This window comes from Cornus florida, unplaced genomic scaffold, assembly GCF_030987335.1.
Source record: "Cornus florida cultivar Cherokee Brave unplaced genomic scaffold, ASM3098733v1 CherokeeBrave_3.0.0_Hap2_Chr02, whole genome shotgun sequence".
NCBI classification, from domain to species: domain Eukaryota; kingdom Viridiplantae; phylum Streptophyta; class Magnoliopsida; order Cornales; family Cornaceae; genus Cornus; species Cornus florida.
This window is the reverse complement of record NW_026775572.1, coordinates 19083544-19188292: the sequence shown is the minus strand read 5'-3', so window position 1 is coordinate 19188292 and position 104749 is coordinate 19083544. Positions and strand designations below refer to the sequence as shown.

The following is a 104749-nucleotide window of genomic DNA, read 5'->3' as shown; positions in this document are numbered from 1 at the left end:
GAAAGATGATGAATTTAAGGCTCTCTAAAAAATTATGAAAGTTATATTTGAAAGACTTCTTGCCTTGAAATAATAAAAAAAAAATCATAGTGGAAAAACCCTAAGGGTCGGTCTGGTTAGCTAGAAATTGATGATGGAAAGTGAAAGGAAAAGAAAGTAACGTGAAAGAAAATAAAATTAATTTTCTATTATATGCAATTGGTTAGCATGAATTTTTTGGTTGTGAGAATATATTGTTTAATTAGTTTGGATAGCACGAGAATGAAAGAAAAATAATTTATAATTTTACATGACAATTATCCTTATGAATTTAATAGTAAATGATATACATCACGCAATAAGTATAATAATAATAATAATAGTAATGAAATAACATATACAATTGGATTTATGAATAAATATATATATGTTTACACATATATATGTGTTTGTCTCTTTATTTTATTTTTATTTTATTTTTGATAAGTTTGCATTATATTTTCTGACTACACTTTGTTTTGTAAGTGTACCGAATAGTTTTAATTTGAAAAGTAAGAGAGTTGTAATCAAATTAGGAGTATTAATTTGTGTAAGAAAAGTCTTCTTTTTTGAGTTTAAAGAAGAACAAAGAGAAATAACTTATAATGGTATAAGAGAAAACTAACATATACATAAAGATACAATTTTCACACCAAATCGCATATTTTATGGAAGAAATATTTTGAAAAAAATCAAGTAGTGAAAATACTAATTTCCTCATAACTTTTTTTTTTCAAGCTAACCAAATTGCTAAAATTTTTAAAAAATTTCATTTATTTTTCTTTTTGGTTCACGCTAATTAAACTAATCTGAATATATATCAAAAAATTTCATTTATTTTTCTAATTAAGCTAATCTGAATATATATATCAAATGAAGTACAACATAAGTGTTATAATACGTTAAAAAGGTCAAAGTTCACATAACGTGTCACCGTACATACATATTGGTGTACAACACAAGATATGAACTCCTCCTCAACCAGTCAATGCACTAGAGTAACATTAAATGGGTTGACGTTCCCAAAAAAAAAAAAAACCTTAAATGGGTTCATAAATGTTTGCAAAATAATGTTAAATTTTAGTACCCCTTCCAACGCATTGTGTAGAGTAATAGATTGGTGGTAAGAAATTACGTTGGTCATAATTTGTGTCAAATTCACCAAATCTATTTTCTAATGTCCAATAGTAGTTAACAAACAACAACATCGACTAACAAAAATAATGAAAATACGCATATGTTGGGCTTCCAAGTAGAAAAGCTTTAATTGACTGGACCAGGTCAGGGTGGAGTTCCTCCTATTGATTCGCTAATATAGGGTTAACAACCCACTCCCAAACCGTGTCCTTATTTACAAGGTAAATTACATAAATATTTTTTGAAATTTGAACAAATTATATATAGATAAACTGTTCAATCTTAATTATTTTAACTTTTACTAAACTTGTTTGTCCACAGTGAGTGACTTTAAGTGTTAAAAATTAAATAATACCTTGATTTTTATAAGAAAAAAAATGTTAATTATATAGTTGAACACATGTTCTAAATATCAAGGGTGTGGTTGAGTACGTACGGCCAAATCTCGAATAAGTCAACATAATAACAGCAGGATGATTTGTCAAAAATTTGTTCAGTTAATATCAAGGTCCTCTCCCAAAATAAAAATGTCAGAATTCAAATTTTTATAGTTTAGCATCATCTTCAAATTTTTATATAGAAATAAAATGTAGGTAAATTGTTTTAAAAAAATTACTGCATGTTTAAGTAATTACGCAATATCATTATATTATATTATATGGATCCATGACATTCTTGATAATATACTTGAAAAATGAGAAGGTAATTTTGAAGTCGGAACACTCAACTGTTATGGCAATATTGTTTCTATAGGAATTCGAATACTTAAACGGTGGAATAACAGAATTCGAACACGAAAAAGTCGTCCGAATAAGAAGTGTTGCCGTTTTTTAAAAACGGAGTAAAACGTTTTGCATGTTTTTTTGTTGTATGGGATATTGGTACAGAGTGTTTTTTTGTTTTGAAAACGGAGTAAAACGTTTTGCATGATTTTTTTGTTGTATGGGATACTGGTACGAGTGTTTTTTTTTTTTTTTTTTTCCGAATATTGGTACGAGAGTTGACTACGATGTTTTCATCTATGCTTTACATTCCCCCAATTAATACGTAGACAAACCATTTTCATGTTCCTCTTTCTTCGAAAATCAGACATCAACGTAGTCAAGTGGGAGTGGGACCCATTATCCAGCGCCATCAAAGTTGAGCAAAATCCTTATTAGACCAGCCAACTGTCAAGTGGGGCCCAACAAAGTCGGCAGATCAGCGGCCATCCAAAAATCACCGTCCAATCCAACGGCATAAAACTAATCATACGTTATAAACAACACGAAATAACAAGGACCATCCCAGATCCACCAAACCCTTTTTTCAGTCCTCTTTGGGCCGACTCTAATTTCTCTCTCTCTAAACTCTCTCTCTCTAGCCCTGGTTCTGTTCTTTCAGACCAGGCCGCCACACTCTTTCTGTCTCTTTACCAATTCGGCTCCAAATCTCTGATTTAGAGAGAGAGAGAAGGGAGAGGAGAGAGAGAGGGAGAAGGGAGGGGAGAGGAGAGAGAGAGGAACTTCATGATGCAGTCAACCAACGGTGCTGATCTGAATCAACAGCAGCAACAGCAGTATCAGCAGCAACAATGGATGCAGCAGTATCAGCAGCAATGGATGGGCATGCAATACCCTGCGGCTGCAATGGCGATGCAGCATCAGATGATGTATCATCAGCAACATTACATGCCCTATCAACAGCAACAACAGCAGCCCTATCAACAGCAACAACAGCGACTGGCTCAGTCCGAATCTCAGATTCAGGTCACCAGCGAAGACAACAAGACGATCTGGGTCGGTGACCTCCAACTTTGGATGGATGAGACCTACCTTAGCACCTGCTTCGCTCACACTGGCGAGGTTAGGGTTTTCTTTATTCTACCCTCTTATGGGTATGTGCGTTATATGTATTTCTTGGTAATGTTTAATTTTCTGTTTGACGAATCTTAATATATTGTTAATTAGTTGCTTAAAATAATTGAAACATTTAGTGAAGTGTGACTATGTGAGTTATTGATTTAGAAACTGAAATTGAATGATATGGAAGTTTTTTTTTTTTTTTACGAAAATATGGAAGTTATGTTCATTGGTGGATGTTTGAATCGTTTTTTTATTCTATTTTTCTTTTAAATTTTATTTAAGGAAATCTAACATGGAATTGAATTATTGTGTTAGAAGAAATAAATTGTTTTCTTGTATTCAAAAGGTTTCCGTTAGGTTGCAGTACCTTTGGTGCATGATTTATAGAAGATTAAAGGTAGTTGGTGTTAGATGAGTTTTGAAGTCAGAATTCTTGAGAAAGAAAGGCACCGAAGTGAAAATTGGTAACCCAACTAAAATGCTACCTTATTGTAAATTATATCAAATTCTTATAATATACAGTCAAACGTTTAACATAATTCATCTAGCAAGTTTTTTTATTTATTAAGTTTTACATGGAAATTGTCAAAGCATAATTGGAGCTATGCTATACAAACCAAAAACTTGCATTTAGAGTTTCTGTCAACCGCTTTGCTTCATTACCTATGCTTTTAATTTTTAAACAAATTGAGTACCACCATGTAATTGATTTCATGAGGTTGTAAAAAATGTGGGCACTTGGGCAATTTTGCCATATTTGATCTAAAGTTTGGAAAGAAGATAGTTCTGACACCTAGAAACATACTGACACCGATTATTTGACCAGAATTCATATAACCCAGTTTATACATTTGCTATTGGCACCTCCACAATCACTCTTCATCTCATTATTAATATTATGTATTGGGAATTTTTAACTAGATTTGTGGAATATGGTGTTTATGACTTGCAGCTTCTTGGAGAGATGATTCTTTTGGCCTTTTTGTCTGTTTGAATTTTCTGCACAACCATTGTGTTCTTTGTTTCTCTTTTTCTGCCCTTATTTCCTGACCTTTGGTATCATGGCATCTGTAGCTCTCCTCTGTAAAGGTTATTCGCAACAAGCAGACAGGTCAATCAGAACGATATGGATTCATAGAGTTTTTTTCTCATGCAGCAGCTGAGAAAGTTTTGCAGAACTATAATGGCACTATCATGCCAAATACAGATCAAGCTTTTCGCCTGAATTGGGCAACTTTTAGTACAGGTGATAGGCATCCAGATGCTGGTTCTGGTCTATCTATTTTTGTAGGAGATTTGGCTTCAGATGTTACCGACGCAGTATTGCATGAAACTTTTGCCACTAGATATCCATCTGTTAAAGGTGCAAAAGTTGTTGTTGATCCAAATACTGGCCGTTCAAAATGTTATGGTTTTGTTAGGTTTGGTGATGAAAATGAGAGGTCCAGGGCCATGACTGAAATGAATGGCATGTATTGTTCAAGCAGGCCCATGCGCCTAGGTGTTGCAACCCCCAAGAAGCCATCGGGATATTCATCACAAGGTGTGCTGCAATAATCCCTGTTTTGCTAATGTATGGTGCTTCTTAATTCATTTCCTTGCCAGTCCAGAAAAAGAAGTGATATATTTGCTGTCTGGCATCAGTATTTTCTGTAAAATTTGCCCAATCATTGTTTTATTTTTGTTTTATTTGTTTTTGATATATCTTGGTCACTATTCCTATTTTTCTTTTCTTTTGGTTTTTGTCCCTGTTTTCTTTATATGTAAGCTTTTGGGCTAGAAAATTTCTAAGTTTGCCTAATAAGAAATACAGTGATGTGTTGCTTTTTTACATTACGTTGTTCAGATGTAGTTGTGTATATTACATATGAGCTTTCCTTCCATTCATTTCTAAATTTTATTTGGACTTTAAAATTTTCAATAAGACGAGTACCCTTCCAAGTTTCAATGGTATTAGTGTTGCATATTAGTTTTGGGACTTGGATCGCTTGAGAAGAGCTGCATGTCACTGCTTTAGTTAACAATTGCCGTTGTTGTTATTGTTATTATTAATGTCATTATCATTCTTATTTGTTTTTTACTTGCAATTGCAAGTTGCATCATCTTTGGTGGATCTGACATGAGAAGTTTCCTGTAACATATTAATAAATTTACTGAAAACATGTTTGAAAAATTTAGTGAAAAATGTGGTAAAAAATCAGGGAATTCGTAAAATTCTTCATACATTTCAATAATGTTATACAATTTTAATGTTTGATTAAATATTACTTTGTATGTTTATGATGCCACGGCTTTTTACCCAACAGCCATTGACCTTAGCTGGTCTCTTTCGGATTGATGGAAGGTCCGAGTTTTAAAACATTGAATTTCACTGCTGAGCTGGTTACCTTTTCCTCTCCTTTTTTGTGGTAATCAACTGATTGAGATTATTGTTAAAAAAGTTGTCAGTTTCATCTCTTTTTGCTGGACATCTATGAAAATTGAACCTTTAACTTCATCCCTCCCTTTGAGAAGCCATGCCAGCACTTTATCACCGTCCGCTTGTGCTGGAGTGGTCTTGGCACTATCAATTGTGTATCTGATGTGTTACATTTGGATATTGATCAACAAACTGATTTTCATTTACCTTGATCAGCTGTGGTATTGGCTGGTGGATATGCAGCAAATGGTGTTATGCCTCAGGGCTCCCAGTCTGACAGTGATTCATCTAACACAACAGTGAGTACAGCTTCTCTTCAGAGCTATCAGCAACTCTAGAATATTTCATTAACCTTCTTTTATATTAGATATTTGTGGGAGGGCTCGACTCAGATATCACTGATGAAGATCTCAGGCAGACCTTTTCTCAGTTTGGCGAAGTTCTCTCTGTAAAAATACCACCTGGAAAAGGATGTGGTTTTGTACAATTTGCTAACAGGTATGCCTTTATGATGTAGTTCAATGTAGTCTATTTAATTTAATTTACATAAAAATGCAAGTGTCAATATTAATGGGATCTAATAATGATTTCATATTAAGGAATAATAAGGTCCGTAAATGGTCCATAAATAATAATTTCTCACTGCCTTTAGTTACCTTAAACGTTAACTGAAGATATAATGTCAGGATTCATGTAGCAGCACTTCATGTATAGTTGAGTGAACACTTATTTTTTTCAGTTGAGTTGAGGTGAAGGCATTTGTTTTCAAATTAAATATGAAAATTATTATTCAAAAAGTGAATGATGTAACTGTAAATAATTGCAATAATGGTACTCATCAAAAATAAAAATAATGCTAGTAATTATTTTTCCCCATACGTTAACAGTATAAACATAGAATAACAGACACTGTTTTGTGGTTTATTTATTTATTATTACGATTTACAGAAGCAGTGCCGAGGATGCAATTCAAATGCTGAATGGGACCGTGCTTGGCAAGCAGACAGTTCGTCTTGCTTGGGGTCGAAGTCCAGCGAACAAGCAGGTAAATCTTTTCTCCTTAAATTACTTAAAAGAAAATTTCAAATTAATCGAATCCATAGTTGACCATTTTCTTATTTAAGCATTACACATTTGTCTGTGTCAATGCTATGGATACATGTTTGTACCGTTGCCAATACATGATTGTAATTTGATATCTGTCGGGTATGATTCAATGATCTGCATGAGGAAAATCTAGACTCGTGACAGATTTTCTTATTAGTCAATGAACAAAAAGGAGAAGGAAATATTTATATTTCTTGCCCCTCTGCTTTTCTGCAACTGAAATTGATCCTGCTTCTTTGCTTTCTATTATATTTAAGTTACACTGCTGAAATTCATCCCACATTGTTTTTGATTTAAGTTAAGCAGGAGTTGTATTTATTATTGTTTCCTTATATTTTTTGCAAAAAGATTTCTGGTTCTAAAGCTGATCTCAAGCCCTTTATATTTAATACTCCTTAAAGTTGAACAAATTTTAGAATTTTGAATTATTGTTCAATTTAAACTACTACTAATTTTGGTGTAAATCTACGAATAAAGAAAATGATAGTTGAAAGCTTTCTATTTTGTTCTTATCTCCTGTTTGTTTTCCCTATTTGACGCGTTCTTTAATTATATTTTAATACTCTTGGCAGTTTAGAACGGATTCTAATAACCAATGGAATGGGGGTTACAATGGAAGGCAAGGTTATAGCAGGCAAGGATATGCTGCGCCAGAGAATCAGGATCCAAGCACGTATGCTGTGGCGTCAAATGGCTATAGCAATCACCAGCAGCCAGTAAGCTGAACTTACTGGACAGGCATTTTGATTGCATTTGTCAAAAACTTGAGCAAAATTATGACAGAATCAGTTGCTTGTTTACTAAAACTTGTTCTTTGTTGAGTTTTGTAGCTGGATAGGATTTCGTACCGCTGACTTCTACAATATTTTGTTAAAACCTATTGGAATTTTAGGGGCAACCATTTGAACTTAATTGATTCATGAATCATGGTTTATGCTTGTGGACCATTTCTTTTTCTTTTTGGTATTTGATTTTGTGGAACAGAAAATTGAAAGGTTGTCTAGAGCAGAATTTTTATGACCATGCCTTGCAACAGGCAGGTCCCTGCTGGTGTGTAACTGTGTCCTAGAGTTTTTATCCACTTCATCCACATTTGAACTTTTCATGACCTAGTTTAGGTTATAATCTTCTCTGCACTCCCTGTGACAGTGTCTCTCTCCTTCCTGTCTTTCGCTATTCGGTGAAGTCTTCTCCACACTTGCTTATGTGCTTTTCATGATCGAGTTTAGGTTAATCTTCTACACACTGCCTGTGACAGTGTCTCTCGCCTTGTAGTTGGTGCTATTTTGGTGAAGTCTTCTCCACACTTGCTTATGTACTTTTCACAACCAAGTTTAGGTTAATCATTCCTACACTCCATTTGACACTGTGTTGCCTTCCTGCTTGTGTTATTTTGGTCAAGTTTTCTCCACAGTGACAGTTTTTTGCCTTCCTGCTAGTGATTTTATGATCACATTTGCTACAAAAACACTGAAGGCTACATTGGATGCAAGACAGTAATTTGCTTTCATTATCTTCGAAAAACGATTGAGATACTAGATTAATAAATTGATCCACGGTTGAGTATGAGCTTCAGGGTTTGTGAAAGCTGGTCAGTATCTTACTATCCGAAAGTAGTAGGAGTACTGGATTGCACAGAAAATTTCAGGAGAGTAAAAGGAAGAGTCGTCCTCCCTCTTTTAGTTTGGATGAAGAAGAAAAATGAGAAATGTTTGATTTAATTATTAGGGCTCTGCACGAAAAAGTTATTTGTCCACAGTTTTTTAAAGGGCATAGATGTAAAGTAAAGAGAGGGATGGGGGAGGAGGAGCCATTTCCCTACTCCTTTCTGATCTATTTTAATAATTGTAATTCAGCCCCATCACTTCTTTTTAGGAATGGCAAAGGGTGGGCTCTCTTTGCCATTCCGGTTCTCATTTAAGGTAGCATTCTTTGTTTCTGTCCAAAACCGTAGTTTTCGTTTACTCACCTTCTCTGCTCTACCCCACCTCACTCATTAATTTTTCTTAAAAAGTTATATACAGTATTTTCTTCTTAAATCATTAATAGGAGGAAATTCTATACACTATTTTCTGCAAAAGTAATATGGAAAATCAACATAGGGAGGATTAAGAAACTTAATTAGGACTTTTTAATAAAATACATAGGTATTATAGTAATTTAGCAACATCAACGGTGGTACTTTTCACTTTTCATGGAGTATCTGGTCAACTATGAATATGATGGCACTCAACAAAGCTGTCATTTTTTCCTTGAATTATTATAGACAAAAGCATAAGAATTACCTTTTTAGCTGGCACCATACAACTTTGATTTCTTTACTTTGTCCGAGTGTGAAAAGGGTCACCCCGTGTTTTCACTGAATTAGAGTGGCATCCCCAAGTTACATACATATGTTATATGAGCTTAGTGTCCAAAGAATCAAATCCATAATGCAATAATTTTCAAACTTACAATGTATTTGGATGTAAAATTTTGTTTTATATATATATATATATATCTTTTTATTTTTAGTATTTGGTTGTTGTAAAATAAAATAAAAAATATTTATAAAAAAAATATATTAAAACTTTACAAAAATAATTTACTCATTAATTTTGGATAAATTATTTTAGATGCTCTGCTTGACAAACTTGACTTGAACTTTTGCCAAATACTGAAAATAAAAATAAATATTTTTACCTAAAAGAGAAAAATTATCAAAACAAATAGAGCTTAAGTCAATAATGTAATAACAATTAGACGAGTTGCATTGTTATATATTTATATTATATAGTTTTTTTTTTTGCAAATATCATATATTTGCATAAGTGTTAGATTCTGGGTTTATCACAAAAGAATCTTTACAGTACTGGAATAACAGAAAGCAGATGTAAGCATGGCCCATATTGGAAGAGGCTAACAAGCAAGCCGAAGAGGTGGTCCGTGATTGTTAGATTTTCTTATTCCTGCCAGCACGTGGGCTGCACATGCTTCTAATCACACCCATCACCCTAAAAATACTCCAATATATATATATATATATATACATACACATAGACATACACTGATACCCGTAACCCATCACCCTAAAAATAATACTTCGTGTATATATATATATACACACACACACATATACATACACTGATACACATTACCCCCTCTCTCTATGGCGGTGGCTCCATTAGTACAGAGTGAATTCAGGTCATCATACTGCATGATTCGTGTGTTCAGTTTCGGGAGGTTCAAAAAGGCGTTTGGTTTTGAGTGTTTTTAGGTTTTTATATACGTTTGTTTGCTATTTATACAACGGTTTCCTCGGTTAGTGAAATAGTATTCATATACGGAGTACTACTATTTTTCAATGTGAAGAAAACTATGCATTTTAAAAATAATACTCCAAATAAAATTACTTTTAGTTGAAACAACTAGCCTTATTTGTTGGAAAAGTTATACACACATTTCCAAAAGATGATGTATATATCATCTCAAAAAGGGCAGGCCAGGCTTTGGTCAATAATTGAGGGTAATCATATATATATATATATATATATTCTCAATATTAAATCTTAACGTTTTAATCAATTCACCACTCCCAATTAACAAGGATATATCATGGGTAATTGAACTAACATATACCTTGGGGGTATGGAATTTCGGGGCAATGGGAGTGGTTGGATCATCGATAGAGTGACGAGCCCACCACATAGAATGGCTGGAATGATCCCGGTACCATATATGAGATATTTAATATTTTTTTGTAGACTTATTTGGATTATATTATTATTGTTGATTTCATTTCTTCAATGATTAAAAGGCAAAGTATAGAATAATTATTAGACCAGATATTTTATATGAGACGGGGAATGTTAGAAGTAATTAAAAATGTGAAAGTTAATAATGATGTTATAATTAGAAAAAATATTTTTAGTAATCAATTTAAGTGGTATGAACATATTTAACATTAACTCTATAGAGAAAATTAATTTGTCTAGAAGGTAAAAGATAAATAGATCCATCAAAATTAAGATGAAATGAAGTGATAAAAAAATGAGTGAAAAAAATTAAATTTAGTAGAAGAAATGACTTACGATAATAAAGAACAAAAAAAAAAAAATTGAAAAAGAGAATTTAGGTGGTTGATTGATTTTCGTACTGGATATAGGCAAAAATAAAATAAAAGAAAGGATGATGATACTGATTAATGTTGCATTTTAAGTGGGACCCATACAAATGGACGAGTACTATGCCACACTTGATTCAATATCTTTTTATTTCTTTAAATTAAAAATAGAGTCGACGTGAGTTGGATAGTTTAGTTGCTAGAGAGACACTTCCTCATGGTTTGATAGTTTAGGTGAGTTGGATAGTCTGATCAGTAAAAACATGTGAAGATTTGAAGAACGGAGTGATAGGTCAGGTTTGACTTATCCAAACGGTCCTCTCTCCCCTCCTTGCCAGGTAAATAAAAATAAATAAATAAATAAATAAAAAAAAGGGAGAAGAAAGAACTGGAGTACTATATCAAACATGATTGAATAAATGTTTTTCTTTCTTATTTAAAATAGAACTTGACTTTAATGAAGACCTCAACCCTAGATCAACCTCCATGATTGCTTTCCAGTTTGCCCAATAGTCTCTTCAATCATGCAAGTCACATGTTTCAATCTTGCAAGTCACATGTTTTAATTAGCCAAACACCATCGAAAAATTTTACCGACACAATCTTAAATAATTTGACCCATCATTTTCTTACCTCCACAATAATTTAGTTACCAACTCTCAAAATTATATTTGGACGAAGGCTAAAAGGGGTTATCCCCAGTGTTCGAGACTCCGGCGTGTTTAAGGAGTTAATTTCTATTTTAAACCCGACTTTCAGATCACAATGGATCCCTAATAACCGTTAAGTTAAGGCTTGACTTGTATTTGGACAAGGGCTATTTTAGGCATTTAAGAGCATCTCCAATGCTCTTTCATATGGGCTGCTAAATTTAAAATTTGAGAGAGGTGCAAAACTTGGACTCTCCAACGGCTTTTCATTTGAGCTCTCAAATTTTGAGAATGTCAAATTTTCTCTCAGATGTAGGAGCTGTCAATTTTTTTTGCAAGCCTTCTCTCTCTGTGTATCAACACGCGCACACACACATATATAATCTCAATCCAAAAGCTGTTCCAATAAAAAGATATAATCTCAATCCAAAAGTTGTTCCACACACACACATATATAATTTCAATCCAAATTCGTCTATATATATATATATATATATATATATATATATATATATATATATATATATATACTCACTTAAAAAAGATCATAAAAAATTTCACTAAATAGGATTTAGTTTGCAAAACAAAAATTACAGACCTTGATTAGTTGATTTAGAAAAAAAATTAAAACAAAACCCATGCATACAATTTAGCAGTTGCAGAGAGAGAGAGGGGCCAAACTTGAGAGTTGAGAGAACGGCTGAAGCTTGCGAACGGCGAACTCAAACTGGAACAACGGGCGATGTAAACTGAAAGATATGGGTTTTTGAACAATCTGAAATGATATGCCGATATGGGTTTTGATCTTTTGATTCTTGCAAACAGATAGATAAACTGAAATACATGGGTTTTCAACTTCTGATTCTTGTAGATTTTCTAGCTTGCAATTGGAGAGAGAGAACAGAGAGGGGGGGAGTCTAGAGTTGAGAACGAGAATAGAGATGGAGGCGATTGGAGAGGCTGAAATGATTTGCCCTAAAAATATATATATTTTTAATAATAATATACTCAAATATATATAATATACATATATATATATATATATATATATATATATATGAATTTCCAAAAAAAAAAAAATTTATATAAAAAAATTATATAATAATATAATCAAATATATCAATTTATATATATATATATATATATATATATATATATATTTGTTCCTTTTTCGACCAGATATTTTAGATGTTTGTTTCTTTTTAATTAGGTTTAATTTTAGTTTTCTTTTAATGTCTACAATTTGACTTAGAATGTGCCTAATATTAATATTACTGATGCAAATATGAATGGTGGGAATGGTAGTTGAAAAAGAATGGTGGTTATGTCAAAAAATAACATTTTACATGAAATGCATCGGAACAGAATTGCTAAAATATAATATTTTGACACTGTAACACTTGTCAAAATATAAATTTGACGTGTGAAAATAACTTCTAGCATTGGAGATGCCGTAAGAAGTTGGACTTGAAGTCTATATATATAGCAGGCCTAAAGGAGCCGCCACTATAGTAGTATTGTGCCCGTGACTCTTGTTTCTCTCATCCTTTGCAATGGAGAAGAACCATGAATTCTTCTCTACTGCAAAGCTCAACTTCTTCATTCTTCTTTTCATCATGATGGTCCATGACCTTAGTCACGGCTCACGAATCGATCAAGCAGGTCCACTCAGGGCCTTGCGCCGCGCTAAAATGAAAGCTCAAGGTGGTACTTATCCTTCTGATGATGAGAAGTTGAGTCCGTCAAGTAATTCAGGTGGACAACAATCTTCTTCTGATGTTGGGAAGATGGAAGATGATCTCATTAAAGGTGGCCTTCCTGGACAGCCATCTGGGGTATTGTTTAATCAGTATGCAGGGTACATTACTGTTGATAAATCCAATGGCAGAAGCCTTTTCTATTACTTTGCTGAGGCTGCCGAAAATCCCTCTTCTACCCCTCTAATTCTTTGGCTAAATGGAGGTGAAATCTCTCTCTCTCTATATTATATATGCCTTTTCTCCTAATCTTAATTATGGACCAGAATCCTCTGCAATACTGTACGGATGAATGTAGTAGAACAATGAAGGGTTGTGACGTATTTCAATCGCAACCCTCCATTACTCTATTACGACAATTAAGAGTTGTGATTGAAACACACTATGACAGCAGTATGTATTTTTGTGTGTATTTTAATGACAACCCTCTATTTCTGTATTCGTGCAGTACAGCAATCAAGGGTTGTGATTTGAAATACACGATAGAGAGTTGTGATTACACGACAGTGTGTTTCAATCACAATCGTCCATTGCTGTACTCGGCATGACAGTGGATACCAACTCCTTAATTATAGGGTGAAGTGCTTTATACTCTATAGTAACGATTGCATGGACCTGCAGGACCCGGTTGTTCTTCACTTGGGGTTGGTGCCATGGTAGAGAATGGACCTTTTGGAGTTAAACCAGATGGTAAAACTCTGTATCTTAGGCAACATTCATGGAACAAAGGTTAGTATATTGGTATTTTCAATCTAATGATTAACTTATTCAAATCATTCTGCTTTATTACTTTTTTATATTTGTAGTACTAATTTTGTTTATTACAAATGCCTGGTGGTGAATTAAGTACCTTATCATTATTTTATCATGATTAATGTAGGTCGTATAGTAACATTTTGAAGCCGTGTGTGCTAATTTCACTTCACTTGTATTGTGTGCATCATGATGCAGTTGCAAATGTTTTGTTTCTGGAGTCCCCGGCCGGTGTCGGATTCTCCTACTCCAATACCAGTTCCGACTACGCCACAGCAGGGGATAAAAGGACAGGTGGGTCACAGAACCAGCTTTCCTGTTTTTCTTTGACAAAGCGTTGTCTAAAGTTTCATGTTTGTTACAATTAAGTATAAGTGGTGGTTTGGCTCATCAGTAATATATAAATATTTTCAATTAACAACAAAATTTTCTTTGAAGATAGGAAATTATACCATTAGACTACATGCGGGTTTGTAAAAAAATTAATTAATCCTCATATATATAAAATATAATATAATATGCATAGTTTGTGTGTGTAGAGTATATGTATTTTATTTCTACTAATATACTTTTTTTTTTTACAGGTGAAGATACATATATATTCTTGACAAGTTGGTTCAAAAGATTTCCGCAGTATAAGGCTAGGGATTTATATATCATGGGTGAAAGCTATTCAGGTATCTAAACTCTAAACTTCTCTTGGCAACTAAAATTTGGAAAAGAGAAAAAGAAAAAAAAAAAAAAAAAAAAAAAACTAAGTTTTGAAAAGGGTAAAATTAATAATAATAGAAAAGGGTGAAATTTTTACATTATATGAGATTACATGGTCCCAACCAATCACAACTTGGCATCTAAGAAAATTTTGAATAAATTTAACACATTTATTTACATGTTGAGTTGTGATTGACCGGGACCATAAAATCCTGACTCATGTAATAATTGCTTATAGCCAAATGGACCTCCTCCTTATGTGGTACTTTCTTCATTTGGAATAAATATTGGGTGTGTTCGGCGCACCGTACATTCTCATCCGAATCATAAATATTGTGCACATACTACACGAATGAGCCAAGTACACGGTGTGCCCCTGATGCCTTCTCCATGATTTGGGGGCAACTTTGTTGTAGCACCTCCAAATTCTACCATTCATATTGAGTACCAGTTTGATAGTTGGATTTGATTTGGTTAAGGCATAGAGAACAAATGAGGACCCACCCAAAACCCGTCTCAGAACAATGGATCTTGTATTTAACTCTGCCCAATTGAATCCAGGTCCGGCCCAACTAAATGCAAAATGGGTCCAGCTAGCCTAAGAAGTGTTGTTCTGGCCCAGCCCACGTGATAACTAATTCTGTTGGAATGGTACAGGCTATTACATTCCAGAGCTTTCAGAGTTAATCATCAACACAAACATGGAGGTGGACTCTTCCTTAAAGATCCAACTCAAGGGCATCATGGTAAAAACACCAAACAGTCCCATTGCTTCTATGTTGAAAAGATTGCTTTATAGATATATGATAAAAATAATAATAATAATAATTGTTGTATGATGTAAAATTTTCTACTTTGGACATATTAGTATAAATTTTTAAATTATTTTTAGCAAATAAAATAGATGCCACTTCCTTGCATACATAGGTAAAAGAAATGTAAATACAGGGTTTCCCTTTTACATTAGATTACTAAAAGATTGGAAAACTGAATATCAATATATTTGAGAATATATATCTTGGTGAAATGGTGAGGGTACTTTGATATTCTAAAAGTCTCTTAAATAATATAAATGTAAGTTTTTTATGTTAATGAAATCAAAGTTACTAATCTAGAAATTGCTTAAATTATTAAAATACATATTAACATATCTGAGTTCATTTTTACAAAATATTGATTTTTTAAAGAGTAAAGTCCAAACACCCCCCTGCTATATTAAAATGTGCAAAAAAACCACCCCTGCTATTTAATATGTGCATATAAATTTTTAACATTTGAAAATATGTAAGAATTGAAATTGTCCCCTATTGACCCTTAATATATCTTTAAAAACTGAAATTAGTGTTTTTTGTTTTGTCTTCAAGCCATTTTAGGTATTTCAGTCTTCAAACTGAGCAAAAACTAAAGGCCTTTGTTTTTAAATTTTTTATCTTTTTATTTTATGTGACGAAATAAGCAAGTGATTAAATCAAGTAGTTGGTGTAGAGACCTAATTGACTGGTGTTCTACAATTTGAATACTTGAACACAATTACTAATTACTTACTACAACTACATTAATAATCCTTTCTTTGTTGTGGTGAATGACACAGATAGGAAATGGAATAATGGATGATGAAACAGATGGGAGAGGAATGTATGATTATATTTGGAGCCATGCATTGATTTCAGATGAAACTCATAGAGGACTTAAAGAGCACTGCAATAACTTCACCGGCCCCAACTGTGAGGAGTTTGTAGACAAAATTGGGAAAGAAATTGGAAAGATAGATTTTTACAACATCTACAGTCCCCTGTGTTTGTCTTCCCCAGACTCATTACCGACGAAACCGATACGCTTCAGAGGCTATGATCCCTGTGAAGAAAACTATGCTTATTTGTATCTCAATCTCCCTCATGTACAACAAGCTTTACATGCCAACACCACCAAACTGCCCTATGCTTGGGACTATTGCAGGTTCACATAATCATACCTATATATATATATATATCAATCATTTTCACTAGAAGCTACTTCAAGAAACAATGACTCTTCCTCTCTTTATTTATCAGCAAGGTGCTCACTTCTTGGAAGGATAGTCCATCGACTGTGATCCCTATATACAGAAGGCTCATTTCCTCCGGTTTACGCATACTTCTTTACAGGTAATTAAATTTTATTTCTTGTCACAATGTTGATCTATAATCATTAATTTACAATTTATGCTTCTTCTGAATGTGTGAATTTGTTGTGTACAGTGGTGACATGGATGCAGTTGTTCCGGTAACAGGCACACGATATTCGATTGATCTTTTGAACCTTAAAGTGATCAAACCTTGGCATCCTTGGTCAGATGGTACCAGAGAAGTATGTTTTGAAGATTTTTAATTTTTCGTGGTGCATTAAATAGAACTTGTTGCTTAGGCTGAATGAATGTTTCGTGTTCTTGTAGGTGGCTGGATACCAAGTGGTTTATGATGGACTAACTTTTGCTACAGTTCGAGGTGCTGGTCATGAAGTTCCGCGATTTCAGCCTCGCAGAACCTTGGCTCTGTTGAAGATGTTTGTAGGATGAAAACAGTAGAAATTTTTTAAGTTTCTACCACCATTAAAGATTGAAAAGATACCAATTTGTTCGGTTACTTGTTCTTCTACTAGCAAAATGGAAGATGAAGTGTATGCAATCGAGTGAAACATATGAATCTTTCATTCACATAAGATTACTGATATATAATAATCTGTTATCAGTTTGAAATTTATTCCGTGTAAGATGGAGTAAACATATCCTCCACAAGGAGACTGACGTCACACATGCCTAGTGGAAAGTTGTCGAGACTTGTATGTTTGAACATCCCCTAACTGTATAGATGCGTTATGGAAAATCCAGAGCACCGTGAGGAGTGGTGTGGACTGTCTGCGACAGAGACTTTCACAAAATAATGTAGTGCGGTGCTCATTAATGCTTCTAGATTGCATATAAAAATCAAGTGTGGTGCTCACTAATGCGTCTAGATTCCATATAAAAATCAACTAACTTGGTTGGTAACCACTAAATGCAGAAAAGAACAATGAGCAGCAAGAGGGACCACAATCATTTATCTGATGACTTTATAGGTCACACAAAAAAATTCTGGGATGCTCGAGTGCTGAATTGTGTGTCTAGAGGTGCACAGAATCACAATCAGCTCATCTCATAACAATCTTTTATTTGATGACTTTAATGTAGACTCTGTAGTTTACCATACATATCTTTAGTGACAAAGCAACATTAAGCAAGCAAAGGAAATGATATGTGGTTCTTGTGATATTCAAAATTCAAAATTCAAAATTAGAGTTTCTGACCTCTAATTTGCTTTTGTTGCTGCAGAGTATTCAAATCGTCAAACTTATGGAATCTTTTGAGCGCCATTTGTTAAAGAAGAGCTGGCTGATTAATTAGCTCATACTTGTCAAACTTCCAAAATCCTTTGTTGAAATTTTCTGTTTGTATTAGCTGTAAAGTTTGACAAAGACAAGTAAACACTCCAAATCCATAAAAATCAGATAAATATCATAGAAGCACAAGGAACGAAGAGAAGGTCATCGTGATGATGCGAATCCAACGAGGACAAGCATAGTATAAAAAGAAAGGATTAATGTATTTGATCAAACAACATTTCTACAACGCAGCATCAATGAAGGTTGCATTTCTAATATCACTTCTTCTTAGCCTCGTGGCTTTCATACAATGTTATGCAGGGATAGGATTTGACCCTCTTGAAAAAATTTTGGAGGCTCAACGGTCAAGAAAATTCTCAGCCAGCTATGTCACCAAGGCTATGGAGACAGAATATTCGCCTGTTTATGTAGGCCGTCAAGGTGGTTTGAAAGAAGTTGACAAGATCACAACATTGCCGGGGCAGCCTAATGGAGTGAATCTTGTTCAGTACTCTGGCTATGTCACTGTTGATCCTAAGGCCGGTAGAGCATTGTTCTATTACTTCGTCGAGTCCAAAAACTCTTCTAGTAAGCCTCTTGTGCTGTGGCTAAATGGAGGTAAAGTCTTTTTTGATCTACAGTCAACAATATTATTTCTTTCATCTAGTGAATTTAGTCTGCTTAGTTTCATTACACATTCTGATCTTAATTATTGTAACAATCATGCATATTTCTCCTAAAGAGTCTACTTAAGAACTATTACCATCATGAACTGTACTCTATTGTATATCATTTTAGTCCAACAGAATGCAAAGTCAAAATGCCTTGCAAAAATGAAACAGTGTCCAAAAGATGAAAGTACACTGATTTCACAATGCAAAAGTGCCCATGAAACCTGTTCACATGCTTAGGGTTAGTGTACATGAAATAGCATGACCATGAACATAGTCCCTAATGTTACCGAGCACCATATATTTCCATGCTATATATAATCATGTGCGCGCACACACAAACATATCTGAAGTTCACAATTGTTGAATGATTAATTCTCACCATACCATCATCAATTTGATCGGCAGGACCTGGCTGCTCCTCTTTCGGAAATGGAGCAATGATGGAACTTGGACCATTTCGAGTCAATAGTGATGGCAAAACCCTATCAGAAAACAAATATGCTTGGAACAATGGTCGGTAGTCCTTTAATTCTGATAAATTATCCTTCACTTAGTTTCTTTACAAAAAAGCAACGCGATTAAGTAGCCCTCTTACAATATATAGTTATTTTTCTTGGCAATGCAGCTGCAAATATCCTATTCTTGGAATCTCCAGCAGGTGTTGGATTTTCTTATTCGAACACAACATCAGACTCCGGTACAAATGGAGATAAAAAAACTGCAGTGGATTCTTATACCTTTCTAGTGAACTGGTTGGAAAGGTTTCCAGAATACAAAACCCGAGATTTCTTCATATCCGGAGAGAGCTACGCTGGGCATTTTGTTCCTCAGCTTGCTCAACTAATCCTTCAAAACAACAAGATCACAAAGCGGACTGTCATTAACTTAAAAGGAATAGCTGTAAGTTTCAACTGACTAACAAAATATTATGTAAACTCCGTTATATGTACATAATTTGTGTCAATCAATGTGGGAAGAAAACTAACATTCACTAATGTGTTGGATTGTTCAGATAGGTAATGCATATATAGACTATGAAACTTCATACACAGGAATGTACGATTATTTCTGGTCACACGCTATCATTTCCGATGAAACTCATGAAGGGATTGTTTTGAATTGCAATTTTTCTTCGGAAACTGACTCAGATGCATGTGCAACCTATATTGATCAAGCTAGGCGAGCTCGAGAAAACATCTTCTTTTATGACATCTATGCCCCCTTTTGTTCTTCATCTTCAAACGCTCCATCGGTATATATAGTTCTACGGATCAATTCTTTGAAACCTTAATTTTCTCTAAGTATATAATTTATCTTTCATATTTCTCACGCAGTTTCCATTAACTGTTTGCTTGAATTAATCAGCTATCAGCATTTGATCCATGCTCAGATACTTATGTCCACTCTTACCTTAACACTCATGAGGTGCAAAGATCACTTCATGCAAATGTCACAGGTCTTCCAGGCACATGGGAATCTTGCAGGTACTAAATTTCCCTCCAATCTTTTCTTTTTTCCTTCAAAATTATAGATTCATTTCTCAATCATTTTCAAAAACTCTAAAAGCAACACTATCTATATACATCGATTAATCCTATGGAATACTAGTTAGTCCTATGAGCCTCTTTTCTTTTTACTAATTCATATTTTTATTGCATCTCAATACAGCTTGGATGTAGCTATTACTTGGATCGACAAGCCATTAACAGTCTTACCCACCATTCAGGAGCTGATGGGCAGTGGTATTAGTGTTTGGATCTATAGGTAAGTGGTATAAATTAGCTAAATTCTGTTCTTTTAGCTTAAACTCATATTAAGTGACACAAAACCACTCTGCTTAAATTTTTTTAAAATACATTCCATCTCATCAAAATTAGCTACAAAATCGCAGTAAGTACTTTTATATCAAAATTTAATTCACTTGCAGCGGAGACACAGATGGTAGAGTGCCAGTGACAACAAGTAGGTATGCCATAAAGAAGCTCAAAACATCAGTTGAGACTCCATGGTATCCCTGGTACACCCAAGGCGAGGTATATATAAAAGGGCCTCTATATTCTTCATTCTCTTCTTTAATTTTGTTCAATTTTCTATTTAACTTAATCATGCTTATGTGCATTTTTGTGTCTCTTTAAGGTTGGTGGGTACGCAGTTGGATACAAAAACCTAACATTTGTGACCATAAGAGGAGCTGGACACTTTGTTCCGAGTTACCAACCAGCTCGAGCACTGGCCTTCTTTTCATCCTTCTTGGATGGAAAGCTTCCACCATCTAATCAGAACTGAAGAATTAGCTGAGAATAAATAATTAAGACTTGAAAAGGAATTAGAATATAATGATACCAGAGAAGTATGTCTGAATATTGTTAATTTTCTTTGTGCATTTAATAGAATTTCTTGCTTAGGGTGAATGAATATTTCAAATTCTTGTAGGTGGCTGGAAACCAAGTAGTTTATGATGGATTAACTTTTGCAACAGTTCGAGGTGCTGGTCATGAAGTCCCACGATTTCAGCCTCATGGAGAGCCTTGGCTCTGTTAAAGATGTTTGTAGAATGAAAACAGTAGATTTTTGTGTTTCTACCACCATTAAAATTGGGAAACGATACCAATTTGTTCGGTTACTGGCATCATTCTTCTACTAATACAATTGAAGGTGAAGTGTATGCAACGAATCATTCTATCACATAAAATTACTGATATGTAATAATCTGTTATCAGTTTGGAATTCATTTCTCTGTTAGATAGATAACATCATGGGAAATGTTTAACTTGGAGTAATAACATATCATCCACAAGAATAAATTCATACCTTTGCTTTAAATTTTTGGTAAGCTAAAGTATGCACCAGATTAGGCAACCACATCAGTGATATAAAAAAGTTCTTTATCTCCCTTCCTTGCCTCTTCGGAGCCTTAACACTGAAATTTTCCTTGTAAGTAAATTTAATCATAAGTCAAGTACGACGATAGGTAAAATTATAAATTAGCAGAGAAAGACCCATATATATTTCAGTGACTGCATCCATGGATGAAAATAATCCCCATAATTTCATTTCAAAGAGCCATGGAAGAAGCTGGACTTTTTATTACATAGCCGTTTTCAACGATCAAGACAAGTGCACAGAGTATATAGGTAAAAGAAAATCATAGGTTTTTCCTATAACTTTGGTCTTCCACTTTCCTTAATATTACCCTCAACATGGGTTATGTCACTTGTACTAAATGGCACACTTAAAAGGTCTTCTCTGCACATAGAGTATATAGGTAAAAGAAATGGCTACTTCACCATGTAAATATAGGGTTTCATGTCGTAATAGTACAAAATGAAATCAAAGTTACTAATCTAGAAATTGTTTATTATTAAAATACATATTAACATATCTGAGTTAATTTGTGTAAATTTTTGATTTATTTATTTTAAATATGTAACATTCTACTTAAACAGCAATATTCAATATCCAATTCAAAATTTAACAATATGTATAAGCTATGGAGATAATGTGGAACTAAGTATGTGCAGTTTCCTTGGATGAAATAAGCAAGTCATTAAATAAACTAGTTGATATAGAGAGAGAATTGAGTTTGAACAAATGAATATTACTTGCTGTGCCTTTCCTGCTCCAATTCTCTGTTTAGTGGCTAGTGTTTTACTAAATAATTTATAGACTTGGAAATACAATTGCTAAGTACTTACTACAACTATATTAATAGTCCTACCTTTGTTCTGGTGAATGATACAGATAGGAAATGGGATAATGAATGATGAGACAGATGGGAGACGAATATATGATTTTGTTTGGAGCCATGCATTGATTTCAGATGAAACTCATAGAGGACTTATAAAGCACTGCAACAACTCCACTGGCCCCAAGTGTGAGAAGTTTGTAGACAAAATTGGGACAGAAGTTAGAATGATATATTTTTACAACATCTACAGTCCCCTGTGTTTGTCTTCCTCAGACTCATTATCGACGAAGCCAAGACACTTCAGAGGGTATGATCCCTGTGAAGAAAACTATGCTTATTTGTATCTCAATCTAAATCTCCCTCATGTACAACAAGCTTTACATGCTAACACCACCAAACTGCCCTATGCTTGGGACTTTTGCAGGTTCGTATCTCTATATATATATTTCAATCATTTTCACTAGAAGTAACTTCAAGAAACAATGACTCTTCTTTTCTTTATTTATCAGCACTGTGCCCACTTCTTGGAAGGATAGTCCATCAACTGTGATCCCTATATACAGAAGGCTCATTTCCTCCGGTTTATGCATACTTCTTTACAGGTAATTAGATTTTATTTCTTGTCACAATGTTGATCTAGAATCATCAATAACCACATTATTAATTTATAATTTATGACCCAAGTTTACATTTTTTTTTGTTTTTTTGGCCCTTGAACATAGATTTGATCTACAATTTATGCTTCTTCTGAATGTGTGAATTTGTTGTGGACAGTGGTGACATGGATGCAGTTGTTCTGGTAACTGACACACGATATTCGATTGATCTTTTGAATCTTAAAAGAGATCAAACCTTGGCATCCTTGGTTAGATGATACCAGAGAAGTATGTTTCAAGATTTCTAATTTTTCGTCGTGCATTTCATAGAACTTGTTGCTTAGGCTGAATGAATGTTTCGTGTTCTTGTAAGGTGGCTGGATACCAAGTGGTTTATGATGGATTAACTTTTGCTACAGTTCAAGGTGCTGGTCATGAAATTCCACGATTTCAGCCTTGCAAAGCCTTGGTTCTGTCGAAGATGTTTGTAGGATGAAAACAGTTGAGTTTTTTTTTAGTTTCTACCACCATTAAAGTTGGAAAATGATACCATTTTGTTCGGTTACTGGCATCATTCTACTACACTAGCAAAATTGAAGAAAAAAAATGTATGCAATAAAGTGAAACATATTCTATCACAGAAAATTACTGATATATAATAATACTCTGTTATCAGTTTGGAATTTATTTCTCTCTAAGATAGATAACATCATGGGATATTTTAACTTGAAGGAATAAAATTTTTGGTAAGCTAGAGTATGCACAGATTATGCAACCCACCTTAGTAATAGAAATAAAAAATAAAATAAAGATAAAAAATTTCTTTATCTCCCTTCCTTACCTCTTCTGAGCCTTTACACTGAAATTTGTCCTGCAAGTAAATTTAAATATAAGTCAGTTATGAAGTAAAGGTAAAATTATAAATTTGCAAGAAAGAACGGCATATATTTCAGTGACTGCATCCATGGATGAAAATAATCCCCATGATTTCATTTTGAAGAACCATGGAAGAAGCTGAACTTTTTATTACAAAACAATGTACTCCAGCTTTCGTGGCAGTAGCTTAATTTATTGACTAACTTTACAAATGATCCAGACAAGTGCATCTAAATACAAACTAATCCCAATTTGAAAAATGTATTTTTTCTAGTCCAAAGTAGAAAATCATGCAATAAATAATTAGTACCCAGAACAGAGGACTAATCCATTTCCAGGGGCTCACATAATCTTACATCGGAGTACCTTTAAGGGGAAAAAAGTGACATGTGAGGAGACAAAAATTTAAGTAACCCGCTGCCAGAAAAATTGAAGGTGACTTCACAAAACAATGAAATGTGGGGCTCAATGAGTGTAGATTGCATAAAGAAAAATACATCAAACTGGTTGGTACCACTTTCATTATTGCTAAGCAAAAAGGATTGCAATATATCATGTAAGTCGTCATGCTCACATGTCTTTCTTTGTTCACACATAAAATTGTGGAATGGTTGTACAGAATTGTGTGAATAGAGGTGCACAGAATCGGCTCATCTCATAACAATCTTTTATCTGATGACACATTAGGTGATACTACTTTCTGGATCTAGGTTAAACTGATTAACTTGATTTTTAATGTAGACTATGTATTTCACTACACATATCCATCATTATCATCAGATAGCTATCTTTAGGGACAAAGCAACCGTAAGTAAGCAAATGGAAATGATATGTGGTCTTTGGGAATCAGAGTTTCTGACCTCTAATTTGGTTTTGGTGCCGCAGAGTATTCAAATCATCCAACTTGTGGAATCTTTTGTGGGGCATTTGTTAACAAAGAGCCGGCTGATTAGTTAGCCCGTACTTGTCAAACTTCCAAAATCCTTCGAAGAAATTTTCTTCATTCCGGCAAAAGAGAGAATAAAATGAAGAGAAAGAAAGAGAGGGAGATAACAAATCTTTGGTTTGTATTAGCTGCAAAGTTTGATAAAGACAAGTAAACACTCCAAATGCATACAAATTAGATAAATATCAGATAAGCACAAGAAACAATAGAGAAAAGTCGTTATGATGCAAATCCAACAAGAACAAGCATAGTATAAAAAGCAAGGATTAAAGTATTGATCAAACAGCATTTCTACAGCGTAGCATCAATGAAGGTGGCATTTCTAATATCAATTCTTCTTAGCCTTGTGGCTTTCGTACGATGTTATGCAGGGACAGGATTTGACCCTCTTGAGAAAATTTTGGAGGCTCAACGGTCAAGAAAATTCTCGGCCAATTATGTCACCGAGGCTGTGGAGACAGAATATTTGCCTGTTTATGTAGGCCCTCAAGGTGGTTTGAAAGAAGTTGACAAGATCACAACATTGTCGGGGCAGCCTAATGGAGTGAATCTTGATCAGTACTCTGGCTATGTCACTGTTGATCCTAAGGCCGGTAGAGCACTGTTCTATTACTTTGTCGAGTCCCAAAACTCTTCTAGTAAGCCACTTGTGCTGTGGCTAAATGGAGGTAAAGTCTTTTTTGATCCACAATCAACAGTTTTATTTCTTTCAACTTGTGAATTTAGTCTGCTTAGCAAAATTACACGTTCTGATCTAATTCTAGTAACAATCATGCACATTTCTCCTAAAGAGTCCACTTAAGTAGTACTATCTTCATGAACTGTACTATTGTATATCATCTTAGTCCAACAGAATGCAAAGTCAAATGCCTTGCAAAAATGAAACACTGCCCAAAAGTTGAAAGTACCCTGATTTCACCTTGCAAAAGTGCCCATGAAATTTAGAGGCTGCCCTGATCACATGCTTGAGTTCGTGTACATGGAATAGCATAACCTTGAACAAAGTCCCTAATGTTACCAACCACCCTGTATTTCCATGCTATATATAATCATGCACACATATATATGTGCATTTCACCATTGTTGAATGTTACTTCTCACCATACCATCATCAATTTGATCGGCAGGACCTGGCTGCTCCTCTTTCGGAAATGGAGCAATGATGGAACTTGGACCATTTCGAGTCAATAGTGATGGCAAAACTCTATCAGAAAACAAATATGCTTGGAACAATGGTCAGTAGTCCTTTAATTCTGATAAATAATCAATCACTTGGTTTCTTAACAAGAAAGCAACTCAATTAAGTAGCCCTCTTACAATATATAGTTATTTTCCTTGGCAATGCAGCTGCAAATATCCTATTCTTGGAATCTCCAGCAGGTGTTGGATTTTCTTATTCAAACACAACATCAGACTACGATTTAAGTGGAGATAAAAAAACTGCAGCAGATTCTTATACCTTTCTAGTTAACTGGTTGGAAAGATTTCCAGAATACAAAACCCGAGATTTCTTCATAACCGGAGAGAGCTATGCCGGGCATTATGTTCCTCAGCTTGCTCAACTAATCCTTCAAAACAACAAGATCACAAACCAGACCGTCATTAACTTAAAAGGAATAGCTGTAAGTCTCAACTGGCTAACAAAATATTATGTAAACTCTGTTATGTGTACATAAGTTTGTGTGTCAATCAATGTGGGAAGAAAACTAACATCCATGAATGTGTTGAATTGCTCAGATAGGCAATGCATATGTAGACTATGAAACAGAATACACAGGAATGTACGATTATTTCTGGACACACGCTCTCATTTCCGATGAAATTCATGAAGGGATTGTTTTAAATTGCAATTTTTCTTCGGAAACTGATTCAGATGCATGTATAAGCTATACTGATCAAGCCATGCAAGCTCGAGAAAATATATTCTTTTATGACATCTATGCACCCTTGTGTTCTTCATCTTCAAACTCTCCATCGGTATATATAGTTCTGCTGATCAATTCTTTGAAACCTTAATTTTCTCTAAGTATATAATTTATCTTTCATATTTCTCATGCAGTTTCCATTAATTGTTTGCTTGAATTAATCAGCTATCAGCATTTGATCCATGCTCAGATACTTATATCCACTCTTACCTGAACACTCCTGAGGTGCAAAGATCACTTCATGCAAATGTCACAGGTCTTCCGGGCACATGGGAATCCTGCAAGTACTAAATTTCCTTTCTTTCTTTTCCCTTTTCCTTCAAAGTTAGTTATAGTTTAATTTCTCAATCATTTACAAAAATTGTAAAAGCAACACTATCTACATCCATCAATTAATCCTATGGAATACTAGTTAGTCCTATGAGCCTCTCTATCTTCTTTTTTTTTTTTACTTATTCATATTTTTATTGCATGGCAATACAGCAACTATATAGGTGGTAGTTGGAACGACGCGCCATTTACAGTTTTACCCACCATTCAGGAGCTGATGGGCAGTGGTATTAGTGTTTGGATTTATAGGTAAGTGATATAATTAAGCTAAATGCTGTTATTTTAGTTAGAACTCATATTAAGTGACACAAAACCACTCTGCTTACAAAATTTTTTAAATATATTCTATCTCATCAAAATTAGCAACAAAATCGCTGTAAATACTTTTATATTAAAATTTAATTCACTTGCAGTGGAGACACGGATGCTAGAGTGCCAGTGACAACAAGTAGGTATGACATAAACAAGCTCAAAACATCAGTTGAGACTCCATGGTATCCCTGGTACACCCAAGGCGAGGTATATATAAAAAGGCCTCGGTATTCTTCATTCTCTTCTTTAATTTTGTTCAGTTTTCTATATAACTTAATCATGCTTATGTGCATTTTTGTGTCTCTTAAGGTTGGTGGGTACGCGGTTGGATACAAAAACCTAACATTTGTGACCATAAGAGGAGCTGGACACTTTGTTCCGAGTTACCAACCAGTTCGAGCACTGGCCTTCTTTTCATCCTTCTTGGATGGAAAGCTTCCACCATCTAATCAGAACTGAAGAATTAGCTGAGAATAAATAATTAAGACTTGAAAAGGAATAAGAATGAGACGATACCAGAGAAGTATGTCTGAAGATTTTTAATTTTCTTTGTGCATTTAATAGAATTTCTTGCTTAGGCTGAATGAATATTTCAAATTCTTGTAGGTGGCTGGATACCAAGTAGTTTATGATGGGTTAACTTTTGCAACAGTTGGAGGTGCTGGTCATGAAGTCCCACGATTTCAGCCTCGTGGAGAGTCTTGGTTCTGTTAAAGATGTTTGTAGAAGGAAAACAGTAGATTTTTATGTTTCTACCACCATTAAAATTGGAAAATGATACCAATTTGTTTGGTTACTGGCATCTTTCTTCTACTAATGCAATTGAAGATGAAGTGTATGCAGTGAAGTGAAACATACTAATCATTCTATCATGTAAAATTACTGATGTATAATAATCTGTTATCGGTTTGGAATTAATTTCTTTGTAAGATAGATAAATCATGGGAAATGTTTAACATGGAGTAATAACATATCATCCACAAGAATAAATTCATACATTTGCTTTAAATTTTTGGCAAGCTAAAGTATGCACCAGATTAGGCAACCACATCAGTGATATAAAAAAGTTCTTTATCTCCCTTCCTTGCCTCTTTGGAGCCTTGACAGAGGAATTTTCCTTGTAAGTAAATTCAATCGTAGGTCAAGTACGACGAAAGGTAAAATTATAAATTAGCAGAGAAAGAATCATATATATATATATATATCAGTACGACGAAAGGTAAAATTATAAATTAGTAGAGAAAAAAAACCTTTTGTGCAACTCCAATGGATCAAGTCCAACAAAGACTCTTGTCAGTATTTAAAAAGAATAGAATCTCTCTCCTAGGTGTTTATCTCAATCATCGATTGCCACGTCAGTCGGTAACAAAAACCGTTCGTCAAATTTATCATTTTCCAAATACAAACTAATCCCTATTCGAAAATTTTATTTATTGTCCTAGTTTAAAGTAGAAAAACATGCAACATGTCATTAGTCCCAGAACAGATGACTTTTCCATTTCCTGGGGCTCACATAATCCTATATCGGATTCCCTCTAAGGTGGAAAGAAGTGACATATGATGAGACAAAAATAATAATAATTTTGCTGCCAGAAAAATTGAAGTAGACTTCACAAAATAATGAAATGTACTACTCAATGCCTCTAGTAGAGTGCATATAAAAATCCATCAACCTGGTTAGATGATGTAACTGATCAAGCATTATCATCAAAGGGCTATTTTTAGTGACAAAGCAACATTAAGTAAGCAAAATGAAATGATATTTGGTCCTTTGGATGAGAGTTTATGACCACTAATTTGGTTTTGGTGATGTAGAATATTTAAATCTTCTTATCATCAAACTTATCAAATATTTTAGTGGGTATATGTCACAAAGAGCCGGCTGATTAGTTAGCCCATACTTGTCAAACTTCCAAAATCCTTTGACAACATTTTCTTCATTCCAGCAAAAGAGAGAAGAAAGTGAAGAGAGAGAGAGAAAGAGAGATGACAAATCTTATGTTTATATTAGCTGTAAAGTCTGATTAAGACAGGTAAACATTGCAAATGCATAGAAATATTAGATAAATATCATATAATCACCAGAAGCATAGAGAAGGTCGTTATGGTGCAAATCCAACACGAAAAAAGCATAGTATAAAAAGCAAGGATTAATGCATTGATCAAACAGCATTTGTATATCACAGCACCGATGAAGGTTATATTCCTATTATCGCTTCTTCTTAGCCTTGTGGCTTTTGTACAATGTTATGCAGGGACAGGTTTTGACCCTCTTGAAACAATTTTGGAGGCTCAACGGTCAAGAAATTTCTCATCCAATTATGTTGTCACCGAGGGTACAGAGACAGTATATTCGCCTGTTTATGTAGGCCCTCAAGATGGTTTGAAAGAAGTTGACAAGATCACAACATTGCCGGGGCAGCCTAATGGAGTGAATCTTGATCAGTACTCTGGCTATGTCACGGTTGATCCTAATGCCGGTAGAGCACTCTTCTACTACTTCGTCGAGTCCCAAAACTCTTCTACCAAGCCTCTCGTGCTGTGGCTAAATGGAGGTAAAGTCCTTTTTTTTTTTATCCACAATCATCGGTAGTATTCTTTCATCTGGTGATTTACACTTTCTGATCCAATTCTAGTAATAATATATCATGCACATTTCTCCTAAAGAGTCTACATAAATACTATTACCTTCAAGAACTGTACTTTCTTGTATATCATTTTAATCCAATAGAATGCAAAGTCAAATGCCTGTCCTGCTAACTCAAAGCATATGAACACGGCAGCCCCTAAATTTCATGGGCATTTTTGCAATGTGAAAACCATGCACATATATATATATATATATATACATACATACATACACACACATATATATCTGTATTTCACCTTTGTTGTGTTACTAATTCTCACCATACCATCATCATTTTGATGGGCAGGACCTGGCTGCTCCTCTTTCGGAAATGGAGCAATGATGGAACTTGGACCATTTAGAGTCAATAGTGATGGCAAAACTCTATCAGTAAACAAATATGCTTGGAACAATGGTCAGTGGTCCTTTTAATTCTGATAAATTATCCATCACTTAATTTATTTACAAGAAAAAAACTTTTTAAAGTAGGACTCTTACAATATGTAGTTATTTTTCTTGGAAATGCAGCTGCAAATATCCTATTCTTGGAATCTCCAGCCGGTGTTGGATTTTCTTACTCCAACACATCATCAGACTACGATTTAAGTGGAGATATACGAACTGCAGCAGATTCTTATACCTTTTTAGTCAACTGGTTGGAAAGGTTTCCGGAATACAAAACCCGAGATTTCTTCATAACCGGAGAGAGCTATGCAGGGCATTACGTGCCTCAGCTTGCTCAACTAATCCTTCAAAATAACAAGATTACAAACCAGACTGTCATTAACTTAAAAGGAATTGCTGTAAGTCTTAATTGGCTAACAAAATACTTATTACTGTATAAACTCTGTTATACATGTATGTGTTTGGAAGAAAACTAACATCCATGAATGTGTTGTGAATTTCAGATCGGCAATGCATATATAGACCACGAAACACAAAACACAGGAATGTATGATTATTTCTGGACACACGCCCTCATTTCCGATGAAATTCATGAAGGGATTGTTCTAAATTGCAATTTTTCCAATGATGCAAATATCTCAGATGCATGCATAGACTATCTTCGTCAAGCTTATCAAGCACTAGGGAACATCTTCTTATATGACATCTATGCACCCTTATGTTCTTCGTCTTCAAAGGCTCCATCGGTATATATAGTTCTATTGATCAATTATTTGAAAACTTTTCTCTAAATATATAACTCTTCTTTCATATTTCTAAGTTTCCATTAATTCTTTGCTTAAATTAATCAGATATCAGCATTTGATCCATGCTCAGATACTTATATCTACTCTTACCTGAACACTCCTGAGGTGCAAAGATCACTTCATGCAAATGTCACAGGTCTTCCAGGCCCATGGGATTCTTGCAAGTACTAAATTTGACTTTCTTTCTCAATCATTAAAAAAAAAAAAAACAAAAAAAACAATCTTTTATTTTTACTTAATTCATATTTTTATTGTATCTCAATACAGCCGAAGTATAGGTCTTAGTTGGAACGACAAGCCATTAACAGTTTTACCCACCATTCAGGAGCTGATGGGCAGTGGTATTAGTGTTTGGATCTATAGGTAAGTGGTATAATTAATCTAAATGTTGTTCTTTAGTTAGAATTAATATAAGTGACACTAAACCACTCTGCTTATACGATTTCAAAAGCTCTTCAAATCTATTCCATTTCATCAAATTCAGCAACAAAATCGCCATAAATTCTTTTATGTTAAAACTTGGATTCACTTGCAGCGGAGACACAGATGGTAGAGTGCCGGTGACAACAAGTAGGTATGGCATAAACAAGCTCGAAACATCAGTTGAAACTCCATGGTACCCCTGGTCCAACCAAGGCGAGGTATATCTAAAAAGGCCTCTACATTCTTCGTTTTCTTCTTCAATTTTGTTCGGTTTTCTATAACAAATCATTGCTTATGTTCATTTTTGTGTCTCCTAAAGGTTGGTGGGTACGCGGTTGGATACAAAAACCTAACATTCGTGACCATAAGAGGAGCTGGACACTTTGTTCCGAGTTACCAACCAGCTCGAGCACTGGCATTCTTTTCATCCTTCTTAGATGGAAAGCTTCCACCATCTGATCAGAACTGGATTATTAGCTGAGATTAAATTACTTTGATTGGTTTGGAGTGGTCTCTGATTACAAATAATGTCTTAATTGATTGATTGGTAACTGTAAGACATACATATATGTTTAAACCTCAATGAGCATTGTTGATCCTATCGGATACAATTATTCAAGAACATGTTTTCACAAAACAGTTTCACTATTCACAGTAAGCAGCAACAAAGTATACAAACTATGCAATTGATTAATCTGGAAAGTCTAAAGCATTATAAGCTCAATAAAACAGATAATTTGGACAGACCATGTCATAATCTATAATAAGGATCCTATTTTAGGTATGGAATTTAAAATCTATACTTGTCTTTTATTAAACATTTTTCTTGTGGAAGTTCAAAAATTTTTATTTAAAATATTTTTTTTGAATTGTCGTATATAATCAAACAGATACTTCATACTCATTCGAATTGTGTCACGTCGAGCATGAATATTTTTACCAATTTACAATAAATCAATGTGATATAGGATGTTATGTAGTTTCTTAGAAGAAGAATTTGTTGAATTTTAGATGCACAAACTCTATATTGGCCCACCTTAATATTGAAAAAAATGGTTTGGGTTTTATGGTTGGTCCTATGGTGAATTTATTCCAGTGAATTGACTCCCACTCTACTTTAGATGACCAAAATGGACAAATGGGTTGCTCAACAAATAAAAACTTTGGACCGTTTGATTTGGCTTCTCATTTGACCAATATTCAAGAACATGTACAAACAAAACATTTCAATTTTTTTAATTTTATTTTTGGGGTTGAGAAAGAAACAGGAATTCAATCACATGTTACATTGGATAGGATTTTTATTTATTTTCTTTCTGTATTTTTGGTCAAATTGAACGGGTTTAAGCATTATCGATATAAAGATATTTTAATAGGAAATTCGTTTTCAAAGCGTCATCCATGTACATTAGTCAATTAAATATACAATAGTATTTGCTAATATGCATGCAAGTCAGATGGAACAAAATGATAACTACTAAGATCAACATAAGAAACATCATCATAGAATACTAGTTCGATTGCAAACATCAGCATAAACTAATCCGGCAGGTCCAATCAAGCTAATTTATATACTTCAATAAATTCTTTTTCATGTATATAAAATTATATATATATAGTAACAGCCAAATATATTTGTGTTAACTTTTCAATTTTGTGTACATGTGTTTGTATTTCATGTTTCATTGTTTTGAACAAATCGACTGTGTTTTTTTTACACGAATTCATGTTATTACACTTTTAACGTTATACGAAACAACGACTCCTAAAACTTTGTTGTCTTGACACACGAATTATTCAAACATGTTCAATTTCGAAGAAACAAAAACAAAACTAGTTTTAAATATGAAAACACATACTGGTTATAGAGAGGTGTGTGTATGATGATACCTTCGATGCTGAGGTATGGACAACTCTGAAAGCTTAGTTGGGGCCGGCATTAACGACCTTAACTTGCGTCCACACGTGTGAGAGAGGCTGTTGTGAAAAATTAAACAAAGAGTCAGAACAATTACATTTAGATTGTACTTGTGCTGGATTAAATGGACGAAGAGAGAATGCAAAATTTTCAAGGTTGCATTAATGTCAAGCGTAGAAATTCAGTCACGGAGTTTGATATTTTCTACTTTCCAGGGTTTTGTTGGTCGTAATGAAATCAAAACTAACCATCCATAGTTATAAATGTGGGTTAATGCTATGTATATATATATATATATATACACACACACAAAAATATCTTTTGCACACAGGTCAAACTTATCTAGGTATAGTCACCATTGGTATTTATTTTTGGTAACTTCCTTTTTCTTCGTACTTATGCTTGTTGTAGAAAAAAGCTTCTTTTTTTACTAACCCAGGGACAAAAGATCATATCTGTACATTTTATATTATATATATAAATATATATATATATATATATGAGAGAATAGATTGGAGTGAGCTGCATTTCATTCTTATACAAGGTGCTTTCTATTACTTGTGTCAAGGTGGAGCTACTTTCCAACATACTACATCCATTTTTTAACACATTACATATATCTAACTCTAAAAAGTAGATATAAAAATATTAAAAATAGATATACTAGTATTAAAAATTACTACGAAACTACTGTTGCATCAAATTTTAACAGCAGAGGATGGCGTAATAGTAGTGGTTTGGTCACCCTGATTGAGTAGAAACCTAAAAGTCAAAAAATTTGTCCCAAGTGGGGAATTTGTGTTGGCAAAAGCTTAACCTGCCTGCCCAAAAGAGAAAAAAACACAATAATAGCTAGTATTCAAGGAAATAACCAAGATTAAAACCATTGGCTGAAGAAGCTTTGATTGCTCTAGCAGACTCTTTTTTTTTTTTTTTTTAGTAACTAATGTTTTGCTTCACCTAGACTACTACTTCACAGCACACGGGATTTATTTTTTTATTTATCAAAACATTGATTATAAGACTTCTAATTGTTCTCAACATAAAGCTTTTGGTTTTAACTTCTATACTTGTGACTAATTTCACTTTTGAAGACTATAACTTCAAACCAATATTTCAGACTATCAGCTGAGTTGTGGGGAATAATTGTTCTTTTTTTTTTTTTTTTTTTTTTTTCCCTCTTTTGCTAATTTGAAATTTTAATGTGAATTTCATGTTTCAATGTATTGGTAAATTCAAATATGCTCAATCTTTAGCTTTTGAACTCTTTTTCCCCAATTCACAATTTTTTTCTAAATGTATGAATTAAATTTTTACAAATCATTACTGTAAAAAAAAAAAACATTAAAATGGGATTGGGATGAACAGGAGGATTCCTAAGCCACCATCCCTTTCATCAAGGCTAACTAGTTTCTATTTTACCATGAGATAAGTCTTCATAGAAAAAAGTAAAAATAAAAATTGTGTACCATTAGACATATTAAATACTATAATTTACACATACTTAAAAATGAAAAAAAATATCATACCATCTCGACATCTCCTCCTTATATAACTTTTTAAAATAATTATTTGGACAATACTTGGGTCCTCTCATAGGAGGATGAAGTTCATCATTCAGCCACATGTGGCCCAATACACTTTAGACACATGTCCAAGTTTTTAAATTTTCTAATAATGGTCGTATCCAATTTCTTATAGGTTAAACCGAAATCCAATTTTTTTTTTTTTCTTTCCAAATTTAAATTTTTTTAGAATCCCTCTTTTAGGGTCTCTCTTCCCTCTCTCTCCCTCCCTCCCTGCAAATCTCCATATCCAACCTCCATTTGAATACAAACCAACCAACCTCATAAGTGACACAAAACTGTATCAATCATAATTTGCAATATCCACAAATTCTAATCGTTCTTTCCATATTTTCCACCCATGAGAGAGGCTTTTTTTTTTATTTATCAAAGATTGAAAACATAGATCTAGAGTTAACAAAAAATAGACCTACCAGAAAAGCTCTATTCATACTGTTAACATCAAATTTTCATATAATATTTTAATATCATATTCGTTCCAGTAATATGTTAATCTATATGAATATGAGATTTTCTCACATATATGAATATGTGTTTATTTTAGGTACATTTTTTAAATGAATTTAGTAATTTTCCAATTCTATATGGAGGTTGGGTATAGAAACAATGGTGATTGTTTTGGAAAGAATATATATATATATATATATATATATATATATATTGAGTTTAATTTAACCTGAAGAAAATGAGTAATGACTATTTTTAAAAAATTTAAAATTTTGGACATGTGTTCAAATTGTATAGAACCATATGAGCTGAGCTGGGAGGATGAATTTCATCCTCTTAAGAGAGGACTCGTGTCCCAATTATTTTATCTGAGAATTATATATTATAGGCTTCAGCATTCACTAATACAATTATTGTCTAGTTTTAGAAACTTGGCCTAAAATCTTGTACAGCACTTTACTTTTGTATACTTAAATCAATTTTTTTTTTTTTTTTGCTAAATTTTATATTTGTGTATGGATTATATAAATTTGACCAAATATTTCGGCGTAATACAAAATTGTATTAAATTTGAAACGTGTGGCAATGAGCTCATGTAGGCAACCAAATCTGCAAATTTTAAGTCATTTAACCCTACCGACCAATGGGCTTCCAATTTCTGACCGCATTAACTCAATTTATTAATCATTTCATTATTCCTCTTTTTAAAATTCAAATAAACCCCACAATCTAACAACAATAGTATACTTTAATCAACGGTAAAATAAATTTCAAGTGGTTGGTTTGGGGCGCACCTCAACTTTTCCTTTATTAGACACATCTGTACCCATCTCCAATGCTTTCTGACGAGGGTAATTCTGACATTGAACACCATCCCTGAAGTGTCCCAATCGATCGTAGAAGGCGGCTATAAGTCCACCCCACTCTGGTCAATCATTTCTCCTTCTGTCCTTCCTCGCCTTTTCCGCCTCTACTTTCTCTCTCTACTTTCTCTCTCTATAAATCTACCCAAACCCCACTATTCCCCAACTGAAATTTGCAGCGAGTTTTCCAGTTACACTCTCAAATGGAGGTGGAAGTGATGGTACCGTCTCCGGCCGGCGACTTCAACTTCGACAGCGCGTGCACTACGCCGTACATGAGTGCTCCCTCAAGCCCTCAGCGTTTCGGCAACTTCTTCTACAGCGCCCCCACCAGCCCCACCAGCTCCTCCACTTTTTATCGTGATTTCAACAACTTATACGGCGGCGACAACGTCACCGGCGGTGATTGTTTGTCGACAATCCCCTTCAATTGGGAAGAAAAGCCCGGAATTCCCAAAACAAAAGACGCAATCAACACAAATGAAGACGTGGATTTCGAATTCGATTTCAGTGGACAGTTGGAGAGAACTTCTCTCTCCGCCGACGAGCTCTTCGACGGCGGCAAGATCAGACCTCTAAAACCACCGCCACGGTTACACGGACTCGGCGATTCCCCGAGGTCGCCTCGATCTCCTCGATCGCCGACCGGTGCGAGATTGTTTAGAGAAGCATTGTCGCCGAGGCATAAGAAGAAAGCCGATTTTGATCCGTTCGCGGCGGCGATCGAGCAAACTCGTAAAAACGAAGATCAGCCACCGGAACAACAACAACAACGTGGAAGAGAGAGGACTTTGAATTCATCAACTTCAATTTCAAGACACAAAGGAACCAGATCTCTGTCTCCTTTTAGGGTGTCGGATATCTTGTTCGATCAGCAACAGGCTCCAAATTCGAACAATTCTTCTGCAACTACTCACACCAAAACCTCATCCTCATCGTCATCTTCGTCGTCTTCAACTTCAACTTCGTCGTGGAGAGATTATCGGAAATGGAGGCTGAAGGACTTTTTGCTGTTCCGAAGCGCGTCGGAGGGTCGAGCGACGAGCAAAGATCCACTGAAGAAGTACGCATTGTTGAAGAAGGGCGGTGTCGAAGACGACGTCAAGAATTCGAGCTTCCGGTCGACGGATAGTGTGGGCTCTGTGTCGAGCAGGAGGAGAGGACCGGTTTCGGCTCACGAGTTCCATTACAAGGTGAACCGGGCGGTGTCGGAGGAGATGAGGAAGAAGACCTTCTTGCCTTACAAGCAAGGACTGTTGGGTTGCTTGGGGTTCAATCCCACCGTTCATGAGATCTCCAAGGGACTTGGTTCTGTTACACGTGGATGATTCAGATTCCTCGATCTGAATTTTTTGTGGGACCCTCCCAGTTCACTTGTTTTTTAATCAACCGTTCGATATAGCGGGCCAATGCCTAGCAACGTGAGCAATTGCCATGTGGTGGTGCTAATCATTACCATTGATTGATGCACCGAATTTTTTGAAGATTTTAATTCCCAATGTATATTGTGCTTGTTTCAGTTCATTTGAAAGAAATTTCATCACCAAAAATTTCACAAAATCATAAATATTTTAGGGGAATTTAGTGTTTGTTTAGGGGTTGATATGAAATAAAAGAGACTAATAATGGACTGTGTTAGTATATCTAACTTTTCATTTTTTTGGGGCTTTGTAATTAGTTTTACGCTGTTTATATTTTTTTCAAATTATGTATTGCTGTATATAGTTCAAACAAAAAATTGTGTTTTAAAAAATTTAGAATCAACCCACTGACTTGTCGTTTTGAATTTTTAAATAATTTACAAACTCTAAATATATGAAATCAACTCATATCGAGTTACCCATAAGCTAAAACTTTAGGGAGAGTATCCCATAAGCTAAAAGATTTTATTTTTATTTAAAAAACAACTATTCAGAACTATCATATATATATATATATATATATATATATATATGTTGAAGAACATGACTATAAAGAGGGGGACTATGATTATGCAGGGTTGAGCATTGATTAGGCAATAGTGTTGTTGTAGGTAAAAGAAGGAGCGAACAACCCTGCATGCAAGCAAAACTAGCTTTATCAAAAGGCTTGGTTGTGTCTATTACGGTGGACACCTACATGAATTCCTGTAATTGTGGTTGCTTTTTCTTTTTCCTCTCTTTTTCTTTGTTTGATCATGTTAGAGAGAATAAAGCACACCTGGAAATGACCATTAGTCTATGCAATCAAGTAATAAAAAAAAAAGGGTCACTGCTTTCAACCCGCATTACGTCAACACTCTTCTTGAATTGTTCGAGAACTGGTATTTTTTGTTATTCATTATCTAAAAATGAGTTGAGCCTTGCAGGGATTTCACGCTTATAAAATATAAAATAAAAATCAAATAATTATGTGTATAAACCTGGCATCTATCATTATCAATTTATCATCAGCATATATGTATAATGTTTTTTCACAAAAATAAATTAACTTCTCTCATTTATGATGACGATATTATTGTGATGATTTAGTCTCCCCGTTCATATTGCATGGTAGTTGGTGACAATGATATAGTATTTTTCTTTTCTTTTCTTTTTGGGAAAAATAATTCTTTTGGGTCAGATAATGATGATAGTATTGACCGTAGTGATTTTGTTGAGAAGATCGATCCAATAAGGTCTTTTATGTACATGCGAAATATATCTGCGTTTTGGATCTTTTTAATGAACTCCATTTAGAAGAGGTGTTAATTTTAATTCCAAATATTCAAAAGTGTTACCATTTCAAACCAAGGGCGTTGCAAAATTCATTTGTGTTTTACATGTCTTTTGTTTTTAAATAAACGTATTCTCTATTCTTTTGTTGGACTCAGGCTCATTAGTTTGTAATTTAAAGTTTTATTAAGTTTGGATTTCTTACAAGTTCAATTTAATTTTGTTGGTTTGAAGTTTATAAAAAACATATATGAAAAAAAATATAATTCAGGTAGCTTATCCTATTTATTTTAAGTTAAAGTAAGAATGATGATAACCATAATAAAAAAAAAAGATAAAATCTATTAGGCATTAATTCATTTCTAATTTATATAGTAAGGGTTGTTCTCAAATAATTATGTTATGTTATTTATTTATTTAATTTTTTGTTGGCACGGAACTCGTCTTGGGAGGACTTTGGAGGACTCATCCCAGGCTACAAATTGAGAATACTGTCGACAATTTCACACCTTACCAACATCAACACAATACTACTATGCTTACTTTTGGTAAAAGCATTCATACTTTCTATGTTGACATCAAGTTATTTGACATCAAGTTATTTGCTCAAGAATCGAACATGGAGCATCCTTTAGTAAGTTTGCCCTAAATTTGTTTGTGAAAGAATGTATTTCAAAAGAAAGTGAACTTAAAAGTGTGAGTTTTTTTAACTTATACAAAGAAAGCACTTTTGAATAAGGAAACAATTTTGAAAAGAAGAAAGTCAAAACGCAATGATAAAAAGGTAGAACGGCAAAGAAAAAGCAGAAGAGAGACAATTTTACTACATACTGGAAGTAGTAGTTTGGGACATCAGACATTGGGATTGGTGGTGATAAAGGGCTACCCCCATCCCAACATCCAGTCAGAATCCTCAACCCTTTTTACTGTAATTATATATATATTATTTTCTTTTTTAAACATTGAGAATGCAACACGATCAACATAATTAAATGCAATATTTATAGGATTTTGTTGTAAAAATTCTAACAGCCCGATGGCATTTATCTATAAAATAATAGAGATTATGTTACATTATATGGTATCGAGTGCTGACTTTCGAGAAATAATAAAATCAATGGTTAGAATCGTATAATAGAAAAATCATCATAATTTAATGACTCGACGTCCTATGACTGTCGATTAGAATCAAGTTGGTTTAGCCCATGTAATGATTGAAATGTGCTTTCTCATTATTAACGAAGTTGATTGAGCAAATGTCGATTAGAAAGATTATGTTAATCTTCTCTAAGTGATCTTCCCTATCTTCCACAAATAAATAAACAATTTGCGCTCTTTTCAATGAAGTCTAAGGAAACAGTTTAGTAAGAACGACGGTCCAAATTAGGGTTATTAATTAGTAAAGTTTTCAACTTTCCAAATAGGTATGCCTAAAATCCTCATTCCCTAATCTACAAGAAAAAACAAAAATCAATATTTATAAAGCGTACCCATTCAGTAGAATCAATACTCATAAAAAACATCAACATAATATCAAATATTTTTATTCAACAATGCGCACACAATACACATGAATATCAAACGAATGAGTGGAGGGATTTAAATGTATAATCTTGGACCATCTCGAATTTTTAAATTTTATATTTGGTAAATTGACATATAAAATTTTGATATATTTAGATATGTCAAATTTATTAATATTTTATCTTTTAATTAAACAATAAATAAAAATAAAATAATAATTTATAATGATATGAAATTAAAATCTTGAAATATATATATAGTTGAATAAATATGGAAGGTGAAGTATGCAATTTGCTGAGATAGTGTTTGACCCCAGGACATAAGGTGTCCAGGAAAGGTAGAGCATGAAGTATCACCGTCCATTCACGTGGCGAACACATGTTGTGTAGGTTTAATAATCCATTATTATTCTCTCACCGCCGATATCTCTGACCTTTCCAAGTCAATAAGGTCCCACCCCAAGTCATCATGTGTCAGATACCGAGTGCTGTCAAAGTCCTTGGTACCAGACCACAATTTAATGCCATGGTTGACAAACTCCACTTAAATTCTTCATTGGACGGGACAGTCACAATTGCACCAAACATTTCTCATCTTCAATGCGGATTATTTGTACGTGTCTTTTGAAATGGAGGTTGCTATTAGCAGCTTGCATTACATAGAATGCGCGTTGAAATTGGGATATTTGTATGTTTACAACGAGAGTAATGACATTCTGTACGATGTATATGGCTAATAAATTGTCCGAATTTCATATGATAATGGATCTCGTTTCTCCCTCTCTGAGTATATCTATATGTATCGCTTTATTTTTTTTGTTTGTCAATTTCTACGTATCTCTCTCTCTAATCTTCCCACAAAATTAATTTAATGCTCAAAACAACATAAAATCAAATGGATTTGATGTTTTACCGAAGATAAATAATAAGATCAGAAAAGATTGCAAGGGAGAGAGAAAATACATAATTTAATGATATGATTGAAGGTCTGTATAATTTTAGATTTTGAGGGTTTTAGTTGAAACCTATTAAGAAGTTCAGATTGTACCAGAAAATTGTAGTTAGTAGAAAGAAAGACACAATACAAGGGCAATTGAGGAAAGAGAATGAAACAGAGGGAATTCATGTTTCATGTTTTAGTTTCTTTAGCTTAACGGATTCCGATAGATATTCGGTCATTTGTGTCGAATATCATTATTCTTAGAACAAATTTATATTCCCAAATGTAACATAAATATCATACTAGTTCACAACTTTAAACTCACGCGTTCAAACTCTACTAATAATGTCAAACAGAGTCCTCTAATAATAAGGCAAGCTTGGCCCAGTTGTCTCTCACCAGCTCCGTCCTGTCCAACTTTTTATATGTATAGATACACACAAGCATCTGAAGTTTTTTCCCTATATCAAAAAATGTTTATTATTATTATTATTATTATTATTATTATTATTAAAATCTCTCTCTCTCTCTCTTCAGTGCATGTTGAGCAAGACTAGCAAATTATCAACACCTTCAAGTGCAAGACCATTACTCAGACAAAAGAATTACACAAACCCCATAAGAGAAGGCTTAAAGAAGTCCAGTTAGTCAAGAGCAGACATGACAACTTATGGTTCAACCGTTCAACAAAAACTTTCTGCCTTAGATAAAGCTAAAAGGACCAACTACATCATAGTCTGTGCTAAATGAAGAGAGACAGAACAAACATTCTTTATATCCATCTATTGTACAAAACAAACAAGCTTATGGCTATAAAAGCAGTCACTCATTGATGCATATCTGTATGCCCATGTTGTTATTTAAAGTTTCTTGTGGGGATAAATAATGGACATGACATTTTATCACATTGTTGAGTGGGTACATAGACTTCTTCACTCACAGAAAGAATAATGAAGAAAGGGGGCGAAGAGTTTTCTATCACCAGAAGTTTACAACAGACGCTCATTGCAAGATCCTTTGACAGTACAAAAAATGGAGAACTTTCATGAAAAGAAAAGCAGTCGACCAGGTACTCGTACAATTGCAGAAACCACCATAGCGGCCTTCTTATCCCGTGTTTTTCAACAATGAGAATGATGAGATGGGCGCAAGATCAACATGCAAACAAGGTGTACAGCTTTGTTATTCCATTTCTTGCTGTCAAATAATTCATAATACCTGCATCCAATATAAAGATCAGAACTGTGGTAGCAGCCCGTCAATTGGTTCTGCACCAAGTAAAGTACACCATGGACCGTGATAGCAAAATACTTCATAATGAGTTTGGAATGAATTATCTGAGACTGGTCTATGAATGGTTTGTTATTTAGTGTGCAACCCAAAATGCATTAAAGGATATAATCTAATTAAGCATGCATTCTGCCATTCTCATGTCTTGCAAGGGGATTGCCACCATATAATAACAGGTCCAATTTTGAAGCTCTGTCCTTTTTTCAAATCAATACTAGAGACCTGATTATCAGATGATCATATGACGTGATCCACTAAATACCCCTAACTTCTTCCATCTTGTAACCTTACATGTCATCCATGAAAAGTCACTGTGGGAAAAATATATTTCGTATTTTATGTATAAGCACAACATTCACAATCATTGTTAAAAAATAATATACGGGAGACAATGATTAGTTACAACCCATCATCTATTTTTCCCGCTACCCATCATTTTTTAATTACTTCAAGTAATTTTCTTTTAAGATATGATACAAGTACAACATGAGATAAGAAAGAAGTGGCACCCTTGAGTGAGACCAAATGGTGTTCGTGTTCCAAAATGCAATATCACACAACAAAGAACTTCTCATGACAGAAGAATTACCAAGAGGCACAAATATTGCAATTTAAATTAAGAGAAAACCTAGCAGTAGACATACTTAAAGCTAACCTGGTATATTAAGAAGGAAAATGCTTGTTGGAGCTGTTATAAACCCCTATAAAGACCAAGCAATGGTTTCTCTCTCTCTTCGACTCTCTTCCTTGCAGCGTCCCTTGCCTTCAGTGCAGCAGATTCCTCTTCAGATAAAGCCTTTGGCTTCACATCTTGTCTCTTTCTCTTGTTAACCGCGAGAGATGAGGGAGCGCCTTTAACAGATCTCATTGGGTTTGGAGATGCTGATACAACCCGCCCAGGTGGGGGCCCACTTTGACATTTTGCATCAGATTTGGTTTCCAAGGCTGGTCCAGGGCCTGACGATGGTTTTTTAAAACTTGTTTTTCCTTGCATGGACTTTGAAGAAACACGAGATGCAGCAATTGCCTCTTCCTGTGTCACCCACTTACCTGTTTCAATTATAAACAACATGTAACTGAATATGATATTTTATGGGGAGAAATGAACTAGAACCTGAGTAATTCTAGTTATATGAGTCAATACCTAAAGCATCAGTATAGTAGAAGCCAGAGTTTGGATCATAGTAGCAACCATTACTCTGATTGTAGTAATATCCTGAAGTGTCGTCATGCTCCCACTCTGTCATCATTCAAAACAGTTTCAAATTAAACAGTACATGATCAAAGCAACAAAGATTCATGAAATGCTAATATGTTCATGCTTGTTTGACTAATTGGCACAATAGAGTCTACTCTGGAAACGGGAAAGATCCAGCTTTGACATTTCATTTAGTGGACGAAGAAGTGAATTTACAATTAAACATCAAGTGCTTATCAGACACAGTTATGTAGATTCTCGCCATAACAAGACATTGCTTGTTCGACCTAGTGATTTCCAAGCAGTTAAAAAAGGTCTTGATTATTATATTATAAAAGAAAGGGCGCTTCGCTTGCAAAAGTGCTTGGATTAAAAGACAGACCTTTGTTTCGGCATAAATGAGTAAGGCCTTCATATTGCGTATTTGTTTACCAAGTCTTGATTGAACTATCTTTAGGGTCTCGCTCCCTGAGTTCAACAGTATACGCTCTCGCGTCATACGGCGCTGTCCCGAATCAGGACCTCACCTTTCCTTTGACCAACAGGAGTCAAAATCATAAGACTCCTTGGAAAGGTAGGTTGTCAATGAACTGAGGCAAGCCAAGTGTCGAGTTATTCAAGCACGAATTGATTGACTTTACAAATATTATTGAGCCCGAGTATAAAACCAGCTCAACTAGCTTAATTGAAGGTCAATCCCATAAATTAGCGTAATTCACAGTTCTGTTATGTGCTCTTGTGATTATTATGTATCTCAAAATCTTATTGAAGTAGAGCAAGCAGGCACGGACCTGTTTATAGTGCAGTGGGGGAAATTTGCCCCACTGAATTTTTTTTTAGTATTATACCCCGCTGATTTTTTCATTTTGAATTATATACCTATAAAATCCCACTATTGCCCCCGCTGAAATTACTAAAAAATTACACTATAGCCCCAACTCAAATAATTTTCTGAGTCTATCCCTGAGAGCAAGAAGAGAGAAGGAGAAAAAGAGCGAAGAAAAGAAGAATTGGGGGAGAAGTAGTCTGTAATTCAACACACAATATTCATCAAAAGTGATTAATCCAATAGATATGGCCCATGGATAGGCAATTCAAAGAACCCTAATGTATATATAGGCAATTCAAAGAACCCTATGTCCAAAATAGCTGCTACAATCATATAGAAGTCCCCAAATAAAACATGTAGCCATGCCTATGCTCAGTACTGGAAAAAAGCCATGCTCAGTCCAACAAAGATGCAAGACAGAAGACCATATCCATAGGAAAACCTAACCCTAATACTAATAAAAAGAAAATAATGAAAAACGAACTCATATTTATTATAATTCCTTAAATATACAGCAAAACTCTAAAATCTATTAACCGTTGCCCCTCCCCAAGCGTAGGTAAGATTCATGTGCGGCTCATGATTTGGATCTTCATTGCCCCTTCAGTTCATAAATCCCAATGGAGATATATTATGTTTAACTAACTTAATTTTATTTTATTTTTCCTCTTAAAACTTCATTTGGGTAGACTGTTTACAGATATTTACCAATACAACAGTGTAATGCCTGCCTCAATTGTCCATCAGCCTGGTCTAGACGAGTCCGGTGTTGCTCAATTTTTGGATTCTTAGCAATCAAGCTTTAAAATCAAGTTGACTAAAACATGAAGGAGCTTGAACTGTTAACAAGAAGCTCAATCAGTTTAATAGTCGTAACTCACAAGAATGATGGTCCACCTAAAAGATAATAGGAAACATACAAGCTAATGGTCATTACTTTCAATATTCAACTTCAAAACTAGACCTAATCCATCTGAGAATAGTATAGAATTAAAGATCAGATGGGCAAAGGCAATTTCCAGAAAGCTTATTCTCCTACATAGGGCCTCATAACAATGCTGCTCAATGCTGCCAACCATGAGCATGCTCTATTACAATGTAATTTGGATTGTCAAAAACATGTACTAATAATAGAGCTACTAATTTTACCTCCTCCAGGTATTGTAGATCCTTTAGAAGTCCCTTGACCATTCTCTTGAGCAACTAATGCATGGGCATTGGAATCTCTGGATTCCTTAAAAGTCGCCATATCCTTCTGATAACTACGCTTGGCTTTCTGCAAACATTTTAAATAAAAGGAATGAATAATTTATAAGAATAACGAATATAAATATTATCATTACTGCATCAATATATGTATTTAATGAACGTTTTATTCTAAATCTCAACTAGTTTACCTGCTTTGACATAGGTGAAAATGACAAAGGAAAAAAAGGGATGATAAATAATGACTTACCAGGGAGAGGAAGGGGAAAAAGAAGATGATGGGGGAGAAATATGTGATGTAGAATATGAAAAAGAAGCAAGACATGTCTATTCAACTTAGGTATGATTATGATAAAGAAACATAAGGTATGATGCTAGCTAGAAACACATACCACAGTAGATGATTTAAAATTTTGAATTTGACGAAAATTCTGTGATGGTATATAAAGTTTTAGTATTCCTTCAATGACAATTTTAAACTTGTTCGATTTATCAATAATTTTCTGTTTTCTCTTTCATATATTGAGCTGTCCCCCTTCTTTTAGAAGCAAGACATGTCTATTCAACTTAGGCACGATGATGATAGAGAAAGAAACATGAGCTATGATGCTACCTCGAAACACATACCACAGTAAATGATTTAAAATTTTAAATTTGATGAACATTCTGTGATGGTATAAAAAGTTCTAGTATTCCTTTGATGAAAATTTAAACTTGTTCAATTTATAAATAATTTTTTGTTTTCTATTTCATATATTGAGCTGTCCCCCTTCTTTTCTTGATGAACAATATATAGTTGGAGCAAGTGAACCACCGCAGTAAATAAATGTATAGTATCTCTACTAGTAAAAAATGTGAACTATGGACAAATAAAATGTTCCGCGTGAACAAAAAAAATCAAAAGAAAATTACTTTTAAGTCTTGTTTAGTCACTAAAATAAACAGAAATTAGAACATCAGGTATCCGCAAAGTCCTTACCTTTAAGGTTGCATAAGACATTGTAATTATGTATCGACATTAATAATTTAACTCGTCAATATGGCAAGGAGATCTATGCCTTTAGATATCAATAAGAGCAAAAAATTTCCTACTCAAACTTACTGCTTCAATTTGTTCAAGGGCACGAGCTGCTTCGCTTTCTTTCTTCGCCTTTTCAGCTTTCTCTTGTCTCATGGTAGTAAGCCTCTTGGAAACACTATCCTTGTGACGCTGACCCAGCTCATGGTTTCTGATGCTGGATGGATTGTTGGATATGAAGATTTTGCAGAAGTCACACCATTTGTTACCCTGACTGACCCAATACTGGAGAAGGGGCAAGAGAAAACAATCATGTGACAGAATGAGAAAGCTATTAAAAATTATATGAATGACAATATTAATTCAATTTCAGTGTATTGAAAGCCATATGTTAAATAGGAGATGACTATTGGAACTTTAGAACAAACATACACACAGACATTTTTTTATTGGTTTTAAGGAGCCAAGGAAAAAAGACAGAGAGAAAAGAATTGGGAGACAAATTATTCAGCAGTTATATGATAAATTTTATTTTTAACAAAGATGAAAGAAGTACAAAAACTTGTCAAGATGCCACTGATCACTATGTAATGTGGGCTTTTGCCCCTTCGAATTGGTTATTTATAGATTATTCATTGTTGTTTGGCGATTCAAAATACATATCAATATTATCATGAGTAAAAAAGATAACATAAAAAGGAAGAACAAGAAAAACCCTCTTTTTCTGAAGATTTTATCTTTGGAGCTTCCGATATATATATATAGAGAGAGAAAGAGAGAGAGAGAGAGTACCTCAGTCATGGCTGCCAATTGGAACTCCCGCTGCCGGGATGGTAGATTGACAAAACCCAAAACCTAGAAACAAGAACTAAGAACTTTGTCCAAAAATCAAATGCAAAAAACAAGAATTGAGATAGAAACAGTTCAATTTTCGCTTCAATGACCAGTTGGGTAGCCCTAATTGTCCTAAGTCGAAAAACTTTACTGATCAAAAATTGCTCTGCTCTCTTCTAATGAACCCTAACGGGAACCAAATTCCTTTCGGATTTGAAAGTGGAAATGGAAAAGGATTTGGATTGTAGTTAAATAATTATATTTTTAGTATTTAGAAGAAACTGGAATTTGTAAAAAAAAAAATATTTGAAATAAAATAATCTTAGTACCAATTTAGAATATACGAACGTGGCAATTATGAAAAAAAAAAAAAAAAAAATTAAAATTTAAAATTAGAAACAAGAAAATAATTAATAATATTATAATTATATATAATATTATATTAATAATATTATAATTATATATAATATTATATTTCAAATCCTATCAAATCCTTTATTTTTTCGCGAATTTCCCCCTCTTACTAATTTTTCTTTTGGTGTGTTTGATAGGGTTGATTTGGAGGGACAAGGGGAGAAAATAAAAGAGATGATAGTGTAAGTTTGTGTTTAGATAATTTAAGTGGAGGAATAAAGAGGGATAACAAGAGATAAGGATAATAATTTTAGTGGTATTTTGATAATATCAAAATTAGCCTCCACAAATTAATACACAGATTTATTATTCCATTCAAGTCTCATGGGTATGAAAGGGTAAAAAAATAATTTGTCTATTATTCTTTCTTTTCTTTTCTCTCCTCTATCTTATCCAAACAAAAATAACTATCACTTCTTTTCTTTTCTCCCTGTCTATCCAAACACAAATAAAAATTATTACTCTCATTTCCTTTCTTTTCTTTTCTTTTCTTTTCTTTTCTCTTCTCACTAATACTATCCTTTTTTTTTCTTTTCTTTTTTCTCATAACTAATACTATCCAAACACACCTTAAAATCCTACCAAATCCCTTTTCCTTTTCAAATCCTCCTCTAAACAATTGAAATTCTTTTTAAATTTTAATCCCTATCAAATCTCAAACATAGTGTAAAAACAGACTCAATGGGACTTTAGATTGAGAGAGGCGTGGCAATGTTTGACCCGTGTAAACCAACCAGCGCACCCAAAGAAAAAATACGAGTAATGATCGCGATCGTCAATCGAAATCACATAATTTTAACGGTAGTAGTATTTCATGAATATTCTATAACATAAAGTTAGTAGGCATCAAATAGATGACGTGTCCATACATTATTGGGTATTTCCTTTTCGTTTTGAGAAACACAAACGATGTCGTTCCTTTCTTCTCCCTTTTCATCTCTCTCTGCAACCAAAATCGACACAATGAGGGATCAGGCTTCTTCAGGAAGGGGGTTTTACAGAGAGAAAGTGAGTGTGTAGTTGAAGAGAGAGAAAAGTGATGGATCAGTCGTTTTTGGTAATGCTTTCAAGTCTTCTCCACCTCCAGAACAACCTGGACCCAACCTCCTCTCTCCTCTCCGACACCACGACCTCCACCTCATCCGCCACTTCCCCAACCTCCCTCCTCATCTCCACCTCCGCCGCCCCTCTCTTGTTCTTCACAATCGCCTCCGTTCTCTCCTACATCGCCTCCACCCGACCCAGCTCTTCCTCCTCCCCCTCCACCACCGCCCCCTCCTCCCCTCCCGCCTCCGAATTCTCCGTCTCCGCCTTCCGCGCCCTCTCCACCGAACGCATTTGGGCCATGGAAGCCCCACTCCGCGACGCCCAGTGGCGATCCTCCTTTGGCCTCTCTTATCCCGTCTTCACTACCGTCGTTGACAAGCTCAAACCCTACATCGCCCAATCCAACCTCTCTCTTCCCTCCGATTACGCTATCGCTATGGTCCTCTCTCGCCTCACCCACGGCCACTCCGCCAAAACCCTAGCTTCCCGTTACTCCCTCGAACCCTACCTCATCTCCAAGATCACCAACATGGTCACCCGTCTCCTCGCCACCAAACTCTACCCCGAATTCATCAAGATCCCCGTCAGCCGCCGCCGCCTCCACGACACCACTCACGCCTTCCAAGAGCTCACCTCCCTCCCCAACATCTGTGGTGCCATCGACACCACACCGGTCAAGCTCCGCCGTCTCCCCTCCGACCTCAATTCCGCCGCGTCCTACCAATGCCGAAATGGGTATCCGGCGGTTCTTCTTCAGGTGGTTGCGGATCACAAGAAGATTTTCTGGGACGTCTGTGTTAAAGCGCCGGGAGGGTTTGATGATGCTACCCATTTCAGGGATAGTCTGTTGTATAATCGGCTTATATCTGAGGACATTGTTTGGGATAAGGTTATCAATATGAGGGGTCACCCTGTGAGGCCTTACATAGTTGGGGATTGGTGTTACCCTTTGCTGTCGTTTTTGCTTACTCCTTTCGCTTGGAATGGTGCTGGCACGCCTCCTCAGAAGTCATTTGATGCCGCGTTGATGAAGGGGCGGCAGGTGGTGGAAGAAGCCATTGGGTTGCTTAAGGGAAGGTGGAAGATTCTTCAGGACTTGAATGTGGGTCTCAACCATGCACCGCAGACCATTGTGGCGTGTTGTGTTTTGCATAATTTGTGTCAGATTGCGAGGGAGCCTGAGCCAGAGCTTTGGAAGGAGCCGGAGGAGAGTGGCTCTCCGGCAAGGGCGCTTGAGAGTGAGAAGGACTATTACTATTTTGGAGAAAATTTGAGGCAGGCGTTGGCTGATGATTTATACCAACGTCTTTCATCAAGATGAAAGAGGCTCCGAGTAGGGAAGGACTTTCAGACACTTGGTTTTCTGTAAGAATGTACTTTTTCCTAGTCTTTTAATCCCATTTCTCCTGTAGTTTATGAGACAAGCTAACTTTGGTCTAATGTCAAAGACGAGATAGTCTTTAATTAAAGAAAGTGGTATTGCTCATCCATATTCTGTCTAAAACATTTCTTATGATTTAAATTTAGCTCTAAACTCTGTCACGATATATGAATGTCTACTTTGAACAGAATTCATAATTTGAGCAATTGTGCACATTAAAAAAGTGACTTTGTAGCATTCCTCAGGAGTATTTCTTAGGCATGATGCTGAGCTTTTTTACTTAATGAGGTAGCTTACAGAGTAGAGTTTGGTTGAGAAAAATCTTGCTTTACATTGTAAAATCATTTTATATATGCACTTCTCTGATTAGCTTTAGTCTTCTTTTTCTTGTTACTTCTCTATTGAAGCATTACTTATGAACTTCAATTCTTTCTAAGGTGGGTCTCAGGCCAATTCGATCTTGTTTATGAACTCAATGGAAATGGGTTAATACTTGTGATCTCTTTCTCAATGTTGGAGTTAATTTAGGGTGGGTTGGTATATATAGGATAATCATAATTTGCTTGAACCTGAGTTTGAAGAGTGACGGTATTTTACAGATTTCACTTTCTTATATATTACATAACACATGCAAACTTAAGCGTATATCTTACAATTGTAAGGTTTTTGTGGGTAGAAGTTTCTTCGCCGCTGGCTGCCCTTTTTTATTTTTTCTTTTAGCTTAAATTTCTGTGGCCTTATCTGGAGATCTGCTGGAAGAGATCAAATGATAGTAATTCCTAAACTTTAATTCAAGTAAGAATTATATCTTAAGTAGATAGCTCTGCATTAATAGGTGATTTATCACTTTGCTTTACATTCCTGATGGAGAATTGCAGGGGAAGGGATGTATCCTGTGGTACAAATAACTAGTTTATTTTTTCTATCATCCTAAATAGCGCTATTCTAGGTGTTTTCCTGGTTCCATGCATGTGTCCCTTGGTAATTTGTAATGGATAAAAAATTATGGTTCGCCACAAACAAATAACTACTTTATTGTGTCTGTCATCCTAATTACCATTATTCTAGGTGTTTTCCCGGTTCCATGTATGTGTCCCTTGGTATGGATAGAAAATTTTGTTTCGCCATAACTCAAATGGCTGAAGGATCTATGTATTGGTGTTGGTAAAGAATTTGATCTCTTTGGTGCTATAAATGAGCACAGATAATTTTAAGAGCTTATATCTAATGTTCTACCACTTTCTAAGGCTCCAACACAAGAGGTACTGGGTGAAAGAATATTTCACTTTAAATTCTGTATTAGCATTGATCATTTCTACAGTAACATAAAACACTAAAATCATAGTAGTGTTTTTGTCCTCTGCCCACCCTTTTGGGATAATAATGGTGGCATATGATAAACATGATAATATATCTGATTCATCCTCTCAGTTCAGGAACATTTTGCTCCTAGATTATTTCATATTCTTCATTTCACCCCATGACCATGTCTTGCTGATGCTCCTTAATAGACTCCTCAGTCTCCTTCCTCTCTGTTTCCTCAGTCATCATCAATCATCATCATGCTCCTTCATTTCACCCCTTGATCCATGTTTCCTCAGTATCTAATTCATGTATAAAACATGCAAGTATTGTTGAACTAAACAACAGAGTAGCTTTATGTTTTTTTTTTTCTTTTTGTGCCAAGAATTGATAATGTATTACTAAAAGAACCTGCTTCCTTTTTTCCTCAGTAGCTAATTGATATTTGCTAGCATGCTAATGCAGGTAGAACATTATGGGCTAGTGAAATATTAAGTATTGTCGCATTTCTTCTAACAATAGTATAGTGAAATGGTTGTCATAGCTCTTTATGGGCTATAACTCAAAAGTGTAATTTTTCTCTATAGGCAAAGATGAATATAAAGAAATTGTTGCAATCCTTGTGATTTGGATTATTCTATTTCATTCATTGGATTCAAGGTTAAATGCAAAAAACCCCCCTGAACTACAGGGGTTTTGCAACTAACCCCCCTGAACTACAAGAAACCCCCTAAACCATAAATTTGTTGCAATTTGCCCACTCAGGCCACCGGAAAATAAGAGGACGAAACTGCCCTTCCAATAAAATGACGCAATTTTTTAAAATTGACCTTCATCCACTATCGACCCGAGCCCAAAGAAGGCAGCGCACGACTGCGGAGCGACGGGAATATGTTTGTTGTGTGTATACAGATATAGATATATAGATGTGTATATATGTATATGATTTTGTGTATAAATTAGGGTTTGGAGAGGATAGGAAAATGACTGACTTGCATTTTGTGTATATATGAGTGAGACTGTATGTATTGATTGTGTATTTGAGTGTTATGATGGTGGTGTGCCGTCATGAGGAACTCAACAAACATCACCTTCGTCGACCATGATGGCGGCCAAGTAACTGTCTTAGAAGGTCTCGACGTCCATGTCGGTCTTCTCGGACTCGATGACGATTACACTCTCGCCGTTGGAGAGCTTGTCACCCTCCCACTTGACCCACGACACAATCTTGCCCTCGGTCATGGTGGAGCTCAGTGCCGGCATGAAAATCTCTCTGATCCGAATTGGTGATTGGGTGGTTAAATTGGTTGGGTTGAGTGTGGGTGTTGTGATTGGGTGATTGATTTTGGGTTTGTGGTCGCCGACAAAGATGAATTTGCAACGGCAATCGTATCGAATCTCATCGGAGAAAGACGTCAACTGACCGTCAAGATAAATTGAACCACCAAACCTTCAAATTTGACCTTTCATCACCCACCTTCATGCCGCTTGGGTTTGAATCAACACTTGGTATGGGTGGTACCAGAGATTACAACATCACTACAACCACCAGTCTTGACTTGCAGGTGGCGGTTATGGGTTTACCAAATCGTCATCAATAAATCGATTTGCAACAGTGGTGGTGACGACATAATTTAATGCCTTCAACACGCACCGGTAACTGCACGCCCCACACCGCGACAGTCTTTTTCCTCATATGGCCAATTTTTTTCCTCCACATCTCTCCATGAAAACCCCTAATTTTTCAACCCAAAAAGGCTAAGGATGATTCTTGACTTCCATTCCCACCAAGATCAGAGTACGATCCCATCTTTTTCCATCAATGGCCGAGCTCACCACCTCATTTCTTCGTCACGGCCGAGCCCATCTTCATCCTTGTCGAGCCGAGCACAGCCTTGCACCTTTGCAGGCTCGTCACCACCTTGCCCGCCGGTGCAACGCCACAAGCCCACCGAGTCTCCCTCTTGCTCGCCAGCCGCCGTGCAATCTAGCCAAAGCTGTATGAGTTGGCGTGATAAGTGATTGCGGACCGGTGGCGACAAGGTTCAGATTAATGAAACTCCAGCGAACAAGGTACTGTAATAATCCGTCGAAAATTATAGATTGTTCCGGCGAGGATGAACTGCACAGCGGCGGAGATGGACCGTCGAGCTCGGCCGGTGGAGCTCTCGGCTGTGATGAAGAATTGCGGCGGCAACAAGCTCGGAGGACTGACGGCTGCTTTACTGATTTTTCTAAATTCTGTGGGAAAAAACCCAGTGTTATTCCATATTGTTTTGTTTATTGTCTCTGTTTAGCCATTTTGATTACAATTTGTTAGTTTTCTATTCTTTTTTGAAATCGGAGGGTGAAACCGTTGATTGAATTTTACCAAAATCCCAGTCTGCGATGCGGGTGAAATCATTGATGAACAATCTGAAGAGGATTGGTCTACAAGGAGAGGAGAGAGAAGGTTGCTGATGTGTGCGTTTGGATTGCTAGGGACCATAGATGAGGTGGTGATTGTGCTTGATGGTGGTGGTAGTGGATTGTTTCGGCCATGATGGTGGTGGCGATGGATTGCTTCGGCGATGATGGTAATGGTCACAAGAAGGGCAATGGAGTCTTTTCATGCTTATAAAGGACAATATGGTCATAAAGTTAAATATTTTGTATCACGTGATGGCACATGATCATTTTGCCGGTGAGATTCAACCGGAGAGTCGCCGGATGGAGTCATCTGCAACAAAAATGTATAGTCCAGGGGGTTTCTTGCAATTTTTGTAGTTCAGGGGGTTTTGTTGCTAATTAGTCAATAATTCAGGGGTTTTTTTTGCATTTAACCCTTGGATTCATAATTACATTTCTCAGTTTGGGAACACCTTTTCCATTAATCTTTAAGAAAAGGGTTTATGCCAATCCAACTCCAGGAAACATGGTTGTACGTGAAACCAAAACCTAAACCCTTGTGATACAGTTGCATAGATAGAACATTAAGGGTAAGCAAAACAGTAGTGCATGTGTATCAGATGGCATGTTTGAGCTTCATAAAAAGCGTTTTTTTTGTTTTATTTTAGATTATTCTAGATGAAATTACAACACAAATAAGGGGGCTGTCACTCATGTTATTGATGTTTTTGAGTTTCTTGTTAAGACTTAAGAACTAGGTACAAATTTTAAAAGAGATTTGTCTGTAATGATCCTTAGCTCTTTGTGAGAAGATTCATCTACAGTAGATCTTATCCTTTTTAGGTTGGTTCTCAATCATAAGGGATTTTAGCTCAACTTTATTTGGGTTTGGTATTTGAGAAGTAAATTCTGTATGACACACAATGAATAAATCAAAACCTAATTTTTTTTGGTAAAATATGGTTCTTTTTTATATTGACCATTTATAGTTTGACAAATAAATTATTGATGTTAACTTGGTGGAGTATGAAAGCTAAAGAAGTTACTAAGAAATTCATGTTAAAAAATCTGACCTCAATTAATAACCGCGTGTCTTTGTTTATCAGACGAGGCACATTTTTTAAGATGTGAGTCTATTATTGTTGGTAGCTGTTATGAATGCCAACCTCGGATGTCGCCTCACATTGTTTAGATCTTGACGTTCTGCCACAAGGCGTATAATTTCAGATACCATTAAGCTATGGGACAGAATTTTTCGCTGAACTTTGTTGTGTGCAAGGAATCCCATCAATGCAAAGATTGTAGTATGTTAAATGCAGCAGTCTGAGTTGTGGTTGAGTGTATTAGAAAAATGATGTATAAAATAATTTTCATGTTTTCAAGGATTAAGAACAATAGTCAATATGAATTTATAGGGTTTGAGATGCAATATCTAGATGTGGTTTTCTGCAGTCTCCGACTCTCTGCAAAAGCACCTTCAAACTTCTCTAAGAAAGCATGTATCTAGTTTAGATGTACTTGCAAGTGATTCTCTGACGCTTCATGTGAATTGGCATGAACCTGCTTAGTTGGTAGCACTTCGGGTGTAATCAGCATTAACTGGGATTGTTTGGCTTGGTTACTTGACCCGAGGGGTAGGGGATGCAGATTTGTATATATGTTGGTTCTCTAAATAAAATATTTAGGCCTGTGGAATTTCAGGTTAAATCTTGACATGGTTAATGATTGGACTGTCAAGAGAGCTTCATAGGCTTCTTTCAAATGTTGAAGTGAAGATGATATGTATATATATATATATATATATATATATATATATATATATATATATTGTTTTTGAGTTGTTCTTCACCCTCTACATTGAAGCTACCAGGTAAAGGGCAGAGCTGTCTTAATAGGGACGAGATATATATATATATTTCTTTATTTTCCATAATTTCCATTAAATCAAGTTAACAAAGGATGTGTCTACAGGGATCAATTCAGCTGAGAGGTCTTGAATTGTCTAATAACCAAGAATGTTAGTAAACGCTCGAATATACATCTTATTTGCATATCAAAGCTGTCTACAGGGCTTATCTCGTTGGTTTGAATGCGACTCTTTGATTGTGATTACTGCTGTTTCTGGAAAAGCTTCTGGCACTTCAGAGATTCAGGCCCTTGTGTTTGATATCAAGGTTGCCTTCAGCATCTCTCTTCATGTTCCGAGGGATGGCAATGAGTTATCATTGAGTTGCAAAGCTATCGAAAGTTCATCTTAATACTGATGTCGTTTTATCTTGTATCCCAGTTGATATTGAGGCCTTCGCGGCCAGGGATTGTAGTAATCTTGTTTTATGTAATCGATCTTTATTATAAAATAAATAAATTAAAAAATAAATAAATTATTTTGCAACTTCTCATCCCTGCATAGAACACAGCATTGGCTAAAAATGTAGGAAAATTTAATTGATTCCAGTTGGTGTAGATCTTTCTCAACGTCTTCAATTTATTTGTTTTTCCACTTAATCCTAATTATATGCATACCCCGAGTCTTTAGATTGCATACATATTATTATTTGATATGATTACACTCCAGAGTAATTGTAGTGCACCTCAATAAAAAATTACAAATTCTGGTAAGGAACATTTGAAGATGTGAGTTTGATTCCGCTGGTTAAAGAGAAAACAGTGGTTTGAGAAGACTTTCCGTAGCCATTATCTGAGGACAAACCTACAAACCTTTTTCTCTACTAGCTAATTCTCATAATTGTCAAAGAGCACATAAGTAGATGAATTACTACAATTATTTATTCTATATGAGTTTCAATCTTGTTGAAATTGGCTACATGTTAATGTAATGGAAAAAATCTTTGTTCATCCATGAGCAATAATGGGTTGAAACACAAATTAATGTATTGAAAAAACAAAATAAATGTTTTGAAGAGCATAAGTAACTGTGTTGAAAAACAGAAATAATGAGTCGAAAAATTACACCACCACTACAACAGCAGAAGTGCCAAGGACAGTCGCGTGCTATAAGCAACTATCCTTGGCACTTCTCCTACAACAAAGGATCCAGGCGCTGCTAAACACACCCTGAAATTACATATCCAGTGAGGGCATGCCCAAGTTCAGGTCAATCAGTTCAAAAATTACATCAAAATATCAACCGTAACTGTGAACTGTTATGTCATGGGATGGCATATTATGAGCCACCATCAAGCAACTGCCACATTATTTAACGCTCACCTTTTCCATCAAAGCATGTCACAGAGAGGATATAGTTCTGTTGCAGCGGTCATTAAATGATTGAGCAAGCATGGTCTCGGCGAGCCATTTGATCAAACTGTCACACCATCGACCACACGATCTAATCATACATTTATGAACACCAAATTTTATGCCCGTCCTCTTAATTTATCAAGCAAGACAGACATTTGGATCTTCTTCATCAGAGTCAAATTCAACCTGCAAGAATAAACTTCCATTGAGTTATAAAGGCAATAGTCCAGAAGTGCCAAACAATGTGTATCAATGACTTGGAAATGTTTTAGGCAACAGAAGATATTCACATTTTCATCTCTGAACCACCTCCCATGGCAATCCCGCTTCCAACCAGCAGCTGTGAACTTGAGTTCTCTCTCTCTTCGGTCTCGAAAATCTGATTGTTGCTGGACAACAGCCTTGCCAGCAACTTCTGTTGCAAGAAAAGAGTCCTTGGTGTTAGAAGATAATGGACCACTGGCAGAAAGACCACTATTATATTTGACATCGTGCTTTCCGTTTGTAGAACTTTGCGGACAAGTTTTGTTGCAAAGTATCTCAGAAGCAGCCTTCCGTGTCTGTTCAATTAAGGGCTTGCTATACGATCTACATCTTTGGGTAGGTGTACTAGTCTTGGTGGTACAAGTAGAATAGTCTGACAAGGCTATTCTCTTGTTCATCTCGTCCTGCCTTGCTAATTCTCTTTCTGTAACCCTGGACTCTGCAGCGCGATGGCGTGATCCTTTGATATGCATCTGCAAAAAAAGGTTTTCAACAATCAGGGAACCAATGCTAGGAGAAGAAACTTTGGACCAGAAAACCTCAATCCACTGAACAATCAAACTAATAAATATTAAAATTGGGATTTCCTAATAAATACTAATAGAATTCGAATACACAAAATGAAGACATATATGCCTCACTCCTTGCTTGCCCAACTCCCAAGATACAATAATTTAGTTATAGAAATGAGGGCACAAAATAATAACACGAGCATCTGATTATTGTTCCTCTCCCTATCCCTCTCTTGCGATATGGGAACTAACTTTATCCGCATGTACTCATGCTTGGATGTTTGCTCAAGTTATTCAAGCAACCATTACAACCAAGTGCTGGCTTGTTGAGATATTTTACCAGCAAGTGAAGAATCTTGAAATTTAAGAATAAATAAATAATTGAAAGCAATCTTATCAAGAAAGTAAACCATTTCTGTATGAGGAGAAGGACAGGAATACAAAACATGTCGTCTGGTAGAGGTAGGCTGATGCAGTGACACAAATATAAGCTAATGCGGTTGTCCTAATTGGAAGAATGGTTTTTCTTTTTAAGCTTGGAAGCAGAATTAAAGGTTATTAACTTAGTATCATTATACTGCACAAATTATCCATTTACCGTCAGACTCTAATTGAGCTTTTGATGTGCTAAGAACCTTCTATTTATTGTTCTCCGAACAGAAACTTGATCCTATAAGAACTCAAATCACAATTTCTGGTGCTTTATCTTATTAAAGAACAAAAGAAGAATAAGAAGAAAATGTTTGGCACATGAAACTTGGCATTTTGGGAAAAAAATTTACCCCCTTCCAGAATGCTCATACCAAAACGCAAATAGCTATGGAATCAGTTTTCTTTTTTCACTGTTTCAACCTCAACGTCAGTCCATCCAAATTGGAAAAACTTCAATGTGATCTGTCTCTTCCAAAGCATATCTCACAACAGGACAGAAAGAACACTAAACTCAAATTACAGCAAGAACTGACTTTACAACCAGCTGCGGTACTGTTTTTAACCCTTCAAGATGATTACAATGTATAACGACTCACATCATTTGAACATGAATAATTACAATGTACATCAGCAATCTCACTCAATAATGTGAATCAGGGAATTGGGTCAAACTCAATATCTGAATACAATGAAACGAAAGAATTGAAATTGGACAATAACCATGCCTAAATCCTATGCTAAGTGATTCGCAATTCCAAATTAGCCCCATTGAAGTGCATGCAAAACTCATCCATCCATCCACCCAAAACCAAGATAGACAAATTAATATTAAATAGTTTCAATTAATAATATGCAATACCTCCGTTTGGCTGCTTAGAAAAACAGAACAAAAGAAAATGAAGAAAATTCCAACCCTTCAAATTTCACATGTCTTGCAAATTTTAGCTTCCTCATTCATGCCCTACAAGAACAAATACTCCATATAGCGGGAAAAAACACACACAAGCATATATATATATATATATATATATATATATATATATATATATTTAGAGAGAGGTAAAATAGGGTTTTACTTACGGAGAGCATAAGAGGAGTATCGAGGATGGGGTTGTGTGGGCAGACGAGGCAGGCAAATTTTCCGGTAGAGAGCTTCTTGTAGGAAGATGCTGATAAGGAGGCATCGATTCCATCGACGATGAGATCATCTACTCTTCTCTTCCTGTATTGTGCCTCTCTTCCCCAACTATCTCCTCCGTACACACTCATCTTTCTTCTCCTTTTTTTCTCTCTCTTCTCCCTCAAAATTAGGGATGTCCATTTTTACCGCCCTGCCCCATTCCGCCCCGTTAATAACAGATATGGGAACACTTATTATACCGTTAGGACGGATATGGATATAAATTTTGTACCCGTCGAGGGTCACGGGGCGGGTAAGGGTTCAATATACATATCCTAGGGGTCCCGCCCCGCCCCGCATATAACTATATTTAATATATATATATATATATATATTAATAAGTTATTTTAGTGGCTTACCCAACCCATCTCTTACAATACTAATTTGGGATGTAAACTTGGTACAATACTAATTTGGGATGTAAACTTGGTATTAAATTTGCTTTTGTTTTGGTTATGGTGGAAGTTGGAGCTTAGAACTTCTTGTGATTTGGTTGTATTAAATTTTTATTTTTGTTTATTATGTTCTTTGAATTATGTTATGTGCATGTTATTTTTTTATTTTTGTTAGAATACATAATTTTATTTATGTTGTGTCATTCCTAGGCTTTGCACATTTAAATAGCAGGAGTTTAAGTTCCAAAAAGTGGGAGAAAAAAATTTGTTAGTGGGGCGGGCACGGGGGCACAGTATTTCCTAACGGGGCGGGGTTGGATATGAAAATTCAACCCGTCGCGGGTCTCGGGGCGGGCATGGACTTGACAAAAATTAAAAGGGGCGGGGCGGGATTTAGGGAAACCCGCTCCAAACCCGCCCCCATCCCTACTCAAAAAGTTACCTGTTATTAATTTGGGTTGGGTTTAGCCCTATCCCAAGCCCAACCTATATTCAACATATGTTACCATTGACAGTCCCGAAATTAAGTCTTTAATCTAAGCCCAACCATCCCACCCAAACTTGGGCTGGCTGGCCTTGTCAAATTAGAAGATGCCAAAACGGGTTGGTTGAGTTTAATATGATGTTGTTGTGTTTGAGAGCATTCCATTGGTGTTTTGAATTTTGGTTCGAAAACAGAATTGGTGTTTTGAATTTGGGATGAGAGTGGAGTATTTAAGATACCAATTCGATGCTCCCAAATATAGAATAAAGAGTTTTGTATTTCAGGTAGGAAATTGAGGACATGGATCGGCGGCATGCATGTGTTAAGCATATAGTGAGAGCCTTCTTGAATGTTCTTAATAGAGTTCCTCACAAAAAGACTCATGAGTTAGCTCATCACATTTAATCACTAGATTGATACTACTTTTTTTTTTTTTAGATCTATGAAGAAAAATAATAATAATAATAATAATAATAATCATTTAATACATCTCTCAATTAATTAGTTAAATATAAAGAGTTCAATGACTCTTCTTATGCCGGAGCTCTCTTAAGAGCATCACGTAATTGAGTTTGAGATATCTCTTGCATAGCAATAATCACAACTACTTGAATCAAATCATACGTTACCATATTTCTTCCTTAGTAACCTTATCCACGTTAACTTTCATCTTCCTATTTCCAAATGTTTTCGAATTATGTCACTCTCCTTAACTAACATATTTAAGTCTACTTTGCACCTGACAAAACCAGGTTTATCACAACAGTGATGCTACAAGTTTGTTCCTATCTCTTTAAAAATCGGTCAAATGGAATAAAATTTTATCCCATGTCATGTCTCTTCAGATTGTGATGCACCTTATAAAAAGGTTGGAATTCCAAACTATACATAACAGGATGGATTGTTTCACTGAAGAGGATCGAGTCACCAGCAATAAAATAGGGCCGTAAATATATGCTTTGGTTGTTGCCGTCCATAAAAGGAATTTGTAAGATTTAACACAGTAAAACGGGTGGTATGGTAGCTTAAATGTCGCTCAAAGTCAAAGAAATTATAAATTATGCATCATCGCAGAAGAAATTAAGCCGAAGTGTTGTGGTTTGAACTGAAAGAACTGGGAGGAAAAATAAAGTTGGGTAAGAAACAACTAGTATGACAGTACACGTGCAATCAATTGATGTGATGATCACCTAAAATGGCAATACTAGTCAACCAATTAGGAAAATCTCTATTCGACCTTTTAAATTCATTATCAAAATAAACTCGTTTAGAATTCATTAAGTTCTTACAATATTGATGCAAGATTCCAAGTACAATGATTTTAGGCAGGATCATTACTATTTCACTTTCTTTTTCAATTAGCAATCACTTTTTAATTTTTAATTTTTTTTTTTTTTAAAAAAAAAACAGAGTGTGGATTATTATTTCAAACACAAACTAAAAATTTCCTAGGAAAACCATTGTGGTAATTAATTTCAGACGAATAGATTAACATTATCACGAATTAGAAATAAGGTTATTGCTTGTTGCAACGATATTTTATTGTACAATTTGAAATTTGATATTAAAAAAAATGAAATTTGATTGTTGTAAAGTTCTTATTTTGTGTTCATTCAAACATATTAGAAACCAAATGGAGCAGTAGTGTAACTCGTGTGGAAGATATTGATTTGTGTACGACTTTTGCTTCTTAATGAGAACATATATAATACAATTTGTAAATTAATTATAAATATCAACTAAATAACCTATTATGTCGACCTTGCTCTTCACCCATTATTTACCCATGAATATAATGGGTATCCATTTTTTACACATTAATTATCCATTAATTTAAATTGATTACCCAAATGATATAATTTTAGTGGACGGGTTTGAGCCGTTTAATGGATTTGGGTAAAAATTGCCACCCCTAGTTGAGTTTAATCTAATGTTGTTGTGTTTGAGAGCATTCAAATGGAATTTTGAATTTTGGATGGAAAATAGGTCTTGAATTTGAGATGAGAATGGAGTATTTTAGACACCAATTTGTTGTTCCCAAACATATCATAAAGGGTTTTATATTTCGGGTAGCAAATTGAGGACATCATGAATTGACTCAACATGCATGCGTTTAAGCATACAGTGATAACCTTCTTGAATGTTCTTGAGAGAGGGGAAGACTCATGAGTTAGCTCACCACATTTAATCATTAGATCTACATTTTTTTGAGATCTATGAAAAGTCAAATAAATTATTTAATGCATCTCTCAATCTATTGGTTAAATATGAAGAGCTCGTGACTCTTTTTATGCCGGAGCTCTCTTTAATAGCATTATCTTTTTATGCCAGAGCTCTCTTTAATAGCATTATACAATTGAGTTTGAGATATCTCTTGCATAGCAACAATCACAACTACTTGAAACCAGTTACACGAATTTTATGTCCACATTCCGCTCAATCAAATCAGATGTTACCATATTCTTCCTTAACTTTATCCACGATAACTTTGATCTTCCTCTTTCCCAAATATTATCGAATTATGTCACTCTCCATAACTAACACATTTAAGTCTATTTTGCACATAACAAAACCATGTTTATCACAGCAATGATGCTACAAGTTTGTTCTTATCCCTTGAAAAGCTTGAGGACAGTCAAATGGAACAAAATCCTGTTATGTGTCATGTCCCTTCGGATTGGGATGCACGTTACAAAAAGGTTGAAATCCCAAAGTAGACGGAACAAGATGGTCTGTTCCAGGATCCGAGTCTCTAGTCAAATAAGGATGTGGATATATGCTTTGGTTGGTGCCGTCCATGAAAAGAATGTGTAAGATTTAACACAGTAAAATGTGTGTGTATCGTAACTTAAATGTGCTCAAAGTCCAAGAAATTAAAAATTATGCATCATTGCAGAAGAAATTAAGCCAATGTGCTGTGCTTTGAACTGAAAGCACTGGGAAGAAAAATAAAGTTGGGTAAGAAACAACTTGTATAATATATCAAGTGATGTGATGATCACCATTTTAATGGCAGTACTAGTCAACCAATTAGTAAAATCTCTCTATTCGACCTTTTAAATTCGTTATCAAAAAACACATTTTAAACTCGTTTAGAATTCATTAATAAGTCCTCACAATATTGATGCAAGATTCCAAGTACAATGATTTTAGGCAGGATCATTACCATTTCACTTTCTTTTTCAATCAGCAATCATTTTTAAATTTCTTTTTATTTTTTTATTTTTTTATTGTACAATTTGAAATTTGATATTTACCTGGAAAAAAAAATGAAATTTGATTGATGTAAAGTTCTTATTTTGTGTTCATTCAAACATATTAGAAACCAAATGGAGCATTAGTGTAACTCGTGGAACATGTTGATTTGTGTATGACTTTTGCTTCTTAATGAGAACATATATAATACAATTTCTAAATTAATTATAAATATCAACTAAATAACCCATTATGCCCTTTCTCTTCTATAGAAGACTAATGACCTCTTCATCAAAGTGTTATAAGGAAATATTTAATACAAACATTCACAATTTGTAAATTTGATTGTTGCAGTTGGAAAGAAGATAAGCCATCTTTATATGCTTGTGCCTGTTCAAACTTTAATATAAATTAGGTTTCTTTTATTTCCAATTTTAAGGAATAAATTTCATGCTACAAGTACCATATTATGCTCTCATTAATTAAGTTTAACAGAAATAGAAGCAAATTGAATATCTTTAAATTCTATTACAACTTTACAAGATATATGTCAAGCTGTGTAAATGAAGGGTTACAAACAAGCTAGTCATCAATATATATGATCTTTTATTCACTCTCTAGCTATCAAAAGAAGAAAAAAGAAAATTTTAAAACTCTAGCTCATTATTTGTTTGTAGAAAGAAAACTACGAAAAGAATCAGCAAGCAGCACTGCATCTTCCCAAGCTTTAGCTCTCTTCATATATCAGACATGCCAACGACGAATGAATGGGAACACAGCGAACTTCATGGTTCCATTTTTGCAATGCAAACCATCACGTTCACCACAAGCAAAGTAATGGGGCTGCCACTTCTTCAGCACAAACTCGAATCCCTCTCCCCCTCCTTGTGTCGGGCTTGCCACCCGCTTTGCTCTTCTCAGATCGCAGTTTAAGAAGCTCCAAAAGTTGGGTAGCAAGTAAACGCTGTGAGGAAATGAAGTAGGACCACCATTTGGTGGATCAAACTTGAATACTAAAACAAACAAAAACAAAACAACATCACAAAATGTTAGTAATTCTTTAGTTTCTTGAGAGAAGCAAATCCTATCATACTAAGGAAAATAATCAAACTACTCAAAAACAGTGAAACTTAATTTGCACTGCTATATCTAACTTGCAAAGGAGAGGTGGTTCCACTTATACGTGTGAATGCGTCTTAATTTTTGCACAAATGCGTTTTGAAAACTGTGAAGAGTGCAAAGTGGATAGTATTTACACAACTGGCAAGTCGTGATATTGTAATTTGTAACAAACGTGAACGATAATGAATAATGCTGACATACCCAATGTATCATTGAGGTAGAAGGGGGCATTTTTGATAGCCCAATCGGAGTAGTTGAAGCCGTAATGCCATTTTTCGGATCCACCAACAACAATCCTTTTGGAATCAGCACTAGTATTCAGGTGTTTGGAAGCCCAGTCGGTGTAGTTGAAGCCATAGCTCCAATGTTGTGTCCCTTTTGTGATGTGTTTGTTGGCTGTGCCAACTGCAAACATAGAAGCAGTAACAAGTAGGATGAGTACTCCTAATGCATACCTGAAACCGGCCATTTCCAATTCTCAAGTAGTGCTCAAATGGAAGTTTGAGAAGTATACTTGAGATTGGATGATATTGATGAGAATGGGAGAATGGGTTAGTGGGTTTATATAGGAACATTAGGAAGAGGAAAATGTGAGACATGAGAGATGGGTCAACATTTTTCCAAGTTGGGTTGGTAAGTGATGGAAAATATATATGATGTAAAAAGCTTTTGGTCATCTAATTCCAACACTTGAGTCTTCCCAATTTCAGTTTTTTGTTTTTGTTTTTGTTTTTTTTTTTCTTGGTTTTACACACAACAACAAATTTGCTTTTGTTAATAGTAAGTGTTCAGTTTTAAGGTTAGGTCAGATGCATGTACAAAATCTCAATCAATGGAAACTGATCATACAGTACAACTATTCACTTATCATTCAACAAAATGTATCTATCCATGTAAGAAAATTTTGTTGAATGAAACTTCAAATTTGGTTAAGTGATTTGTGCAATAGAGAGAATCTGATTTTTTATTTCAGAAATTAATTATAAATGATAGGAATAGAATGGAGAATGAGAGAGAGAGTCTCTAACCCTTTTACAGTGTTCGGGCTGTCATCCTAAAATTGAGACTTGGAAGAAAAAATATAAAAATGTTACTAATTAGGAATTTTTGTTTTAGTTTTGCATTTAACAATCGCAAAAGAAAACAATAATTTCTTTTTTCTTTTCTCTTCACAATATTTTTGGAGACTTAAATCTCTGATCTCCCCTTTTGAAAGTATGAGCTTGATATGGCTGGTGAGAAAAAGATTACCACTATTATTCCTTTCTTTTATTCTGGGTATAGAAACATAAATAATTTGTTAACATTTTTCCTCCTATTTATCCCATTGTTATTTTATCAAATTTTTTTATAGAATACGGGAGTTGATCATGACAAAATAAATTTAAGTATCATCTGATCATATTATGGTAATTACTTCATGTTAAACTATATATCCCAAGTCATTTATGTTAAATAAATTAAACTGAATTAACTTTTCTTGTCCGTTTAACATGCCTAACTTGTGCACCTCTCTTGCATCAAGAAAAAGGGTCAGTAGTTCTCCACTAAATTAAGCACATCCAAAAATGGGTTAACAATTGACTGGCCGGCTTAAAGTCTTCAATTTCTGCTTTGGTTTTGGTTTTAATTAGTAAATGTCATAAATCAAAAGAATTTGCCCTCCTTGTGAATGATATGGTTTTTTTTTCGTTAAAAAAATAAATAATAATAATAATAATAATTGGCATGACTTAAAAGTCAAAGCTGTCAAACAAAACTTTTTTTATTAGCTTTAAAGCTGGTCAAAACAAAACACCAGTGCATCATTTCCTAAATAAATTAAGTGCTCGATTAAGAAATAACTATTGTAATAGTAGAAGAATGGGGTGATGGGGTCATGAGTGATTTATAGCATCATAATCAATCAAACATTAAGACTAATTTTATATAATTACATTTTAGACATTAAAAATCCATAACAATTCCCACGATTGATAACATATTTTTCATAGTTTCGATAACATATTTTAAGAAAATATTTGCAACACTGGGAAGCTTATGGCTCGTTAGGCATTTTATGTGTTTTAGACATTATATTTTTTGTCAATATCAAAACTATCGTTTTGTTGAGCAGTATTTTGGGTATAAATCAGTAACAAAAAAATTGTTATGAGAAATTTAGAAATTTGTTTTAGTTCCTCTGCTACAATATCAAATCACATAATATCATCTATTTGGTGATATGAATCTGATATGTTATAATCTATTCCAAACTAATAATATTAACAGTCTCAAACATGATATGGGCACAAATTTAAATACCAATATTAGAAAAGCAATATCATAACACATGCCGAAGAGCCTTTTAGCGTCACGCCCCGCCTTGAAAGGATATGCCAAGCGCACGCCTCATAGGTGCATGACATACATATGATAGTATGAATGTATAATATGAATGGTAACTTATCTCAGAATTCTTTAGAGTTGTAATAAATTAAGATTTGTGTGGCAATTTGGACATTGAGTTTTTTCATATATTTTTTAGACAAAAATATCCTTATACCTATTTTAATATACCCCACATATATATCTACTTCATTATCACTTTTAGCCGCATATCCTCCACCATTATAGCAATAAATACTCTTCTTTTTGCTTAACTTCTTTTATTCACCCATCATATATATATAATATGTATCATAATATAATGGTATTGTAACGACCCGAATCCACTGGGTTCGGATCATTAAACGGGTCTTTGTCCGACCTAAAATCATCCGAGGGTAATACGGTCCTTTCACATTAAACTAATATTTTAAAAGTCCAATAAGGATAACAAGGTCATTTGTCACAACTCTAGTGGTTTAAGACTCAAGGGCATAATAGTCATTTATTTGAGTCACATAAAAAATAAGATAAGGTCCGAGGCAATATCGTCTTTTCATGGTTAAAATATAATTATTGCATTTTACTGAGTCTTATAATGTGTAACAATAAACTTGAGTAAGTGGTTAAGGGCAAAATGGAAAAATAAGTCACAAATGTTTACTACACAGAACTGGTCGATGTATGGGGATCACACGTCGACTTGTTTGGGACGTGCACAGTATAAAACCCACTGCCAAGATAGCGGTCGACATGTAGGAAGCTGCACGTCGACTGGTTTGGGAGTATATAGTAAAAAGGTTACTGCCAAGATAACGGTCGACGTGTAGGACTGGTTCAGGTCATCCGGTCGACTCGTATGGGTTTTTTACGTTGACTGGGTATGGGTTATCCACACTCAAAATTTTCACTGTCCGAGATACACCAACATTGATAACCAACCACCCTACACACCATACCCATGTACATATGTAAATACATTTCCACATCTAATACATTAACAACAACAACAACGTTGACGTAATTTACAACACGTTACATGAAATACACTAAATAATTTAGTGTAAATAAACATAATTACATTTCCCCAATGACCAAATACAAAATGAATCTAAATATTTCACATGCTACAAAATGATACATTTGGGTCAACATTTTACAAAATGAGGCCTAATACAAAAGGTAGCAAAAAGATGCATTCTTCTAATCCAACTAAAACTGTGGAGGATTGTCGCCCGTCACTTCTTTTCCCAAACCAGAAAATGTAAAAATAATGGGGTGAGCTAAACGCTCAGTGGGAAGTGTCTAAGACACACTTCTTATGACCCCGTGAATCCACGTAAGGAATAGATAGAAGAAAACGGGATCATAGCATAGGGATAAATAGTAACAACCACAGCGACAAGTATACAACAATTGTCACCCAAACACATACATACCATATATTCCAATGAAATGCAATGTCATGCAAATGTCGCTCCCCATATTCGAAACATTTCCGTTTCAACTTTCAAACCGTTAGCGTAATCCGACCCAAGGCACCTCCAAGGCGTCACGAAAGGAGGATTGGCTAACCATCCACGACTACAAGGCACCTCCAAGGCGTCACATCCAGCCTGGCTCAACCATACTCCCCTCTAGATTACACTAACACCACGGACCACTAGGCGCTTCCTAGACGTCCGGGTTTTCGCAAACACTTTTAGAAAACTTTTTCCAAAACAATTTCACTTGTTTTAAAGACATTTTTTCCCCTTTTCTATCCCAATGAATGCATGGAATGTTTTATACTTCAATTCATCAATTCCACCATAAAACTCTCACACATGCTATATAAAGCAAATTTCCAAACTACATAATTAAAGTTCTCATTTACCTATAACTTTGCATAACAAGCATTAACAAGCATATAAGACATGGAATCATTCTCATGTAAACATGTTTAAACACTATAAAACAACTAACAATTAGTCACATATATTCCATATCTATCATTTAAACCATTTGCAAGAACTTAAAGTAATTAAATATGCAATTCAACAATTTATAAAGAATTAACTCACAAATGATATAAGAATTCATGTATTAGAACACCCCTACCTCAATGGAGATGAAAACCCCCAAAACTCCAAACCAAAGCCCTGATTTTCGAAATTCCTAGGATGGCCAAAAGTGTGAATTGCTCCTATCCAAGCGTAGGTCTCAACAAGTTCTTTGATTTGCCGCAAACGGTGCCCAAAAATTCCAAGAGATGAAAAAGTAATTGAAGATTGAAGCTTGAAGCCAAAAAGAAAAGAAAAATGAAGAGGAAAGAGGGAGAGAGAGCTAATGCCGGGTGAGAGAGGGAGAATGAGGCCAATGTTGGTCTCTAAATCACAAAAATCTCTAATAGTAGGTCCCACTACAAAATTTTCTTTTTGACTTTTCTTTTTCCTTCTATTTCCCACTACACACGCATATATGCATATATCTATAAAAAATGGCACACAACCACATTAAATATGTACAAAATAAATATGTATAGTATGCAATGAACCCAAGATAAAATTCCCGTACACAACGACTCCGGTAGCGGGTCCCACCCGGGACTATCCGACCCGAAAAACAGAGAAAAGTCGAGATGACAATCAATGCATTTCCAAGAGTCCTGAACTCAGGGAAATGTCCCACCCAACTCTCGAACACAGCCAACACGCCCCACGATGTCCGGCATGCAAAACGAGAAAGAGAATAAAAACCCCCGAAAATCAGAAAATTCTAGAATTTAAAAAATGACAAAATTCAGGAACATTGCAATCTCCCCAACTTAAAAGGATTTCATCCCCGAAATCAAGTCATACCTGAGGGAGAAACTAGGGGTGGCAATTCGTGTTGGCGTGTCGTGTTCGTGTCGACACGATTATGATAGGGACACGATTAGGGTTGACACGAACACGACACGATTATTAATCGTGTCTAAGACCTTTGACACGAACACGACACGATTATTATACGTGTAATATGACACGACACGCATAACCTGTTTAATAAATGGGTCAAGATTTGACACGACACGAAAAGACACATTTAAGTCATTTTTGACACGAATACGACATATTTTGCTAAATGTGTCATTTTTTACACGGACACGACATGTTTATCTGATACATTTAGTTAATCAGGTTAATCGTATCATAATCGTGTTTATAAGGTCAAACACGAACACGACACGTTTAGTTAGCGGGTCAATCCGTGTCGACACGATTATGACACGAACACGATTAGCCCAAACCCTTACCCGCTTATCTCGTGTCGTGTTCGTGTCATGTTAGCGTGTCGTGTCAAATATTGTCACCCCTAGAGAAAACAACTCTAGATACTTGGAGTGAACTTCCTATTCAAGCTCCCAAGTAGCCTCTTCAACCCCATGATGCCTCCAGAAAACCTTCACTAATGGTATCGTTTTGTCCCTTAATATTTTCTGCCGTGTGTCAAGGATCTAAACTGGTCATTCCTCGTAGGATACATCCTCATCAATGTCCACATCAACCCAATCAAGAATATGGGACAGATTTGGCTCGTATTTTCATAACATCGATACGTGAAAGACGTTTTGGACTCTGTCCAACTGTAGTGGCAATGCAAGCCTGTAAGCAACCTCTCCTACCCTATCCAAGATCTCAAATGGTCCAATGAATCATGGTGATAACTTACCACTCTTTTCGAACCTAATCAACCCCTTCCGTGGAGAAACCCGAAGAAAAACATGGTCTCCCACCTCAAAAAGTAACAGTCGTCTCCGTTTATCCGCATAACTCTTTTGTCAGCTCTAAGCTGTGAGTAACCTTTGCCTAATCAGCTTAATTTTTTCTATAGTCTCGAGTACGATGTCGGGGCCTAAGGCAACTGTTTCGCCTACCTTAGTCCAACAAACAGGAGACCTGCAAGGCCTACCATATGACGCTTCAAATGGAGCCATCTGAATGCTCACCTGATAACTGTTGCTATAGGCAAACTCAATGAGTGGAAGGTGGTCCTCCCAACTACCTCCCAAATCAAGAACACAGGCCCGAAGCATATCCTCCAAGATCTAGATGGTGCGCTCCGATTGGCCGTCCGTCTGTGGATGGAATGCCATACTGAAGTGCAACGGTAAACCATACGCTGCTTAAAGTCCTTCCCAGAACTTCGAAGTAAACTTGGCATCCCTATCTGAAACAATAGCCACCGGAACTCTGGGCAATCTTACAATCTCTTTTATATAAAGTGCACCAAGTGCCTCCGCATCATCTGTTGCTTTATTAGGCAAAAAGTGAGCTGTCTTGGTCAATCTGTCAATAATGACCCATACGGCTTCATTTTTACGTTGTGACTTAGGAAAACCTGTCATAAAATCCATTGCAATCTCCTCCTATTTCCACTGCGCTACCGGCAATGGTTGCAACAAACCCGCTGGTCTCTGATGCTCAGCCTTCACTTGCTGGCAGGTAAGGCATTTAGCCACAAACTGTACAACATCTTTCTTTATCCCACTCCACCAATACTGTCTTCTCAAATTGTGATACATCTTGGTATCACCTGGATGAACTGCAAAATGAGAAGTATGAAACTCCCATAAGACGTCCTTACGGCAAACTGTGGGAACGACCAACAAACCCCTGAACCGTAGACCTTCATCTACATGTAGGGTCCAATCTTTCACTATCTCCCCACTGGAGATCAAAGTGTGAATGGCATCCAAATCTGGATCCTGTCTCTGCAACCCAATCACTCGTCCGACAAGAGTAGGCTGAGCTACGAGACTGAACAAGAATGTTAATTCACTACAAACATCATCGTCAAGGCAATACAATCCCATCTCTGCCAAATCTTCAAGCATCTTCCATTTTCGGATGGCTAATCTAGCTAAAGTCCCACGAGATTTTCGGCTTAAGGCATCAGCTACCACATTAGCCTTGCCCGGATGGTATTGCAAGTCAAAGTTGTAGTCTTCTAAGAATTCGACCCATTACCTCTGTCTGTTGTTCAAGTCCTTTTGGGAGAAAAGGTACTTGAAACTTTTGTGATCCGAGAACACCTAGAATCGTTCACCATACAAATAATGTCTCCAACACTTTAAGGCAAAGACAACTGCCGCTAATTCCAGGTCATGAGTAGGGTAGTTAAGCTCGTGAGTCTTCAACTGTCGAGACCCATAAGCCACTACTCTACCATCTTGCATCAGTACACAACCCAATCCATCACGTGAGGCGTCACAATAGATCACATAACCCAAGCCACGCTCAGGTATTACTAACACTGGAGCCGTAGTCAACCTTACTTTTAGCTCTTGAAAGGAAGACTCACAGGCTTTATTCCATGCAAACTTGATCCCTTTCAGGGTTAATCTGGTCATAGGAGCTGCTAAACAGGAAAAATTCTTCACAAATCTCCGATAATAACCCGCTAGGCCAAGGAAACTCCGGATCTCAAAGACATTCTTGAGTTGCTCCCAATTCAGAACTGCATCTATCTTTAAAGGATCAACTGAAACCCCACCTTCTAAAACAGCATATCCGAAAAATTTCACCTCTTGTAGTCAAAACTCACACTTTTCATATTTGGCGTACAAACGGTGCTCCCATAGAATTTGCAACACAATACTCAAATGGACCTCATGCTCCTCCCAAGTTCGTGAATACACAAGGATGTCATCCACAAAGACTACCACAAACTGGTCCAGGTAATCGTGGAAGACACGGTTTATTAAGTCCATGAATGCTGCTGGTGCATTAGTCAAGCCAAATGGCATAACAAGGAACTCGTAGTGTCCATACCATGTACGGAACGCTGTCTTTGGAATATCCTCATCCCTAACTCACAACTGGTAATAGCCTGACCTCAAGTCAATTTTCGAAAAACAACCGGATGCCTTCAACTGATCAAAAAAGTCGTTTATCCTTGGCAAAGGATACTTGTTCTTGACGGTGGCATGATTCAATTTTCGGTAATCAATGCACAACCTCAAAGAACTATCATTCTTCTTTGCGAATAAAACCGGTGCACCCCACGGTGACACACTCAGTCGGATGAAACCTTTCACCTTCAAATCATCAAGTTGTTTCTTCAATTCTTCCAATTCAATTGGTGCCATACAATACGGTGCCATAGAGATTGGCGCGGTACTGGGCATCAAATCAATAGCGAACTCTACCTCTCGATGTGGAGGCAATTCAGTCAAGTCCTCCGGAAACACATCCAGAAAATCACGTACAACCGCTGGATAATCGACCCCACCAAACTCAACATCGTCATCAACGAAAAGACTAGCCAAGAAGAATGTTTGTCAATCCCGACCCCTAACACCATAGAATGAATGAGTAAGGGGATCACACCGATCTCCCACAAAACAGAAACAATCTTCATCCGAGGTACACACCGACACTCTACCCCTAAAACAATCAATGACGGCTCTTAAAGATGACAACCAATCTATCCCAAGCATGACGTTAAATCCTGTCATCTCTAGAAGGATGAGATCGAACTCAAGAATCCGTCCGGCAATGATGATAGAACAATTCCTACAAACTCTATCAATAGTGACTGAACCCCCAATGGGCGTGTCAACGCAAAGTGGTCTGTCTAACTGACTGACCTACAGACCCAATGCCCGTGCAAATGATGAAGCGATAAATGAATAGGAAGCACCAGAATCAAAAAACACTCGAGCCCAAGAATGGAACACAAAGAGCATACCCCTGACAACTGGAGGACTGGATGATGGCTCAGCTAGAGTGTGTTCAAAGACACGACCCTGAGTCCTCTGCCCCTGAGAACCGCCTGTCTGATAACCAGACTGCTGAGTGGGTGTACTCGAAGAAGCTCCCCTACCCGGTCGAGAACTCTGGGCTGATATGGCTGGCTGAAACGGCTGAGGTGGTGGTGGCGGTCGAAACCCTGACTGAACTGTGGCAAACTGCATCTGCCTCTGCTGTGAACTTCCACCTCTGCCCAAACCACTGCCTCGCTGTGGACAATCTTTCACCCTATGGCCCTGTTGGCCACACCCGAAACATCCAACAGACGCCACCTAAATCTGAGTACACTGTGGTGCCCTGACTGCCCACACTTGAAACAAACTATCTGAGATGCCTGGGTCTGAGTGCACTAGGATTTGAAATGCCCTAGCTGTCCACATCTAAAACAAGTGACACTAGGTCTAGAAGACCCCATGGACACGGAAGTTGTGGGTGCGGATCTGGTTGACTGCTGTCCTCTGAACCCTGACTGTTCATACTTCTACTTCTTACTTGATTGACCCTCGGAGAAAGCACCCATACTCCTGTTGTGCTTATAGGATTCTCTGATAGTTTTGTTATCCTTACTTTCAGCTTCAACCACTAAGGCCTTCCGCACTGTCTTCGCATAATCTGTCGGTTTTGAAGCGGCCATAATTGGCCTGATGGTAAGATCGAGGCCATCAACAAACTTCTCTATTTTCCCTTCCTTATCATTGGCAATCCCCAATGCAAACCTCAAAAGTGACGTGAACTTGTTCTCATATTCAGTGACTGTCATGTTCCCTTGCCTCAACCCATCAAACTCTTTCTTTAGCTCTTTCCGCTTAGGTGCCGGAAAATACTTTTCATAGTATAACTTCTTGAACGTGTCATATGTCATGGTATCCAAATTGTGGATGTGAGAAATGGTCTTCCACCAAATCTCGGCATCCCTAACAAAGTTATAAGTTGTTAATACAATCTTCAACTTATCCGTCACCAAATTAATGGCGTTGATATACTTCTCCACCCTATCCATGAAATTGTCCACAACAAGCGGATCTGGACCTCCTTCAAATAAAATTGGCATCAATTTCATAAACTTTGCAATATGATAAAGAGTATCATCTAACTCATTTTTCTTTAGAGGTGGTGGCAGTGGTGGTGGTGGTGCCGGTGGTGGCATAAGCTGTGACGAGAATGCTCTTTGTGATACCCCTCGGATCCGAGATACGGGTTGATCAGGCCCAGGCCCAAACCCGGGGGAATATCAAATAATTAAAGTATTTTAAAACGAACACAGATGACAAAAAAAATAATAAAGATAGAATAAAGCTGAAAGAAATAATAATAATAAAACCCTCCATGTATAACTGAAAAAATGAAACTCCAATCCTCCAAAACTTCAAGGTTACAACTTGGGAATCCACTGGTGGACCCCTAACCAAAAGTTCAACTGAAACTGAAACCTAAAAATAGAGAATGCTAGAAACATCGAGAGAAGTCCTACGTAATCAGATGAATGTGAGACTGTCCTCGACAAGCACGATCAAGCTCTAAGGCTGGAACCGTCCTGTACCTGAAAAGAATAATGAAGGAGTGGGTCAGGCTCACGAGCAAGTTCTAATCTAACTACAATCCGTACAGTGACCCGATACGCAGATACACCGTAGACACCTCACAATATCTATCTAGTCCATACATATAAATATATCCACACTAAGGGACATTCACTGATCTATAATAGGGGTCTCAACCTGAATAGAAAGTAACATGCGAATACGCACCCAAAGGTGGGCATGAGTACCTAGACCTAACAGGGTACACTTCAACCTATTATAACCAGCTACGCATCCTCTGCATATACGCACCCTAACCAACGAGTCTGAGACTCAAGCTCAACTCGTGGTACCATAACCATATATATAAAGTCCGTCCAAATCCAGGGTATGTAGTTCAACTATTTATTAAACTAACATACAATAAACCAACTAGTTAGTTACTCAACTTATTCAATTGATATGACTTAACTACCATCCGTTAATCCAAGAAGTCATCCAACTTGGTTACAGCTGATTTGACTTAGTCACAATTAGGATTCGATATCTTTCAATCCATTTCATTAATCCATTAGGTTAGGTTTATGCGTTTTAAGTTAAACCGTCCCTAGTATGTCACCGTCCCATACTGGTACATACAATCCTCCATATCCATGTAAATTACAACATATATAACAGTTCAATAATTTACGGACCAAAACCACCATCCAAATAATTGCAGAAACATATTTAAAGTTTCAACAATTTAAATCCAAGCATTTAACCATATAGTTGCAGGAGACGATTTAATAAATCAACAACTAACATTCAGAGTATACATAGACCAAATTTAATATGTCAAAGACTCCATCATGCATGTGAATAGGTTAAATAATCCTATTATTTTCCAATAATTTGCTAAAACAATTTCAGAAGATTGTTTAATGTTTCATCAATTTAAATCCAAGCATTAACCATATAGTTGCAGGAAACGATTTAATAATTCAGCAACTAGCCTCCTAAGCATGCATAGATCAAAATTAATAATTAAATGACCTTATCATGCATTTGAATGCATTTAAAAACAAGTTTTATAAACACATTACATTCCATCAAATTGCTGAATTTTAATTCAGCAATTAATTTATCTTCCATTTGTTAACAACATAGGAAGTGCCTTAATTTTTACACTGTTTGTCCCAACAATTTAGAATTAAACCTTAATCAATTTAAGGTCTTATTAACACCCAAATTCAGCCTTCTAATCTCTCTGTGGAACCCCAGAACCAACAGATTAAATCCCATGCTCCAATAGTATTAAATAGTACGTAGAAAACTAAAAAAAAAACAAACAAAAAATAAAAATTGAAGATGGAGCCTGCTCCAAATTTTGGGAGCAGGCTCTTTCAGCCTAGAGCCGGCTCTAGGAGTCCTTAGAGCCGGCTCTACTTGTTGTGGGAGTCGGCTCCCACATCCATGGAGCCGGCTCTCACCTCCTTTGAGAGCCTTTGTCCCCGTTGCTTCGTTTCAGTCCGTCTGTTCTCTCTCTTATCAATTTCTACCACTCTGTTGGTTTCTAAAACTAAACTAAGGAGTCTTAATTGAGTCTAGAAGCATCCCCAAGGTTGCTTACAATAAATTTGAAAATAATTACAGAGTTTAAACAAAACCATTAAACTAGCATGCTTGGAAAACAACACTGGAACAAGTTTAAGAAAATTTCAATTCACTACCAAACCCTCTGTTCCTCTTCACCACTGAACCTAAGGATCTTATATCAATCCCAATAACATCCCCAAGGTTCATTCACAGAGATTAAAAATAATTCCAAAAACTAGAGTTACAACAGAGCAACATGTATAAAGAACAGAAAACTATAACGAGCTATGCATGAACTATAACAGAATGGTTTTCAATATAAACAGATCATTCATACGACATATATTAAACATATATCTTCCAGTTATTGATTGATTAAACCCTAGAGATTATCTAGGTGTACAGAACACGAGCCAAAGAGAAAGAGAAAGAGAATAACTTGCCTGTGATTTCAATTAAGAAATCCTTGTGTCGTCACTAAGTTTTTCGGCAATTCTGAACGTCGACAAGCTTCCTATAACTCCGTCTCTAATCCTTACTCAACCTCCTTGGTCCTCTCTGTACAATTCCTCTTAAGCCTCACTCTGTTTTCCCACAACTGCTCTCTATTTCTCTCTCTGTATCTTTGGTACGTGAATAGGGTTTTTCCAACCCTTGATACAGATTATAACCTTATATATATAGGCATAAAAATCCTAAACCCTAATCCTTGTTCAATTAGAGTCAGAGCCCTAACTCTAAGCCTAGTCGGCCCATGAACCTATCTCTGTTACCATATTGCAGCTTACCTATACGTGAATTGCAACCTAGAGCTAACTGTAACTTAAACCATAATTAAATTAACAAAAATCCAATTAAACAGTTAAATACACTTAACCAATTAATTCTAATTAAATAACTCAATTAAACAATTAAAAACACTTAACAATAAATGCCAATTAAATAATAAAAGATTGATTACTTAATTCAATTTAAATACATGTCACATAGGTAAACAATTAAATAAAATTAATAAATAAAAATAATTAAACCAAATAATCACGCAAAAATACAATAAAAATAATAAATAAATGCCGAGACTATCCTTTTAAAAATAGGGGTATTACATTCTTCCCCCCTAACAAAAGGAATTTCGTCCTCGGAATTTGCTCTTACCTTCTTCCAATATTTCAGGAAACTGCGAGTGAATGACATCCTCCCGTTCCCAAGTGGACTCAGCCTCATTGTGGTGACTTCACTGCACACAAACCAAAGGGATAACCTTAATGCGAAGGATTTGATCCCGACGGTCAACAATACGACGTGGTGGCTCCAAATAAGTTGCATCCAGCTGCAACTCAATCTCTCCAACATCTATATACTGATACCGATCCTCATCTCGCAGAAATTTCCGCAACATGGACATATGGAATACGTTGTGTACGCGGTCCAAATTATCCGGCAGTGCCAACCAATACGCAACAGCTTCAACTCGATCCGTAATTATGAATGGACCGACAAACCGCGGAGACAACTTCCCTTTCTTCCCAAAGCGCATAACACTCTTCATAGGAGACACTTTGAGTAGAACCTGATCCCTAACCTGAAACTCTAATGCCCGAGTACGACGATCCGCATAGCTCTTCTACCTACTTTGGGCAGTACGCATGCGATCTCGAATAAGAGCTATCTTCTCAGAAGTATCCTTGATGAATTCAGGACCCAAGAATCTGCTCTCGCCAACCTCCATCCAACAAACGGGCGATCGACACGGTCGGCCGTATAACGCCTCAAAATGTGTCATCCCAATAGTCTTCTGGAAACTATTATTATAAGCAAACTCCACAAGTGGCAAATAATCCTCCCAGTGTCCCTTGAAGTCAAGAACACACGACCGTAGCATGTCTTCCATGATCTGATTAACCCTCTCAGTCTGTCCCTCAGTCTGAGGATGATAGGCAGTGCTAAGGTGCAATTCCGTACCTAAAGCTTGCTAAAAACTCTTCCAAAAACCAGACACAAAGCTCAAATCCCTGTCTGATATAATAGACAACAGAATGCCATGTAGCTTCACAATCTCCAAAATGTAAAGCTTTGCCAACTGCTCCGAGGTGTAGTCAGTGCAAATAGGTAAGAAATGCGCTGATTTGGTCAGCCTATCCACAATGACCCAAATGGAGTTATGCCCCTTGAAAGAATTTGGTAACCATTTCACAAAATCCATAGATATGCTCTCCCATTTCCACTCCGGAATTGGTAGTGGCTATAGAGCTCCTGGTGGCCTCTGATGATCAATCTTAACCATCTGACAAGTACTACACCAAGAAACAAAAAGAGCAATGTCCCTCTTCATACCTGCCCACCAAAACTACCGCTTCATATCCTGATACATCTTATCGCCTCCTGGATGAACAGAGAACTCAGAGTGGTGAGTCTCAGTCATCACATCCTTCCTCAAACCATCAACAGAAGGTACCACTAACCGTCCCTTGTACCTCAAACCTCCGTCAGCCCCAACATAGTAAAATGAAACCTTTCCAGAAGCTATCTCTGCAACCTTGTCAATGCACTGATGATCCGTGAGTTGTGCTTGTAAAACCTTGCGAATGATGGAAGGTGTAACCACCATGAAAGCCATAAAAGCATCCGATAACTCATCCATATTCTTCAAAGCATTCCACTCAGTAGTAAATAGAACAGAACGACTACCAATAGGTCGGCGACTAAGTGCATCCGCCACCACATTCGCTTTCCCTGGATGGTACTGTATAGAAAAATAATAGTCTTTCACAAACTCCAACCACCTGCGCTGTCTCATATTCAGCTCCCGCTGAGTGAACAAGTACTGTAGACTCTTGTGATCACTAAATAATCTGAAGGACTCACCCAACAGATAATGCCTCCAAATACGTAAGGCAAAGACCACTGCTGCCAACTCCAAATCATGTGTTGGATAATTAAGCTCATGAGGCTTAAGTTTCTGAGATCCATAGGAAATCAGTCGTTCTTCCTGCATCAAAACACATCCAAGACCCTGCAACGAAGCATCCGTGTAAACAAGATACTCAATCCCGCTCTGTGGAGTAGCCAGAACCGGTGCAGAAGTCAACTTCCTTTTGAGCTCATCAAAAGCTCGCTGACAGTGCTCATCCCATACGAAGTGTACACCTTCTTGGTCAGATGAGTGAGTGGTCCTACTATCTCGGAGAACCTCTGGATGAACCGACGATAATATCTTGCCAAACCGAGAAAACTCTGAATCTCGGTAGGTGAAGTAGGCTGACCCCACTCTACCACAGCTGAAACCTTGGCTGGATCAACCGCTATCCCCCTTTCTGACACCACGTGACCCAAAAACTTCACTTCCCACTGCCAAAATTCACACTTCTCGAACTTGGCATATAACGGGTGCTCACGAAGCGTCTGCAAGACTATGCGAAGATGTCGAGCATGATCGTCCTTCGACCGAGAATAGATCAAGATGTCATCAATAAAGACAATAACAAACTGATCCAAATAAGCCCGGAAGACTCTGTTCATTAAGTCCATGAACACTGTAGGTGCATTAGTCGTCCCAAACGGCATAACACGAAACTCATAAGAACCATATCTCGTGAGAAACGCTGTCTTAGGAACATCCTGCTCCCTAACCCTCAACTGATGCTACCCAGAATGCAGATCAATCTTGGAGAAGTATGTGGCTCCCCTTAACTGATCAAACAAGTCATCAATCCTGGGCAAAAGATACTTGTTACGAATCGTAACCTTGTTCAACACCCTGTAATTTATACACAAGTGGAGCGAACCATCCTTCTTTTTCACAAATAACACTGGTGCTCCCCAGGGTGAAGTACTCCTGCGAATGAAACCCTGGCTGAGTAGCTGCTGAATCTGATCCCTCAGCTCGCGCATCTCCACCTGTGCTATCCAATAAGGTGCCCTAGCAATAGGCGTAGTGCCTGGAGCTAAGTCTATCACAAAATCAATCTCACGACTAGGTGGCAACCCTGGAATCTCCTGAAATACATCCGGGAAATCCTATACAATTGTTATGTTATCCAAAGATACAGTAATCCCTTCCTCCGTCTCCTACTCTACCCGAAACAAATAGGTACTATTGTCCCCGCTAGAGCGTGGCATAGCAATGACGTAAAATATCCTGACTAGGTATGGTGAACACAATTGACCTTTCCAACACAAATAACTTGAGCATGGCAGTGATAACCAATCCATCTCAAGTATCACGTCATACGTGTGCATGTCCAGGACCAAAAGATTTGTTAGAAATCTGACTCTACCAATATCTAGTGTCACAGGCGCATCCTCCTATGTAAAATGGTAGGATTGCCAAAAAGGTGTAGAAATACCTTGAGGTCTATTGCATACCTGTGTCGCCAACCTAAATCCCAACGGTTCAAAACACGTAAAATAAATAAAATACTCTGAAATCTACTCAGAGTTAGAACGTCACTCTATTTTGAGAATCTTCCTTCTATACCAAACCTACCATATTGAGTTTACACAAGTTCTTTTATAACTCCTTGGTAATCATCCTATTTCAAGACAATGAACCTATAAGCAAAACTTTGTTTGCTAGCCAAAAAACCAATAACCTTACTGTGACTGACTTCCTCTCCTTATCGCAACGTACACATTCCAATACAGTTTAATAAAACTATTCATGTATACATCATAACACAACTTCCAATAAACAAAAATTGAGATAGCCAAAACCACAAGTTTACTTTATTAAGAACTTTTCAAACCAAAACTGTCAAACAAATAACCGTAAGGTGTTCTTTAACATAATCCTAATATACGTGATTAAATCCATACTATCTTCTTACTAATACCTCCTCCACTACTAGTAATTAAAAGTACTCTTAAAAGAACAGTCATCCTTGAACTTCGGTGCCCTCTATCTCGGATGCTCCGGTATCTCCTCCATCCTGATCTTCTTCGGGGTCTTCCTCTCCGCTTAGCTCAACTTCAAGCACCACCGAAGTTGTGTTAGGTCCACAGTATGGTGGCCAATCCCGCACGCAAGAAACTTTCCTTGACTTGTACTCCGAAGCAACGCCTATTGGAATTAACTCCTTGGTCTCCAATTTCGCCTTCTTGATTGGCCTTCGTAGGGGAATTACCGAAGTAACCTTCCTCGGCCTTGAGCCCTTCTTTGCTTTCATCGCGGCCCTCATCCTCCTCCTAGTGTCAAACATTCTGCAATTACAGAATAAACTTGACATCAGTAACCTCTAAACAAACCGTAAAGGATTACGACGAATCCTAAACATAAGCTCTATAAAAAAAAACGCCACGCAGAAGTCTTAATACGAAACGTCCTAGAGACACTTGAACCTGGAGTGCTCTGATACCAACAGTGATACCCCTTGGATCCGAGACACGGGTTGATCAGGCCCAGGCCCAAACCCGGGGGAATATCAAACAATTAAAGTATTTTAAAACGAACACAGAAGACAAAAAAAACAATAAAGATAGAATAAAGTTGAAAGAAATAATAATAATAAAACCCTCCATGTATAACTGAAAAAATGAAACTCCAATCCTCCAAAACTTCAAGGTTACAACTTGGGAATCCACTGGTGGACCCCTAACCAAAAGTTCAACTGAAATTGAAACCTGAAAATAGATAATGCTAGAAACATCGAGAGAAGTCCAACGTAATCAGATGAATGTGAGACTGTCCTCGACAAGCACGATCAAGCTCTAAGGCTGGAATGGTCCTGTACCTGAAAAGAATAATGAAGGAGTGGGTCAAGCTCACGAGTAAGTTCTAATCTAACTGCAATCCATACAGTGACCCGATACGCAGATACACCGTAGACACCTCACAATATCTATCTAGTCCATACATATAAATATATCCACACTAAGGGACATTCACTGGTCTATAATAGGGGTCTCAACCTGAATAGAAAGTAACATGCGAATACGCACCCAAAGGTGGGCATGAGTACCTAGACCTAACAGGGTACACCTCAACCTATTATAACCAGCTACGCATCCTCCGCATATACGCACCATAACCAACGAGTCTGAGACTCAAGCTCAACTCGTGGTACCATAACCATATATATAAAGTCCGTCCAAATCCAGGGTATGTAGTTCAACTATTTATTAAACTGACATACAATAAACCAACTAGTTAGTCACTCAACTTATTCAGTTGATATGACTTAACTACCATCCGTTAATCCAGGAAGTCATCCAACTTGGTTACAGCTGATCTGACTTAGTCACAATTAGGATTCGATATCTTTCAATCCATTTCATTAATCCATTAGGTTAGGTTTATGCGTTTTCAGTTAAACCGTCCCTAGTATGTCACCGTCCCATACCGGTACATACAATCCCCCATATCCATGTAAATTACAACATATATAACAGTTCAATAATTTACGGACCAAAACCACCATCCAAATAATTGCAGAAACATATTTTAAGTTTCAGCAATTTAAATCCAAGCATTTAACCATATAGTTGCAGGAGACGATTTAATAAATCAACAACTAACATTCAGAGTATGCATAGACCAAATTTAATATGTCAAAGACTCCATCATGCATGTGAATAGGTTAAATAATCCTATTATTTTCCAATAATTTGCTAAAACAATTTCAGAAGATTGTTTAATGTTTCATCAATTTAAATTCAAGCATTAACCATATAGTTGCAGGAAACGATTTAATAATTCAGCAACTAGCATCCTAAGCATGCATAAATCAAAATTAATAATTAAATGACCTTATCATGCATTTGAATGCATTTAAAAATAAGTTTTATAAACACATTACATTCCATCAAATTGCTGAATTTTAATTCAGCAATTAATTTATCTTCCATTTGTTAACAACATAGGAAGTGCCTTATTTTTTACACTGTTTGTCCCGAAAATTTAGAATTAAACCTTAATCAATTTAAGGTCTTTCAGCCTAGAGTTAGCTCTAGGAGTCCTTAGAGCCGGCTCTAGGAGTCCTTAGAGCCGGCTCTACTTGTTATGGGAGTCGACTCCCACATCCATGGAGCCGGCTCTCACCTCCTTTGAGAGCCTTTGTCCCCATTGCTTCGTTTCAGTCCGTCTGTTCCCTCTCTTATCAATTTCTGCCACTCTGTTGGTTTCTAAAACTAAACTAAAGAGTCTTAATTGAGTCTAGAAGCATCCCCAAGGTTGCTTACAATAAATTTGAAAACAATTACAGAGTTTAAACAAAACCATTAAACTAGCATGCTTGGAAAACAACACTGGAATAAGTTGAAGAAAATTTCAGTTCACTACCAAACCCTCTGTTTCTCTTCACCACTGAAACTAAGGAACTTATATCAATCCCAATAACATCCCCGTGGTTCATTCACAGAGATTAAAAACAATTCCAAAAACTAGAGTTACAACAAAGCAACATGCATAAAGAATAGAAAACTATAACGAGCCATGCATGAACTGTAACAGAATGGTTTTCAACATAAACAGATCATTCATACGACATATATTAAACATATATCTTCCAGTTATTGATTGATTAAACCCTAGAGATTATCTAGGTGCACAAAACACGAGCCAAAGAGAAGGAGAAAGAGAAGAACTTGCCTGTGATTTCAATTATGAAATCCCTGTGTCGTCTCTAAGTTTTCCGGCAATTCTGAACGCCGTCAAGCTTCCTATAACTCCGTCTCTAATCTTTACTCAGCCTCCTTGGTCCTCTCTGTACAATTCCTCTTAAGCCTCACTTTGTTTTCCCACAACTGCTCTCTATTTCTCTCTCTGTATCTTTGGTACGTGAATAGGGTTTTTCCAACCCTTGATACAGATTATAACCTTATATATATAGGCATAAAAATCCTAAACCCTAATCCATGTTCAATTAGAGTCAGAGCCCTAACTCTAAGCCTAGTCGGCCCATGAACCTATCTCTATTACCATATTGCAGCTAACCTATACGTGAATTGCAACCTAGAGCTAACTGTAACTTAAACCATAATTAAATTAACAAAAATTCAATTAAACAGTTAAATACACTTAACCAATTAATTCCAATTAAATAACTCAATTAAACAATTAAAAACACTTAACAATAAATGCCAATTAAATAATAAAAGAGTGATTACTTAATTCAATTTAAATACATGTCACATAGGTAAACAATTAAATAAAATTAATAAATAAAAATAATTAAACCAAATAATCACGCAAAAATACAATAAAAATAATAAATAAATGACGAGACTATCCTTTTAAAATTAGGGGTATTACACTCTTGCCGGTCGAAATGCTTTGAAAAGAGTTGCCTCAACGGTCAACTGCAACTGTTCCTCATTTATCTGAAAAGGTGGATCAACGGTCCCCCTCGCTTGTTCCCCTTTTGGTGGGACCAAATCACGTAACAAGATATCATCTTCCTCAACCTGTTCCTCATCCCTTTCCGTGGGATTGGAGCTGGAACTTTCCCCGAGATCCTTTCTTGGTGGCATGACGCTATAAAACGAGAGAACGAATAAAAAACGATGGCACATACACGCGTTCAAGAATGGAGTCCTCACACAATTGAATCTACAAGAAATGACAACATTTAAACACTTTCCATACTCCCGGAAAAGAAATTCCACCAATGATAAGCATGATCATGCTAATAATAATATACAACAATGTTAAGCACTTAGCACGCAATCATATAAACAGTTAAACAATTAAGCATGTTTTTCAAATGATTAAACACCTTAACACATAAATATATTGGCATGCGATCACATAAGCAATTAAGCAAGCAACAAATACTTAACACCCCATGCAATCCTATGTAGGGCTCTACCAATCATCCAAATGGTATTCGAATCATCGCTCTGATACCAAATTTGTAATGACCCGAATCCACTGGGTCCGGATCATTAAATGGGATTTCGTCCAACCCAAAATCATCCGAGGGTAATACGGTCCTTTCACGTTAAACTAATATTTTAAAAGTCCAATAAGGATAACAAGGTCATTTGTCACAACTCTAGTGGTTGAAGACTCAAGGGCATAATAGTCATTTACTTGAGTCACATAATAAATAAGATAAGGTTCCGGGCAATATCGTTTTCTCTATGGTTAAAATATAATTATTGCATTTTACTGAGTCTTATAATGTGTAACAATACACTTGAGTAAGTGGTCAAGGGCAAAATGGAAAAATAAGTCACAAATGTTTACTACACAGAACCGGTCGATGTATGGGATCACACGTCGACTGGTTTGGGACTGGTTTGGGACGTGCATAGTAGAAAGCCCACTGCCAAGATACCGGTCGACATGTGGGAAGCTACACGTCGACTGGTTTAGGTTATCCGATCGACTCGTATGGGAATTTTACGTCAGCTGGTTCTGGGTTATCCACACTTGAAATTTCCACTGTCCGAGATACACCAACATTGATAACCAACCACTCTACACACCATACCCACGTACATATGTAAATACATTTTGACATCTAATACATTAACAACAACAACAACGTTGACGTAATTTACAACACGTTACATGAAATACACTAAATGATTTAGTGTAAATAAACATAATTACATTTCCCCAATGGCCATATACAAAATGAATCTAAATATTTCACATGCTACAAAATGATACATTTGGGTCAACACTTTATAAAATGAGGCCTAATACAAAAGGTAGCAAAAAGATACATTCTTCTAATCCAACTAAGACTGTGGAGGATTGTCGCCCGCCACTTCTTTTCCCAAACCTGAAAATGTTAAAATAATGGGGTGAGCTAAACGCTCAGTGGGAAGTGTCTAAGACACACTTCTTATGACCCCATGAATCCACGTAAGGAATAGATAAAAGAAAACGGGATCATAGTATAGGGATAAATAGTAACAACCACAGCGACAAGTATACAACAATTGTCACCCAAACACATACACACCATATATTCTAATGAAATGTAATGTCATGCAAATGTTGTTCCCCATATTCGAAACATTTTCGTTTCAACTTTCAAACCATTAGCGTAATTCGACCCAAGGCACCTCCAAGGCGTCACGAAAGGAGGATTGACTAACCATCCACAACCACAAGGCACCTCCAAGGCGTCGCATCCAGCCTGGTTAGCTCAACCATACTCCCCTTTAGATTACACTAACACCACGAACCATTAGGCGCCTCCTAGGCGTCTGGGTTTTCGCAAACACTTTTAGAAAACTTTTCCCAAAACAATTTCACTTGTTTTAAAGACATTTTTTCCGTTTTTTTATCCCAATGAATGCATGGAATGTTTTATACTTCAATTCGTCAATTCCACCATAAAACTCTCACACATGCTATATAAAACAAATTTCCAAACTACATAATTAAAGTTCTCATTTAACTATAACTTTGCATAACAAGCATTAACAAGCATATAAGACATGGAATCATTCTCATGTAAACATGTTTAAACACTATAAAACAACTAACAATTAGTCACATATATTCCATATCTATCATTTAAACCATTTGCAAGAACTTAAAGTAATTAAACATGCAATTCAACAATTTATAAAGAATTAACTTACAAATGGCATAAGAACTCATGTATTAGAACACCCCTACCTCAATAGAGATGAAAACCCCCAAAACTCCAAACCAAAGCCCTGATTTTCGAAATTCCTAGGATGGCCAAAAGTGTGAATTGCTCCTATCCAAGCGTAGGTCTCAAAAAGCTCTTTGATTTGCAGCAAACGGCGCCCAAAAATTCCAAGAAATGAAAAAGTAATTGAAGATTGAAGCTTGAAGCCAAAAAGAAAAGAAAAATGAAGAGGAAAGAGGGAGAGAGAGCTAATGCCGGGTGAGAGAAGGAGAATGAGGCCAATGTTGGTCTCTAAATCACAAAAATCTCTAATAGTAGGTCCCACTATAAAATTTTCTTTTTGACTTTTCTTTTTCCTTCTATTTCCCACTACACACGCATATATGCATATATCTATACAAAATGGCACACAACCACATTAAATATGTACAAAATAATGATGTATAGTATGCAATGAACCCAAGATAAAATTCCCATACACAACGACTCCGGTAGCGGGTCCCACCCGGGACTATCCGACCCGAAAAACAGAGAAAAGTCGAGATGACAATCGATGCATTTCCAAAAGTCCTGAACTCAGGGAAATGTCCCACCCAACTCTCGAACACAGCCAACACACCCCACGATGTCCGGCACGCAAAACGAGAAAGAGAATAAAATACCCCTGAAAATCAGAAAATTCCAGAATTTAGAAAATGACAAAATTCAGGAACATTACAGGTATATATAATATGTACCATTAAATACTGTTTTTACTATACTTACATTTTTACCTATATAAATCTTGATTTTTCTTGAAATTTATATTGTGCTTTTATTTATTTGGTTTTTTTTTTAATTAATTTTCACTTAATACAAATTTTTTAAAGGGATTCATCTTCTACTATTATGAGAATTAATACCTATTTTTTTTTTACCAACTGGCCAGTGGCCTAACGGTACCAAGCTCCTACTTCTCAAAGAGAGGTTAAGGGTTCGAGCCTCAGTGGAGACATGTGTGTGTAAGTACCCAACTAGGAAAAAAAAAAAAAAAAAAAAAATCCTTTTTTTATTATTCTGTGTGTGAGTACCAACTAAGAAAATAAATAAAAATAAAAATAAATAAATAAGACACGCCCACAAAGTAAATTTTCAAAAAGACCTATTGAGTATTTATTTAAGTCAATTTCTGTTTTAGTTCCCTTTCAGCTAACTTCCGTTAGTTAAATCACCCCCCTCGGATAGTTGAGGATTTTTTTTTTTGCAAAAAAATTGAAAAGGGGGTTTAGTGCAAAATGCAAATAAAAAAGAAGGGTTTAATGTAGTTCACCCTATTTTTAATTCTAGAACAAAAGTTCCGGCCAATTTTTTATAAACCGTATACAATTTTTATTTGAATTGCTGTAAAATAATTAATTTGTGTTCACTGAAAGAGTATTAGTGGAACTCATATGCCACATAATCTAATTTGTTATTTAATTAAAAGATGTCTACAAAATAACCCATTATTTCCTTAATAATGACCTCTTAATCAAACAAATGACCTCTTAATCAAAGTGGGATAAGGAAATGTTTAAGAGAAACATTCACAAGCAACATAAGAAAGAATAAATTTCAACGTACCAAGTACAACATTATGCAATGTAAAAAGCATTACAAACCCTTGCAAAGTTTATGTAAAAAGCATTACAAACCCTGCAAAGTTTATGAACCCTTTCGAAACTCCAACAGAAAAGGAAGCTAATTGAATATCTTTAATCTATTACAAAATCCATGTCTAGCTGTGTAAATGAATGGTTACAATTCATCTATATGAACTTTATTCAGTCTCTTAATCTTTACTAGCTAAGAAATCTCTCATAAAAATAAAAATAAAAATGCATTGTTATTTGTTTGAAGAAACCGCACTATGAAAAGAAAATCAGCAAACAACACTGCTTCTTCCCAAGGTTTAGCTCTTCAGTATCAGACATGCCAACGATGAATCAGTGGAAACACAGAAAACCTCATGGTTCCATTTTTGCAATGCAAACCATCATGTTCACCACAAGCAAAGTAGTGAGGCTGCCACTTCTTCAGCACAAACTCGAATCCCTCGCCCCCTCCTTGTGTCGGGCTTGCCACCAGCTTTGCTCTTCTCAGATCGCAGTTTAAGAAGCTCCAAAAGTTGGGTAGCAAGTAAACGCTGTGAGGAAATGAAGTAGGACCACCATTTGGTGGATCAAACTTGAATACTAAAACAAACAAAAACAAAACAACATCACAAAATGTTAGTAATTCTTTAGTTTCTTGAAAGAAGCAAATCATATCATAGTGAAGGAAAATAATCAAACTACGCAAAAGCAGTGAAACGTTGCACTGCTAAAACTTGCAAACCCTTTTCAGATACTTGTATGAATTAAATTTATTGACAATATGTGATGTCCCACATCTAGTCCAGGGGAGAGGTTGCTGCACTTAACTGCTTGAATACCCCCTCCTAACTATGCCTGGCATGTTTTGAAAATTGTAAAGAGTGTGCAAAATGGACAGTGTCGACTACACAACTGGCAAGTCGTGATATTGTAATTTGTAACACACGCACTAAGCATGATATAGAGCATAAGGGTGTATGATAATGAATAATGTTGACATACCCAATGTATCATTGAGGTAAAAGGGGGCGTTTTTGATAGCCCAATCGGAGTAGTTGAAGCCGTAATGCCACTTTTCGGATCCACCAACAACAATCCTTTTGGAATCAGCACTAGTATTCAGGCGTTTGGAAGCCCAGTCAGTGTAGTTGAAGCCATAGCTCCAATGTTTTGTCCCTTTTGTGATGTGCTTGTTGGCTGTAGCAACTGCCCGCATAGAAGCAGTTAAAAGTAGGATGAGTCCTAATGCATACCCGAAACCCTTTTCCATTTCTCAAGTAGTGCTCAAATGGAATCTTGAGAAAGTATTTTTGAGATTGGATACTGATGAGAATGAGAGTATGAGTTATTGGGTTTTATAGATAGAGGGAAATGTGACACATGAGGGATAGGTAAAACCTTTTTCTAGTTGGGTTGGTATGTAAGGGAAAAAATATGATGTAAAAAGCTTTTGCAGTTTTGTTCATCTTATTCCAAGTCCACCACTTGAGTCTTCCTTATTTCACTTCTTCTTTCTTGGTTTTCCCACACACCAACAAATATGCCTTTGAACCCAAAGGGGTTGGCTCAGTGGCCAAGTATTAACTCGGCCCTGATGTCTCATAAAGTATTAAGTTTGAGGTTCGACTCTCATTGACTGCAAACAATTCCACGGTCATACTTCGCAACTTACTCGACCTAATGTGGGGAGACGCCCTTTCTAAATCCTTAGAGATTAATTAGGACAAACAATGAGTTAACAACTTAACATTATACTTGCATGTTTTTTCTTTCATTTATCTCACAAGCCATAACTAATATTGCCATATTCTTTCTTTTTCCCCTGTTTATCTGGAACTGCGCTGTTAATTTATCAAATTTTTTATAGAATATAGAGGAATTTTATCACAAAATAATTTAAGTATCAGCTGATCATATCATGGTACTGACCTAACTTTCATAATCTACTGAAAAATTCGTCTTCAAGACAAAGAAACAATTTGTATGACTTCAAACGGCCACACAAAAACTTTTTTATTAGCTTTAAGTTGGTCAAAACAGAACAGCAGTGCATCTTTTATTAAATAAATTACTGATGGAAGAAAAGTTGGGTAACCAATAACCATTGTAATACAGTAGTAATAGAATGGGGGTGATGCGGTCATGACTGATTTATAGCATCATAATCAATCAACCATTAGTTAACTCTCATTAAGACTAATTTTGAGTAATTACATTTTTAAACATTTAAAAACTCATAATAGTTTCATGATTGAGTCTTCCAACAAAATATTAATTTCCATCACTAGTGAACATTATTGTCAAGGCCCGCCTCTAAAAGTTATTGAACACATACACCATGTAGGAGGATGATATGGATAGTTTTTATAGCAATACATTCTAAAATTCTCATGAGTTATATAGACATGCATTATTATCTAAAATATTTTAATAGTAACCTTGTAACTATCATATAAATATATATATTAGAGTATTCTATAACAAATCTCCCACCATTAGATAGGTTACATGTGTACAGATCATGGTTGATTGTAAAACGCTTATCCTATTTATTTGCCATCACCACCAAGTAATTCTTTAGTATAATTCAAAGCATTTTCATTTGTGTTGCAGATGTGACTAACTTCTTGTAGTCTGATATAGTGTGTTACACTCTTGATTTAACAATGCAGAGGATAATGCATGATGAATGAGTTAGGACTTAAAAGTCAAAATTATATTTTGTTGAGAAACGTACATTATCACGAATCCTTCAGTCTCTCACATTGTGGATAATGGTTTGGATTATATAAAATTATTATAAAAAAATAAAAAAAAAACTAGAGTACCAAATTTCCAAACAGTTTTTTTTTTCACTCTCACATTGTGGATAATGATTTGGATTATATAAAATTATTAAAAAAACAACTAGAGTACCAAATTTCCCAACAGTTATTTTTTTCAAAAAAAAAAATTTGTCTATCCCATTTTTTGGTCTTCTAAAAATTTGATGTTGTTTCAGTTTTTTCAAATCGTTTATTACGTCTTACTTCCATTTTGTGTTGGGTCCTATAGAAGTCATGGAAAAGGCCGTGTTCTATTTTAATGAATTCCAAGAAAGTAGTTCAATTGATGTTCCTACTGAAAATTTATTGCTTCAACATGTTTCTCTATCTAGCGGATGGAAAGTTCCAGCTGTTGGTCGTTTTAAAATGAATGTGGACAGCTTTTTTTTATTCTTCAATTAGATGTTGCGGTGGGGGATTTTTTTCTTCGTAATCATGTGAGTTTCCTTGTGAAGGTTGCTTCTGTATTTTTTCATGATGTTGGAAGTGCAGAGGTAGCTGATCGAAGCTTCGGTTGCTAGAGAAGGTTTACTGTTATTACGTCAATGGGGTTAACCCTGTTGTCTCTCTTACCATGACTATCCTTGAAGATATCCAAGTGATGCTAAAGGAAAATATAAATTTGGCTTTTGTTTGGATTTCTAGATCATGTAACAAGGTTGCTCATCGGGTGAGCAAATGAGCTTTAAGTCAAGAGTGTAGTGATCTGGAATGGCAGATTTGGCCTAATTGGCTTACTGATGTAATAATTGAGGATTTATTATCTTCTTCTTAATAAAGAGCTTTAATTTGGTGGGGTTACCTTAAGTTCAATTCAATTTTTCCTTCCTACCAAACAGAAAATTTATTTTTCTAGCTAATTGCATAAAGTTGAGAAGAGATGTCTTTGTGCATTAAGTAAGGTGTTTCCTTATAACTTAGACTAAGTTTGGAGTAAAAAAGGATTATCGTATAAAAATTCGTGTTTCTTTCATGGAAGTAAATTAAATTTTTCAATACGTTTTTCTTTTACCTTATTCAAATTTTTAAAAAAATTATTATTATTTTTTTCTTTGTTTTCTAGTTGATTTTGGTGGAGTTACATTTTGACCGAGATAAATGAGTGAGTTAGGAAAAAAAAATATATATTTGTTGTATGAAACTTCAACTTCGGTTAAATATATTGTATCACAGCTCGATGGAGTGGAAAGAATGAATAAAAAGGCAGAGATAGTTTGTAATTTCTTTCTTAAAAAAAGTTACCGCTATTTCTCTTAGTTAACAGAACATAATGAATTGATAACATTATTCATTTTAACTAATGCTACCAAATCATTTCTTTTATCTCCCATTTATTTTACCAAAATTTCAATAGATTATCCAAAATAATTTAACGGACCTAAATTTCATAATCTAGCTTCATGTTAAAACAATAGTCACCCATTTATAAGCACCGCAATGAGTGTTTTAAGAGTTGATCGACTCAAAAAAAAAAGTCTTCAATTTCTGCTTTCATTTTCCATCCATCAAAACAAGGTCAAAACAAAGCAGCAGTCCGTCCCCTTAATAAAATTATATTAAAAGTTGGGTAAGAAACAACCATTCAAACAGCAATGGAATGGGGTGATGCAGTGATGACTAATTTGTAACATCATTATCAATCAACCATTATAAACTCTTTTTTTTTTTTTTAAATAACCAATACACGTAGTAGTAGAGTAGTCTCCCTGATTGATGTTTTCACGGAAGCTTAACACGCAAAAAAATCATTTTGCGGCTTAAAACAAGTGCATCAATACATATTAAACTCACATTTATACTTGTGCTGCAAAATAATAATAATAATAATAATAATAATAATAATAAATAAATAAAAGTTCGAACCAAATTCAATACCACATGTGATTGATCATGAGCCAATGGCAGTTTAAGAGAACAATAAATCACCATAAAAAAAAATTTAGGAAGTCGAAATTCTCCATATTATGCCCCATAAGACAAGAAATTATCACCGAAATAGAAAATTGGATTTTGATGAGCGGAGAAGATTTCATCAAAATAGAAATTCCAACAGTTTTAGCCATCTCTGAATTGCCGATGCTACATTTCCTAATTCAACTACAAAAGTGATTTATCTAATTGATAAAAATTGGCTCAGGCCTAAGATTTGCAGACTTGTTTTGCTGGTACCAGATCTGCTTTATATTCTTTGCCCTCCCAACAAAACCTGAGATGCAAATGAAGAAAAAGAAATAAAGAAAATCAATCAAGAAATAGTGTGACAAAGCAACAAAATAATAATAAAATTCTAAAAACAATTACTTTGTCCCAAACAATTCATACACCAAAATATAAACTGTTCAGTAACAGAAATATCCATATTTAAAAAGTCGATTTTGTTGTGAAAGTACAAACTGGTACAAGGATACACGACAACAACAACAACAAAAAAAACTGAAAAAAACAGAAAATTAACAAAATGCTCGAAAGCCTCGAGAGTATTACAAATAAGGCACAATCTGGCAAGAACTAGCAGAAATGATCAAACTCACCCCACCCACCAAAGAAAACAAGGTATAACACTGTATCCTCTAGTCCCCATGGCTTATAAAGACCCACAGGGAAAGCTCAATTACCTGATGCCCATCCAGATAATTAGTGCCTAAAACACAAAAAGCCTGAACCAGTTGACTCTAACTATGAAATTGCATGACAATGAAATGTATTTTATCCATGAGATACCAGCAGCCTGTATTATAGAAGCCAAATCAGTAGCCAACTTTAATTACAAGAACATGAGACAAAAAAATTTATGAGGTACCAAACATACCACGGGACTACCCAGCTGCTATTGGAACATCTTACGGTATGCTTCTCTCTCTTTATTACGTCTGTTGTTAATCTGTACCAATCCCATAATGAAATTTAGTTGACAAAAAGTATTTATTGGCACAAGCAATTTAAGACTAAATACATTCTCCTAACCATCTTCGTTGCAGCAGCAAGCTGATTCTTTATTCCGCCTGAAAGATGTCAGAAGTCAAGTCAATTATCAAGTTTCAACGAGTTCGAAAAAGCATCTCTAATCTCCAAGTGTGTTTGACAGGAAGTACAAATCCTAATTAACAAATACTAGTGTTCAATGTAGAAGGTAAGATCAAGATTTTAAAATCCATCCCTCACAAATATCCACTGCTTGTTATATAAATAGAATTTCATATACACAGTAGAATCAAAACAGAAAAACCTAAGAATTGATTGTGCAATAATTAAGCATCATATATGTAGGTAATTCATGCTCACAAATTGTCACTAACCATCATTTGGCTCCAATTCCAATGCCTTCTTGAAACTTTCAACAGCAGCATCAATATCATTAAGTGCCATGTGTGCCTGACAGAGCAATAGGACAGCAAACATTAAGACAAGAAACTATTACACAAGACAGTATGCAACCCATAACACCTGCAAGCAGAAGGGAGCTTGCGGCAAGGACTATAACCATTGCTGAATATTACACATATTTTTGGGAACACAAGTTTATGAAGAACAAAAATTTTGAAATCTTAAAATACTAGTACGACTTACCCGCTGAATATTACAAATATTTTTGGGAACACAAGTTTATTAAGAAAAAAATTTGAGATCATAAAATATTAGTATGAGTAATATATTGTTAATGATAGTAGTAAAATACTTGCTCCCTAAATAACATAGAAATAATGGGGTCGCTTGCATTATGCCCTGATGAGAGAGAGAAAGAGGGAGAGACCGCATTGTGTTGATATTTCCAAATTGGGCCTTCTTGCCTGGTCATCAACCGAGACGAGAACGTACCTACATTTTATAAATGAAGCATGCAGCTAGAAGGGTGTACTGCAGTGAGATGCCAAAGTGGATTTTATCAATATCTTAAATGCCTTGAGGGCACCAGGGGTTGCATCTTTAAAATCACTACTATGTCAAATCATCAAACCATAGTGCTGCCTCATAAACATGTAACAACAAGGTAATGTCTACAGCAGCAGCTCCTAAACCAGCAAATGTCAAATCCTTCAACCTAGTTCCCCATTATATTGTTGAATGATTTGGGTCCCCAGTCCTCTTCGAGAAATGGAAATTGTTGCAGAACATGCATGGTATGATTTTATCAAGCATATTTCACACATACACTTGGTACAATTTTTAGAGATTGAGAATGAAAAAGAATTCACCAAAGCAGCTATGTGAAAGCTGCTAATACAAAAACAAGGAAATTAAACCCATGCACAACAAGTTTCTCTCAAGCACACTATTGCAAAATCTATAAAATAAAAATTATAGAAAAGTTTGGAGAAACAACATAGCATAAGAATCACAGATAAGAAAAAAGCTGATGCAAAGAAACCGACAAAATACAACTCAGTAAAAAAAATTCCTCAGAGGTTGGCTAGCTAGTATGGAAAAATGTGTGATTGAGAGAAAATATGATCCTCACTGGTCAACCTTTGTCCTAGTGGCTTGGGGTCTTCATCCCAATCTCTAGGTCAAGGTTTCGAGACCGGTAGAGAGAAAAGAAAGGGGAAGAAAGGGGAAAAGAAAAAATATGAGCCTCCTAGCACATAAATTCTAATTGATGAAAGATACCAACCTGACCTTGGCGAAACAAGGCTTTCACATTGTCCTCTCCATCACGCATTGCAAAATCCGTGTCCAACAGTGCTCCCTTCAGGTCCCCCAATTTCAATTTACAGGCCTAGAGAAACATGCCAGGCATAAATTAATTTAATAACAGAAACATTATCGATATTGGGAATGGTTGGGCACCAAATGACAAGTTTATAAGCCTACAGCGGAGGTGATGAAAAACAAAGGAAAAGGCTATCTGAAAACATGTAATATAAACACTTACCATAGAAAAAGCAAAACAGAATAAAAATGTTCCATGGAACAAGTTCAACGGGCCAATCACATTGATAACATAGATAGAATGGTTTGCCAATGATATTGTTTTAGTCGATGAGCCTAGAGAAGGAGTTAATGCCAAATTGGAGGTTTGGAGAGAAGCTTTAGAACTAAGAGGGTTTAAGATAAGTAGAAATAAAACTAAATATATGGAATGTAACTTTAGAAAATCTAGAAATTTAAATAAGGATGTAGTGAGGACTGAGAATCAAGAGGTAAAAAATATGAACATTTTCACTATTTAGGCTCAATTATTCATAGTGAAGGAGAAACTGGAGAGGATGTTAATCATAGAATCAAGGAAGGATGGGATAAATGGAGTGCATCTAGGTGTGATAGGCATATTTCCTTACGATTAAAAGGGAAGTTCCATCAAACAACTATTAGACCAGTCATACTTTATGATACAAAATGTTGGGCAGCTAGGAAACAACATATGCATAAAGTGAGGGTGGCAAAAATGCGAATGTTGAGATGGATGTGTGGTAAGACTAGAAATGATCACATACAGGTGATGGTAGGAGTCAAACAAATTGGAGATAAAATGAGAGAAAATCGGTTAAAATGGCATGAACATGTGCAAAGAAGACCTTTAAGTGCGCCAATTAGGAAAAGTGATATAGTCCACATTGAAGTTAATGTGGGTAGAGCTAGTAAGGAAGGATATGATAGCATGTAGATTGATTGAGCTATGGCCTTAAATAAAGCGGAATGGAAACATATGATTCATGTAGGTAACCACAAGTAGTTGGGAAAAAAGGCTTGATTGTTGTTGTTGTATATATCAACACAAGATAGCTCCATATTAAAACGAAATAGTATATCCAAAGATAAATATCACCAGGTAAAAACAGTAACATGCATATCAAATTTGCCACATTCATTTGAAAGTCACATGCATAAGAACTCTTAACATATTCAGTATTTATAAAATGTTAGATAATTGCTAACTTTTTAAAAGGGTGCAAATAAATGATTGGGATTGAGACCCATAAACTTAGGGCCATATGGTCCAGATCTCTGTTGTAAAAATATGGATGACCATATTAGAACACCTGATTTACCACACTGCATTAAAATTGTATGATTTTCGAATGCGAGCAGGAATCCTTCAATATCAGACATAGTCTAATCATAGGATCTCATCCCAAACAAAACCAAGGCCCAATATCAGACAATTATATGGAGAGAAGGAACTCGGCAGGCATAACTCAAGCCTGCTTCAAAATTTTTGATAGGTTCAGGCAGAGTGTTTGAGATCTCAGGCTCAATTTAGGGTTGAAGCTCAAAACTCAGAGAAGGGGCGGAGCCAATGTATGCCCAAGGGGGGCCACATGCCCCCCTTGCCTGACCCGCCCACTATAAATAAATTTTAAAAACCTGCAGAGGGGAAAAATTCTAGTAGTTCACATCCATCTATTTTAGTGGCTTTTCTTAATTGTTGATGACGATATTAGAATGTCAAGAAACCATGCAGTAGCAATTTCTAAATATGTATGCACTGAGTAAGTGAATCCTAATCCAACTTAATGGTTACAAGAACTGGACCATATGGAAAGAACTAGGGAAGATAGTCTTCTCCTAAACACCTAAAATGTTTAGGGATGGGCCGGATGGCACCTGAATTCAAATTCTAGCTTGATTTCTTTTGATATAAGAAAATTTACCAAATCCCTACGTTTTCTTTTTTGCGGTCTTTAGATTAAAATCACAATAAATATTTTCAGCAGACAAAATAGCGGCCATTGCTAAGTGAAATTAGTTAGCCCCTAAAAGAGTCTATCAAACACAAAAGATGACTTCCAGTGGTGGAGAGAGAGAGAGGGAGGGGGGAAGACTGAGAGAAAAGGAGAGGATCCGAGAATGAAGATGTCTCTTCATAATAAGCAAATTCCAATTTTCAATTTATATCATTGTACTTGAATATGAGGCAAAGTGTTTAACCATACACAAATCTCAATAAATCCATTGCAGTGCAAAGAATAAAAATGGTGTTACTGAGATATCCGCAGTTAAATAGCTAAATTTTATGATTTTATCCATCAGGAGGTGAAACAAAAGATCTTACAGAACTATTCGTGAATATCTGTGACTTTATCTTTCTCAAACATGCACTCTTATCTGCAGTAAGATCAGACAAAACAAAATAGAAAATCATGAGATCATGTCACACTGATCCAAGGTGAATTGTTCTTAATACTAAATGCCATATATATATTTAGAAGTTATTAAGAGAACAAATAGATGACCTTCATTAATCCCTTCCTTCTCCCAGCAGATATCCAAATACCTTAACGCCTTCCGGTACTTCCTAAGAGCCATCTTATAGTCTTGTTTCTGCAAAATAGTAATGAAATATTCAATCCATCAAGAGGGGGAATGGAGAAGATAAAAACAATCATAGAAAGCAACAGCTTAACATTCAGGAAGTGAGGGTTTTTTTTTTTTTTTTTTTTTTTTTTCCTCTGAGAAGATGAAAACTAGATTTCTCAATTGTAGAAAATTAAAGCATCAATATGAATCTTAAATGTGAGGAAAAAACAATAACATTGGCTGCTTACCTTGAAATGTTCATTTCCAAAACCCTTCACAGAATCTATAGCATCCATCCACCAAGAGAGCTCACTAGGATGGTTGTCAAGATCAGCTGGCCAATCAGGATACAGATCCCCATCTTTGAAAAAATTAGCTATCCCATCATCTGCTCCCTCAGGAATTTCTCCACAATCCGCTATTATAACATCAGCAGTTGGGCAATCATTTTCACCAGTAGTAACATGCTCAATTGAACGAACAATTCCCATGCCTTTAACCACCCTCCCAAATACAACATGTTTTCCATCTAGATGAGAAGTGCGAGTTGTTATGATGAAGAACTGGGAACCATTGGTATTAGGACCAGAATTGGCCATTGACAACATCCCTTTTCTTTCATGTTTCAATTCAAAATTCTCGTCTTCAAATTTCAACCCATATATGGATTCTCCCCCAGAACCATCTCCAGCAGAAATATCTCCCCCTTGTACCATAAAACTTTTAATTACACGATGAAAACGGACTCCCTGAAATGTTTATTGCACCACGGTTAGAAAGAGAAAGAAAAGCAATAAGTAGTTCTCTCCAACACAGAAACATCATAGAAATACAAAAGCACATAGGTTTGGAAAAACATACATGTTCTTCTCTATAACCATACATAATTTGGATGAAAAAACCACAGTTTTTCTCGCAGTCAGAGAAAGTTCAAAAGCCCATTTTCCATCACAAGAGAGTAACCAGAGAAAAATATATCACACAAGTAGCAGGCTTGAGTAAAATTATAGAGATTACAAGAAAATATATATTCATGAATAAAACAATATAGGGCGTGAAATTTCATTTTCGCTAGCATTTTCCACCAAGGTGAGCTTGTCTTCAGTCTTTTGGAATTTGGATGGCTTTGTGTCAAGGGTATAGAACTGACTGTCTGAACTGATATTCAATAGTAACCATTCAGGAAGTTACCATTAAAAAAATTAAAGAAGCATCATTGTAGATCTAATATTTCATTTGTAGTTAACCTGAAAAATGAACTCTGTATATCTTGTCAATTCATTTTGGCATCCAATAATGTTGAAAAAACTAATTATAGTCAGAGAAGACTAACAAAGTACAAAGGAATGGGAAAAAGAATATGAGAAAAGCAAGATGTTTTACACACTTCATTGATTATATTTTTGGCAGAAGCAAAGGCAATTACGTTACAAAGTTCCAATTGTGGATCTTATGAGAGTCATATGAGCAACTCATCCTACAAGCGATCAAACATCTTACACCCGAATTCATTCCATAGAGATAGGAAATTAGAACTGCTACCAATAAGAACAACAAAAACAGAACATTTAACCCACCGATAATCTTGAGTCCAAAGGATTACTCATGCTAACATTGGAGCAAAAGGAAAAGCCTAAGTAAAGTGGCTGAGATTATTGCACCTTGAATGACTTAATGCATTATAACATGTTTCGAAGCACCCTTTGAATTCAATATGTGCAGTATTAGCAGATGGTAGAGCAAGATTCCTATCAAAAACTTCAAAGTGGCCAAACAGAATGCATGAACTCCAATGATAGCAGGACTTGGAGATGGAAGTTAAAATTCTATATTCTAGATTGCATGATTTTCTAGCGCAAACCCTACACCAGTTACAACATTTCAGATTCGCGGATCTAAGGCATTTAACATTTATCAGAAAATTTTAACTAAATTCGACCTGAAATCAAATACTTCCTGAACGATGGATTTGGATGAGATTAGCAAATCCAACCCAACCTAATCTAATGCCATGCACAATATTTTATTTATGGTGATAAAGTTACTAAGATAAATTTTCAAAGACTGAATTTTGCATTCTATGTCATCAATGAGGAGCTCAAGATTTCATATTGCTAGAATATAAAAACGAGCATAAAAAAATAAACTACAGTGGTATGGTGGGGAAATGTGTACCTATCAAGTGGGTACTCAATGACAACCCACCACAACACAAATGATCAGCACATAGACTCTTAAAGTTCCAACTATACAAGAACCTAAAATAAGTTCCAACTATACAAGAACTTAAAAGTCAACAATGCTTGGATGCTAAAGTAATGCTATCCCTTAAATAAAATTTGTATCTATTAACATTAATATCAAATTTTGCAATCTGGCGTGCAAACAGCAAAAATTCAAGCCAGTAAAAAGGACCCTCCTTTGAGACTATCACACATAAATTATCTGTATATTACTAAATAAAAATTAAATAAATGGCCGAATAACAAACAGAATTATTACAGATTACAAAGGAGGACCATATCCCTAAAATACTATGAAAATCCAGTAATAAAAGAAAACAAAATACTATGAAAATCCAGTAATAAAAGAAAACAAACACAAATTTTCTCCTCCAAACCTAAGAAATCAGAGTCTTTTCATCATCTTTGAAAAGATACCAACTTCAAACCCACATGGAGAGCTTTATGCTATTTCTGAAAAGAAAACAAAAGAGGAATATATCTCTAAAATACTATTAAAATCCAGGTAATAAAAAGAAACAAACACAAATTTTCTCCTTAAAACCTAAGAAATCAGAGTCTTTTCATCATCACTGAAAAGAAACTAACTTCAAACGCACATGGAGAGCTTTATGCTATTTCTGAAAAGACCATGATTCAAACCCATCATTGCAGCTGAGATTCAAAGAAAGCTATAACTTATCCCAAAAAAAAAAAAAATAGAAAAAAAAATAAATAAATAAATAAAGATCCAAATAAAGCTGTGCCCTTAAAATCAATAAATAATCATCGCTATGTTGGAGTCAAAAAGAACAATCCCAACTTCACTATATATGCAATGATATCGGAGTATTTGTCACTAATCATCAAAAAGAAAACTAAAATTTAAGCTATAACTTATCGAAACATAAAAGATTCACAGAAATCTATGCCCTTAAAATCAATAAAGAAACATCGCAATAGCAGAGTAAACAAGAAAAACCAGAACTTCACCATATATGCAATGACATCTGAGTATTTGTCAAGAATCATCAAAAAGAAAACTAAAACAAGATAGAGAGAGAGACCTTGTAGTGGAGAGGGACACCAGTATTAGGGCCAATGCCCTTTTCACCGGTACAGAGAGCCCTAAAGTTCTCGGCTGTTTTGGGCACCACATCGCTGTAGAGCTCTATCACTATCCTCCCTTCCAGCTCTTCCCCAATGCTTATGTCAAGATAACACCTTGGATTCACCATCTCTCTTTCTCGCTCTACAATGGCAGGGACAGATAGATATTGATGAAGAACCAAGTTATTGAAAACAGAACCCAAAACCCTAGTGTGTGTTTGTCGAATGCTATATATATATAGAGATATAGAGAGAGAGAGAGTGTGTATGTGTGTGTGTCCCGCTTTATATATTTCGAACTCTTGGAGTGCCCTCCCTTGCGCCCGTTATTCAAACTCTTCAGTCATCACCGTTCACTAGGAATTATCGCTATTTTACGCCGTGTATGTGATGTACACACCCTGCGTATCATCGATGTATATTCATTTCCTCGCCCTAGAATATTAGTAGTATACTTTTGAATTATATGCTCAAGTCCTTTTTCGGGTATTCAAACTTTATGTTTAACCCTTTTTGTTACAGCAATAATACAAAACTTCACTTTTTGTGTAATTAATATTCTTTCTTCACCTTTTTGGTAATTTCCTCGTCTTTTAAAGTGAACTGAAAAGGTTCAAGTATCAGTAATACAGAGTAATACAAATAAAATAGTTTTATGAAAATATAAAGTAGGACTTAATTTGTCACTTTGGAAACAATTTTTCTTTTAAGAGAACTCAAAATAAAAAAAGTGTACAAATTTTTTTGAAAACTCTTTTGCAAAAATTTTATGACATGCTTAGTTTCTAATTCTGAAAATTTCAGAAACTCTAAAAATAGAGAACAGTTTTCGGATAACTATAAAAGACTGTTATCAGACCTTTTTATAACTAAATTGTCAAAAAACTGAACCAAGCAAAAAATTTTGTACATTTTTCCATTTTCTGCTTTCCGGAAACAGAAAATTGTTTCTATAGTTACAAAATTAACTTTTAGAAATTTCAATCATAAGAATGTATGTTTTTACATTTAATATATATGTTTTTTATAATTCTCTGTGTATTTTCAAAGTTATTGTGAACTAATTTTTACTCATAAATCAAGCATATCCATTTTTTTAGTTGAATTCTCAAAAAAAATAATAATAATAATAATAATCTCAAAAACTGTGTACAAATTTTTTATTTTTCAACTTTTAAAAAGTTAAGCAAACTCGGATTTTTGAGGAGTGTGTATGAGTTACTTGTTAGAAAAATAAATAAAATAATTTTATAAGTTTCTACCTAAGAGTACTTAATATGGAAGAATAGTGCATGTTACATGCTTTTGAACATTTATAATTGAATTGAGTAAAGACTCATCTTGTCTAACAAAAGTAAAAAAAAATAAAAAATAATAGTTGTTAAGTTCCATCAATTTGTTGAGAGCCCAATAAAAATAAAAGCAAGTCATTTTCCTCTATGTTTTTGAAATATGGATTGCATGGTCATCAAACTAATGTTTTATATTGTTATTAATCATATGCTGCTAATAATTGCAATCTTCCAAATTGTCATTTATATAGAGATCTACTTGATCTTATAAATTATAGTCATAGTCATGGTCATGGAGTTTTAAGCAATTAAAAAATAATTATTTAAAAAGGAGAATGCATTTTAATTTTTAAGCCGAAAAGATAGCCCCACTTCATTAAAGTCGGCCTTTGATTTTGACGCATCTTATTTTGTATTTATATTGCACGACT

General features: G+C 35.6%; 11 protein-coding genes and 1 pseudogene across 14 annotated transcripts; 6 read left to right on the top strand and 6 right to left on the bottom strand.

Moving 5' to 3' along the window:
* Positions 1–2450: 2450 nt before the first annotated feature.
* On the top strand, positions 2451–7472 carry LOC132294057 (polyadenylate-binding protein RBP47-like). Of its 2 annotated transcripts, none has more exons than XM_059791776.1 (6): positions 2451–2999; positions 4074–4542; positions 5635–5717; positions 5786–5916; positions 6367–6463; positions 7103–7472. In XM_059791776.1, exons 1-6 carry the CDS (start codon positions 2664–2666, stop codon positions 7112–7114), a joined length of 1128 nt encoding a protein of 375 aa, XP_059647759.1. In that variant the 5' UTR covers positions 2451–2663; the 3' UTR covers positions 7115–7472. The 2 variants fall into 2 exon arrangements, with proteins under 2 accessions (XP_059647759.1, XP_059647758.1); XM_059791775.1 differs by having other exon boundaries at positions 2453–2999; positions 7098–7472.
* Positions 7473–12815: 5343 nt separating this feature from the next.
* Positions 12816–21310, top strand: LOC132295764 (uncharacterized). Its single transcript, XM_059794054.1, has 18 exons — positions 12816–13239; positions 13656–13763; positions 13986–14081; positions 14372–14464; positions 15156–15244; positions 16090–16454; positions 16550–16642; positions 16736–16844; positions 16930–17043; positions 18095–18512; positions 18974–19081; positions 19194–19468; positions 19581–19820; positions 19934–20052; positions 20237–20332; positions 20496–20601; positions 20705–20918; positions 21002–21310. Exons 1-17 carry the CDS (start codon positions 12831–12833, stop codon positions 20852–20854), a joined length of 2988 nt encoding a protein of 995 aa, XP_059650037.1. The 5' UTR covers positions 12816–12830; the 3' UTR covers positions 20855–20918; positions 21002–21310.
* On the top strand, positions 21085–23497 carry LOC132294055 (serine carboxypeptidase-like 40; annotated as a pseudogene).
* A 1257-nt stretch (positions 23498–24754) lies between these two features.
* On the top strand, positions 24755–32126 carry LOC132295763 (uncharacterized). Its single transcript, XM_059794053.1, has 17 exons — positions 24755–25342; positions 25802–25909; positions 26022–26296; positions 26412–26651; positions 26765–26883; positions 27083–27178; positions 27343–27448; positions 27551–27697; positions 27848–27945; positions 29390–29796; positions 30178–30285; positions 30399–30673; positions 30779–31021; positions 31127–31245; positions 31349–31444; positions 31617–31722; positions 31824–32126. Exons 1-17 carry the CDS (start codon positions 24982–24984, stop codon positions 31983–31985), a joined length of 3066 nt encoding a protein of 1021 aa, XP_059650036.1. The 5' UTR covers positions 24755–24981; the 3' UTR covers positions 31986–32126.
* Positions 32127–36392: 4266 nt separating this feature from the next.
* Positions 36393–37976, top strand: LOC132294054 (uncharacterized). The gene has a single exon (XM_059791774.1). The coding sequence runs from the start codon at positions 36522–36524 to the stop codon at positions 37644–37646; it is 1125 nt and encodes a 374-aa protein (XP_059647757.1). The 5' UTR covers positions 36393–36521; the 3' UTR covers positions 37647–37976.
* A 4250-nt stretch (positions 37977–42226) lies between these two features.
* LOC132294053 (zinc finger protein ZOP1) lies at positions 42227–48102 on the bottom strand. The gene is made up of 6 exons (XM_059791773.1): positions 47808–48102; positions 47100–47300; positions 45941–46067; positions 43909–44004; positions 43420–43814; positions 42227–42692 (listed from the first exon to the last, which is right to left on the bottom strand). The coding sequence occupies exons 1-5, from the start codon at positions 47814–47816 to the stop codon at positions 43456–43458; spliced, it is 792 nt and encodes a 263-aa protein (XP_059647756.1). The 5' UTR covers positions 47817–48102; the 3' UTR covers positions 42227–42692; positions 43420–43455.
* Positions 48103–49200: 1098 nt separating this feature from the next.
* LOC132294052 (protein ALP1-like) lies at positions 49201–50857 on the top strand. Its single transcript, XM_059791772.1, has one exon. The coding sequence runs from the start codon at positions 49303–49305 to the stop codon at positions 50629–50631; it is 1329 nt and encodes a 442-aa protein (XP_059647755.1). The 5' UTR covers positions 49201–49302; the 3' UTR covers positions 50632–50857.
* A 6418-nt stretch (positions 50858–57275) lies between these two features.
* Positions 57276–60156, bottom strand: LOC132294051 (uncharacterized). Its single transcript, XM_059791771.1, has 3 exons — positions 59931–60156; positions 57933–58379; positions 57276–57828 (listed from the first exon to the last, which is right to left on the bottom strand). Exons 1-3 carry the CDS (start codon positions 60117–60119, stop codon positions 57781–57783), a joined length of 684 nt encoding a protein of 227 aa, XP_059647754.1. The 5' UTR covers positions 60120–60156; the 3' UTR covers positions 57276–57780.
* A 4613-nt stretch (positions 60157–64769) lies between these two features.
* LOC132285900 (uncharacterized) lies at positions 64770–65695 on the bottom strand. The gene is made up of 2 exons (XM_059788133.1): positions 65428–65695; positions 64770–65117 (listed from the first exon to the last, which is right to left on the bottom strand). Exons 1-2 carry the CDS (start codon positions 65693–65695, stop codon positions 64849–64851), a joined length of 537 nt encoding a protein of 178 aa, XP_059644116.1. The 3' UTR covers positions 64770–64848.
* A 9155-nt stretch (positions 65696–74850) lies between these two features.
* LOC132295762 (uncharacterized) lies at positions 74851–75516 on the bottom strand. The gene has a single exon (XM_059794051.1). The coding sequence runs from the start codon at positions 75514–75516 to the stop codon at positions 74851–74853; it is 666 nt and encodes a 221-aa protein (XP_059650034.1).
* A 10195-nt stretch (positions 75517–85711) lies between these two features.
* Positions 85712–90903, bottom strand: LOC132295761 (uncharacterized). The gene is made up of 3 exons (XM_059794050.1): positions 90636–90903; positions 89975–90233; positions 85712–85937 (listed from the first exon to the last, which is right to left on the bottom strand). Exons 1-3 carry the CDS (start codon positions 90901–90903, stop codon positions 85712–85714), a joined length of 753 nt encoding a protein of 250 aa, XP_059650033.1.
* A 3405-nt stretch (positions 90904–94308) lies between these two features.
* On the bottom strand, positions 94309–103465 carry LOC132294050 (peptidyl-prolyl cis-trans isomerase CYP40). 3 transcript variants are annotated; one of them, XR_009477959.1, is made up of 10 exons: positions 102984–103465; positions 99943–100443; positions 99631–99718; positions 99450–99502; positions 97068–97172; positions 95755–95830; positions 95423–95460; positions 95268–95339; positions 95074–95186; positions 94309–94664 (listed from the first exon to the last, which is right to left on the bottom strand). XR_009477959.1 is itself a non-coding variant. In XM_059791769.1 (9 exons), exons 1-8 carry the CDS (start codon positions 103152–103154, stop codon positions 95286–95288), a joined length of 1086 nt encoding a protein of 361 aa, XP_059647752.1. In that variant the 5' UTR covers positions 103155–103465; the 3' UTR covers positions 94309–94664; positions 95268–95285. The 3 variants fall into 3 exon arrangements, 2 of the variants coding, with proteins under 2 accessions (XP_059647752.1, XP_059647753.1); XM_059791769.1 differs by lacking the exon at positions 95074–95186; XM_059791770.1 differs by lacking the exon at positions 94309–94664 and having other exon boundaries at positions 94671–95186.
* Positions 103466–104749: the final 1284 nt, after the last annotated feature.

Coding starts and splice junctions, on each gene's coding strand:
- LOC132285900 (XM_059788133.1), bottom strand. CDS start 65,695: ATGGCCGGTTTCAGGTATGCATTAGGAGTACTCATCCTACTTGTTACT. Junction 65,118..65,427: donor CTACCTCAATGATACATTGG/GTATGTCAGCAT, acceptor TGTTTGTTTTAG/TATTCAAGTTTGATCCACCA.
- LOC132295762 (XM_059794051.1), bottom strand. CDS start 75,516: ATGCCACCACCGGCACCACCACCACCACTGCCACCACCTCTAAAGAAA.
- LOC132295763 (XM_059794053.1), top strand. CDS start 24,982: ATGAAGGTGGCATTTCTAATATCAATTCTTCTTAGCCTTGTGGCTTTC. Junction 25,910..26,021: donor CAAATATGCTTGGAACAATG/GTCAGTAGTCCT, acceptor TTGGCAATGCAG/CTGCAAATATCCTATTCTTG. Junction 30,674..30,778: donor TTAACTTAAAAGGAATTGCT/GTAAGTCTTAAT, acceptor TGTGAATTTCAG/ATCGGCAATGCATATATAGA.
- LOC132295761 (XM_059794050.1), bottom strand. CDS start 90,903: ATGGAAAAGGGTTTCGGGTATGCATTAGGACTCATCCTACTTTTAACT. Junction 90,234..90,635: donor TTACCTCAATGATACATTGG/GTATGTCAACAT, acceptor TGTTTGTTTTAG/TATTCAAGTTTGATCCACCA. Junction 85,938..89,974: donor TTTCCACTGATTCATCGTTG/GCATGTCTGATA, acceptor CTCGTTTTATAG/CGTCATGCCACCAAGAAAGG.
- LOC132295764 (XM_059794054.1), top strand. CDS start 12,831: ATGGAGAAGAACCATGAATTCTTCTCTACTGCAAAGCTCAACTTCTTC. Junction 16,455..16,549: donor TATGCTTGGGACTATTGCAG/GTTCACATAATC, acceptor TTTATTTATCAG/CAAGGTGCTCACTTCTTGGA. Junction 19,082..19,193: donor CAAATATGCTTGGAACAATG/GTCGGTAGTCCT, acceptor TTGGCAATGCAG/CTGCAAATATCCTATTCTTG.
- LOC132294053 (XM_059791773.1), bottom strand. Junction 44,005..45,940: donor ATCTACAATACCTGGAGGAG/GTAAAATTAGTA, acceptor GAATGATGACAG/AGTGGGAGCATGACGACACT. Junction 43,815..43,908: donor CTACTATACTGATGCTTTAG/GTATTGACTCAT, acceptor TAATTGAAACAG/GTAAGTGGGTGACACAGGAA.
- LOC132294052 (XM_059791772.1), top strand. CDS start 49,303: ATGGATCAGTCGTTTTTGGTAATGCTTTCAAGTCTTCTCCACCTCCAG.
- LOC132294054 (XM_059791774.1), top strand. CDS start 36,522: ATGGAGGTGGAAGTGATGGTACCGTCTCCGGCCGGCGACTTCAACTTC.
- LOC132294051 (XM_059791771.1), bottom strand. CDS start 60,119: ATGAGTGTGTACGGAGGAGATAGTTGGGGAAGAGAGGCACAATACAGG. Junction 58,380..59,930: donor ATACTCCTCTTATGCTCTCC/GTAAGTAAAACC, acceptor CTTTTTTTGCAG/ATGCATATCAAAGGATCACG. Junction 57,829..57,932: donor GGTGGTTCAGAGATGAAAAT/GTGAATATCTTC, acceptor TTATTCTTGCAG/GTTGAATTTGACTCTGATGA.
- LOC132294050 (XM_059791769.1), bottom strand. CDS start 103,154: ATGGTGAATCCAAGGTGTTATCTTGACATAAGCATTGGGGAAGAGCTG. Junction 97,173..99,449: donor AGATATTCACGAATAGTTCT/GTAAGATCTTTT, acceptor ATGTTTCTCTAG/GCCTGTAAATTGAAATTGGG. Junction 95,831..97,067: donor CCTTGTTTCGCCAAGGTCAG/GTTGGTATCTTT, acceptor TTGCTCTGTCAG/GCACACATGGCACTTAATGA.
- LOC132294057 (XM_059791775.1), top strand. CDS start 2,664: ATGATGCAGTCAACCAACGGTGCTGATCTGAATCAACAGCAGCAACAG. Junction 5,917..6,366: donor TTTGTACAATTTGCTAACAG/GTATGCCTTTAT, acceptor TACGATTTACAG/AAGCAGTGCCGAGGATGCAA. Junction 6,464..7,097: donor GAAGTCCAGCGAACAAGCAG/GTAAATCTTTTC, acceptor TACTCTTGGCAG/TTTAGAACGGATTCTAATAA.